The 144,179-nt window shown below is 43.9% G+C and overlaps 1 protein-coding gene and 1 pseudogene across 1 annotated transcript; one reads left to right on the forward strand and one right to left on the reverse strand.

The window, feature by feature from the left end:
- Positions 1 to 41,203: 41,203 nt before the first annotated feature.
- Positions 41,204 to 110,726, reverse strand: LOC143975924 (vomeronasal type-2 receptor 26-like). The gene is made up of 6 exons (XM_077478457.1): positions 110,644 to 110,726; positions 91,656 to 91,947; positions 85,064 to 85,442; positions 84,636 to 84,853; positions 58,979 to 59,102; positions 41,204 to 42,108 (listed from the first exon to the last, which is right to left on the reverse strand). The coding sequence occupies exons 1-6, from the start codon at positions 110,724 to 110,726 to the stop codon at positions 41,204 to 41,206; spliced, it is 2,001 nt and encodes a 666-aa protein (XP_077334583.1).
- On the forward strand, positions 62,865 to 63,044 carry LOC143979958 (U2 spliceosomal RNA; annotated as a pseudogene).
- Positions 110,727 to 144,179: the final 33,453 nt, after the last annotated feature.

Consider the following 144,179-nt stretch of genomic DNA (forward strand, 5'->3'; position numbering starts at 1 on the left):
AACCCTATGTACTGTAGTACCCTAGACATTACCAGTCCTTATAAGGACATTTGTGGAACTAGTAGGTTGTGAATGATTAGCAGACTGTACCTCAGTCCCTATACTCATAAAGGACTGCTGCAGTATAGGGCAGCAGTCAGCAGTAGTGCACCTCAACCCTATATATTGTGGACCTATACCAGTCCTTAAGGAATAACAGACTGTACCTCACTCAACCCTATGTACTGTAGTACCCTAGACCTTACCAGTCCTTATAAGGACCTTTGTGGAACTAGTAGGTTGTGAATGATTAGCAGACTGTACCTCAGTCCCTATACTCATAGAGGACTACTGCAGCAGAATGGCAGCAGTCAAGTATAATATTCTTTCTATATTTGGAAAAAAGAATATTATACGTGTACAAGCCTATTACCATACCAGTCCTGAAAAGAACCTTTGTGGACCTAATAGTAACAGCTACTGATTAAACTGACTGTCCCTGCTTTACACAGCGTCCTGTCCCTTTCTCTACACTGACAAAAGACACTCAGGCTGCTGCAACAATCACTAGCACAGCAGTGCCTCAAACCTATATCCTGAACTACACCTAACACCTATACCATGATACCAGTCCTTAAAAGAACTTTTGTGGACCTAATAGCTAGCGATTTGGGTCACTGAAGTCTCTCCCTGCTCCAAACAGCAACCTCTCCTTATAGTGACATACGAAAGAATGTAAAATGGCCGCCGGATCGGGTCTATTTATAAGGTAGGGGGAATGTCCAAGTGTCCATGTGCTGTAATGTCTCAATTGGCTGTCCTGTACCCCATGATGGATGTGTCATCACAGGTCAAAGTTCTTTTACACAGTAAACACAGAAGTCCGCCGGGTGAACGGCGGCAATAGTCCGCCGATCGGGCGGACGGCGAACAGCCGAAATTTGCAGCGAAACGACCGCCGGGCGAATCGTTCGGCCATCCCTAATCACAAACTAGGGATTAGCTTCAAGGTTGCTAAATGGGCTATGTAAATCGGCTTGTTCACCTGCACTGATCCTCTGGCTGTTACTGTAGCTGGAAGATATTAATTTAGATTCACAACCACCACTATAGGAATCACTTTCCCAATTAGATTTTAGAACCTCTGTCTTGTTTTTTACAGTTATCCAGGTTCCAGTTAAAGAGATTTGTGAGCACATTATTAAAAGCTTTACATTTAAAAGGTCCCTGTTCTCTACTACAGAACAAGGACCATTTCAGTGCGTTACTGTATGTTTACCGCAGTATATTGCAGTGTGTTAGTGCACATTTAAAGCAGTATATTTCAGTGCATTAAAGCGTGTTTACCACAGGATATTCCAGTGCGTTAGTGCACATTTAACACAGTATATTTCAGTGCAGTATATTGCAGTGCGTCAGTGCAGTTTTACTGCAGTATATTGTAGCATGTCAGTGGAGTGTGTGAATGAATGAATGAATGAATGAATGAATGAATGAATGAATAATTTGTATAGCACACAACGCAAACTGAATTGCCTCAAGGCCCTGTGATGAGCTTTGTTGTCCAGCTTCTAGAAGAGGAAGGTCTTGAGTTTTTTCCTGAAGACCTGGTGGTTTTCTTCTAAGTGGATGTTGGTTGGTAGAGCGTTCCATAATCGTGGTCCTTGGACAGCAAATCTCCATTCCCCCTTTGATTTGTACCGAGATTTGGGAACGAAGAGGAGGTTTTGGTTAGATGATCGAAGATTGCGGTTGGGTGTGTAGTGTTTTATTTTCTCGAGTAGGTATTGAGGAGCATCTCCATGCATGCATTTGTGGGTGAGGCAGAGAGTCTTGAATGTGGTCCGATTCTTTACGGTTAGCCAGTGTAGGCTCCTCAGGGAAGGGGAGATTGATTCCCTGTTTTTTTTCCTGTTATCAGCCTTGCCGCCGTGTTTTAGATAAGTTGTAAGCGCGCAAGTTGATATTGGGGTAATCCTATGTAAAGGGAGTTTGCGTAGTCAAGTTGTGAATTAATGACTGTTCCAACTACCACTGCTTTGTCCTTCTTTGGGATGAACGGGATGAGTCTGCGTAGCAGGTGGAGCAGATGATGAGAACCACTGACTACTGCTCCTATTTGAGCATCCATTGACATTTGCGAGTCAAAAGTGACCCAGAGACTCTTGGCCTTGGTCTTTGGGGAGATGGTCTGTCCAAAGATGGTGTCCAGGGGATCTTGGTTCGGGAATTATGGTTTGCGTGTAGGATAAGAAGCTCTGTTTTTGATTTGTTGAGTTTGAGGGAGTTAGTGGTCATCCAGTCTTCTATCAAAGTGAGGCAATTTTCTAGTTGCTGATGATGGTCTTTTTGTCCGGTTATACGAAAGTAAAGTTGCATGTCGTCAGCGTACGAGTGGAAGCAGAGGTCAGATAATCTGATGATTTTGAGGAGTGGGCGGATGTACAGTATATGTTGAAGAGCACTGGCGAAAGGGGCGATCCTTGAGGGACTCCGCAGGAGACTGCCTGGATTTCCTAGGAAGGATGCGAACCATTGAAGATCTGAGGTCCAACAGTACCAGGAGACATGATTCTCCATCCTCTGCTGCTTCGAGGGCGTCGTCCCATATCTTGAGTAGTGCTGTTCCTGTTCCATGGCCCGGGCAGAAGCCTGATTGCAGCGGGTCCAGGAGTTTGTGTGTAACCATGTGGTGTTGTATCTGTTAAACTACTGCTTTCTCCATGATCTTGGAGATGGTGTTGAGGCTTGTTATCGGCCTGCGGTTGTTTGAGTCCTGAGGGTCGAGGTTAGGTTTCTTTAGCAGGGGTTTGATGATGTCTTGTTTGAGGGCTCCCGGAACAATCCCTTCTTTAAACAACTGATTTATGAGGTGCATTATAGTGGGAGCCACAATGTCGGAACATTCTTTGAGGAGTTTTGTGAGGATGATGTCTATTGGTGATGTACTGTCTCGAATGTTTTTGATGATGTTTTTAGTGGTGTCCACTGTAATTGGGGTCAGAGAAAACTTTGGCGGTTGTGGAATGTTGGTGTAGATATCTTCTTTTTGTTTTTGTTGACTGAGGTTGGTAGTTTTTTTCTGATGAATTGTTTTCCTGATGGTTTTGATTTTGTCGATGAAAAAATCTGATAATTCATTGCAGAAATCTTGGGTTTCGTTTTCTGGGGGTTCTAAGCATACCGGGTTCATCGATTGAGCAACTATTCTAAAAAGTTCCCGAAGGTGGTTTAAGGCCATTGAGATCGCATTTGAGAAATTATCTTTTTTAGCTTTGAAGATTACTTTGTGATAATTCTCCGTGAGTCCTTTGTAGTTTGTGTGGTTTTCCTTGGTAGGATTTCTTCTCCATGTTCTTTCAGCTCTTCTGCGTTCTTGCTTTAGTAGAGAGAGGGAGCCATTAAACCATGCCGAGTTTTTTCTCCTGATGCGTGTCCTGCATTTTGGAGCTACTGAGTCTGCTGATTGTAGTAATACCTTGTTAAGGGAGCTGAGTGTTTGCTACGATGAATGGCTTAAATTCAGCGTTGCTATTTTGTTGGATAACATGGTATTGAAGGTTTCGGAGTGTAGTTTCTTCTGCAATCTGGTCCAATGTGTTGTTGTTGCAGGTTTCTGTTTTTGGTGGGCGGTATTGTGGAGATTTAGAATTTGATGGCGTGGTGGTCTGTCCATGGTAGTGTTAAGTTGTCAAGTATGTCAATGTCCATATTTTGTTTGAAGATGAGGTCCAGGGTGTGTCCTGACCCATGTGTGGGAGTCTTTATCAGTTGCTGGAGACCCAGTTCTTCCAGTTGGTTAATGCAGGCGGTCGAGATAGGATCTTGGGAATCGTTTGCCCAAAGATTAAAATCCCAGAGTGCCAGGACGTTTTTGGATTTCAGGGTGTGTATTGCAATGAATTCCGTGAGGGGTGTCAGAAGATTAGTCTTTGGTCCAGGAATTTTTTTAGCATAGTAGAATGTGAGTGGTGTCATGGGGTGTTGATTGAAGATGTAGCATCAGTGTCTCCATAAAAGGCACTGGGTTCTGTACCATTGGTTTGGTGAGCATCAGGTGAGATTTAAAGATCACTGCTAGGCCTCCTCCTTTTTTTTTTTCCAATGCTCAGTTAGGATCCTGTAGTTCTTTTGCACCAATTCGGTAAGGATGGTGTTACAGTCGGGAGTAAGCCAGTTTCAGTGATGAAGAGGCAATCTTTGTTGTTTTTGGTGATGAAGTTGTGTACTTCCAGTCTGTGTTTGACTGCAGACCTGGTGTTAATCAAGGTGCATGTTAATTGTTGTGGTTGAGTAGATATCTTCCTGTGTTTGATGGTTGATTGTAGGCCGGTTTTTAGTAGTTGTTCTTTTTGTAGGATTTTTTGTATGGAAGGTGGCAATGTTGAGGTGGTATTCCTTAGTCTGTGGAGAACTTCTGCTGAGTATTTAAAGTGGCACATGGCGCGAAGATGAAATTGATGGTACTGGGAGGACTAAGATGATGATCCTGACCGGGGTTTTATCCTGTTGTCAGTCTAGTTATCAGCCTTGCCGCCGTGTTAAGGCTATTTGTAAGAGCGCAAGTTGATCTTAGGGTCACCTATGCGGACAGAGTTTTTATATTAGGGTTGTGAATTGCTGGCTGTTCCAGCTACCTCTGCTTGTCCTGTCTGCTTGTCTTGCAGTGCTGTTGTGGTGGTCCTGGTGTGCTGTGTCACCTGGTGCCTCTGCGGAGCGGTCCGGTTGTTACAGGCAACAGTGTTCTGAGTCGGGAAGGCCCACCGACCTGCTGAGAGGAGGGAGGTAGGGTAATCTGGGAGGTGGGTTCACGTGGTAAGCTGGGTGTTGGGCTCACATGGGCTTGGGCTCAGCCGCAGCCACGGTCTTCCTTGTCTAGCTAGCTAGAGCATTGGAGGCGACCAATGGTGGCTGTGGCTGTCCCCCACCCTGATGGCTGATAGGAATGGGACCAGGTCCCATTAGAACCTGCTGAGGGGGGGTTCAGGGGCTGATAGTGTGTCCGTGTATTGAGTAATCAAGTTAAAATGCACCAAACACCACTTTTAATTGATTAAAGTACATCCACGTACACTTAACCCCATCTTTATTGCAGTTTTTTAATAAGCCCCCCTCATCTTGTCTGGGAGGCCAACAGGGAGAGGCTAATGTTCTCATTGTCACACAGTGAGGGGGCCAGCAGCGTCTGTGTCCACAGGAAAAGGTGGGCGTGGTCTGTCCTCAGGCAGGGCATAATTTCCTCTGTTTAGTAATGTTGCCTGTGCTATCCAGCCACAGCATGCAGATGAGGTGGTGGACTGGCTTACTAAACTGTCCTCATCCTCCTCATGCTATGAGATGTCAGTCTCTCCTTGGGATTGCTGATGGATTGGGTTCTGTTCTTATACAAGATAATGTCAGCAACATGGAGAAAGCAATTGCAGAGAGTTGCAGCAAGCAGAGAGAGACACTGGGCGCCGGGAATGCCGTATATGTTAGATAGAGCTGCATCACTTTATTACATCTAAGGAGAGGAGAGAGTGCAAGGAGAGGAGAAAGGGCAGAGAGAGTGCGGGAAAAAGAGAGAATGCAATAAAAGGAGAGTGCAGGAGGTGGAGACAGAGGATGGAGAGGAGGGTGGAGGATGGAGAGGAGTGTGGAGATAAGTAGGACAGCAGTAAGAGGAAGATGCAGTCTGTTTGTCTGTATTAGTGATTGTTCCAGTCAGCTTTTTATTTTTTTATTTTTTTTTTACTTCAAATAATTTTTATTGGAATTTATAGAAAAATATATAGGTTACAGTCAGTACAAGCTTTGACATATTGTTACACATGAAGATACATATTTATAACCATCAAATATCGATTCATTATCAAAATAGCGTCATCTCCCGTGTACCAAACAAATACACGTAGAGAGCTTGGATGATAGGGAGGGCCTACCCCCCGGCGGACTAAAGCGACCCCCTTAGGAGGACGCATCCCCCGAGTGAGTACTCCCCCACTTTGATTCATTCTGCTAGGTGAAAAGTGAAACAAAAGGGTTTATTTTAGCAAAGTGTACTTTGGAAAATGCTGATACCTTATTATCCGACTGTTGTTTATCATTAACCAATTTGACTGTATAATAAAATAACAAATTCAATAACAACTCAAAACTTGAAACTTAAAAGTCAGTCGTGGCACAAGTAAGCGTTACATATTCCCTCTCTCCCTTCCAGTTAAGGCGGGCTGTCCCCTATTGCTGTAGATCGAGTACCACTGGTACCATGGAGCCCATAACTCGTTTGTTTCCTCATACTTCCCCTGTATTGAAGAGTGTAGAACTTCGTACTTGCTATGTGTGTGGACAGTAGTCATTACTTCTAAGAAAGATGGGGCCTCGGTATCTCGCCATTGTCTAAGAGTTATTAGTCTGGTAGCCAACAGCACGTGTGAGACTACTGTTCTATGCGTAGTGGGAAATTTTTCTAGGTGTAGCGAAAGTCTCTGGATCCAATGTCCCATGCAATCCTGTAATGTTGTAGATAGCTCGCTCTACTTGTTTCCAAAGTGGGCCGATTTTAGGGCAGTTCCAGAGGACATGGCTCAAAGATCCATATCCCCCGCAACGCCTCCAGCACTCAGACGACGTTGTGTGATATATTTTCGAGAGACGGCTCGGGGTTAAGTACCATCTAAGGATAATTTTCTGCTGCATTTCTCGCAGATTTGTGCTTTTACTCTCACTGATATCGGTATTTGAAGATACTTTAAGTTACGTTTATTTTTTCCTTCTAATAAACAACTCACTTTGGACCTTATTCCAAGCACTTATATTGTGTATATCGTAAATTACATGAGTAGTTTTTTTTTTCTTTTTTTCCATTACTGTTTTCTATTATCTCTCTTTTAATTTCTTTTAATTTTTTTTTTTTTTTTTTTATTCTGCTTCCTCTTAATTTGCTTGTTCAATGTCACTAACTACATGTACTCATGTTATCGACTATATATTGAACTTTACTTATTGTAAAACTGTTCTTTTCAATAAAAAACTATTGAAACAAAAAAAAAAAAAAGATTTGTGCTTTTAGTGGACATGTGTGTCATTTTAAAAGTCCTCTCCCATTGCTCTATCAGGAAAACCTTTCCCAATTCATTTTCCCATGCCACCATATTTAGCGATTTCTCGCACAGGTTTTTCCCCTGAAGTCCCATGTATATTATTCAGATCCCCTTTGAATTACTCTGCTTATCTGTATAAAAGCGGTGTAACTTAGAGGGAAGTGAGTTCCAGTCAGCTTTTATTGATGAGAAACTTTTTTCCCACCATAAATGAGTCCTAATAATGAGTCGGATCCTTATCTTCATCATAGTAAGTATTGATAATATTGGAAAGTGCGGAATCCTACAGAGGGGAGAAGAGGGAATTCACAATGGGAGGTGACCATTATATACATGAAGAGTAGAAGACTTTCTTTTAGAGGGTTGCAGAGAAATCTGAGGAGTCGGTGAGTACATCCTCTATACATGGAAGAGCTCCAGCAATCCCAGCACTGGGACACAATCACCAGGCAAATCTCTGGCCATCTACAAGAGATAATTGTACATTTACACCAAGATATTACATTGTATATATTCCATGAAATGTTTCATCAATACATATAGATGTGAATGTGATGTGTATATCATTCCATTTTACACAGGGAGACAGTGTTATTTCCATCCAAACTCTGCCAAAGAGACACCAGAATTTATCCAAAAAATCTCTAATCTTGTTCCCAGTGCACTACATTGTGGCCTCATTATACAGACTGCCCCCCCCAAGCCATTATTTATAAAATAAAATAAAGCTTGCAGGAAAGAACTATTTACACGTCATTTTCTTTCTTTATAAATGTCAGTTTTGCTGCAGCAGGTTCTATACATGCAAAAATCTATAAAAAGGTAAGGTGGAAAAGGGGTAAGCAAAGGGGGAATGGGACTATATGAAGCACAAGATTGCAAAAAGATAATAGGTGAACCTAAGGGATTTTATTGGATACACAACAGATACACAAATATAGTGGCAATATCAAGAGTACATGATAGCATACATATAATACATGATAATACAGTATAAACATACAAGTAATACTGGTAGTAATCGTAATTTGATAAACATGATAGAAACAAATAGCATAGCAATGTCATGATGTGATATGACCACAATACAGTAAGTTTCCTGGTTCACCACTAAAGAGATTTGTATAAAAACATAATGTGAATTAATATCTGCGGGTCCTATGGCCTTAATGGCCTGGAAGGGTAGGTATCCCATAAACTTGAAAAAGGTGTAGGTAAAATGAGTAACAATATGACGTCCAGTAGCTCTACGTGTTTCGTGGCTATAATGCCACTCATCAGGAGAAAATGGTATCTGGAATGAAACTAATATAAGTAACAATGTAGAATATATAAGAGATGCTGGTTGGAGGTGGGGTACATAATAGTAACCCCCAGAGCCAGTAATTACTTACTGAGGTTGTGCATGTTGATGGCGTGGAGGCAGGGCCCCATAAGGTATCCGAGAGTATCCCCAACTGGGAGCAGTGGTGGGCCATCCCACGTGGATGGGCAATCACGTGGGCGGACACGGCGACATGAGGCAATGCTGTGAAAGAGTGAACATGGTTAACCAAAGGAGTGATAGCAGGTGGGTGTGGGGAAGATGAGGAGGGAGGGGACAGAACCAGAATATTGAAGGGAGGTTTAGAAAAAAATATGGTTAAATTCATATGAGTAAATAACAATGAGTAAAAAAATGTATATAAAAATATATAGTTAAAAAAATGAAAATGATGTATACAGGTAGTCAATATAAAAATGGTTTAAAAATTTCTTAAAAAACAATTAAGGTCAAATTCCACATTGAGTCCATTGGAAAGGGGTGGTGTATGTTATACAATGTAGTCAAAAGGAATCCAGATGGATACATTCTTTACATACTTTAGTGGCAGATGGACTCAATGTGGAATTTGACCTTAATTGTTTTTTAAAGCAATTTTTTAACGATTTTTATATTTACTACCTCTATACATCATTTTAGTTTTTTTTAACTATATATTTTTTATATACATTTTTTATTTATTATTATCTACTCATATGAATTTAAACAACATTTAGGATTGTTATATATGCACATATATCTATTTTTATTCTGGGAATAAGGTATTTTTATTAGATCCCATGCATATATCTTTTTAATTCTATTTTTATCTTCAGCTGTATCACTAAAACATCGATATGCCCTATCTGATTTGTTTACCCACCAACAATATGGCTGCAGATACTAACACCATATAATATCATTTCTGTTTTTTCACCAACCAAAAATGTCTGCTTCCATGTGGGAGACAGATTTCCAACAAAATGGTTGACAGAGCACTTCCTGTTTTGTCATATAAAGTGACTGTGTTGTAGACCAATCCGGATCCCCTGATGAAGTCACGTGATGTGACGTAATGCATTAGGGATGTGACTGGACTACGAGAAAACCGGAAGTGACGTAAAGGGGCTCCTGTAATGCCGTGTAAATGACAGATCTGCTGTTTTTAACTCTTATTGTTGTAAGTACCCATTTGGTTGTTTAATAAACGAATGAGTTTTTATATACTACACTATGGGGGATTCCTTTTTATCCCCTGTTTATACTCGCTGTGAATGAACGGCCATATGGACCGATTGGAAGCTATCAATTGTAATACACCATTTTGAGAGATATCATCCTTTGTTGCTGGATCCAGGGGAGGCCCCAAACAACAGTGATCTCTGTGGCATTTTTTACCCATATTGAGGTAAGAATATAGAGAGCGCTAAGTGGAGCACAGGAAGATCTCACATCGGAAACCACCTATTGAAGACTTTATTTTGATATTTTATATTTTCATAAGCACTTTTTGCACTTTTGCACCTTTATCATTATTTTTCAGAGCTAATGGACTATCGCTATTATCATCTGAATATATGGAATTGATTTTTTCATTACTCATCTATTGAGAATAGCCCATCATTTACCTTTAATATATATATATATATATATATATATATATATATATATATATATATATATATATATATATATTATTTATTATTATATTATTATACAGGTTTTCTATAGCGCCATCAGTTTGCTCAGCGCTTTACAACATGAGGGCAGACATTACAGTTACATTACAATTTGGTACAAGAGGAATCAGAGGGCCCTGCTCGTTAGAGCTTACAATCTAAAAAGGAAGGGGCAATTGATACAAAAGGTAATAGATTTGGGGGGATGAGCTGATGGAGGAAGTAAAACAGTGTTAGTTAGAAGCAGGATAGGCTTCTTTGAAGAGAAGGGTTTTCAGGGATCGTCTAAAGCTGGAAAGATTAGGGGACAGTCGGACAGATTGGGGTAGGGATTTCCAAAGGATGGGAGAAGCTTTGGAGAAATCCTGGAGGAGAGCATGGGAGGAGGTGACAAGGGAGCTAGAGAGCAGGAGGTCTTAGGATGACCGAAGAGAGCGGCTTGGTTGGTATTTTGGGACTAGGTTAGTGATGTAACTAGGGGCAGATTTATGGATAGCTTTGTAAATTATTGTTAGTACTTTGAATTATTTTTTTTTTTTTCAATTTAAAATAGTTTATTGAGTCAAGAAGCAGAGACAATCACAAACAAAGATTACATCATCTCGCCATGTACAGTTATATATCAACAGATAAACAGTGAATCTGAACATATCCTCCAGAGAAAAGAAAATGTGAACTTGCACCAGGATAACATCTTCGGAGGGAAACAATTGCAATGCATAGTTTATACATAAGCAGGTTGAGAACATGTCTATTAATCAAACTTATGCTTAGAGATCAGTAACCGGGTATCTGAGGTCTTGACCATAAAATACAAAGAAGGGAGTAGAAAAGGAGAGAAGAAGGGAACGATAAGAAAAAGAAAAAGGAGAAAAAAGGAGAGAGTGCAGGTGTGAGCCATGTTAGAGAAAAGTGAGAGAGGGCCAAGCGGCCCCGGGGAGCAGCCCCCCTGGCCACAGAGGGTATCTGTCAGCGCCACCCCTCCGAGCCCGGAGGGGGGGGGGTGAGAACCGGAGAACCACAATCCGTCCAGTGAAAAAGTATCACAATCAGCCCCCAGTGGATCTAGAAAAGGCGTCCGAATACTTAAAAAGTACCCATGGGGCCCATGTGGTGTGAAATCTGTCAGCTGTTTCATCTGCAATAGCAAGCGTCTCCTCCATCGAGTAAATAAAATTAACCGCGCTCAACCATTCTTTCACCGACGGTGTCAGTTGAGATTTCCAGTATTTGGGGATCAACGATTTCGCTGCCATCAAAAGGTGTTTGGTTAGGGATCTCTTATATCTCCCCAGCGGGAAGTCAGAAATGTGAAGTAGGCAACAGGCTGGTGAGAGAGTCATCTTAGTGTCTGTAATCTTCCTAATCAGTCCCAGAACTTGGTCCCAGAAGCTACCTATCTTGGTGCAATCCCACCATATATGTAGCATATCGCCCTTAGCCTCGCCACATCTCCAACACAGGTCTGAGGACAGCGGGTACCATCTCTTCACTTTGTCCGGAGTGGCATACCAATGTGAGAGGAGTTTATATGAATTCTCCTGCAATCTAGAGCTAATGGAGCACTTATGTGCTAGTGTACAAGCATTCTGCCATTGCATGTCCGTAAACCTGGTTTGGAGGGCCGATTCCCACTGAGCCCTAAATTTGGGTGTGTCCTGATCCCCGAGACTGTGTAAGAATGCGTACAAAACGGACGTGGTTTTCGCCACTGGTTCGCTCTTATGACATAGGGATTCGAAGGTGGTGAAATCTCTCATCACAGCATTTTTTCGCGTAGGTGTCAGTATGTAGTGGCAAGCTTGTCTATAGCTCCAAAAGGGTAGCGCTCGCAGGGAGACATCGTTTTGTAAATCATTGTACATACGCGTCCGACCCGCCGAAACAAGATGGGAGATGAGAATAGGAGAGGAATCTGCGCATAAAAAGGACCCTGGCCCCAAGCCAGGTGGGAAGTCTGGGTTCTGTGTCAAGGGGGACATAGGCCCTGGAACTGACGCTATCTGGTGTGCTGCCACGAGTTTATGAAAATTTTTTGGTTTTAATTAAAGGGTGTTGTGTCAAGCCCGCTGGGCATTTGTTCCAAGGGATCCAGGGCGAAAATTTAAGAGGCGTTCGTGAGAAACTTTCTTCCAGGGGGACCCAGTCCTTACCGTTGGCGTGACAGTGCCAGTCGATAATACGTGCGAGATGTGTCGCCTGGTAGTAACGTTTAAAGTCGGGGAACCCTAAGCCTCCTTCTGTTTTAGGACGTGTCAGGGTGCGCAAACAAATGCGGGGTTTTTTGTCCGCCCAAAGAAATTTCCGCAGAATAGAGTGTAAACGCTTAAAAAAACTCGCTGGAAGCTCTACAGGCAGAGTGTGGAGTAAATACAAGACCCTGGGCAACGTCACCATTTTAATGACGGCTGCCCTGCCGAACCAGGAAAAATGTTTAAGTGACCATTTAGACAAGTCTATTTCCAGTCGTCGTAGCAAAGGTACAAAATTTTTGGTGTAAATGGTTGGGAGCTGTGGTGTGAGCTGAATCCCTAAGTAAGTCAACGAATCCGCAACCCACCTGAAGGAGCTGTTCTGCTGAGCTAAACTGAGCGAGGCCGGGGGCAGTGAAATATTCATCGCCTCCGATTTAGTGTAATTGATTTTGAGGTTAGACATAAAACCAAAGTCAGAAAAAGCCTTAAGCAGATTGGGGATTGAGGAATGGGGATTAACCAGGAAAAACAATAAATCATCTGCATACGCAGCTACCTTGTAGGTCTTCGGGCCAACCCGGAAGCCTTCAATGGCAGGGGAGTTATTAATGGTACGAATAAATGGCTCCAAGGATAGGATAAATAATAGGGGGGATAAAGGACAGCCTTGTCTCGTACCATTGTGAATAGATACCCGTTCTGACAAGGTGCCATTGATTTTGAGTTGGGCGGTAGGGTTCTGGTAGAGGGAGGAGATCCATGAGAACATATGGGGTCGTAGGCCAATGTGGCCGCAGGTTAGGAACAGGTAGTCCCACGCGACCCTGTCGAAGGCCTTCTCCGCGTCCGTAGACAGGAGAAGGCCCTCGACGTTTGTGGTGCGACACAGGTGTATTAAATTCAGAGCCTTAGTCACATTGTCCCTGGACTCCCTCCCCGGCATGAACCCCACTTGCTCAGCGCCTATCAAATGAGGCAAAAAAGACTGCAAGCGATTCGCCACTATTTTCGCCAAGATTTTTAGGTCTAAATTTAAGAGGGAGATCGGGCGATAATTAGAGCAGACCGAGGGATCCTTCCCTGGTTTAGGCAGTAATGTTATATGCGCGCCCAGAAAAGTTTCAGATAGATTGCGTGGTTCGTTGAGCGAATTAAAGACCTTCAGAAGAGGGTTCTCAAGAAGATTGAAAAAGACCTTGTAATAGTGGGCCGTGAACCCATCCGGGCCCGGGCTTTTGCCCGCTTTCAGGTTCTTAACCGCTGTCGAAAGCTCCTCGGACGAGATGGGGAGTTCCAACGATTCAGCAGCTTCTGGGGAAAGAGTCGGCATACCGCTCTGAACTAAATAGTCTTTTATAATATGGTTCCTATCTCCTAGCTGTCCCCCCGGATTATGCTGGGGAGGGACACTATAGAGACGGGAGTAAAACTTTTGGAAGCTTTCCGCAATTTTGTCGGTCCTATTTGTCAGAGTGCCGTCGTTTGTTCTAATGGCTAAGATATTATTGGCTAGGGAAGCGTTCTTCAATGCCCTTGCCAGCATCTTCCCCCCCTTATCCCCCTTCTCATAGTAGATTCTTTTTTTCAAGAAAAGGGTGCGTCTGCTCCTGGTTTCTAACAGATCCCTAAGTGCCTGGCGGGTTTGTAACAGTTCCTGAGCCTGTAGGGAATCTAAGGTTGCTTTATGTCGAAGTTCCAAACGAGCTATTTTATCAGTTAGCGTGCGGAGCTGTTGGGCGGCTACCCGTTTACGAGAAGCCCCTGCGCGGATGAGCTCCCCCCGCATGACGCACTTGTGAGCTTCCCAGATAGTCAAGGGGGAGAGCTCTTCGGAAGCGTTATCAAGGAAGTAATGTCTGAGAGCGTCAGTCAGTTTGGGGAGTAGTTCTGGATCCGTTAGTAAGGCCGGGTTCAACCTCCACATACACGTCTTAGGCCTGTCTCCAAGGTGGTCAAGGGAAAGGGTCTGAGAGGGACTGTATGCCTATCCGAGCATCTCTTAAATTCTGTAGGTCTCTTTGAGTCACAAAAACATAATCAATGCGAGAGTCTTTATCATGGGGCGTTGAATAACAGGTGAAGTCTCTGCCACTGGGATTCAACGTGCGCCATGCATCAATTAAGGTTAAAGAATGCAAAAGGTTTTTAATGTATTTCAGAGTGCAATAAGGAATGCTTGATCTGCCAGAGGAAGTGTCCTGGGATGGGTCGAGGGGGAGATTGAAATCACCTCCCAAGAGAATACAGCCTGTGGCAAAACCCTTCAGTTCCTCTATCAGATGTCTGCAAAAGGATTTGTGCGCACTGTTGGGGAAATATACATTGGCCAGAGTCAGCGGAACGTTGCCCCATGTCCCCTTAACAAATATGTACCTGCCGTCAGGGTCAGCTAATATTTGTGTGACCGTGAACCCCGCTGCTCTATGGATTAAGATGGCAACTCCTTTAGTCTTAGCTTGAGAATTCGAAGCATAGAACACCTGAGGGTAGTTCTTGTGCCAAAGTTTAGGGTGTGAGTGACGGACAAAATGTGTCTCCTGTAAGTAGACAAAGAGAGGGCCAACCTTGCCCAGCTCCCTGAGGACTAAAGTGCGTTTCTCCGGTATGTTAAGGCCGCGGACGTTGTGGGAGACCAATGTCGGTCTAGTTCCCAACTCCGCGTAGGCCATGGGTTCTCGTGCGTTTGCTCCCCGGAATCACCCGGCCCGCAGAAAGGGAAGAGAAACAGAGGTGAGAAGAGGATAGACCCTCAGGGGGAAATAGAGAAAGAGGAAAGTCAGAAGCAGGAAAGAGGAGGGAACAGGTTGTCCCCCGAAGGGGAAATATCACAAAAAGGCAAGATACGGCCTGCGCTCACTGCGGCTGCAGGCATAAACAATGTGCGGGCAAACCACAAGGCAACACCCAGGTGCCCTGTGGGCCGCTTGTGGGGTACGTGGGAGGAACTCCACACGAGGAATGTAAACTACAGCTTAAACAGAGCAAATAGATCACTGATGTGAACCAAAATTTAAAGAACTACAATAACAGGTAAGTAAGCATCCAATACGGAGACCCAGCGCCCTAAGTAGCGTCAACCAAACGTGCGAAATAACCTTCGGGAAGGGAAGAAAAAAAAAAGGGGGGGGAGGGGGGGGAAGCATCTATGTGCCCACCAGGAGGGGGAGGAGTGGGTAAGAGAGAAGAGCTGGTAGGATCCAAGTAACAAGTGCACAGCAAATATTCACCCCTCAGGGCAAAGAACCCGCTTCAAGCCTGTGATGGAAGTGGCGTCTGAGGGAAAGGGGGGGGAAGGGGTGCAGGCCAAGAAGCAACCTTCGTCCAAGTAAGCCCCCCCAAAACCATGCAACAACGTGCAAAGTGCAAACTGTCAAAAACAAAAAGAAATGAAGAGGGGAACAGAGGTAAAAATCATCCATTATCCAGTCAGCCTCTCTTCAAGTGCGATCTCGATTTCTGGACTGCCTGGAGGGTTGGAGTGCGCGGGATCCTTCCCTGGAGGAACGTTGCCCGACTTTGCTCCTCTTCTGCAGAGGTTTAGCTGGTGAGGACAAAGGGGTATTAAGAGGGCTGAGCTCAGGTTGGGGGAGTTTAAACTCAGCATACCATTCTGGTAAGTCAGCACAAGGGATATGTAGGCCAGCACAAAAATCTGGAAGATCTTCTGGCATCCGAAGCAAAAACTGCCTCCCTTCCAATGTAGCTTGCAAGGCGAAGGGAAAGCGCCATTTATAAACGATGCCTCTCTCACGAAGGGTTTCTAGTAACGGTCGTAACGCCCGTCTGTTTTGCAGGGTTATAGGCGACAAGTCCTGAAACAACGAAATCTCCGCTTCATTGAATACAATCCGGTCGTTTTTTCTGGCTTGGCTTAAAATTTCCTCCTTCAGCGGAAAACTCTGGAGGCAGCAGATAACGTCTCGGGGAGGGGCTGAATCCAGGGGCCTAGCTCTCAAGGCCCTATGCGCTCGTACAAAGTCAATGGGGGAATCAATAGGGTTTTCCAGCAGGTTATTAAACACTGACCTCAGAGCCGAAGTAATCTGATCAGGGCCTACAGTTTCTGGGATCCCCCTCACCTGGATATTACACCTCCTCCCCCTATTATCGAGGTCCTCCAGGTGTCTATTAATGTTAATTAAATGGACCGCATGTGAGGCTGCTGTAGCCTCCAGTCTGCGTACAGTCCTGTCCCTCTTGCTCTCAGCTTTCTCCAGTGTAGACATCTTCTCTGTGAGAGACAGCAAGTCAGCTTTAAGATCGGTAATTGCGGAGAAAAGCGTATTCTTGATATCAGACGCAATTGAGGTCATGTCTCCCAGCGTGAGAGGGTGGTTGGGGTTCCCCAGCCCGCTTACCGGGTCCTCGGCTGTGGACAAGGAGCCATCGCTGAGGTCGTCCTCCTCGCCTCGTGGCAGCGCCATCTTAGAAGGTGTGCTGCCGCCTGCTCGGGCCTGTGAGGTGAAAATATCCTGGATACTCCGAGTATGGGGGGTCCCGGATTGACGGCGAGCTCCCGTTCCCGTCCCGGTGTGGTGGCGAGCCGATTTCAGCATGATGCGGTTTGAAATAGACCGAAGGGAGAGCTTACGGGCTGTGGGTCTCCTGGAGCTCTTGTCTCAAGCGGCCATTCCCGATGCGCGCCAAGCCACGCCCCAGTACTTTGAATTTTATTCGTTGGGTGAGTGGAAGCCAGTGCAGGGATTGGCAGAGAGGGGTGGAGGACAGTGAATGGCTCGTAAGGTGGATGAGTCTGGCAGCGGCATTCATTATGGACTGAAGGGGGGATAGTCTATGTAAAGGTAATCCAATGAGGAGGGAGTTGCAGTAGTCGAGGCGAGAGATGACCAGGGAGTGAATTAGAAGCTTGGTTGTGTCATTAGTTAAAAAGGGGCATATTCTGGAAATGTTGTGGAGGCTAAGGCGGCATGATTTGGACAGGGCTTGTATGTGGGCCTGAAAGGACAGTTGGGAGTCTAAGGTTACCCCTAGCACCCTGGCATGTGGGGATGGACTGATAGATGTGCCATTGATCTTGACAGAGAAGTCAGGCGAAGGGGCACGTGGGGGAGGAAATATTAAGAGCTCGGTTTTAGATAGATTAAGTTTGAGGAACTGGTGTGACATACAGGCTGATATGTCTGTTAGTAGATCAGTGATGCGTGAGGAGATTGATGGGGTGAGCTGAGGGGCAGAGAGATAGATTTGGGTGTCATCAGCATATAAATGGTAGTGAAAGCCATGGGAGGCTATCAGCTGACCCAGGGAGGACATGTAGATCGAGAATAGTAGAGGTCCAAGGACAGAGCCTTGGAGGACCCCAACGGAAAGGGGAGTTGGAGAAGAGGAAGTGGAGTTGTAAGTGACACTGAAGGTGCGATGAGATAGGTAAGATTCAAACCAAGGGAGAGTGCAGCCATGGAGACCAAGCAAATTGAGTTTTTTGAGGAGGAGGGGGTGGTCAACTGTATCAAAGGCAGCAGAAAGGTCCAAGACCTTTCCATATATATATATGATTTGTTATTGCACTGTATTTACAACAGGTACTGTTGTATATTGTACTGTATTACATTGCACCACAGCTGTGTCAAGGGGACTGAGTCAAGTCAGTGAGGTTCCTAGGTAGAGTGCAGGCCCAATCAACACCAGCAGCTCCTTTGGGGGTTAGTTCTACATGTGGGGGCTCATCTGGGATTACTGTCACTCTACTAGCAAGTTATTTCCATCCAAACTCTGCCAAAGAGACACCAGAATTTATCCAAAAAATCTCTAATCTTGTTCCCAGTGCACTACATTGTGGCCTCATTATACAGACTGGCCCCCCCAAGCCATTATTTATAAAATAAAATAGAGCTTGCAGGAAAGAACTATTTACATGTCATTTTCTTTCTTTATAAATGTCAGTTTTGCTGCAGCAGGTTCTATACATGCAAAAATCTATAAAAAGGTAAGGTGGAAAAGGGGTAAGCAAAGGGGGAATGGGACTTTATATGAAGCACAAGATTGCAAAAAGATAATAGGTGAACCTAAGGGATTTTATTGGATACACAACAGATACACAAATATAGTGGCAATATCAAGAGTACATGATAGCATACATATAATACATGATAATACAGTATAAACATACAAGTAATACTGGTAGTAATCGTAATTTGATAAACATGATAGAAACAAATAGCATAGCAATGTCATGATGTGATATGACCACAATACAGTAAGTTTCCTGGTTCACCACTAAAGAGATTTGTATAAAAACATAATGTGAATTAATATCTGCGGGTCCTATGGCCTTAATGGCCTGGAAGGGTAGGTATTCCATAAACTTGAAAAAGGTGTAGGTAAAATGAGTAACAATATGATGTCCAGTAGCTCTACGTGTTTCGTGGCTATAATGCCACTCATCAGGAGAAAATGGTATCTGGAATGAAACTAATATAAGTAACAATGTAGAATATATAAGAGATGCTGGTTGGAGGTGGGGTACATAATAGTAGCCCCCAGAGCCAGTAATTACTTACTGAGGTTGTGCATGTTGATGGCGTGGAGGCAGGGCCCCATAAGGTATCTGAGAGTATCCCCAACTGGGAGCAGTGGTGGGCCATCCCACGTGGATGGGCAATCACGTGGGCGGACACGGCGACATGAGGCAATGCTGTGAAAGAGTGAACATGGTTAACCAAAGGAGTGATAGCAGGTGGGTGTGGGGAAGATGAGGAGGGAGGGGACAGAACCAGAATATTGAAGGGAGGTTTAGAAAAAAATATGGTTAAATTCATATGAGTAAATAACAATGAGTAAAAAAATGTATATAAAAATATATAGTTAAAAAAACGAAAATGATGTATACAGGTAGTCAATATAAAAATGGTTTAAAAATTTCTTAAAAAACAATTAAGGTCAAATTCCACATTGAGTCCATTGGAAAGGGGTGGTGTATGTTATACAATGTAGTCAAAAGGAATCCAGATGGATACATTCTTTACATACTTTAGTGGCAGATGGAGTCAATGTGGAATTTGACCTTAATTGTTTTTTAAAGCAATTTTTTAACGATTTTTATATTTACTACCTCTATACATCATTTTAGTTTTTTTTAACTATATATTTTTTATATACATTTTTTATTTATTATTATCTACTCATATGAATTTAAACAACATTTAGGATTGTTATATATGTACATATATCTATTTTTATTCTGGGAATAAGGTATTTTTATTAGATCCCATGCATATATCTTTTTAATTCTATTTTTATCTTCAGCTGTATCACTAAAACATCGATATGCCCTATCTGATTTGTTTACCCACCAACAATATGGCTGCAGATTCTAACACCATATAATATCATTTCTGTTTTTTCACCAACCAAAAATGTCTGCTTCCATGTGGGAGACAGATTTCCAAACAAAATGGTTGACGGAGCACTTCCTGTTTTGTCATATAAAGTGACTGTGTTGTAGACCAATCCGGATCCCCTGATGAAGTCACGTGATGTGACGTAATGCATTAGGGATGTGACTGGACTACGAGAAAACCGGAAGTGACGTAAAGGGGCTCCTGTAATGCCGTGTAAATGACAGATCTGCTGTTTTTAACTCTTATTGTTGTAAGTACCCATTTGGTTGTTTAATAAACGAATGAGTTTTTATATACTACACTATGGGGGATTCCTTTTTATCCCCTGTTTATACTCGCTGTGAATGAACGGCCATATGGACCGATTGGAAGCTATCAATTGTAATACACCATTTTGAGAGATATCATCCTTTGTTGCTGGATCACGGGGAGGCCCCAAACAACAGTGATCTCTGTGGCATTTTTTACCCATATTGAGGTAAGAATATAGAGAGCGCTAAGTGGAGCACAGGAAGATCTCACATCGGAAACCACCTATTGAAGACTTTATTTTGATATTTTATATTTTCATAAGCACTTTTTGCACTTTTGCACCTTTATCATTATTTTTCAGAGCTAATGGACTATCGCTATTATCATCTGATTATATGGAATTGATTTTTTCATTACTCATCTATTGAGAATAGCCCATCATTTACCTTTAATATATATATATATATATATATATATATATATATATATATATATATATATATATATATATATATATATATATATATATATTATTATATTATTATACAGGTTTTCTATAGCGCCAACAGTTTGCTCAGCGCTTTACTACATGAGGGCAGACATTACAGTTACATTACAATTTGGTACAAGAGGAATCAGAAGGCCCTGCTCGTTAGAGCTTACAATCTAAAAAGGAAAGGGCAATTGATACAAAAGGTAATAGATGTGGGGGGATGAGCTGATGGAGGAAGTAAAACAATGTTAGTTAGAAGCAGGATAGGCTTCTTTGAAGAGAAGGGTTTTCAGGGATCGTCTAAAGATGGAAAGATTAGGGGACAGTCGGACAGATTGGGGTAGGGATTTCCAAAGGATGGGAGAAGCTTTGGAGAAATCCTGGAGGCGAGCATGGGAGGAGGAGACAAGAAAACTAGAGAGCAGGAGGTCTTAGGATGACCGAAGAGAGCGGCTTGGTTGGTATTTTGGGACTAGGTTAGTGATGTAACTAGGGGCAGATTTATGGATAGCTTTGTAAATTATTGTTAGTACTTTGAATTTTATTCGTTGGGTGAGTGGAAGCCAGTGCAGGGATTGGCAGAGAGGGGTGGAGGACAGTGAATGGCTGGTAAGGTGGATGAGTCTGGCAGCGGCATTCATTATGGACTGAAGGGGGGATAGTCTATGTAAAGGTAATCCAATGAGGAGGGAGTTGCAGTAGTCGAGGCGAGAGATGACCAGGGAGTGAATTAGAAGCTTGGTTGTGTCATTAGTTAAAAATGGGCATATTCTGGAAATGTTGTGGAGGCTAAGGCGGCATGATTTGGACAGGGCTTGTATGTGGGCCTGAAAGGACAGTTGGGAGTCTAAGGTTACCCCTAGCACCCTGGCATGTGGGGATGGACTGATAGATGTGCCATTGATCTTGACAGAGAAGTCAGGCGAAGGGGCACGTGGGGGAGGAAATATTAAGAGCTCGGTTTTAGATAGATTAAGTTTGAGGAACTGGTGTGCGTACAGGCTGATATGTCTGTTAGTAGATCAGTGATGCGTGAGGAGATTGATGGGGTGAGCTGAGGGGCAGAGAGATAGATTTGGGTGTCATCAGCATATAAATGGTAGTGAAAGCCATGGGAGGCTATCAGCTGACCCAGGGAGGACATGTAGATCGAGAATAGTAGAGGTCCAAGGACAGAGCCTTGGAGGACCCCAACGGAAAGGGGAGTTGGAGAAGAGGAAGTGGAGTTGTAAGTGACACTGAAGGTGCGATGAGATAGGTAAGATTCAAACCAAGGGAGAGTGCAGCCATGGAGACCAAGCAAATTGAGTTTTTTGAGGAGGAGGGGGTGGTCAACTGTATCAAAGGCAGCAGAAAGGTCCAAGACCTTTCCATATATATATATATATGATTTGTTATTGCACTGTGTTTACAACAGGTACTGTTGTATATTGTACTGTATTACATTGCACCACAGCTGTGTCAAGGGGACTGAGTCAAGTCAGTGAGGTTTCCAGGTAGAGTGCAGGCCCAATCAACACCAGCAGCTCCTTTGGGGTTTAGTTCTACATGTGGGGGCTCATCTGGGATTACTGTCACTCTACTAGCAAGCCTGCCTCCTTGGTATCACCATGGATACAGTCAAAGTGATCCAATGGTGCGAAGCAGAAGGGATATGCTCAGAAGCGAGCGTGGCCATCGAACTTCAAGGAAGCAACTGGGGTAAGAAACAAGTCAAAGAGGTGGTCTAAGCCTTGTCCCCAAACAGGAAGGGGCATGTAGTCGCAGTGAAGACAGACCACAGCACCGGTTGCACTTCCATGGTGCTAGTATAAAGTTGTCTGAAAGAACAGAACTCCAACTGAACCCAATCCAATAAGTTGGGGTTTCTGGGAAATCACAGGCAGAGTAACAGTTGGCCAACCTGAAGAGACAGTATTGTGAAATACAAGAGAAGTTTCAGGAGACCTCCAGATTAATGGCTGAGCACATCAGTGAAGTACATGCCTCTCTGGAAGATCAGATGGATGAACAAGTCACACTTAACCCTGTGAAGGCGCAGAAAAAACTCAACTGAGGCCACTTGCAGGAAGTAACCATCCGGAAAGACTTCCTCATTGATGGTCAGATAGGAGAAAAGGGACAGAAGGACAAGCTGTCCTACACTAGTCTTCTACACCAGGTAGAGTTATGCCATGTACACATGACCGGACTTTTCAACAGCAAAGGTCAGATGGAACGAATCCGGCGGACAATTCGATCGTGTGTGGGCTCCATCGGACCTTTGCTGTCCAAAAATCTGACGGACTTTAGAAATAGAACATGTTTCAAATTTTTTCGCCAGAACTCCACCGGACCCAGTTCCTATTGAGAAATCCACTCGTGTGTATGCTAGTCCGAGAGACAAAAAAACAACGCTAGGGCAGCTATTGGCTACTGGCTATGAACTTCCTTATTTTAGTCCGGCCGTACATCATCGCATTCAAATCCGTTGGACTTTGGTGTGATTCTGTGTGGCCAAGTCCGTTCATTCGGAAAGTCTGTTGGAACTCGGCCAAAAGTCAGTCGGAAAGACCGTCGGACCTAGTCTGTCGAAAAAGTCCACTCGTGTGTACGCGGTATTAGGGTTACAGAAAGGATACTTGGAATCCGAAATCAGAGAGGCTGTAATCCATGCCATCAGCCCAGGCTCAAGTGTCAGAGACATGTTGGAGAGGAAGACTGGAATGACCTTGAATCAGTTGATGAGAATACTGAAGAGCTATTATGAGGAGGAAGACACCGCTGAACTGTATCACAGATTGATGAACATAACTCAGGTTATCAAAGAGACTCCTCAGAACTTCCTGTTCTGGGCTATTGAGCTTAAGGACCACCTGCTGTCTGTAGGTCAGGAAGAGGGAGTGGGGGAACACTTTGGAGCAGAGTTAATCCAGAAGAAATTCCTGAGATCTGTGACTACAGGGTTGAGGAGTGATAATATCAAGATGGCTCTGAAACAGTATTCTGAAGATCTCTCCACTCCAGATGAAGTACTTATCGATAAGATGAATGAGGCAGATGAGATGGAGAGGGACCAAAAACAGAGGAAACTCCAGTCCCCCAATGCTCCCAGTGTCAAAGTGCAGCAGGTAGATGTCCCCTTGGGTACCTGGGAACTCAGTGTACTGGCAGCGGGCACTGAACAAGGGTCATGGCTGTTGCCCACTCAACACATCTCTGCAAGTTAGACTGGACTGGAAAAGTTGCTCCAGACCAGAAGGAGATACAGGAGATGATGGCAACGCTGATGACTCGTCTGGCAAACACCCAGACAGAAGAGGCCTCCCCACAAAAGGCTCGGGAAACACCCAGCTGCCCCACAAAACCAGTACAGAAGATCTGTTTCAAATATGGAGGAGTAGGACATTTCAGAAGAGTGTGCCCAAGCCCAGTAGCTGAGGCCCAGTTCAAGCAGCCGGCAGAAAACTTCAGAGGGCCCCAGTGAAGGAGTCGACTGGGCGCCCGGTTGCTGTAATTGAATCCACACTGACTCCCACACCAAACATCTTAGGAGGTATGGAGAAACAATGGTGGAAGAGAAAGAGGCCCCCAAAACCTAGGGTGAAAGTAGAGGCCATTCAAGTGGAGGGGATTTATGCAAAGGCATGCTGGATACTGGAGCCCAAGTGACCCTCTTGTACAAGGACTTCTACGACCGACATCTCAAGCACCTGCCATTACAGAAACTGGAAGAGCTGGAAATATGGGGTTTAGGCACTCAGAACTTCCCATACGATGGTTATCTGTCGGTCAGACTCACATTTGACCCAAATACAGCAGGAGAGGCTGAGACATTCGACACACTGGTCGTAGTGTGCCCTTGCCCCCCCGGGGGCCAACAAAAGTTCCCTTATTATTGGGACGAATACTGACTTGGTAAGAAGGCTTCTTGCACCCCTGGTGCTCCAGAAGGGACCCCCCCCACCCACTAAAATACATCCGATGCTGGCACAGACATACCGAGACCTAAAGCAGGAAGAGGAGGCTCCTGAAGGGGGAGTGGGAAAAATCTGGCTCTTGGATAGGGGAAGGAAATGGGTCCAGCCCGGTGAAGTTGTCTGCTTGAGGGCTTTTGTCAAGTTGAGTTGGAAGAAGCCAGGTCCTTTCATTGTCCTTGAATATACAAGAGAGGGAGACAAGAAGGGGCTAGAACTCATTCCAGAAGTGTTACCCATCAGGGCTTTGAAGAGGACCCATGGCAGGGTTTCCATCACTGTCCGGAATGTAGAAGCTACACCACTGAGGGTGCCATCCAGATTACTGCTGGGGCAGGTTAGTCCAGCCACCCCAGTTTCAGTATGTAGCCTGATGGAAGGATTGGCAACAGAGATCCCTCAAGTTCTGTCTCAAGGACACGCCCCTTACTCCTGCCTGGAAAGAAAGAGCCAAGGCCCAACTCTTAAGATGGAGGGACGCTTTCTCAAAAAGCGATTTCGATGTGGGACTCGCCAAAAGTGCCACCCATCGGATTCGACTGGAGGAGGACAAGCCTTTCAGAGAAAGGGTCTGAAGAAGTGGAGAATTACTGTCATCCCTGCCTCAGGTGCATACCATGGAAGACATTGCCTCAAAGAGCTGCCCCGATGGGCCATCTGGAGAGTCAAGGCCCAATGGACTTAGTTTGCATAGACTTTCTCTGCTTATAATCAGACCTAAGTGGGCAAGGAGACATCTTAGTGGTGACAGATCACTTCACCGTTATGCCCAGGCATTTCCCACTAGGGACCAGCAAGCAACTACAGTGACAAAGAGTCTTGTTGAAAAGTTTTTTCGGCCATTATGGCTTACCTCGAAGGATACATTCGGACCAAGGGAGAGACTTCGAGAGCAGGTTGATTAAAAGACTGCTGGATTTACTAGGCATACAGAAGTCCAGGACTACGCCTTATCACCCACAAGGGGACCCTCAGCCGGAGAGGTTCAACAGGACCCTCCTGAATATGTTGGGAATAGTGATGGACGAACGTTTCGCCCGGCGGTCGTTTCGCGGCGAATTTCCGACTTTCGCCGTCCGCGGGTTCGAACGCCTTTTTCCGTCGTTCGCCCCGGCGGACTTACGTGTTTAATGTATACAAGAACTTTAACCTTTCGTGACACGTTTATCATGTGTTACAGGACAACCAATTGAGACATGACAGCTCATGGACACTTGGACATTCCCCCTAACCTATAAATACACCCGATCCGGTGGCCATTTTACATTCTTTCTTCTGTCACTGTAGGGAAAGGATCCTGTGTGGAGTAGGGACAGAGAAAACGCTAGCTATTTGGTACACAAAAGTTCTTTTCAGGACTGGTATAGGTGTTAGGTCAGCAGCCTGAGTTTCTTTTGTCAGTTTAGATAAAGGGACAGAGCGCTGTATGCTGCTATTTTAGGGACAGCTCAGCCAGATTAGTCTTTCTTCATCATCATCATCATCATCATCATTAGCTGTTACTATCAGGTCCACAAAAGAGCTATTCCAGCTAATCGTTCCAGCCTACTCTTTTTTGCCAATTTGTATAGGGACAGGCAGGAAGCAGTGTGTCAGGCAGTGAGGATAATTTTAAAGACTTGCTGTTACTATTAGTTCCACAAAGGTTCTTTTCAGGACTGGTATCAGTGGTACGGTAATAGGCTTGTACACGTATAATATTCTTTCTTCCAAATATAGAAAGAATATTATACTTGACTGCTGCCCTTCTGCTGCAGTCTGCTAATCATTCACAACTCACTTGTTCCACAAAGCTCTTTATCAGGACTGGTAACTTGGTCTGTCTAGGGTGCTACGGTACATAGGCTTGGGTGCGGTACAGTCTGCTGTTCTGTAAGGACCGCTATCGGTCCACAATACATAGGGTTGCCGTGCACTACTGCTGACCGCTGCCCTATACTGCAGCAGTCCTTCAGCGGTATAGGGACTGACGCACAGTCTGCTAAACACTAATACACAACCTGCTTGGTCCACAAAAGTTCTTATAAGGACTGGTAACTTGGTATAGGGTGCTACGGTACATAGGCCTGAGTGCGTTACAGTCTGCTGTTCTGTAAGGACCGCTATCGGTCCACAATACATAGGGTTGACGTGCACTACTGCTGACCGCTGCCCTATACTGCAGCAGTCCTTCAGCGGTATAGGGACTGACGCACAGTCTGCTAAACACTAACACACAACCTGCTTGGTCCACAAAAGTTTTTATAAGGACTGGTAACTTGGTATAGGGTGCTACGGTACATAGGCCTGAGTGCAGTACAGTCTGCTGTTCTGTAAGGACTGCTATCGGTCCACAATACATAGGGTTGCCGTGCACTACTGCTGACCGCTGCCCTATACTGCAGCAGTCCTTCAGCGGTATAGGGACTGACGCACAGTCTGCTAAACACTAATACACAACCTGCTTGGTCCACAAAAGTTCTTATAAGGACTGGTAACTTGGTATAGGGTGCTACGGTACATAGGCCTGAGTGCAGTACAGTCTGCTGTTCTGTAAGGACCGCTATCGGTCCACAATACATAGGGTTGCCGTGCACTACTGCTGACCGCTGCCCTATACTGCAGCAGTCCTTCATTGGTATAGGGACTGACGTACAGTCTGCTAATCACTAACACACAACCTGCTTGGTCCACAAAAGTTCTTATAAGGACTGGTAACTTGGTATAGGGTGCTACGGTACATAGGCCTGAGTGCGTTACAGTCTGCTGTTCTGTAAGGACCGCTATCGGTCCACAATACATAGGGTTGCCGTGCACTACTGCTGACCGCTGCCCTATACTGCAGCAGTCCTTCAGCGGTATAGGGACTGACGCACAGTCTGCTAAACACTAACACACAACCTGCTTGGTCCACAAAAGTTTTTATAAGGACTGGTAACTTGGTATAGGGTGCTACGGTACATAGGCCTGAGTGCAGTACAGTCTGCTGTTCTGTAAGGACCGCTATCGGTCCACAATACATAGGGTTGCCGTGCACTACTGCTGACCGCTGCCCTATACTGCAGCAGTCCTTCAGCGGTATAGGGACTAAGAGTTTTGTCACAGGGTGATTTAAAAAATGACAGGCAGAGGAAGAGGCAGGCCCTTCCGCAGGGGTGGTAGGGGTAGGGCAGGAGCAACAGCCTTGAGCCAAAGTGGGAAGTTGCAGAAGGTGCGTTCAATTACTTTAAAGGACGCACCAGACTTGGTTGAGTGGCTCACTCAGCCTTATTCTTCTGCACCCTCCTCATCCTCTCGATCTGCACCCTCTTCTTCACTCTCTGCTATGTGCACCCCCAAAGACACTACCACCAACAACACCACCACCACCACATACCTTCCGCTTGAGTGCAAATGGGGGCCTTCATGCTCCAGTGTTTTAATAGGGACCCCCGTATAAAAAGCATGAGGGTCAAGGACCAGTACTGGGTGGCAACGTACTTAGATCCCCGGTACAAACACAAAATGGCGGAAATGTTACCGCCGTCGCAGAGGGCTGTCAGAATGCAGCACTTCCAGGCCTTGCTTCGAGAAATGCTGCATTCTGCTTTTGCGTGCGCTGGCAGAGGAGCAATTCCCACTCCCAGAGAAGGATTTGCGGGTACCAATCCAACAGCGCCTGCAAGAAGAGGCCGGTTTGAAGATGTGTTGGTGACTTCGGATATGAGGTCATTCTTTCAGCCGACCCATCGACAGGTGTCATCCGGATCCAGCATCAGGGAACGCCTAGACCGTCAGGTGTCCGACTACATTGGGTTAACGGCCGATGTGGACGCTCTGAGGAGTGATGAACCCCTAGACTACTGGGTGGGCAGGCTTGACCTCTGGCCAGAGCTTGCCCAATTTGCAATCGAACTGTTGGCTTGCCCCTCATCCAGTGTCCTGTCCGAAAGGACGTTCAGCGCAGCAGGGGGGATTGTGACCGATAAGCGTACTCGCCTAGCTCACGACAGTGTTAACTACCTCACATTTCTAAAAATGAATGAGGCATGGATCTCGGAGGAATTCAACACATGTGATCAGTAGACCATGTATATGTCTATAAACAATTTTTGGAATCAAGCACACAGACCTTCTTAATTCATTTGGCTCACTTCCCTGACCCAAAAAAGCACACCGTACTATATGCCCCTACCCTCCTCTTTGAAGAGGTTGAGCGGTGTCATATTTCTACTGGGGCTGCTTATTATGAGGGGTTCCCACCATCCCTGTGCTGTGCTGACTTCCTCCTGGGTGTTCTTATTATGAGGGGCTCCCACCATCCCTGTGCTGTGCTGACTTCCTCCTGGGGGTTCTTATTATGAGGGGATCACACCATCCCTGTGCTGTGCTGACTTCCTCCTGGGGCTGCTTACGGTGCTGCTGTCAGCGCTGTATGTCACGGAGCTGCTGTCAGCGCTGTATGTCACGGAGCTGCTGTCAGCGCTGTATGTCACGGAGCTGCTGTCAGCGCTGTATGTCACGGAGCTGCTGTCAGCGCTGTATGTCACGGAGCTGCTGTCAGCGCTGTATGTCACGGAGCTGCTGTCAGCGCTGTATGTCACGGAGCTGCTGTCAGCGCTGTATGTCACGGTGCTGCTGTCAGCGCTGTATGTCACGGAGCTGCTGTCAGCGCTGTATGTCACGGAGCTGCTGTCAGCGCTGTATGTCACGGAGCTGCTGTCAGCGCTGTATGTCACGGAGCTGCTGTCAGCGCTGTATGTCACGGAGCTGCTGTCAGCGCTGTATGTCACGGAGCTGCTGTCAGCGCTGTATGTCACGGTGCTGCTGTCAGCGCTGTATGTCACGGAGCTGCTGTCAGCGCTGTATGTCACGGAGCTGCTGTCAGCGCTGTATGTCACGGAGCTGCTGTCAGCGCTGTATGTCACGGAGCTGCTGTCAGCGCTGTATGTCACGGAGCTGCTGTCAGCGCTGTATGTCACGGTGCTGCTGTCAGCGCTGTATGTCACGGAGCTGCTGTCAGCGCTGTATGTCACGGTGCTGATGTCAGTGCTCTGTATTACGGTGCTGCTGTCAGTGCTCTGTATCTCCTGCACCCTCTTGTTTGCCTACCCTGGTCCCTGACCTTCCCTCTCCTCCATTGCCTTCATTAGCTCCATAGTCCTGAATTGTCAGAACAATTTCCCAAATAAAAAAAAAATGCTTGTAGTTATCGATCCCAAATTCACCTCATACATGTATTATGCTATTGTCCAGGTGGTGGGACTACGTGCTACCCCCTAATAATTACCCCGTGGCCGCAAATTCGACCTAAAGGTTTGCGAAATTCGCCTCCCATTGAAGTCAATGGAGCCCGCGGCGAACGGTCGTTTTCGCGAACGTTTGTGTCCGTTCGCGTTTCGCGTTCGCGAAACGTCCCGTCGGAAGTTCGTCCATCACTAGTTGGGAACATTAACAGCAGAGCAAAAGCCCCAATGGAGTAGACACATTGCGGCACTGGTTCATGCCTACAACAGCACCAAAAGTAACGCCACTAGACATGTGCAAAAGGAAAAAATTTGTTTAGTTTAGTTTCGTTTTAATTAGTTAATTCATTAATTTCGTTTAGTTATATTCGTTAACTTCCTTAAATTCGTTTTTCGGATTTCTTTTAGTTTTCTACCGAATTCGAAAAATCGGCCACATTCGAAAATATTTCAACGAAATTCGAAAAAATTTCTACCGGATTCGAAATGATTTCAACATGATTCGACATTATTTCAACCACATTCGAAAATATTTTGTGACCCGAATTTAGGGCCATGTATCTCGGGGTCACTTGGTGCTAGAAACTCCAAATTTGGATATGTTGTAGTGCTACTACTATTGTGTTTGCATACCAAATTTGGAGTTTCTAGCTATAAGTGACCCCGAGATATGTGGCCCCAAAATCGGGTCACAAAATGTTATTAGTTAATACAGCAGAGAATGACATTTTGCGACCCGATTTTGGGGCCACATATCTCTGGGTCACTTATAGCTAGAAACCCCAAATTTAGTATGCAAACACAATAATACTAGCAATACAACATATCCAAATTTGAAGTGTCTAGCACCAAGTGACCCCGAGATAAATGGCCCTAAATTCGGGTCACAATATATTTTCGAATGCGGTTGAAATAATGTCGAATCATGTTGAAATCATTTCGAATGCAGTTGAAATAATGTCGAATCATGTTGAAATAATTTCGAATGCGGTTGAAATAATTTTGAATCATGTCGAATTCATTCAAATTCATTCGTTATATTTCTTTCGTATTCGTTGTAATTTGTTATTTTTTTATTCGGACATTCGGATGCATCCGAATGTCCGAAAGATGCAAAATTCGGCCGAATTTCGATTCGTTACGAAACGAATTGCACAAGCCTAAACGCCACTGGGTATTCACCCTATCGACTAATGTTTGGCCATGAAGCCCGATTACCAGTGGATCTGGCTTTTGGGACCTCCCTGGATCACACCTCAGAGACCTCTCATAGAGGATATGTGGATAGGCTGAGGAGGAATTTAAAAATTGCTTATGAGCAGGCCAAAGCCACATCGAACTCCAGGGAGAACCGGAATAAGAGGAACCTTGACCTGAAAGTGAAAGTCCAAGATCTTCAACCAGGTGACCGGGTCCTACCGAAATCTAGGCACCCCAGGCAAACATAAGCTGGCTGATCACTGGAGGTCACAGCCTTATGTTGTGTGCAAAAAACTTCCGGGGCTCCCAGTGTATGAAATAAAGCCAGAGGGAAACACTGGACCAGTGAAGACTTGGCACAGGAATCACCTCTTGCCCCTCACTGAAGCAGATAGGATAAGTACAGAGGAGGAACCCTCGTCCTCATCTATCGATGTGAGTAGGCCAACAACCAGGTCTCGGCTTGTGCCTTCTGCAGAAGAAGAGGAAGAAGTAGAAATGAGTTGATTGTGGCCTACAGAAACTTTAGAAGTGGATGCTGATGTCTCTTCAGAGGTAGAAGAAGAAACTGATGGGATTCTCAGAGCAGAGGCCCCAGAATTTGTACCAACGACTTATCCTACAGAGGAGCTTAGTACTCTAAACGGCTCCCCACCTGCAGACACTGAGGAAGGGGTTGAAGATACTTGCCAGAAGGAAATGGATACCCTGAAAGTGCCAAGAGCAAAGAGAGACATCCGCCTGCCTCGCAGACTGACCTATGATACATTGGCGAATGCGATTAAGCCTCGCAGTTTGTCAGCAAAAGAAACTCTGAACTGCCTGGTCCTTCTACTACTGATTCAGTAGGGGACAGCCCCACCTCACCCCTTGGCACATCTGTACAAGATATGGTAGTATCAGCTGTGAGTGCACAGGATAGCTCCTCACCATATGACAACTGGTGGGAAGCTCCTCTGTCCGTACTGTATGATCATAAAGCTGCTAAGATACAGGGTAGAGCCAGCAATTTGAGCCTCTTTGGGGACCAAAGAGTTAAAGCAGGGGGAGTGTGTAGTGCTGACATCCTTGCTTACTGATATGATTATGCATACTTTAGTATGAGGTATATGGACATTACTGTGGTTTCGTATTAGAGCCATCGTGTCCAAATATGGGTAATGCACCTGTTTATTACACCTCAGAACAACCTAAAGACTGGTACAGGAAGTGACTGTTTATTTGGATTCTGAAGGTTGACCTTGTTACCCAGGAGTCCGTGTGTCACATACCCATGAACACTCTCTTAGGCAGTGCATGCTGGGTAGGGAATAAAAGGGACTGGAGCGGCCATTTTAGGCCTATTGGGACCACGTTACCTGCCTGTGCGGATCTGTGGAGGAGTGTCCCGAGAGGCAGCGGCTAACAGCTATTGTGGAGCGCCAGACTGTTCATGCTTGTGAGGTGACCTGACAAAGCCTGAAAGACGGTAGCCGGATTGTGAAGGTCCGAAGACACTCGGCGGAGAATCGGAGAATCAGATCGATTCGGCAGAGCGGTACAGAGCATCTGGCCCAGCTGATGGGAGGACAATCCATAGTCACCGGACCAAAGTGATCATGCGGAACTCTGATCCAGTTGGTGAGTGGGCTATGGCCCATTGTTTGTTAACTTTTGCACACAGTTTGACTCACTTACAGGCCTCCCTGGAATCTGCAGTTCCACAGAGGCGTAGTAGAGCCACTGACATTGAGCAGGATTGAGGCCTATTTACTCGGCGCATGTAAATATGTTACTGGAATTACATCAGGAGCATTTCAGCTTAATCTTCCACCTTACTTTGGATTACAAATACCAAGGAGTGACTTGAGCTAGCGAAGAAAAGAAAACCCCCGGATTAAAGTACTTTTAAGTGAGGCCTCAGGTATAGCCTTTAAAGCAAGGGGAGCTCCCAGGTTCATATAAATACATTTGTATACATCTGTTGTATACTGTTATATTGAAATATATTGTGCTGTCGTCCTGTTTGGGATGACAGCACAATTACTGTAAACACCTACTGAATTATTTTACAGTAAACAATATTTCTGGTTAAGTATCCAGTTGTGCAGCGTATTGTTTTCCCCACCAGGTGGAGCCAGTGGATCCTGACGGTACAATACAGGTACTTTGCATTGTTGTATTTTGTACTATATTACATTGCACCACAGCTGTGTCAAGGGGACTGAGTCAAGTCAGTGGGGTTTCTAGGTAGAGCGCAGGCCCAATCAACACCAGCAGTTCTTTTGAGGGTTAGTGTTACATATAAAACATTCATAATTACTTAAATGGCATTACAGTATAATATAGAACAGATTAAAGTTACATTCCATGTATTTATTTGATGTCCAACAATGTGTCAAAACCAAGAAAGGAGCAGAGTGACAAATAGATCAATTAAAGCCTGTGGTGCAAGGTTATATTAGTATATTGTTATTTCACCTGAGTAATGTCAAAACTGCAGTTAGTCCAATGGGGATGGAGCCTGATGTGCCCGTGGGGATAACACAACCGGTGAAGCCCACAGGATGAGCGAGATGAAATAGCAGAGTAATGCCCTGTACACATGGTCGGATTTTCCGGTGAAAAATGTGCGATCGGATCACGTTGTCGGAAAATCCGACCGTGTGAGGGCTCCACCGGACTTTTTCTTTGGGATTTTCCGACGCACAAAGTTTGAGAGCAGGATCTAAAATTTTACGACAACAAAATCCAATCGTATTTATCTACATATTTATGGTTTTTGTATCTACGAGTGGAGCGCTTTGAATTAATTCTTGGTTCGTCACTCATGGATATACCCTTTTATTGAATGAAAAGGGTAACCTTACATAATATTACTAAATTTATTACTATATTTTGTGTGCCCCCACAATTTCCCATATAGGCTATATCTTACCGCTTGCCTGTGTGTTGCTCTCTCAGTTTCTTCAGACTTATTTAGTGCAAAACTTTGGAATTTTGTAATTGATAGTTGTTATTCATTTATTGTACTGTGAATGAACTAATATGGTCCTTTTTCTTGTTCTTAAGAAATTGTCATTTGAGCCCCAGAGGAAGCGTTGTTTTTAGTACGCAAAACGTCGGGCACAAATTCAGTATCAGCACTTTACCACCACTGATGTTTTTCCATCTCAGTACCTACAATAAAGCTATGAAAGATATTATTTTGTCTTGGGTTCTTTAATGATTATAGAAATAATGGTAACATCCTGTGCTGATAAAGGTTGGAGTTAAAAATTACTCTTTCTATCCTTGTTCTTTGTTTTTAACCTACATATGTATGTAACTTATGTCTTTTGTAAATAAAATTATATCTTTTTAATCACCTTTAATCGTTTTCTATACCGGTGCCTATAAAGTCCAAAAGTCCCCCCCTCTTTTTCTTTGCATTAACAAAATCCGATCGCATAAATTCTGATTGTGTGTATACAATTCCAACGGACAAAGTGCCATGCATGCTCAGAATAAACTAAGAGACAAAAGCTATTGGTCACTGGCCTGTTTATATTCCTGACATATGTGTTTGACGTCACCTCGTTCAGAACGATCGGATTTTACGACAACTTTGTGTGACCGTGTGTATGCAGCACAAGTTTTAGCCAAAATCCGTCTGAAAAAATCAGACGGATTTTGTGGTCGGAATGTCCGATCGTGTGTACAGGGCATAATACTAATGCTGTGCAAGTATGCTGGGATAAACTGAGTGAACTGTTTACTTTGAACCATATATATGCTGAACCATCGATTTATATATAACTGAGGACTATTAGCTATTTTTTATTTGAATTTGCTTTGTGTTTGGAGGGGTGTGTATATGCCCTTCATATTGGTGATTGAAGACACATAGTATTATTCACTGAAGTCATTCATTGATACATTTATAGCACGTTGCACTTTATTTTCATTATCAGCTCATCACTGTTCATAGGAACCTGTGCACTTTAATAGGAAGTTAATTTATAGTGCACCATTGTTTGCTATACAATTTTACTAGGTGTCAGAACACTGTGGGAAGGGCTGCAGCTTAATTATTTGGTTATTTTCTATTTTTTTTTCATTACCGTATATACTCGAGTATAAGCCGAGATTTTCAGCCTCTTTTTTGAGGCTGAAAGTGCCCCCCTCGGCTTATACTCGAGTCATCGCTGTCTGTCTGCCCGATCAGCGTGTCGAGCAGACAGACAGCGGCCATTCTAGGATTCAAAGGCCGCGCCTCCGTCTCCGCCTTCACCTGTGATAGGCGGAACACTGAATTTCCCAGCAGTCTGTGTTCCGCCTATCACGGACGTCCTCTCATCCTCGTCCGTAGTATGAGGATGAGCGGACGTCCATGATAGGCGGACCACTGACTGCTGGGAAATTGAGTGTTCCGCCTATCACGGACATCCGATAGGCGGAACACTCAATTTCCCAGCAGTCAGTGGGAAATTGAGTGTTCCGCCTATCACCGACGGAGGCGCGGCTTTTGAATCCTAGAATGGCCACCGACGAAGAGCTGCGGGACGGGCCGGGACGCAGGCCGGGACGCAGGCCGGGACGGGACGCAGGCCGGGACGGGACGCAGGCCGGGACGGGACGCAGGCCGGGACGGACGCAGGCCGGGACGGACACAGGCCGGGACGGACACAGGCTGGACGGACACAGGCAGGCTGGACACAGGTAGGCTGCACGGACACACACACACACACACACACACACACACACACACACACACACACACGGATGCATGCACACACAGGGATGGATGGACACACACGGATGCATGGACACACACACACACACACACGGATGCATGCACACACACAGGGATGGATGGACACACACACACACGGATGCATGGACACACACACACACACACGGATGCATGGACACACACACACACACACACGGATGCATGGACACACACACACACGGATGCATGGACACACACAGGGATGGACGACACACAGGGATGGACAGGCATGTCTCACCCTCGGCTTATACACGAGTCAATAATTTTTTCCAGTTTTTTGGGGGTAAATTGGGGACCTCGGCTTATATTCGGGTCGGCCTATACTCGAGTATATACGGTATATTGTAATACTATATTAGCGCTTTGGTACACTTTTTTACTAACAAAAAACAAGTGAAGATAGATTACTAACTTCTAGCCATCTCTAAACTTGAAAATGATCATTTGACACATGGAAAAATAAAAAAAGACTGATCAATTGGCTTGCTTCCATCCTCTTAGTATTTTCATTTACGCCTCAAGCACCTTTCACACAGCAAGGGGATCAGTTCTCTTCCATTAGGTGAATCGGATTGGAGGGTAGTTGGTAGGGATGAGCTCGGTGTGCTTGGCCAATCACAGCGAGGAGAGCCATAATTACATACAAGTACATACCCCACACAATATAAGGCTGCCTGCATGGCGACCTTGTGTAGTGTGTTGCGGCGTTCATAGAGAGACAGATAGGCAGGGACATTGTTTTGATTTCTTGTGAACCTAGTACAATTAGAAGCTACCCCAATTGCTGGTGTTGTTCTGTTCCTATACCACAGGTAGCTGCAGCAGTTACAGTCAGTGTATTGTGCCCCCTGCACAGTATACACCTGAAGCTACACCCAATTGCTGGTGTTGTTCTGGTCCTTTACCACAGGCAGCTGCTGCAGTTACAGTCTGTGTATTGTGCCCCATGCACAGTATACACCTGAAGCTACCCCCAATTGCTTGTGTTGTTCTGATCCTATACCACAGGCAGCTGCAGCAGTTACAGTGTATTGTGCCCCCTGCACAGTGTTTACCTGAAGCTACCCCAATTGCTTGTGTTCTTCAGATCCTATACCACAGGCAGCTGCAGCAGTTACAGTCTGTGTATTGTGTCACCTGCACAGTGTACACCTGAAGTTACACCCAATTGCTTGTGGTGTTCTAGTCCTATACCACAGGCAGCTGCAGCAGTTACAGTCGGTGTATTGTGCCACCTTCACAGTGTACACCTGAAGCTACCCCATTTGCTGGTGTTGTTCTAGTCCTATACCAAAGGCAGCTGCAGCAGTTACAGTTGGTGTATTGTGCCCCCTGCACAGTGTTTACCTGAAGCTACCCCAATTGCTGGTGTTGTTCTGGTCCTATACCACAGGCAGCTGCAGCAGTTACAGTCAGTGTATTGTGCCACCTGCACAGTATACACCTGAAGCTACCCCCAATTGCCAGTGTACTTCAGATCCTATACCACAGGCAGGCAGCTGCAGTAATTACAGTCGCTGTACTGTGTGATCTGCTCAGTGTGCACCTAAATCTACCCTAATTGCTGGTGTTCCCATCTCCCTGCAGGCCATTAGTATGTCTGGAAGGCCAACAAGGAGAGGCAGACAGTCATGAGGCAATAAAAGAGGGCATGCAGGCTCTATGTCTAGAGGCAACAGTGCTAGTCATGGACACTAGGCATCTTCATCAGCACGTGGCCATGGGACACACTTGTCCTTATTTTGGGCAGCTGGATATGTTGAGCCGCAATATGCCGAAGACTTGGTAGAGTGGATGACCAAGCCCTTCTCATCCTTCTCATCCTCTCTCACCCAGGTTCAGGGTACTGGCAAAGCAGCAGAATTGGACAGAATACTCTAGATGTGGCCAAACCAGAGTTTTAGAAAGTGTCAGAATAATCGTTTTATCTCTGGAGTAAATTCTCTCTTTAATGCATGCTCATGTTTTGCTGGCTTTGGTAGCCACAGCTTGACACTGCATTCTATTGCTCGCCTGTCTTCTACTAGGACTCCAAGATCCTTCTCCATCCTGGAAGCCCCTAGGGGTTCTCCCCCTAATGAGTAACTTGCGTTTATATTTTTACCCCCCAAGTGCATTATCTTACATTTTTCAATGTTAAACTTAATTTTCCATGCAGTACTGCACTCTATTAATTTATTCAGTTCCACATGTAAAGTTTCTATATACCACTGTGCTGTTAGGCTTTGTTCACACAGGGGCGACTCAGATCCGACTTCAGGTCGCCCCTAGTCGCCTCAGGTCGGACAACATTTAAAAATCAATGTAAGTGAATGAGAGCCGTCTTAATGCACACTACTGAAGTCGCTTTGACTTCAAAAGAAGTTCCTGTACTACTTCAATCTGACTTGTAGGTGACTTGTACCCATTGATTTCAATGGAGGTCGCCTCCAAGTCGGATCTCTGTCTATACGGAGGCGACTTTGACAGAATTATCAGCTCTGAAGGGTGAACTCCACGCCAAATTTCTGAAAAAAAATTGGCGTGGATTCCCCCTCCGAGAGCATACCAGGCCCTTAGGTCTGGTATGGATTCCAAGGGGAACCCCCTATGCCGAAAAAGTGGCGTGGGGGTCCCCCTAGATCCACACCAGACCCTTGTCCGAGCACACTACCCGGCCGGCCAGGAAAGGGGGTGGGGACGAGCGGGCGCCCCCCCTCCTGAGCCATACCAGGCCGCGTGCCCTCAACATGGGGGGTTGCCTTGGGGAGGGGGGGGGCGTGCGGCCCCCCCACCCTAAAGCACCTTGTCCCCATGTTGATGAGGACAAGGGCCTCTTCCCGACAACCCTGGCCATTGGTTGTCGGGGTCTGCGGGCAGGGGGCTTATCGGAATACGGGAGCCCCCTTTAATAAGGGGGCCCCCGGATACCGGCCCCCCACCCTGTGTGAATGAGTATGGGGTACAATGTACCCCTACCCATTCACCTGTAAAATAAAGTCCAAAAAAAACACAACACACAAGATAAAATAGTTTATTGCACAGCTCCAGGGGTCTTCCGTCTTCGGGGGTCTTCTCGCCGGACTCCTCCGCTATCTTCTTCTAGCTCTTTTGCTAGCGGAGGAGCCCGGCTTTCTTCCTCGCCTCCGCCCTCTTCTTCCGACTTCGAGGGTCTTGTCCCCCTCTTCGGTTCTTCTGCCGGGCCACCGCTCCTTCTTATAGCTCTTTTACAGGCGGTGGCCCAGTCTTCTGTCGCCGTCGCCGCCTTCCATTCTTCTTCTTCTCCTGGAGATGTTGACTCGACGTTCTCTCCGGCCGCAATGCCAGGGACGCTCTGCGCGGCGACTTATATAGGGACAAGGGGCGGGGTCATCGGTTGATGTCACATGGGTTGATGTCACATGGTGACCCCCCGCCCCCTTACGATGTCACAGTCCCGGAGGATGCTGGGACTGTCACCATGTGACATCAACCCATGTGACATCAACCGATGACCCCGCCCCTTGTCCCTATATAAGTCGCTGCGCAGCGCGTCCCTGGCATTGCGGCCGGAGAGAACGTCGAGTCAACATCTCCAGGAGAAGAAGAAGAACGGAAGGCGGCGGTGGCGATGGCGACAGAAGACCGGGCCACCGCCTGTAAAAGAGCTATAAGAAGGCGCGGTGGCCCGGCAGAAGAACCGAAGAGGGGGACAAGACCCCCGAAGTCGGAAGAAGAGGGCGGCAGCGAGGAAGAAAGCCGGGCTCCTCCGCTAGCAAAAGAGCTAGAAGAAGATAGCGGAGGAGTCCGGCGAGAAGACCCCCGAAGACGGAAGACCCCCGGAGCTGTGCAATAAACTATTTTATCTTGTGTGTTGTGTTTTTTTTGGACTTTATTTTACAGGTGAATGGGTAGGGGTACATTGTACCCCATACTCATTCACATAGGGTGGGGGCCGGTATCCGGGGGCCCCCTTATTAAAGGGGGCTCCCGGATTCCGATAAGTCCCCCGCCCGCAGACCCCGACAACCAACGGCCAGGGTTGTTGGGAAGAGGCCCTTGTCCTCATCAACATGGGGACAAGGTGCTTTGGGGTGGGGGGGCCGCACGCGCCCCCTCCCCCAAGGCACCCCCCCATGTTAAGGGCACACGGCCTTGTATGGCTCAGGAGGGGGGGCGCCCGCTCGTCCCCACCCCCTTTCCTGGCCGGCCGGGTAGTGTGCTCGGATAAGGGTCTGGTGTGGATCTGGGGGGACCCCCACGTTGATTTTTCGGCGTAGGGGATTCCCCTTGGAATCCATACCAGATCTAAGGGTATGCTCTCGGAGGAGAACCCACGCCAATTTTTTTTCTGAAATTTGGCGTGGAGTTCCCTCTTCAGAGCTCGTTCTCTGACCTGGGGCGACTTAAAGTTGTGTTGTAAGTCGCCCCAGGTCGTGTCTAAAAGTCGTGTTCAAGTCGTCTCCAAGTTGCCTCACAAAGTCGTCCTGAAGTCGTGTCGCCTCTGTGTGAACCGAGCCTTATTGTCCTACATACTTTTGTGTCAAAACACTGAGATCGATTTATACCATGCTCTATATCATTTATAAATAAATTAAACAGAATTGGTCCCAGGACAGAGTCTTGGGGTACTCCACTAGCCACTCTCGACCATTCTGAGTATACTTTGTTTATCACAACCCTCTGGACATGCCCCCATAGCCAGTTTTATACCCAAGAACAAACCTTATGGTTAACCTTAGTGGTAATAAAGTCTCAATTCAATGTTTTTCTTTAAAAATAACAAACATGTCATACTTGTTCAGAGCAGCCAGATCCTCCTCTTCTTGGGTCCATCTTTGGTACTCCTGGCCCCTCCCTCCTGCTGAGTGCCTCCCACAGCAAGCAGTTTGCTATGGGGGCACTTGAGCTTAGCCGCAGCTCTGTGGGTTAATGGTGCCGCACTGCTGTCTCCAATGAGGAGGGAGAGTCCTGGGCAGCCGAGACTGTCCTGTAACATTGCTGGATTGAGACAGGCTCAGATAAGTATTAGGGGGGCTGCTACAAACAGAAGGTTTTTTTATCTTAATGCATAGAATACATTAAGATAAAAAAACTTCTACTTTACAAACCACTTTACAAACCATTGAATAAGGCAATTATTTAGCATGTATATTGCAACCCCAAGGTTAAGGACCTGTAAGAGGATACAGTAATTTACAGCAATAGTGATATCATTCGAAGCAAGTAAAAAGTGTCTCAGCAAATGGAAGCCATTTTGTAAATATTTAAAAGATGCATAAATTAATCATCCAGAAAAAAGAACCATATTAACTAGATTCAATACAAATTTTCTGCAATTAATATAGAGTTAAGTGAATAAAAAATGATTGTGACACTTTTACAGTTACTACAACACCAAAGTGTAAAAGAACTAGAATCTAGATTTTTTAATAGGAAATTGAAATTATAGTATTAAGACTTGTTCCTTTTTAAATGCATACCTTTTCTTTTCAATAGCTTTTTATATTTTATATATATATATTTGTTTGTTTAATGGAACTTTCAATGTTGTATGTTTCTCTAATATGTGTAAAATAAAGAGAGCAAAGTAACAGTTTAAATAGATGTATTGCACAAACAATAACAATAATAAACCTTTATGACAATTATTTTTTGGAGAACCCTTTCTGCCAAATCAATCGTACAAAAAAATCATATTCTGGGTATAATGGGAATGGTGAAATGGATTTCCATTCAAATTCATTGTATTGATTTATAAACAAACATTCAATAATAAAATGTATTCTCAGGTTTTGGTTTGTTTTACTATTTTACTTTTTGAATTTAAATCTGGTCTCACCAGTATAATGTAACATTTAGGAGTAAATATGCAAACCAAAATGCCTAAGCTAGAAGTTATTATAGCAAATATCTCTACAAGCACAGTGTTCTTCCCTGTAACACTCATATAAGCTGGAATAAAAGCGATCCAGACACTGCAGAACACCAGCATGCTGAAGGTGATGTATTTGGCCTCATTGTAACTGTCTGGTAAATTTCTGGCCAGAAAAGCCACAAAGAAACTCACAGCTGCTAGAAGTCCAATGTAACCCAGGAGTATTGAAAATGCCAAAGTAGATCCTTCATTACACTGAATAATAATTTTATCAGCATATAGGTCAGTGTTAATTTCTGGAAATGGACAGGCAGTCAATAGCCAAATGACACTAATTAAAACCTGGATAAATGAACAAAGAAGAACCAAACAGTTTGATATTTTTACTCCAATATATTTTCTCCAGAAGCTTCTAGGTTTGGTGGCCTTGAAGGCCATGTAGACCATAATAGTTTTGGCTAGAATGGCAGATACAGTCACAGAAAAGATGATTCCAAAGGAGGTCTGACGAAACATGCAGCTGATAGGTCCAGGCCGACCCAAAAACAAAAACACACAGAGGAAGCTCAAGATGATGGAGCCCAGGAGAATGAAGCTCAAGGTTTGGTTATTAGCTCTGACCACTGGAGTCTCTCGAAATACAATAAAAACACAAAAAATAGCGGATGTTTTAACCAACAGTAAAACAGAAATAACTGAAACTGTGACAGGAACTGGGTCATCTCCATAAGACAGAAATTCAACAGATTTTGGAACACACTGATTGTTATCGTTTGGCCACTCCTCTTCTGAACACTTATGACACGAACCTTTATCTAAAAAAATGTCTATAGTGTGAAAAACGCATGCAAGATCTTTATTTCAAACGCTATGTTTACTAACAGTTGGAAGATAAAGAGGCATACAGATTATTGTCAGACACATCCAGTTATGTCAAAAAGACCCTGTCAGGGAAGGTTTCACCTGCTGGTGGAACTGTGGCTCCCAGATCTATGGGCTGCAGTTCCAATGTCCACCAGCAGGGGTCTCTCAGCACTCGGAGGCTGATGGTCAGGAGAGGATTCACCTGCTGGTGGCACTGTGCTCCAAGATCTTTAGTCTGCAGTTCCGGTGTCCACCAGCGGGTGTTTCTCGGCAGTCAGGAGCTGACATAATCCCCTGCAATCAGGCATCACCTGATGCTGATTGCAGGTAGTGTATTTAAACCTGGTGACTGCTATTATATTTTGCCTTGGTATTTTATCCTTGTGCCCCTGATCTGTGTTCCTGTGTGCCTGAAGCCTGCATCCTGTCTCCTGTCTCCCGTCTCCTGTTCCTGGACTCTGACCTTGATCCTGCAGCCTGCTTTCTTCCTACCCACTCAGTCTGTCTCCTGGTTCCCTTTCCCTGTCCTGACTTGTTCCCAGCTCCCCCTGCTTGATCTCCCATGTATGACCCTGGCTCTGGTATGATTACAATATGGTTATCCCATGCTCTGTACATATTGGATTTATACTACCGTTTGTTTTGTGTTCAATAGTTGTCAGTTCACTGGTTGGGTTACACTATTTACTGTATTGGAGGTGTGTTTTCTTTGTTGTTCACTTATCTTTTAATAAATCATATTATTTACACTTTACCTGTGTATGGTACACTCTGTTGCAGTCCACACATTTCTGGTCACACAGGTCCCTGACATAATACCAAGGTCAGTCCTGACCAGAAGTGGCTGCACAGGGAAGCCATTTTGGTTCTGCTATTTGGGGGAAAATGCATCTGGAGCAGGTTATTTATTTGTCTTTGCTGTAGAAAGAGGATAATAAATACTGCCACCAGATATTGAAGGAGTCGACCAGTAACCAACTATTAGAATGTATCCAAATTGCTCATTCCCTAGTTGATCAGGGCAGTATGTTGTTTGGAGATGTCTGCAACCATCCCACAAAGATCCTTCTTAGCAACTGCTCCCTCTTGTTTACTATCCCCCCTGCTCTTCTCTTCCATCAGCTGCACCTCCTGCTTACAGCCATGCAGTCATTTAGAGATCTTCAGTGGCTAAGCCTAAAAAGAAACTGAAGTTTTTCCCAACTGGCACAATCCTGACACTATCCAATCCTGCTTCCACACCAGCCAATCTGCTCCAGTCTGCCTGTACACCAACCAGTCAGCTCCAGTCTGACTCCATGCCAACAGATCTTATCCAGCCTGCCCCCGCGCCAGCCGATCTGCTCCAGGCTGCCTCCGCACCAGCCGAGCTGCTCCAGCCTGCCTCCACGCCAGCCGATCTGCTCCAGCCTGCCTCCACGCCAGCCAATCTGCTCCAGCCTGATGTTCCCGTGCCTGATGTCCAGCCTGATGTTCTGGTGTCTGCTGTCCAGCCTGATGATCAAGTGCCCGCTGTCCAGCCTGATGTTCTGGTGCCCGCTGTCCAACCTGATGTGCCTTGACCCACAGCCCAGCCTGATGTGTCTCGGCTCGCTGCCCAGCCTGATGTGCCTCAGCCCACTGCCCAGCCTGATGTGCCTCAGCCCGATGCCCAACCTGATGTGCCTCTGCCTGCTGCCCAGCCTGATGTGCTTGTGCCCTCTGCCTAGCCTGATGTGCCTCTGCCCACTGGCCAGCCTGATGTGCCTCTGCCCCCTGCCCTAGCCTGATGTGCCTATTGATCCGATGCCTGATTTCCATGATTTCCTGATTTCCCGATTTCCATTCCTCTGATGATCCTTTGACCAAAGATCAGTGTGATGTTATTGACTCTATGCTTACTACCTGGCCGTATTGTCCTGCGGAGGGTAGTATTCCGTTTGCCATGTCTGAGTCTTTGTGTAACTAGTAGGTGTTACTTGTTGTGCCTAAGGTTATTTTTTCAGTTGCCTTGATTGTCCCTCCTACAGTACGTTGCTCTGATGGCATCAAAGCCTGGTGGTCCAGACATTGAGGCAGACTCTTTGGTAAGTTGTGCCATAGATAGCAGTATTATAGACAAAGTTGAAGCCTCCTTTTTGTGTAGGGAGTTACCTACCAAACCACCTACTTCTACTTTACACCTAAGAACCAAAAGAACCAGAAAACTCTGCCTGTACATATTGCAGACAGGGAGGGATGTTATTGACTATATTCTTACTGCCCGGGCCTGATTGTCCTGCGGAGGGTAGGATTCCATCTGCCATTGGGTCTGCCATGTCTGCAATCTAACATAAGGGACATTACCCATTTACCAAAACTGTTACAACCCTACAGATAGGAACCTAATTATTCATGGGTGTCCTTAGACCTCAACTCATTGTACACATACTGTATATTCCCCACCAATTTGGTCTTTCAGCTTTGAATTATTTTTTATCTACGGGCTCTTTCATTAATCAGAGACAGGCCAACTCTTATAAATCTTAGAGGGCAGAGAATTTTGTCTGACACATAATTATTTTAGTTTCAGCAATGGATAAGTTTAAGGGACCGCCATGGGTACTTATTTTGCACCCTCATATGCAAATCTGGCTATGGTATTTTTGGAATCCCAGTACATATGGCACAACTAGGGATGAGCTTCGAGTTCGAGTCGAACTCAAGTTCTACTCGAACATTGCCTGTTCGCCTGTTCAGCGAACAGTGAACAATTTGGGCTGTTCGCAGCAAATTCGAAAAGCCGGAACACCCTATACAAGTCTATGGGAGAAATCGAAAGTGCTAATTTTAAAGGGTAATGTGCAGGTTACTGTCCTAAAAAGTGTTTGTGGACCCGGGTCCTGCCCCAGGGGACATGGATCAATGCAAAAAAAAGTTTTAAAAACTGCCGTTTTTTCAGGAGCAGTGATTTTAATAATGATTAAAGTGAAACAATAAAAGTGTAATATTCCTTTAAATTTCGTAGCTGGGGGGTGTCTATAGTATGCCTGTGAAGGGGCGCATGTTTCTGGTGCTTAGAACTGTCCCTGCACAAAGTGTGATTTGTGCAGGAAAAAAAGTCTTTTAAAATCACTTGCGGCTAAATTGTCGGGTCTCCGTAATACAGAGAACACTCAATGAGTGTTCTCTGTATTAGCCGACAATTCATTCATTCATTGATTAAAAAAAAAAAAAAAAAAAAAAAAGCGTGGGGGTTCCCCTAAATTCAATTACCAGGCCCTTCAGGTCTGACATGGATATTAAGGGGAACCCCGTGTCAAATTAAAAAAAAAATTGACGTGGGGGTCCCCCCAAATATCCATACCAGACCCTTCAGGTCTGATATGGATATTAAGGGGAACCCCGCATCAAATTAAAAAAAAAAATTGACGTGGGGGTCCCCCTAAAAATCCATATCAGACCCTTTATCCGAGCACGCAACCTGGCAGGCCGCAGGAAAAGAGGGGGGGGGCGAGAGAGCGGCCCCCCCTCCCTCCTGAACCGTACCAGGCCACATACCCTCAACATTGGGAGGATGCTTTGGGGGTCTGTGACCCCTCAAAGCACCTTGTCCCCATGTTGATAAGGACAAGGGCCTCATCCTCACAACCCTGGCCGTTGGTTGTGAGGGTCTGCGGGCGGGGGGCTTATCAGAATCTGGAAGCCCCCTTTAACAAGGGGACCCCCAGATCCCGCCCCCCCCCCTGTTTGAAATGGTAAGGGGGTACTTTTTGTACCCCCTTACCATTTCAAACAGGGGGGGCGGGAATACTTTTGTACCCCCTTACCATTTCAAACAGGGGGGGCGGGATCTGGGGGTCCCCTTGTTAAAGGGGGCTTCCAGATTCTGATAAGCCCCCCGCCCGCAGACCCTCACAACCAACGGCCAGGGTTGTGAGGATGAGGCCCTTGTCCTTATCAACATGGGGACAAGGTGCTTTGAGGGGGTCACAGACCCCCAAAGCATCCTCCCAATGTTGAGGGTATGTGGCCTGGTACGGTTCAGGAGGGAGGGGGGGCCGCTCTCCCGTCCCCCCCTCTTTTCCTGCGGCCTGCCAGGTTGCGTGCTCGGATAAAGGGCCTGATATGGATTTTTAGGGGGACCCCACGTCAATTTTTTTTAATTTGATGCGGGGTTCCCCTTAATATCCATATCAGACCTGAAGGGTCTGGTATGGATATTTGGGGGGACCCCCACGTCAATTTTTTTTAAATTTGACACGGGGTTCCCCTTAATATCCATGTCAGACCTGAAGGGCCTGGTAATTGAATTTAGGGGAACCCCCACGCTTTTTTTTTTTTTTTTTAAATCAATGAATTAATGAATTGTCGGCTAATACAGAGAACACTCATTGAGTGTTCTCTGTATTACGGAGACCCGACAATTTAGCCGCAAGTGATTTTAAAAGACTTTTTTTCCTGCACAAATGACACTTTGTGCAGGGACAGTTCTAAGCACCAGAAACATGCGCCCCTTCACAGGCATACTATAGATACCCCCCAGCTACGAAATTTAAAGGAATATTACACTTTTATTGTTTCACTTTAATCATTATTATAATCACTGCTCCTGAAAAAACGGCCGTTTTTAAAACTTTTTTTTGCATTGATCCATGTCCCCTGGGGCAGGACCCGGGTCCCCAAACACTTTTTAGGACAGTAACCTGCATATTACCCTTTAAAATGAGCACTTTAGATTGTGAACGTTCGAGTCCTATAGACTTTAATAGGGTTCTAAAGTTCACACGAAGTTTAGGTCTGTTCGCAGGTTGTGGTGCGAACCGAACAGGGGGGTGTTCGGCTCATCCCTAGGCACAACAATCCCAATACAGAAAACTAGATATTTTTTGAGCGGTACATAGAGGACATTATTTTCATCTGGGACAGTCCTCAAGACCTGGGGGCAGCATTTGTCGAACACTGTAACAATAATCCTTTTGGATTATCTTTTACGTATGTCTTGGATGCAGAAAAACTAACCTTTTTTGGACCTAGAGGTAGGTCATGAAGATAATATTATAATATCATGCCAAAAATGATAGAAAACCGACTGCAGGTTATTCCCTATTGCATTTCAGTATCTGCCATTATCCTAAATGGGCCAGTAACATACCAAAGGGGCAATTCTGTTGGCTTAGACAGAATTGCACTAGAATTAGAGATTATATAGAACAGAGCTCCTTTTCCAAAGAAAAACTACTTGGAAAAGATTACCCTAAATCTCCTATCCAACATGTTTACACCTTTTACCCTAATGGTAAACCTGTATGTAAAAAGAAGGACACTTTCAATCAATCAATTTGATTTATTACTAGATTTCACTATCATTGTAAAAAAATTGAATATATACAGTAATAAACAAACATTGACATATATTAATGGAAAATCCTTTTTTAAAACCTCTCCTTCATAATAGACCTCGAGTGACATACAAAACTGCCCCTAACTTAAAAAATGATATCACCCCGAGTAAACTCAATCCTAACGATGCTGTATCTTCAGATGTATCTTATTACCATACAGGGCATATATTAGTGCAAAAAACATTGTGAAAAAACCTGTCCCTTTATTAAGCATGGAAAAGAGGATTTTACAGCTAAAGGGAAAACATTTAATATAGAGGAATTTTGCAACTGTTGCTCTGATTTCATAATTTATTGCCCTTGCTTGCCCCTGTAGACTTCTCTATATAGGCCAGAACTATTGGCCCACTAAGGAAGCAATTTGGTGAACATCATGATAGTGAAAGAAGGAAAAGACAAAACACAGGGTCCCCCATCACACTGCAGAGTGCCATAAAAAAAATCTAAAAGAGGTTTAGAAGTTTGGGTCATCAAACAGATATCCAGGGTTCTCCCTGAAGCAGAATGGTTTCACAGGCTCTGTGAAAGGGAGACATACTGGATATACTGTACAATGCGACTTTCATCTGGTGGCCTGAATGAGGAACTTGTGGTCTCCAAAATGTTGGTAGTTTTAGTATAGTAGAGATAATTGGCATAATGCTGATAATTAGTGATGGACGAACGTTTCGCCCGGCGGTCGTTTCGCGGCGAATTTCCGACATTCGCGGTCCGCACGTTCGAACGCCTTTTTCCGTCGTTCGCCGCGGCGGACTTACGTGTTTAATGTATACAAGAACTTTAACCTTTGGTGACACGTTTATCATGTGATACAGGACAGCCAATTGAGACATGACAGCACATGGACACTTGGATATTCCCCCTAACCTATAAATACACCCGATCCGGTGGCCATTTTACATTCTTTCTTCTGTTACGATAGGGACAGGTTCCTGTGTGGAGTAGGGAGAGATAAACCACTAGCTATTTGGTACACAAAAGTTCTTTTCAGGACTGGTATAGGTGTTAGGTGTTGATAGGTTTGCTGTGCTGCTGATTCTTGCAGCAGCCTGAGTGTCTTTTGTTAGTTTAGAGAAAGGGAAAGGACGGTGTATGCTACAGGGACAGCCAGATTAGTCTTTCATCATCATCATCATCATCATCATCATTAGCTGTTACTATCAAGGTCCACAAAAGAGCTGTTCCAGTAACCACTAATCGTTCTCTTTTTTTGCCAATTTGTATAGGGACAGGAAGGAAGCAGTGTTGTCAGGCAGTGAGGGTAATTTTAAAGACTTGCTGTTATTATTAGTTCCACAAAGGTTCTTTTCAGGACTGGTATCAGTGGTACAGTAATAGGCTTGTACATGTATAATATTCTTTCTTCCAAATATAGAAAGGATATTATACTTGACTGCTGCCCTTCTGCTGCAGTCTGCTAAACATTCACAACTCACTTGTTCCACAAAAGTTCTTATAAGGACTGGTAACTTGGTATAGGGTGCTACGGTACATAGGCTTGAGTGCGGTACAGTCTGCTGTTCTGTAAGGACCGCTATCGGTCCACAATAGATAGGGTTGACGTGCACCACTGCTGACCGCTGCCCTATACTGCAGCAGTCCTTCAGCGGTATAGGGACTGACGTACAGTCTGCTAATCACTAACACACAACCTGCTTGTTCCACAAAAGTTCTTATAAGGACTGGTAACTTGGTATAGGGTGCTACGGTACATAGGCTTGAGTGCGGTACAGTCTGCTGTTCTGTAAGGACCGCTATCGGTCCACAATAGATAGGGTTGACGTGCACCACTGCTGACCGCTGCCCTATACTGCAGCAGTCCTTCAGCGGTATAGGGACTGACGTACAGTCTGCTAAACACTAATACACAACCTGCTTGGTCCACAAAAGTTCTTATAAGGACTGGTAACTTGGTATAGGGTGCTACGGTACATAGGCTTGAGTGCGGTACAGTCTGCTGTTCTGTAAGGACCGCTATAGGTCCACAATAGATAGGGTTGACGTGCACCACTGCTGACCGCTCACCTATACTGCAGCAGTCCTTCAGCGGTATAGGGACTGACGTACAGTCTGCTAATCACTAACACACAACCTGCTTGTTCCACAAAAGTTCTTATAAGGACTGGTAACTTGGTATAGGGTGCTACGGTACATAGGCTTGAGTGCGGTACAGTCTGCTGTTCTGTAAGGACCGCTATCGGTCCACAATAGATAGGGTTGACGTGCACCACTGCTGACCGCTGCCCTATACTGCAGCAGTCCTTCAGCGGTATAGGGACTGACGTACAGTCTGCTAAACACTAATACACAACCTGCTTGGTCCACAAAAGTTCTTATAAGGACTGGTAACTTGGTATAGGGTGCTACGGTACATAGGCTTGAGTGCGGTACAGTCTGCTGTTCTGTAAGGACCGCTATCGGTCCACAATAGATAGGGTTGACGTGCACCACTGCTGACCGCTCACCTATACTGCAGCAGTCCTTCAGCGGTATAGGGACTGACGTACAGTCTGCTAATCACTAACACACAACCTGCTTGTTCCACAAAAGTTCTTATAAGGACTGGTAACTTGGTATAGGGTGCTACGGTACATAGGCTTGAGTGCGGTACAGTCTGCTGTTCTGTAAGGACCGCTATCGGTCCACAATAGATAGGGTTGACGTGCACCACTGCTGACCGCTGCCCTATACTGCAGCAGTCCTTCAGCGGTATAGGGACTGACGTACAGTCTGCTAATCACTAACACACAACCTGCTTGTTCCACAAAAGTTCTTATAAGGACTGGTAACTTGGTATAGGGTGCTACGGTACATAGGCTTGAGTGCGGTACAGTCTGCTGTTCTGTAAGGACCGCTATCGGTCCACAATAGATAGGGTTGACGTGCACCACTGCTGACCGCTGCCCTATACTGCAGCAGTCCTTCAGCGGTATAGGGACTGACGTACAGTCTGCTAAACACTAATACACAACCTGCTTGGTCCACAAAAGTTCTTATAAGGACTGGTAACTTGGTATAGGGTGCTACGGTACATAGGCTTGAGTGCGGTACAGTCTGCTGTTCTGTAAGGACCGCTATAGGTCCACAATAGATAGGGTTGACGTGCACCACTGCTGACCGCTCACCTATACTGCAGCAGTCCTTCAGCGGTATAGGGACTGACGTACAGTCTGCTAATCACTAACACACAACCTGCTTGTTCCACAAAAGTTCTTATAAGGACTGGTAACTTGGTATAGGGTGCTACGGTACATAGGCTTGAGTGCGGTACAGTCTGCTGTTCTGTAAGGACCGCTATCGGTCCACAATAGATAGGGTTGACGTGCACCACTGCTGACCGCTGCCCTATACTGCAGCAGTCCTTCAGCGGTATAGGGACTGACGTACAGTCTGCTAAACACTAATACACAACCTGCTTGTTCCACAAAAGTTCTTATAAGGACTGGTAACTTGGTATAGGGTGCTACGGTACATAGGCTTGAGTGCGGTACAGTCTGCTGTTCTGTAAGGACCGCTATCGGTCCACAATAGATAGGGTTGACGTGCACCACTGCTGACCGCTGCCCTATACTGCAGCAGTCCTTCAGCGGTATAGGGACTGACGTACAGTCTGCTAAACACTAATACACAACCTGCTTGGTCCACAAAAGTTCTTATAAGGACTGGTAACTTGGTATAGGGTGCTACGGTACATAGGCTTGAGTGCGGTACAGTCTGCTGTTCTGTAAGGACCGCTATCGGTCCACAATAGATAGGGTTGACGTGCACCACTGCTGACCGCTGCCCTATACTGCAGCAGTCCTTCAGCGGTATAGGGACTGACGTACAGTCTGCTAAACACTAATACACAACCTGCTTGGTCCACAAAAGTTCTTATAAGGACTGGTAACTTGGTATAGGGTGCTACGGTACATAGGCTTGAGTGCGGTACAGTCTGCTGTTCTGTAAGGACCGCTATAGGTCCACAATAGATAGGGTTGACGTGCACCACTGCTGACCGCTCACCTATACTGCAGCAGTCCTTCAGCGGTATAGGGACTGACGTACAGTCTGCTAATCACTAACACACAACCTGCTTGTTCCACAAAAGTTCTTATAAGGACTGGTAACTTGGTATAGGGTGCTACGGTACATAGGCTTGAGTGCGGTACAGTCTGCTGTTCTGTAAGGACCGCTATCGGTCCACAATAGATAGGGTTGACGTGCACCACTGCTGACCGCTGCCCTATACTGCAGCAGTCCTTCAGCGGTATAGGGACTGACGTACAGTCTGCTAAACACTAATACACAACCTGCTTGGTCCACAAAAGTTCTTATAAGGACTGGTAACTTGGTATAGGGTGCTACGGTACATAGGCTTGAGTGCGGTACAGTCTGCTGTTCTGTAAGGACCGCTATCGGTCCACAATAGATAGGGTTGACGTGCACCACTGCTGACCGCTGCCCTATACTGCAGCAGTCCTTCAGCGGTATAGGGACTGACGTACAGTCTGCTAAACACTAATACACAACCTGCTTGGTCCACAAAAGTTCTTATAAGGACTGGTAACTTGGTATAGGGTGCTACGGTACATAGGCTTGAGTGCGGTACAGTCTGCTGTTCTGTAAGGACCGCTATCGGTCCACAATAGATAGGGTTGACGTGCACCACTGCTGACCGCTGCCCTATACTGCAGCAGTCCTTCAGCGGTATAGGGACTGACGTACAGTCTGCTAAACACTAATACACAACCTGCTTGGTCCACAAAAGTTCTTATAAGGACTGGTAACTTGGTATAGGGTGCTACGGTACATAGGCTTGATTGCGGTACAGTCTGCTGTTCTGTAAGGACCGCTATAGGTCCACAATAGATAGGGTTGACGTGCACCACTGCTGACCGCTCACCTATACTGCAGCAGTCCTTCAGCGGTATAGGGACTGACGTACAGTCTGCTAATCACTAACACACAACCTGCTTGTTCCACAAAAGTTCTTATAAGGACTGGTAACTTGGTATAGGGTGCTACGGTACATAGGCTTGAGTGCGGTACAGTCTGCTGTTCTGTAAGGACCGCTATCGGTCCACAATAGATAGGGTTGACGTGCACCACTGCTGACCGCTGCCCTATACTGCAGCAGTCCTTCAGCGGTATAGGGACTGACGTACAGTCTGCTAAACACTAATACACAACCTGCTTGGTCCACAAAAGTTCTTATAAGGACTGGTAACTTGGTATAGGGTGCTACGGTACATAGGCTTGAGTGCGGTACAGTCTGCTGTTCTGTAAGGACCGCTATCGGTCCACAATAGATAGGGTTGACGTGCACCACTGCTGACCGCTGCCCTATACTGCAGCAGTCCTTCAGCGGTATAGGGACTGACGTACAGTCTGCTAAACACTAATACACAACCTGCTTGGTCCACAAAAGTTCTTATAAGGACTGGTAACTTGGTATAGGGTGCTACGGTACATAGGCTTGAGTGCGGTACAGTCTGCTGTTCTGTAAGGACCGCTATAGGTCCACAATAGATAGGGTTGACGTGCACCACTGCTGACCGCTCACCTATACTGCAGCAGTCCTTCAGCGGTATAGGGACTGACGTACAGTCTGCTAATCACTAACACACAACCTGCTTGTTCCACAAAAGTTCTTATAAGGACTGGTAACTTGGTATAGGGTGCTACGGTACATAGGCTTGAGTGCGGTACAGTCTGCTGTTCTGTAAGGACCGCTATCGGTCCACAATAGATAGGGTTGACGTGCACCACTGCTGACCGCTGCCCTATACTGCAGCAGTCCTTCAGCGGTATAGGGACTGACGTACAGTCTGCTAAACACTAATACACAACCTGCTTGGTCCACAAAAGTTCTTATAAGGACTGGTAACTTGGTATAGGGTGCTACGGTACATAGGCTTGAGTGCGGTACAGTCTGCTGTTCTGTAAGGACCGCTATCGGTCCACAATAGATAGGGTTGACGTGCACCACTGCTGACCGCTGCCCTATACTGCAGCAGTCCTTCAGCGGTATAGGGACTGACGTACAGTCTGCTAAACACTAATACACAACCTGCTTGGTCCACAAAAGTTCTTATAAGGACTGGTAACTTGGTATAGGGTGCTACGGTACATAGGCTTGAGTGCGGTACAGTCTGCTGTTCTGTAAGGACCGCTATCGGTCCACAATAGATAGGGTTGACGTGCACCACTGCTGACCGCTGCCCTATACTGCAGCAGTCCTTCAGCGGTATAGGGACTAAGAGTTTTGTCACAGGGTCATTTAAAAAATGACAGGCAGAGGAAGAGGCAGGCCCTTCCGCAGGGGTGGTAGGGGTAGGGCAGGAGCAACAGGCTTGAGCCAAAGTGGGAAGTTGCAGAAGGTGCGTTCAATTACTTTAAAGGATGCACCAGACTTGGTTGAGTGGCTCGCTCAGCCTTACTCTTCTGCACCCTCCTCATCCTCTCGATCTGCACCCTCTTCTTCACTCTCTGCTATGTGCACCCCCAAAGACACTACCACCAACAACACGACCACCACCACCACCACCACATACCTTCCGCTTGAGTCACTGGAATTATTTTCCGATCCATATCAAGAGGACATTTCTGATGCGCAGCCACTCTTGGTATTGGATCAGGAAGAGGAGGTAGCAACAAGCGCTACTCAGCAGTCTGACGCCAGTACCCAGATCAGCCCAAGGAGGAGGTTGGTCCCCGGTGTTGCTGCCTACTCCGAGATCTCTACTTATAGCGGTGGGGAAGGTGACGTTGATGATGACGTGTCTAGTGATGTCACGTGGGTGCCCACAAGAGAGGAAGAGGAGGGGAGTTCAGAGGGAGATATGGACCAGCAGATAGGGAGGAGAAGCAGCAATGACTTACATTGCACAGCAGGGACAAAGCAGACTGCAAATGTATCAGGAGCGAGTCATCGACCATGTACGGTCACATCTGGCGCTCCCAGGACACCGGCACATGGCTCCGCAGTGTGGGCTTTTTTTAACGTGTCCGCTGCTGACAATAGCGTTGCCATCTGCAATCTTTGCAGTCAACGCGTTAGTCGCGGTAAGCCCAATACTCACCTAGGGACGACCGCCTTAAGAAGGCACATGAGCAGCCATCACCGAGCCCAGTGGGAGCAACGGAACACACAAAGCCACACTGCAGGCTCTCACCGTCCAGCCTCGTCTTCTACTTCTCCTTCTCCTCTCTCCTCACAATTGTCCTCCACTCCACCTTCCATCACGCCAAGCTCACATTTTTCTGCAAAAAGGCAGGCTTCCGTGGGCCTAATGTTTGAGCGTAAAAAAATGATGATGCCGGATATCCCTCTTGCCCAACGGTTGGCGGCTGGCTTGTCAGAACTCATAGCCCGCCAACTACTGCCATATAAACTGGTGGACTCGGAGGCCTTTCGCAAATTTGTGGCCATTGGAACACCACAATGGAAGGTCCCAGGAAGGAAGTATTTCTCAGAGAAGGGCATCCCAGAGCTATATGGCCATGTTCAGCGGCAAGTGAATGTATCTCTGGCACACAGTGTCGGTGCCAAGATACATCTGACCACAGACACGTGGTCTAGCAAACACGGGCAGGGAAGGTATATCAGTTTTACTGCCCACTGGGTGAACCTTCTGACGGCCGTCAAGCATGTAACCCGTGGCACCCGTGTAGATTTGGTTTTACCGCCACGGATTGCATGCAGGCCTGACTCTTCTTCTCCTCCTCCTACTCCATCCTCCTCCCTCTCCTCCTCAGCTGCCTCCTCCTTTTCCGCTGCTAGCGTCTCTTCCACTGCACCGCCCAAGCTCCCCAGAACCTATTCCACATGCCAGGTGAGACGTTGCCATGCCGTGCTGCGTCTGTTGTGCCTGGAAGCAAAGAGCCACACTGGCCCGGCACTCCTTTCAGCTTTGCGTTCACAGGCAGATGAGTGGCTAACACCGCTCAATTTGACAGTTGGTAAAGTGGTGTGTGACAACGGTGCCAATCTGCTTAGCGCATTGAAACAGGGCAAAATCACGCACGTGCCGTGCATGGCACACGTCTTAAACTTGGTCGTGCAGCGATTCCTTGTCAAATACCCTGGGGTCCAGGACATCTTGCGGCAGGCAAGGAAAATCTCGGCCCATTTCAGAAGATCTTACACGGCCATGGCTCGCCTTGCTGACATTCAGCGGCGACACCATCTGCCGGTCAGACGTCTTATTTGCGATTGCCCGACGCGATGGAACTCAACCTTCTATATGCTTGATAGGCTGCTCCAGCAGAAACGTGCAGTTAACGTCTACCTGTATGAACTCTGCGAAAGAAACGGTTCTGGGGAGCTGGGTTTTTTTTCACCGCGCCAGTGGCTGCTCATGCGCGACACATGCAGACTTCTGCGGCCATTTGAGGAGATCACCAAACTGGTCAGTCGCAGCCATGGCGCCATCAGTGACATGGTACCTTATGCCTTCTTTCTGGAGCGTGCATTGCGTCGTGTCATTGATCAGGCTGTGGAGGAGCAGGAGCGGGAAGATGAGGAAGTCGCAATGCTGGATGAATTCCCAGGGGGGGCTACTCTATCTGAGACAAGTCAACAACAGGAGTCTGATGAGGAGTCAGAGGAGGATGGTGCCGGGGCGGATGAGCAGGAGCAAGAAGAGCATGCTTTAAACCTTTCTGGGATCCCTGTTGTGCGAGGATGGGGAGAGGAGAATGAAGAGGACGACATTATCCTGGATGATGAGCAGGAGCCAGGCCACCACACCGCTTCCACTTTAGTGCAAATGGGGGCCTTCATGCTCCAGTGTTTTAATAGGGACCCCCGTATAAAAAGCATGAGGGTCAAGGACCAGTACTGGGTGGCAACGTACTTAGACCCCCGGTACAAACACAAAATGGCGGAAATGTTACCGCCGTCGCAGAGGGCTGTCAGAATGCAGCACTTCCAGGCCTTGCTTCGAGAAATGCTGCATTCTGCTTTTGCGTGCGCTGGCAGAGGAGCAATTCCCACTCCCAGAGAAGGATTTGCGGGTACCAATCCAACAGCGCCTGCAAGAAGAGGCCGGTTTGAAGATGTGTTGGTGACTTCGGATATGAGGTCATTCTTTCAGCCGACCCATCGACAGGTGTCATCCGGATCCAGCATCAGGGAACGCCTAGACCGTCAGGTGTCCGACTACATTGGGTTAACGGCCGATGTGGACGCTCTGAGGAGTGATGAACCCCTAGACTACTGGGTGGGCAGGCTTGACCTCTGGCCAGAGCTTGCCCAATTTGCAATCGAACTGTTGGCTTGCCCCTCATCCAGTGTCCTGTCCGAAAGGACGTTCAGCGCAGCAGGGGGGATTGTGACCGATAAGCGTACTCGCCTAGCTCACCACAGTGTTAACTACCTCACATTTCTAAAAATGAATGAGGCATGGATCTCGGAGGAATTCAACACATGTGACCAGTAGACCATGTATATGTCTATAAACTATTTTTTTAATCAAGCACACAGACCTTCTTAATTCATTTGGCTCACTTCCTTGACCCAAAAAAGCACACCGTACTATATGCCCCTACCCTCCTCTTTGAAGAGGTTGAGCGGTGTCATATTTCTACTGGGGCTGCTTATGATATCCCTGTGCTGTGCTGACTTCCTCCTGGGGGTTCTTATTATGAAGGGATCACACTATCCCTGTGCTGTGCTGACTTCCTCCTGGGGGTTCTTATTATGAGGGGATCACACCATCCCTGTGCTGTGCTGACTTCCTCCTGGGGCTGCTTACGGTGCTGCTGTCAGTGCTGTATGTCACGGTGCTGCTGTCAGCGCTGTATGTCACGGTGCTGCTGTCAGCGCTGTATGTCACGGTGCTGCTGTCAGCGCTGTATGTCACGGTGCTGCTGTCAGCGCTGTATGTCACGGTGCTGCTGTCAGCGCTGTATGTCACGGTGCTGCTGTCAGCGCTGTATGTCACGGTGCTGCTGTCAGCGCTGTATGTCACGGTGCTGCTGTCAGCGCTGTATGTCACGGTGCTGCTGTCAGCGCTGTATGTCACGGTGCTGCTGTCAGCGCTGTATGTCACGGTGCTGCTGTCAGTGCTCTGTATTACGGTGCTGCTGTCAGATGCCTCTATCACGGTGCATGTGTCATTCCGGTATGTCACGCTGCTGGTGATCATCTCCTGCACCCTCTTCTTTGCCTACCCTGGTCCCTGACCTTCCCTCTCCTCCATTGCCTTCATTAGCTCCATAGTCCTGAATTGTTAGAACAATTTCCCAAATAAAATAAAAATGCTTGTAGTTATCGATCCCAAATTCACCTCATACATGTATTATGTCATTGTCCAGATGGTGGGACTACGTTTTACCCCCTAATAATTACCACGTGGCCGCAAATTCGACATGAAGGTTTGCAAAGTTCGCCTCCCATTGAAGTCAATGGGGCCCGCGGCGAACGTTCGGTTTCGCGAACGTTTGGGTCCGTTCGCATTTCGCTTTCGCGAAACGTCCCGTCGGAAGTTCGTCCATCACTACTGATAATCAGCCTTCTTCCTCCAAGACACCTGCTTCCATGTGACATATAACTCGATTGTCTTGCCAAATAACACAAGTATGTAAAAGAAGGAAGGCAAAATCGAGTGCTCTCCATATAAAATATTTATTCTTATAAAAAAGAGGAGGTAAAAAATAGGTCTCAAGATGGCCGTGGTGTGATGTCAATACACAAGCTCCTCCCCTAGACGCATGTCATCTAGGCATTGACTTGTTCAGTAGGGGACTGAATTATGGCCACTAAATAGCGTGCTATATAATGGCATTTTTAGCCCATTCTGATAGCTTGACAAAGGTAGTGGTACTCACCTGTTTTCAGGATCCTCAGTGCACATGCTCTGAAACACATTGCGATATGTCAGGTGATGTCATCGCTCCATGCTGCACTGCACCCCTCGTTCTGCTTCCCTTCCACGGACTAGTCAGCTTCCTGGACTCTGAGTGACGGTGGCTACACCAACAGCGTAGGCCCTGTTCCCCATCTCACCAGACAAGGACTAACCAGTGCCTGTTTTTATTCTAATGTGAGTGGATATATATAGACCCTGCTTTTATTGACTACATTGTTTATAGTCCGCACTTTACAGGTGCCTCTATAGCTCTCCTTCTTGAATGTATCCTGGAGACCGCTTCTTCTCCTAACAAGAGGCTTGCCCTAACGTGCTGACACCCCCTGTGGCTTTGCGACTCCATCCTCAGATGGACATATATCTATTATTACAAAGACTCTTTTAGTAGCTATTTGTGGACTATACAGTATATACAAATATACTTTGTATATATATATGTATGTGTATATATATATATATATATATATATATATATATATATATATATATAACACATACAAAAAGCTTTATGACACAAAGACAATTGTATTGCACCATGTTCCGTTATTTTGTATCTTTGTAGGTGAACGCTACATAACTATGAAAAATTTCATTTTTTTCACCTGTCTCATTGGATATTTCCCCCTCTGGGCACTGAACACACTCAAAGCAACAACGATGAATCCCCCTCTTCATCACTCTTCTGGAACCCAAAGGACAGTCTTCAGAGCACCTTGACACTGGAACCTAGAAACCAATCATATTAAGAAAAGAAAGAGAAAACATTGTATTACTTTATGTAGGCACATTCATAAAACTTAAAGGAGATATTTATAAAACAGTAAATAGAAACAAGGAAACATAGAGGACTGATGGCAGACCAAGTTCCCCATCAGGTCTATATATATATACACAGTATCTCTCAAAAGTGAGTACACCCCTCACATTTTTTAAAATATTTTGTTATATCTTTTCATGTGACAACACTGAGGAAATTACACTTTGCTACAATGTAAAGTAGTGAGTGTACACAGTTTGTATAACAGTGTAAATGTGCTCTCCCCTCAAAATAACTCAATATACAGCCATTAATATCTAAACCGCTACCAACAAAAGTAAGTGAAAATGTCCAGATTGGGCTATTTTCCCTCCTGGTGTCATGTGACTCATTAGTGTTACAAGGTCTCAGGTGTGACTGGGGAACAGGTGTGTTAAATTTGGTGTTATTGCACTCACTCTCTCATACTGGTCACTGGAAGTTCAACATGGCACCTCATGGCAAAAAACTCTCTGAGGATCTGAAAAAAGAATTGTTGCTCTACATAAAGATGGCTTAGGCTATAAGAAGATTGCCAAGACCCTGAAACTGAGCTGCAGCACAGTGGCCAAGACCATACAGCAGTTTAACAGGACAGGTTCCACTTAGAACAGGCCTTGCCATGGTCCACCAAAGAAGTTGAGTGCACGTGCTCAGCATCATATCCAGAGGTTGTCTTTGGAAAATAGATGTATGAGTGCTCTCAGAATTGCAAACGCTTACCTCTGGCAAACATCAGAACTTTGGACACCTGTGGATCTAGCAGTTGGATGGTCGTGTATGAGAGGCAAGGAGTTTATATCTGATATTAAAGTTAAAGTTACCATGTAACTATGTAACTATGAGTTTATATCTGATATTAAAGTGTTGGTTTATGCTAATGGCAGCATAGAACCTGGTGAATGCTTTATTAGCACTGACCACAGGGGGTGGTGCATTCAGATTCAAAGGTGGAAGATTTTCTTTGGACACTGGAAGACTCTACTTTTTTCTCATTGATATAAACATTTTTCTTATTGGAATACACTTTATTCTGGGATTTTTTTGATTCAATATATTTTCACAGTTAATAGGACTTTATTGTTTTACATATCATTCATATACTGTATATACATTTATATAGAGGCACTTATTGTTTATGTTTCAGTTGGATTTTGTATGTAGACCTATTGCTAGATGGCTTCTCTATTGCTCTAGCCCAGACCTCTTTTTTACTATTTTCAAAGTTCCTAACATGCCTCTGACACTGAGATTGATTTACAGACTGCTCAATAAGTGAATAAGGTAAAGTTGTGTTCATTCTTTCAATCAAGTCTCTGTCAAGGTACGCAATCATTATATGCATTTATCATTTTCATTGTATTCACACAGGTAGCACAGATAACCTAAAGTGTTAGTAAACTCGATACAAAACAAAACAAAATTACAGGAACTCCTCACTTAACGACCGGGTTCCGTTCCAGCGACCAGGTCATTAAACAAATTGGTCATTAAACAAGGAACCACAAGTCATCAATATTTTAAGCGTTCCTAACTACAGTACTGTACTGTATTCTGAAAAAAAAAAAGGTCTAAACACAAAACTCCAATGCAATAATGTTGTTTTATTTTGCAGAAGTACAGAACGCACAAATATAAACAAAAATACTGTACAGGATACAGAGTGTACAGTGCCCAAAAAGTAAATGTATGCTGTACAGAAGACATTTAGAGTAACATTTTAGTCATCAAATCCTTCAAAGGGTGATAGTGCTTCAGGGTCATCAGAGTCATCAATGAAATTGAAATTGAAATTAGCAGCAGGGTCATCAGTATCACCATTAGAGTTACCAGGCCTCCTCATCAGGAGTTGTAGATGAAGGGAAAGATGACAAGGAAATTATAGAACTGGTAGTGGTAGCTTGCAAGAAGAATTCCGTTAAGGTACCCTGCTTTGTAATTTTTCTTTATCGTAAATTTCACCATAACATCGCATAAGTTCCTTCATCTGCCGTTCCATTTTAGAGAACCTTTCAACCTTTGGGTCCATACTCTCTAATTGACTGAACTTCTTTTGTACTTCTTCCATTGTTTCCTCGTTTTCTTCCTCTTCCTGTTCTAAGTGCTGCTGTGCTTCCAACTCTAATAAGAGTTGGAAGCACATATTTAGCTCTCCCTCAACAAATTCCACTAATTATTTAATATCGGTCACTTCAACATCTAATGCCGCGTACACACGAGCGGACTGTATGGCGTACTTACTTTCCGCCAGACTGTCCGTCGGACTTTCCGAACAGGCTACTTGTCCACACACGGCACTTTTTGAGTGGACTAATACGGCGTACTAAGTCCGCCGTACTATCCGCCCTACTTCTGAAATGAACGGACTCACCCACACACGCGGAGGAAAGTCCGCTCATTTCGAGCGCGTCTCCAGGTAGGCGGGGCCCGCGAAGGAGACGTCGCTGGCCCCGCCGCCTGGTATGGACTTAAAGGGGAACCCCAACGCCGAAAAAAATCGGCGTGGGGTTCCCCCCAAGTCCACAGCAGACCCTTGTCCAAGCACGCTACCCGGCTCGCCCCCCTCCTGAGCCGTACCAGGCCGCGTGCCCTCAACATGGGGGGGTGCCGCACGGCCCCCCACCCCAAAGCACCTTGTCCCCATGTTGATGAGGACAAGGGCCTCTTCCCGACAACCCTGGCCGTTGGTTGTCGGGGTCTGCGGGCGGGGGGCTTATCGGAATCCGGGAGCCCCCTTTATCCTTTAGGATTGTTGAAATGGTAGAATGCGCAGTTCCAATTCACTTTCTATTTCTTGCCAGCCTTATAGTCCTTATTGATCTTATTTTTCATATCAAGATCAATAGATTTTCTTTTTTTCTGAGCACTTTCTGCAACTGCAAGCATGCTTTTTCTTTTTGCTGACATGGTGTAGGCAACACCTGTATACAGTACAAGGACACATGATATTACAGTACTGTGTAAATAAGGACATAAAACAGTTCAGTATAAAGAACGCTGGAGGGGGCATTTAGGATGCTCTAATGTTGTGCAAGTAACCTGCACTCATGCTGCCACCCCCTGGCAGATTTAGTGGGGATCGGAGCTGATTTAAAATGTTGTGGACATTCCAATGGTAGCCTCGAACTCCACACGGTTCCCCATGCTGAATAGGATCACCAGGAGCTGATTTCAAATTTTGTGGATGTTTCAATGGTAGCCTCGAACTCCGTGAGGCTCCCCCTGCTGAATAGGATCACCAGGAGCTGATTTCAAATTTTTTGGCCATTCTGATGGTAGCCTCAAACTCCACAAGGCTCCCCATGCTGAATAAGATCACAAGGAACTTGAGACTAAGCCACGAATCAGGGACATTCTGGAGATAGTCTCGCAATAGAGCCAACCTCTTTTGAATCAACTTACCGTGAATAATTCACATTAATTACACTTTGAAGAACTGCTACATTAAAGTCATTGGTTGGATTAACATCATATTGAGGTTGGACTATTAGCTACTTCATGATCTTTGTTATAAGTTGCCCAACACATATCTGCACTATGTACGATTATTTCAGTGGCTTGGGACTTACCATAGGGGGCCCACTATAAGTGGACTTTTCACAACATCAACCTCATTTGACAGCTCAGTAGATCTTGAAAAATAAGCTATAGGAGGTATGTCGTGTGCTAATTTTAGCCATTATCTGGCAAACATCACTTCTCTGCCTTTTGGCTAAGATCAAGTGTAGTATCTGTTCTTATCAGTTGCCAGGAGGTGGTGCTTGCTTCCGTCCCTGCTCTATGGTGAGGTGGATCAGGGGTGTCGGTTGCTATGCAAAACCTGCTGGTGTGAAGGTAACCTGGAGTGGTTTGTAGCCGAAAGGGAAGCCTTCTGATGGGAATGGAGAACCACTGGGTCGGCGCTGAAGGGTTGGGTCCCTGATCTTCTTGCCTGGATTGTGGCATCTCTAGCTCTGGTCAGTTTTTCAGGAGAGAACACTGGCTCCCCTTTCTCCCACCGGGGGGAGTGGCTAGTACTTCCCGAATGTAATTAGGTAAGAGCGATGGGAGTGAGGGTGGAGCCTGATGGCAAAGGGCTCTCACTAAGCTCTCAGAACTTCATGCCTTTCTGCCTAGGGTGGGGGCTGCTGTGGTCTGGGCTGTGGGTCAGTTTTGCAATGAAAAGCCAGTGGTGCATGTGCCCCTGAAGTGGCAGTACAGGGGTGCCGTATATTCACTGTGATTTATCACTTTGAGTTATGGCACCATGGTCACTTCACCACAACACACGTTTTTCACACCTGACAGAGAAAGGGGTCGTCTGGCTTCGGCCAGATGGACCAAGTAAAGTACCTCAGTCCCTGTTTGGAACCTAACTGTCCTAGTGGAGGACAGTGTTATACCCGTTGTACGTTTTGTGTTTCACTCTTTATTTGTATGTAATTTTTTTGGCACCGGGTGGAGCTTTTGGGTGTGTTTCACATGCCACTGACTTTTAAAAAATAAAAATGGAGGACAGTATTATACCCGTTGCACGTTTTGTGTTTCACTCTTTATTTGTATGTACTTTTTTTGGCACCGGGTGGAGCTTTTGGGTGTGTTTCACATGCCACTGACTTTTAAAAAATAAAAATAAAAAATCTGGCAAACGTCACTACAGTATACCTACCCCTGCTCTCCTTCTTGATCCCTTGCATGTATGTCTCGGTTCAATTTTTGAATAGTTGTTGTGATTTATGTCTATATTTGATTAATGTACCAGGTATCACCATTTGGAGGCCCTTGAGCAAATTATATCTGCATGGTGTCTGTATTGTCTACTTATTAGTTGACACCTCAATAAGACACTTTGTGAACCTCTTTCCCTTGATCCTGCCAATGGACTCCTTTTTGTGTCCCAACTGTCATGACACTTGAGGCCATATAAATTGATAAATAGTGTGAATTGCTGTCTTGTGGGTGTGCACACCTGTGGTTATTTTGTGGGCTCTAGCCCAAGATCTTTTGTAGACCTAGCAACACCTTTGCCAATCACTATTTGTTGCCAAGGCAGAAGTTGACTGTCCATCGTGTATTTGGACAATCGACATCTCCCTGGCCACATTGCATGATGTATGGACTAAGGTGTCTTTGCTACCTGTGTGGATATGCAGTAAATGTTGGGGAATTTTTATGAAACTCATTAGAACTGAATAAGTAGCTTGGAGAAGTTACTAAATATCTTCAACATTACAGAACAACATCTAGTTGAATGTGACCAATTACTACTAGCTGTTTAATCACTTGCTGACCCCACTATAGCCAAATGACAGCATGCTTGCCCAGTTCTGGGAGGGCTTCATATGACATCTTACCAGAACCATGCACTGAGGCTTGCATCCATGCGCTCTGTGTTCGTGATAAAGAGCCAATCACGGTGGCTCTTCACCAGCTGTGTATAATCACAGCTGATCACAATGAAAATACACTTGCCAATTATCAGCATTCCTTCCCTTGTGCTATCACAGCATAAGGAGAGGAAAGAGCCGGTAACTGGCTAGTGTGAAAGGTGAAATCTACACTGATAATCAGGACACAGTGCCCGTATGTGCTGTCTATCAGTGCCAATCAGTAGCTATCAGTGCTACAAATCAGTGTCAATCAGTGCCCATTGGTGTTGCCAATCTGTGCCTCATTACCAGTGCTGCCTATCAGTGCTGTCTATCACTGCTCATCAGTTCCACCTATCAGTGCCCTTCAGTGCTGTCTATTAGTGCCAATCAGGCTTTCTATCAGTACCCATCAGTGCCACATATCAGTGCAGGCTCATCAGTGCCTCCTTATCAGTGACCACCAGTGCCGCCTCATCAGTGCCCACCAGTGCAGCCTATCAGTGCTCATCAGTGCCGCCTCATCAGTGCTCATCAGTGCCGCCTCATCAGTGCCCATAAGTTCTGCCGCAACAGTGCCCATCAGTGCAGCCTATCAGTGCCCATAAGTGCAGCCTCATCAGTGCACATCAGTGAAGGAGAAAAATTACCTATTTGCAAAATCTTACAACAGAAATTAAGAAAACTTTTTTTTTTTTTCTATGTTTGGTCTTTTCTCATTTGTTTAGCAAAAAAATACCCAGTGGTGATTAAATACCACCAAAAGAAAGCTCTATTTGTGTGAAAAAAATGATAAAAATGTCATATAAGTACAGTTTTGCATGACCACGTAATTGTCATTTATAGTGTGACAGCGATGAAAGCTGAAAATTAGCCTGGGCAGGAAGGGGGTAAAAGTGCCCAGTAGGCAAATGGTTAATCATGGGCAAGCAGCAATTCTATTTTTCCCCACGTGATTTGGTATTTAACTACCTCCCATTCAGCCAATAGTAAAAGGTGGCCAAGCAGGAGCACTGCTATTCTAAGTAGACATCATATGACATCCTCCCAGTCATGCACTTTGTGTACACCCTGGGGGCCGCGTAGAGACAGGATCTGTAACCTACTGTGACACAACAGATGACAGTGCATTGTACCTGGCTGGCCCTGGTACTGTGGGATTGCTGTGTCCAATCACATTGATGTCAAATGTACACAATGAACAGCTTTTATTCATAATCATTCATTGTATACTATTGTGATCTTTGTGATTGGTCACATTGATCATATGGTGCAGACAGGGCCAAACACATTGCACCTGTGCCATGTAATAGCTGTGGCCAATCACAACTATCACAGTTGTAAACAATGCAACATGAATGAATGCTGATGTAGCCAGGCGCTCTGTAGTCTGTCTGTGTTATCATGGGACATTTGTTAAGTGTTGCCTTGAGCTTGTTTCCCTCTATTGTTCAGCCTGGGAATTGTGTCATTATTTTCTGGAGGCAGAGAGAGAGAAAAAACACGACTGAAAGCAGGGGATCAGAGGACATATAGTTCAGACAGCTGTGATATCGAATCAGTGCTGCTGCACACTACAAATTCCAGCTGGCTGGAGAGAGAAGAATGCTTGGTGAGGACATACATAGCCAGGGAGGAGCTCTTTCTCTTGAAACCATGGCCTTCTGCTGAGAGCAGGAACCCGTCAGTTCTGGGGAATGTGAGCAGGTGCTGCAGCCTGGATGACATTAAGAGTCTTCAGTGAGTTAGACATACACCTGCAAGTGGATCCACCATCGCCTGCTCTCTGTCGGCCAAGTGACTGTTGGGTAGGGATGAGCCGAACACCCCCCGGTTCGGTTCGCACCAGAACTTTCGAACGGGCCCCAAATTCGAACGAACGTTAGAACCCCATTGAAGTCTATGGGACTTGAACGTTCGAAATGAAAAGTGCTAATTTTAACGGCTAATATGCAAGATACTGTCCTAAAAAGGGTTTGGGGACCTAGCTCCTGCCCCAGGGGACATGGGTCAATGCCTAAAATGTTTTTAAAAATGGCCGTTTTGGCGGGAGCACTGATTTTAATGATGATTAAAGTGAAAAAAAAAGTGAAATATTCCTTTAAATATGGTGCCTGGGGGGTGTCTGTAGTATGTCTGTGAAGTGCCATGTCTTTCCCATGTTTAGAACAGTCCCTGCACAAAATGACATTAAACGGAAATAACACCATTTAAAACTGCTTGCGGTTTTAATGTTATATCTGGTTCCTGCAATATGGTTGAAAATCATTGAGAAAAATGGCATGGGTAGCCCTCCCTGCCCATTACCAGCCTATTTGGGTCTTGTACGCATATTAAGGGGAACCCTGTACCCATATTAAAAAAAGGAAATGCGTGTGGCCCCCAGGCCCTATATACTCAGAACAGCAGTATACAGGCGGTGCAAACAAGACAGGGACTGCGTAGGTTTGTTGTGTTAAGTTGAATCTGTTTGTAATTTTCAACTGGTACATTTTTAAAGTGTAGCTCCAGTCAAAAAAACTATTTTTAAGCTTTTTGGAAAACATAGGGAAGGGTTATCACCCCTGTATAATTTGTTTTGTCGTCCATCTTTTTTCATCTCACTTGCTGCTGTCTCCTTCCGTTTGCAAGTAGGAGATGTTTATAAGTTGGATGTTTGAAAGTAGGGGCCTGCCCTATATGCTCTGCAGAAATGGCGGAACAAGGTGTTGGTTTTGCCACAACATTGTAAGCCCTCAAAGTGACTCTTGGTGGGCGCTGGAGCGCCCTGCTGTGAACGATTATATCAAGAATTGTAATTACATGCCATTGTTGAACAGTGGTAGAAAAATTGACCTTTGGTGGTTGTGGTGCTGGTGCCACAACACTATAAGTCCTCACCGTTACTCTGGGTGGGCACAGGAAGGGGCCCTCCTGTGAAATATTATATCAAGAATTGTAATTACATGTCCCTGTTAAACAGGGGCAGAAAAATTTGGCCTTAGGCACTGCTACTGGTGCCACCACACTGCAACCTCTTCCATATACTCTAGTTTTTTTGCTGGAATTAGCCCTGCTGCAAAGCATTGCATCAAAAATTGTACTTAAACGCCCCTGTTAAACAGGGGCAGAAAAATTGGGCCTTAGGCTGAGGTGAATATCGCGGTGTATACTGCGGCCAGGGCACGCAGACAATAACCAGAAAACAGCAGAGATAAAGGGGTATATACAGATGTATACTGTGCTGTGCTGGAGGCACACACAACTTCCAATAACTCCTGCAGATGGCAATTGGGCTCAAATAGAGAACAGCTATGTAGGTGGATTATAGCGGTATGTACTGGGCACAGAGCACGCAAACAGCACGCACTATCTCCTAACACTACTGACTGCAAGCTCTATTATTAAAGATGGATCACTAGCTATATAGGTGAGGTGAATATCACGGTGTATACTGCGGTCAGGGCACGCAGACAATAACCAGAAAACAGCAGAGATAAAGGGGTATATACAGATGTATACTGTGCTGTGCTGGAGGCACACACAACTTCCAATAACTCCTGCAGATGGCAATTGGGCTCAAATAGAGAACAGCTATGTAGGTGGATATAGCGGTATGTACTGGGTACAGAGCACGCAGACAGCACGCATCTCCTAACACTACTGACTGCAAGCTCTATTATTAAAGATAGATCACTAGCTATATAGGTGAGGTGAATATAGTGGTGTATACTGCGGTCAGGGCACAGACAATAACCACTACACAACAGCAAGATAGGAAATCAGCCAAAAACGATCAGTGTGTACTGTGTTGAAGGTACACAGAACACCCACTGCTTCAGATGCCAACACACTACACGAGGCCGCCTCAATGGCGGCCTTATATAGTGTGGGGCGTGCACTACACAGCCTGAGCTATGATTGGCCACAGGCAGGATGCCTGTGGCCAATCATGGCTCTCCTCGCTGCTGGCACTGCGATTGGCCAAGCATGTGGGGTCACAGTGCATGCTTGGCCAATCATGAGCCAGCAATGCACTGCGCCATCGCAGTGCATTGTGGGCCGTGCGCGCCACGCGAATTTTGACGCGAACGGACCAAGTGTTCGGAATTCGCTGAACGGACGAACAGCCAATGTTCGAGTCGAACGTACGTTCGACTCGAACACGAAGCTCACCCCTACTGTTGGGGGTCACTCTCATCATCATGGTTAAAGACACAACTGAATCCCAGTGTCACCAGTAGGGATGAGCCTGATGTTCGCTATGAACGTCAGTTCGACTTGAACATCGGGTGTTCGCCTGTTAGGCAAACAGCAAACTTTATGCGGTTTTCACAGCAAATTCGAAAGCCGCGGAACACCGTTAAAGTCTATGGGACATTAACATGAAAAACCAAAAGTGCTCATTCTAAAGGCTTATATGCAAGTTATTGTCATAAAAAGTGTTTGGGGACCTGGGTCCTGACCCAGGGGACATGTATCAATGCAAAAAAGTTTTAAAAACAGATGTTTTTTCGGGAGCAGTGATTTTAATAATGCTTAAAATAAAACAATAAAAATTAAATATTCCTTTAAATATCGTGCCTGGGGGGTGTCTATTGTATGCCTGTAAATTGGCACAGTTTTCCTGTGTTTAAAACAATAGCACAGCAAAATTACATTTCTAAATCGCGGCTGTAATGAATTGTCAGGTCCCAGCAATATAGATAAAACGCATTGAAAAAAACGCCATGGGTCCCCCCCCCAGTCCATTACCTGGCCCTTTGGGTCTGGTATGAATATTAAGGGGAACCCTGTGCCAAAATGTTTTAAGAAATGGTATGGGGTCCCCCCAGAATCCATACCAGGTCCTTCTGGTCTGGTATGGTTATTAAGGGAAACCCTGCGCCAAATAAAAAAAATGGCGTAAGGACCCCCCTAAAATCCATACCAGACCCTTATCTGAGCATGCAACCTGGCAGGCTGCAGGAAAAGAGGGGGGATGAGAGAGTGCCCCCCTCCTGAACCATACCAGGCCCCATGCCCTCAACATGGGGGGGGATGCTTTGGAGTCACCCCCAAGCACCCTTAACCCATGTTAATGGGGACAAGGGCCTCATCCCCACAACCCTTGCCTGGTGGTTGTGGGGGTCTGCGGGTGGGGGGCTTATCAGAATCTGGAACCCCCCTTTAAAAAAGGGATCCCTAGATCTCGGTCTCCCCCCTATGTAAATTGGTCTCATGCTGCCCAACAAGCCGGAAAAAAAAGCCGCAAGAGCTCCACCTCCATGGGAGGCTCCCGCCGAGTGAAACTTCTTCTCGGTGACAGCTGTTATATAGCTGAGGGCGGGGCCACCCAGTGACGTAAATGACGAGTGGCCCCGTCCTTTTTTCAGCTCGTCAGGCAGCGAGAGATGGATTTACATCATGGGACATTTTTATTTTTTATCTTTTAATAAAGGACTTACCCCAAAGTGTCTCCTGTCTTTTTTACTATTTTTGACACTTTTTTGTGAAATGGTAGGGGTACAATGTACTCGTTACTAATTCACACGGGGGAGGCCAGGATCTGGGGGTCCCCTTGTTAAAGGGGGCTTCCAGATTCCAATAAGCCCCCCCACAACCACCGGGCAAGGGTTGTGGGGATGAGGCTCTTGTCCCCATCAGCATGGGGAAAAGATGTTTTAGGAGGGACCCCAAAACATCCTCCCCATGTTGAGGCCAGGTGGCCTGGTACAGTTTAGGAGGGGGGCTCTCTCATCCCCCCCTCTATTCCTGTGGGGTATGGCATGGATTTTGGGGGGACCCATACGCCATTTTTTTTTATTTGGCGCAGGGTTCCCCTTAATATTTTGGGGGGACCCTCACGCAATTTAAAAAAAATTTTTTTGGGTTCCCCCTACCAGATCCAAAGGGCCTGGTTATGGACTGGGGGAGGTGGGTGCAAAACAGTAAACATTTCAGGATTGGACAGGTACACAGGAAAGCCCTCAACCTTTTCCAGTATTGACTGATCATTGAAGAAAGAATGGTCTCCATCTGATGTCTATGGGTCTTTCCAGAGGGGAACGCCAGAGTCTTCTATCAGCGAATCTTTTCATGTTGCACTTGAAGTCACTTTATTGGATTCCAACATTATATGAGCTTTTGTTATTAACCTCCCTGGCGGTATGATTATTTCTGATTTTAGGTGCTGAAAGCGGTACAATTATTTTGCATGGAAATTTGGCGTTTTATATTGTAGGCCTGCAATTCTTAGGAATAACTCTCTTAAATCTGTTCAAACAAGAATCTAGTGGACATCCCGGGTATGATAAAGTTTATAATATAATACATAACTATAAATAATGTTAACAAATAATAATAAAAAATATTCAATAATGTAATTAAATCCAAAAACACTGAAATTTGCTCACTTGCAGAATTGTCGCTGTCATTAGATTTAGTGTTTGATGACGGATCTCCCCTCAATTGATTCTAATTTATTATCGCTGTTTTCTAGCTGGTCTAAAATAATTTTTTACATAAAGGGACACTTTTTGGTTGCTATGGACAATCTCCAAATTCCAGGCAGAAAAAAACAGTATTTATAATATAAAAGTGCACGCAGGGCACTGGACAGACCATTAGGGACAAAGGGGATGTGTATTTTTTTTTATACAGTACTGTAATCTGTAAGTTTACAGTACTGTATGTGAATTGTGTATTTTTGCTTTTTTGAATTTGGCGCCGATCTCCGGTCCTGTGCGTCGTAGCGTCGCAGGGAACGGAGCTCGGCGGCACTCGGGCACTGTGTGAATCGAGCGGAGGATGGCTCGCACACACAGCGGGGGGACATCACTGGATCCAGGGGACAAGGTAAGTAAGTCTCCCTGTATCCAGCGATGCGATCCCGAGTCTGGCTCGGATTTACCGCTCGTGGTACTGAAATTTTAACACAGATAGGTCATTCTCTTCACTTTTTTATACTTGGGGTCATCGGTTCTCCCAGGGCCTGCTGGTTATTACCGTTTTATTTATTGTGTTCTTTCTTTGCATTGCCTATCTTTTGTATACTTGCAAAGACTAACATTTGAGATTGAAAGATATCTGCATTACCATTCCTTTCTTCTTGTTGACTTAAGAAATCTTAGTAAAATACTCATGTACAGTGGTGTGAAAAAGTGTTTGCCCCCTTCCTCATTTCCTGTTCCTTTGCATGTTTGTCACACTTAAGTGTTTCGGAACATCAAACCAATTTAAACAATAGTCAAGGACAACACAAGTAAACACAAAATGCAATTTGTAAATGAAGGTGTTTATTATTAAAGGTGAAAAAAAATCCAAACCATCATGGCCCTGTGTGAAAAAGTGATTGCCCCCCTTGTTAAAACATACTATAACTGTGGTTGTCCACACCTGAGTTCAATTTCTCTAGCCACACCCAGGCCTGATTATTGCCACACCTGTTCACAATCAAGGCATCACTTAAATAGGAGCTGCTTGACACAGTAAGGTCCACCAGAAGATCCTTAAAAGCTACACATCATGCCGAGACCCAAAGAAATTCAGGAACAATTGAGAAAGAAAGTAATTGAGATCTATCAGTCTGGAAAGGGTTATAAAGCCATTTCCAAAGCTTTGGGAATCCAGCGAACCACAGTGAGAGCCATTATCCACAAATGGCGAAGACATGGAACAGTGGTGAACCTTCCCAGGAGTGGCCGGCCGCCCAAAATTACCCCAAGAGCGCAGCGACGACTCATCCAAGAGGTCACAAAAGACCCCACAACAACGTCCAAGGAACTGCAGGCCTCACTTGCCTCAGTTAAGGTCAGCGTTCATGCCTCCACCATCAGGAAAAGACTGGGCAAAAATGGCCTGCATGGCAGAGTTCCAAGGAGAAAACCACTGCTGAGCAAAAAGAACATCAAAGCTCGTCTCAATTTCTCCACAACACATCTTGATGATCCCCAAGACTTTTGTGACAACATTCTGTGGACCGATGAGACAAAAGTGGAACTCTTTGGAAGGTGTGTGTCCAAGTATATCTGGCGTAGAAGGAACACTGCATTTCATAAAAAGAACATTATACCAACAGTAACATATGGTGGTGGTAGTGTGATGGTCTGGGGCTGTTTTGCTGCTTCAGGACCTGGAAGACTTGCAGTGATAAAAGGAACTATGAATTCTGCTGTCTACCAAGAGATCCTGAAGGAGAATGTCCGACCATCTGTTCGTGTACTCAAGCTGAAACGAACTTGGGTTCTGCAGCAGGACAATGATCCTAAACACACCAGCAAGTCCACCACCGAATGGCTGAAGAAAAACAAAATGAAGACTTTGGAGTGGCCTAGCCAAAGTCCTGACCTGAATCCTATTGAGATGTTGTGGTATGACCTTAAAGAGGCCGTTCATGCTCGAAAACCCTCTAATGTAACTGAATTAGGACAATTCTGCAAAGATGAGTGGGCCAAAATTCCTCCAGGACGCTGTAAAAGCCTCATTGCACGTTATCGCAAACGCTTGGTTGCAGTTGTTGCTGCTAAGGGTGGCCCAACCAGTTATTAGGTTTAGGGGGCAATCACTTTTTTACACAGGGCCATGATGGTTTGGATTTTTTTCACCTTTAATAATAAACACCTTCATTTACAAATTGCATTTTGTGTTTACTTCTGTTGTCCTTGACTATTGTTTAAATTGGTTTGATGTTCCGAAACACTTAAGTGTGACAAACATGCAAAGGAACAGGAAATGAGGAAGGGAGCAAACACTTTTTCACACCACTGTATTTGATACAGTCTGGTGTCTTTGCAATTGCATTCTTTCTTTGAATTATGTCTGAACCCAGAGTGTCAGAGGTGTCAGGAGGCTTGCAAGGTCAGCACAACCTTTAGGGTCAGTAAACCTCCAGCAGCCCATACGAGGGTGGCACTACACTTATAGCAGTGATCATCAGTTTTATAAGTAATCATAGTGTTAAAAAAAATCCTGATCACCTCCTCACTATGGTAACACTGTACTGTTCTGGTCACAGTATACTGTATAAAAAATGTGAAAAAAACAAAAAAAGAAAATGGTAAAAAAAAAATGTTTTATACATACTTTCTCCAGTCGATCAGGCAGTGGCTAAAATAACCATATCTTCACCTTACTTAACTATGCTAAAAAAAAAATGCACTTTGCTAAGTGAATCCTTTTGATGCCATCTCTGCATTTTGATGCATTATGTGGGCTTGTAGAGATGCCTACACATACAGTAGTCATGCAAACTCCAATACTTTCTCAAAGTACTAAAGCTTGTCCATCCCTTCCTACCTCCTGCACATCCCTTCTGCCTAATTATGCAGTCCATCTTGGTGATAGGTCAATAGGAATGTTAGAGAGAATTAGTGGCAAACTCCTTCACTACTTAACCCATCTATGTAGGAATCATTAGTCAAGTGAAAACACAAACCTCACCATGTTTCCATATTGGTGGTAATCCATCAAACACAAATTCTTCTCCATCAGAAGATGCATTGTAACTTCCCATATGTACAAATATAAGTCCAAAACTAGAATTCATTCCAAAACTGTAAATATAATACAACGCGCCCATATCTCCTCTCTCATTAAAATATACTTCTTCTCCAGTGGGATCTTGAAAATGGACTCTTCTTAAAAACTGAAAAAAAGTGAAATTGCACAAGACTATACCAAGTCTTTTCCACCGTTCAATATTTTTAACTTAAATGACATTCATATTTATTATTATTTCCTTCTCCAATGCATGCAACAATCATCCAGATTAGGGGATATTGTGGATACTTCTAGGGTTTAAATTAGCTTGAAAACACAACATGCAAAGCAGTTGAAAAAAAAAGATCACGTGATACTGTACTAAGTAAGGAACCCCTCTCTTCTAGAATATAAAACACATACACAAATGGGGTGCTTTCCATTAGAAGGGGCCTGTGTTTTTTTGTATAGTTAATATTCAATGTTGCTGTACCTGCCCATGAGGATTTAAATAAAGTAAAGTGCTAAGCTAAGCAATTCATTGTGCATCTGAAATATTGGCGGAATGCAGCCCACATTTATCAAGGTACCTTGCTGCACATCCTATTTGAAAACTATGGACATTAACCATTTCATTACTGGACTATAGATATACGACTTCCACAGATGGTAGTGCTTCATATGACGTCCTCGGTTTCTTGCCGCTCCTGTGAGCCCCCATGGGCCCGCAGCATGGCGATCGGGGATGAGATGTGTCCCTTGGACACAGCCCATCCCAGATCCGTATAAAGAGCCAATAAAAAATGTCTCTTTACCACGTGACCGGCTGTGTCCAATCACATGTATTGCCCATGTGCACGGCGCTCGTGCACGCCCCTAGGGCACGCACAGAGCGGCAATCGGGGATGAGGCTTGTCACCCTTACACAGCCCAACCCTGATTGCAGTAAAGAGACAATGAAATTGGCTCTTTACCTCGTGACCGGCTGTGTCCAATCACAGCTGGTCACAGAATGTCAACAAATCGCGGTAACGAGATGTTACCGGGTTCTCCTCCTCACACACTGATCGTGTGTGAGAAGGAGATTGCGGTAACATCTCGTTACCGCTTACAGTACACACCAACCACACTGACCCCCCCTTAATAAAGAGGACCTGTCATCACCCATCAGAGTTCCTGTCACCACCCATCAAAGTACGTGTCACCAGCCATCAGAGTACCTGTCACCACCCATCAGAGTACCTGTCGCAGCCCATCTGAGTACCCGAGTACTTGTCACAGCCCATCTGAGTATACGAGTACCTGTCAAAGCCTACCTGAGTACCCGAGTACCTGTCACAGCCCATCTAAGTACCCAAGTACGTGTCACAGTCCATCTGATTACCTGAGTACCCGGTACCTGTCACAGCCCATCTGAGTACCCGAGTACCTGAGTACCTGTCACAGTATATCTGAGTACCTGAGTACCTGCCACAGCCCATCTGAGTACCCGAGTACCTAAGTACCTGCCACAGCCCATCTGAGTACCTGAGTACCTGTCACAGTATATCTGAGTACCCGAGTACCTGAGTACCTGTCGCAGCCCATCTGAGTACCCGAGTACCTGTCAGAGCTCATCTGAGTACTCGAGTACCTGTCACAGTATATATGAGTGCCTGAGTACTTGTCACAGCCCATCTGAGTACCCAAGTACCTGAGTACCTGTCACAGTATATCTGAGTACCCGAGTACCTGAGTACCTGTCACAGGCCATCTGAGTACCCGAGTACCTGTCACAGTATATCTGAGTATCCGAGTACCTTTCACAGTTCATCGAAGAACCTGAGTACCTGCCACAGCCCATCTGAGTACCCGAGTACCTGTCACAGATCATCTGAGTACCCAAGTACCTGAGTACATGTCACAGTTCATCTGAGCACACAAGTACCTGTCAGAGCTCATCTGAGTACTCGAGTACCTGTCACAGTATATCTGAGTGCCTGAGTACTTGTCACAGCCCATCTGAGTACCCAAGTACCTGAGTACCTGTCACAGTATATCTGAGTACCCGAGTACCTGTCACAGGCCATCTGAGTACCCAAGTACCTGTCACAGTATATCTGAGTATCCGAGTACCTGTCACAGTTCATCTAAGTACCTGAATACCTGGCATAGCCCATCTGAGTACCTGAGTACCTGTCACAGATCATCTGAGCACACGAGTACCTGGATACCTGTCACTGTCCATCTAAATACCTGTCAACACTCATCAGAGTACCCGAGTACCAGTCACCAGCCCATCAGAGTACCCGAGTACCTCTCTGTAGCCCATCAGAGTACCCAAGTATATGTCACCTGGCCATCGGAGTACCCAAGTACCTGTCACCAGGCCATCAGAGTACCCGAGTACCTGTCACCAGGCCATCAGAGTACACAAGTACCTGTCACTAGGCAATCAGAGTACCCAAGTTCCTGTCACCTGCCCATCAGAGTACCCAAGCATCTATCTCCGGCCCATCAGAGTACCTGAGTACCCGTCACCAGCCCATCAGAGTACCCAAGAACCTGTCACCAGCCCATCAGAGTACCTGGGTACCTATCTGCAGCCCACCAGAGTACCCGAGTACCTATATGCAGTCCATGCCTCATAGAATATACGTAGGGGTGTTTTCTTTCCAAAATGGGTTAATTTTGTGGGTAATTCCACTGTCCTGGTACTTAAGAACTTTCAAAAGTGTAATGGGTAGGAATGAAATGAGATGTGTAATTTATGCTCATGGAATGCCTTAAAGTACTACTTCAATGTTGAGCCTCCGTATGGAGCCAAGCTGTGTAAACGTCTCACACATGGGGTATCGCCATACTAGGGAAGAGTAGCAGAATGTATTTTGGGGTGTAATTTTTGCTATATACATGCTATATGTTAGAAAGAAATATTCTAAATAATTTGACAACTTTGTGTAGAAAAAAAAAAGATTTAAATTTTCTTTCCACGCTTTGAACACTTGTGTAAAAAATTAACCATTCAAAAGACTCATTATGCCTCATAGAATATATGTTGGGGTGTTTTTTTTCCAAAAAGGGGTCATTTTGTGGGTAATTCCATTGTCCTGGTGCTCCAGGGCCTTCAAAAGTGTAATAGGTCATTAGGAAATTAGAGGTGTAATTTATGCTCCAAGAATACCTGACGGTGCCCCCTGCATGTTGGGCCTCTGTATGTGGCCAGGCTGTGTAAAAGTCACACACATGTGGTATCGCCGTACTCGGGGGGAGTAGCAGAATGTGTTTTGGGGTGTCATTGGAAGTATGCATATGCTATGTGTGAGAAATAACTTGTTATTATGACAATTTTGTGGGAAAAAAAATCTTAATTTTCCCAAGAATTGTGGGAGAAAAATACTACTTCAAAAAACTCACCATGCCTCATACTAAATACCTTTGACTGCCTACTTTTCAAAAAGTTTTGGGGAGTATTTGTACTTTTTTGACATTTCAGGGCCTTGAGAAATGAGTCAGTACATCAGGTGTAATACATTTTCAAAGATTTTCACCATAACTGGTAGACTCTATAACTTTCACAGAGACCAAATAATATCCATTAATTTGGGTTATTTTCTTATCAAAGAGATGTAGCAGTATAAATTTTGGCCCAAATTTATGAACAAAATGACTTATTTGCAAAATTCTATCATAGAAACTAAAAAAAGGTGTTTTTTGTTTCAACCTTTTCGCTCTTTTTTCACTTATGTTGCAAAAAATAAAAAATCCAGTGGTGATTAAATACCACCAAAAGAAAGCTCTATTTTCTAAATTTTGTTTGGGTACAGTGTTGCATGCCTGAGTATTTGGCATTCAAAGTATGAGAGCATTGAAAGCTAAAAATTGGTCTGGGAGGGAAGGGTGTATAAATGTCCCATTTTGAAGTGGTTAATATAGAATTCCCTACCCTTTTCAACAATGACAGGCTCCTATCATTTCAGGAAGCTTTACCTAAAATTTTGGAAAGTGTCTGTGGGATTTTCTACCGATCCATCCAAAAGAGTACATGTGAACTCAGGTACAGATGTTACAGGTGGCGTTGGACTTCTCCTCTCCCCACAATGCACCTTTCAGGTACTTCCCACACCTCCCTCTCTTTCCCCCTGCTCTTTCGAAATGCAATGCATTCGTCTTTTCTCTCCAATTTGTCTGAGGGTCGCTGTTATTTATCGACCTCCTGGACCAGTGTAACACTATTTGGATGACTTCTCTGCATGGCTACCCTATTTTCTCTCATCTGAAGTACCTGCTATCATCCTAGGTGATTTTAACATTCCAATCAATGTTAATACGGCTACCACTTCTAAACTACTCAACCTAACCTCCTCTTTTAACCTAACACAATGGACACAAACCACCACTCACTCCAACGGTAACACTCTTGACCTCGTATTCTCCCATCGCTGTACTCCCTGCAGTTTCTCTAACACACCCTTTCCTCTCTCTGATCCCAACCTTATCCTTTTCACTCTCTCCTTGTCTCCTACATCCCATGCTGCCAACCTACAAACCACTACCCGCAGAAACCTTCGCAACCTCAACCCTTCCCTTTTTCATTATGCTACTGATGGTCTTTATGACAAAATCGCATCCCTGTCCTGCCCAGACCTAATCACATCCATCTACAACAACACGCTGTCATCCTCCCTAGACATACTTGCTCCTCTTTCTACACGCAGAACAAGGCCCTGTCTGCCACAACCCTGGCAAACAGATGACACCAGAAGTCTTAAGAGACACAGCCATGCTCTTGAGCGAGCGTGGCGTAAATCTGAGTCCCTGCAAGACTTTACCCTCTACAAATCTGCCCTCCTCAAATACAACTCCTGCCTCCACACTGCTAAACAAACCTATTACAACACTCTCATCAAAACCCTCTCATCCAAACCACGTCAACTCTTTTCTACCCTTAATTCCTTACTTCACCCCCCACTGCCCCCACCCACCAACTTGCTTACCGCTAAACAGATTGCCAACCATTTCAATACCAAAATTGACACAATTCGCAAGGAGATATCCAGCATTCATTATAACCTAAAAAAAAGGTGGGCCGTGGAGAGGAGTTTATTAACCACTTCAATACCGGGCACTTAAACACCTTCCTGCCCAGACCAATTTTGAGCTTTCAGCGCTGTCGCACTTTGAATGACAATTGCGCGGTCATGCTACACTGTACCCAAATGAAATTTTTATCATTTTTTTCCCACAAATAGAGCTTTCTTTTGGTGGTATTTGATCACCTCTGCGGTTTTTATTTTTTGCTAAACAAATAAAAAAATACCGAAAATTTTGAAAAAAAAAAAAGTTTTTTTTTGTTTCAGTTTCAAAACTTTGCAAATAAGTAAGTTTTCTCCTTCACTAATGGGCACTGATGGGGTTACACTGATGGGCAATGATAAGGCGGCACTGATGGGCACCGATGAGGTGGCACCAATGAAGTGGCACTGATGAGGCGGCATTGATGGACACCGATATGTGGCACTGATACGCGGCACTGATGGGTGGCACTGATGGGCGACACGGATGGGCACTGATAGGTGGCACAAATTGGCACGGATTGGCATGGATGGGCATGGATAGGTGGCACAGGTGGGCATGGGTTAGGCGGCACAGGTGGGCATGGGTAGGCGGCACAGGTGGGCATGGGTAGGCGGCACAGGTGGGCATGGGTAGGCACTGATAGGCGGCACAGGTGGGAACTGTTAGGCGGCATTGTATTATAATATATTGTACTAATGGATGCCAATCAGTGCCAATCAATAATGCATGCCAATCAGTGATACCCATTGTGGGCACTGATTGGCATCCATTATGGGCACTGATTGGCATCCATTGTGGCACTGATTGGAATCCCTGGTGGTCTAGGGTGGCATACCTTGTCCTTGGCATCCCTGGTGGTCTGGTGGCGTCCCTGGTGGTCCAGTGTTGGCATCCTCGGGGGGGCTGTGCTGATAATCGATCAGCACAGACCCCCCCTGTCAGAGGAGCAGCAGATCGGCTCTCCTCTACTCGCGTCTGACAGACGCGAGTGAGGAAAAGCCGATCACCGGCTTTTCCTATTTACACTGTGATCAGCCGTGATTGGACACGGCTGATCACGTGGTAAAGAGTCTCCGTCGGAGACTCTTTACCGAGATCGTAGTTGCCGGGTGTCAGACTGACACCCCGCAACAACGATCGCCGCGCCCCCGGGTGCGCGCAGCGGCTCATAATCCTGATCACGTCATATGACGTCCGGTCAGGATTATGAAACCACTTTGCCGCCGTCTATTTACTATAGGGCGGGCGGCAAGTGGTTAACTTCATCTGTGGTAACTGGGCAAAAAGAGGAGAGTATTGAGCGTGGTGTTGGACCTGTTGTGTTGGGTAGGGGAGGAACTTCCAAAAGGTGCTTATGTGCAAAAATATATAGAAATATGTGATATGGTGCTCACATACAGTCCATATCACATATTTCTATATATAAATATAATTTTATATATTTTTGCACATAAGCACCTTTTGGAAGCTGACGTCTAGGTCCTTCTGATACAAGTGTATATTATTTCCGGACCAGGCCACATCCAAGATTATCTATGTGATTTTATTGTTAAAGTCGCATAGGGGTTCACATTGGTTAAATCACATAGAGCTTTTGGCGCCCAGCAGTCTTTGGGATTATTGAACCTTGTCCCTGATAGAGGCTAATATTCCCATTAGTGTGGGAATAGGATATCTGATATAGAGCGCATTTTATGAGATTGCTGGTATTTTTAGGGACTATAAAAATACTCACTTTGTATCTCTAATCTATACTTTATCTAATTTTTACTTAATCATAGGTATCGCCAGATACCCCGGTTTTTAGGTTATAATATTGTGAAAACCCTGTTTGGGGGTTTTCTTTGGTGGGGGGGCTGCAACCTGTCTAGTCCTTACTGTAAGGACATTTTCTATCCGTAAAAAAAAAAAACATTTTCCACCCATTTTCCCCTCTACCTGTGAATAAGTAGCACGGTTTCTCTCAGAATTTATAATATCCAGCATTCAACTTCCTCCCCTACCCAACACAACAGGTCCAACACCACGCTCAATACTCTCCTCTTTTTTCCCAGTTACCACAGATGAAGTTAATAAACTCCTCTCCACGGCCCACCTCACTACCTGCTCCCTGGACCCTGTCCCCTCACAATTACTGCTTCCACCTTCCCACTCTATCCTTAACTCCCTAACCCACATCTTCAACCTCTCCCTCTCCTCCGGCACCTTTCCTTCCCTGCTCAAACATGCACTGGTTACCCCCATACTCAAAAAACCCTCACTAGACCCCACCTGTTTGAACAACTTAAGATCCATCTCCCTGCTCCCGTTTGCCTCCAAACTCATCGAACGCCTTGTCCATGACCAAATGAGTCGCTACCTCATGGACAACAACCTTCTTGACCCCTTACAGTCTGGCTTCCGCCCACAACATTCTACTGAAACTGCCCTACTAAAACTCACCAATGACCTACTAACTGCTAAAACCAATGGCCACTTCTCCATACTCATACTTTTAGACCTCTCTGCTGCCTTTGACACAGTTGACCACCTGCTCCTCCTCAGCAAATTACGCTCCCTTGGCCTCTGCGATTCTGCCTTATCCTGGTTTTCCTCCTACCTATCTCAGAGCACTTTCAGTGTCGCTTACAACTCTATCTCCTCTGCTCCCCTTCCTCTTTCTGTTGGGGTACCCTAAGGTTCTGTCCTTGGGCCCCTCCTATTCTCACTCTATACCTCTTCCCTGGGCCAGTTGATAAGATCCCATAGTTTCCAATACCACCTCTATGCTGACGACACCCAGATCTATCTCTCCACTCCTCAACTCACCCCCTCAATCTCCTCACAGATCTCCAACTTACTTATAATGACATATCAGTATGGATGTCACACCACTTCCTTAAACTCAATCTTTCTAAAACTGAGCTTGTTATATTTCCTCCTTCACGATCCCCCCCTGTGACTTCACCATTAATATCAACAACACAACCATTGGTGCCTCCACTCATGCCAGAGTCCTGGGTGTAATCCTTGACTCTGACCTCTCCTTCAGCCCCCATATCCAATCACTGGCTAAATCCTGCCACCTTCACCTCCGCAACATCTCCAGAATTCGATCCTTCCTGACTAATTACACCACAAAGCAACTCGTTCACTTGATTATTTCCCGCCTTGACTACTGCAACTCTCTCCTTAATGGCCTACCCTTAAGCAGGCTATCCCCCCTTCAGTCTATTATGAATGCTGCTGCTAGACTAATACACCTCACTAATCGTTCCGTGACTGCTGCCCCTCTCTGCCAACCCCTTCACTGACTTCCCCTACCCCACCGTGTAAAATTCAAAATGCTAACCATAACATACAAAACAATCCACAACCTCGCCCCCATCTACATCACCAACCTCATCTGCAGATATCACCCAAATCGTCCCCTCTGCTCCTCCGACGACCTCCTGCTTTCTAGCTCCCTTGTTACCTCCTCTCATGCTCGCCTTCAAGACTTCTCCAGAGCCTCTCCCATCCTCTGGAACTCCCTGCCCCAGTCTGTCCACTCAGCCCTACCCTGTCCACCTTTAAGAGTTCCCTGAAAACTAATTTATTCAGGGAAGCCTATCCCACACCCACTTAACTGTCCCCGAGCCACCCCCATCAAATCATTCTCTGCAGCTATTACCTTTTGTACCAACACCCCCTCCCTTTAGAATGTAAGCTCTATGAGCAGGGCCCTCCTGTACCTTTTGTATTGTACTGTAATTGTGTTGTCTCCCCTATACATTGTAAAGTGCTGCGTAAACTGTTGGCGCTATATAAATCGATAATAATAATAAAGATGTTAAATTAAAAGATCTGGTTCACAATCAGTGCCTTTATTTAAAGGTGTTCACTAGAACTGAGTTCATGGCCTTTTATGGATCCAGATTTGGCACAATTAAGCTGAAACAAAATAAAGGCCTTCCCCAAATGTTTTCCATAAGGTTGGAAGTGTACATGAACAATTGTCTAAAATGTCTTTGGATGGTAATGTTTTTCAATGTTTATTGCATTGCTATGTGCCTGTTTTTATGGCCATTATTTTGGAATCAGATGTCCAACAGGTTTATATAAATGTGATGGTTTGATGTCCATAAACGTTTGCCCAAATATATATTAGTGGTGGAATGGAGTCGGTGAACATCAGAGCTAAGAAAAAAATGTATTATTATTGTTTGGGTTGAACTACTTTTTCTGCAGCCAGGAAATATAAGGAAAAGTAACCTGCAATATATATTATAGGATTATATATTACTGTATATTGTTTAGGGGTTTTTTTTGTTTTGGATTTAGATATCATTTAAGTAAATTAAAGTGGAGTTCCACCCCCCCCCCCCAGCAAAAAAAACACAAAAAACATATACACTGTACCTGCTGACTTTTAGTATTAGAACACTTACCTGTCCTGGAATCCAGCGGTGTCAGTACCCCAGCCGATGTTTCCATCGGCTCTCTGGTGCTGCCGCCACCATTGCCTTTGTAACCCAAAAAAATACAGCGCTATTCTTCAATGAGATATTGATAAAATAAAATTGTGTAAAAAAAAAATTTTTTACCGTGAGTGCAGCAGCAACTTATTAAGTGAGATACCCACAAACCAAATCCTAGTTAATTTTCAAAAAGCTGCGCTAAAAATGATCCAAAAATTATTTGTGAAAAATAAAGTAAAGAGAAACAGTATCAAACGATATTATACCAAACTCTAATTAAAAGAATGTGTATATTCAAAAAAATAATCAAAAAATAGTCCATATCACCATCTACACACAAAAAAATTCATTTCATATAGAAAAAATAGATTCTTTTTGATTGTAGTTTCCACCGTGAAACACACCACACCGGTAAAGGAAAAAGGTGTCCTCAAAGATGCAGAAAACAGAATTCCACCACCAATATTACTGCCGCTTACCAGCTAGACTGGTCCCATCACAGAGACCAGATATGGCCACAATAAGAAAGCACTCCTTCTGCGCATGGACCACCAGGAGGATAAAGCTCTGTTCAGACGTTTGGACAGGTCCTACGGCCACACCACTCATTGCCCGGCACATACAGAAACAAGAAGGGTCGCCATAGTGTAGTAAATTCTTACGTTGATCGAAAAGGTTGCACTTACATCCAACTGAGAAAACAGTTCGCTGTGTTACAAACAACAAAATTGCCGGCCGGCTTCGTAAACGCTGCCCGTTGCTTCCGGGTTCAACGTGGAACGCGGTGACGTCAATACGCCACTCCTCCCTACGCCGTTTCGTCACAACTGACGTCTTCCAGGGGCAATTTACATTGACCTGGCAGTGAACACTTGCAGCTTCACAGCCAGTTCCCTACTGCACATGTGCAAAGCGTGCTCCTTTTTCTGAATGGCCCTGCAGTGGGGGAAGGAGGGGGGCCGAACCTCTGAGTGATCTTGCCACAGAGAGATCTCTCAGAAGTGAGGATGTCAAAAATAGGTACCCAAATGTGGCACTGGAGGGAGGAGGAGGCAGATAAGTGGTGATTCCACTTTTCGGTAGAACTCTGCTCAAACCAAATTTTGTGGTAAAAAATAAGATGTAAAAAAAAAAATACATAACAGTAGTTATGTGTACAAGACAGTAATAAACACATTACCTCTTGCATGAGCTTCTGATTTTTCAGGAAGGTACTTTTGGCATTTCTGGACAAATAGGTTTCCATATTGTGCAAAGAATGTGCCAAGGCATAGACAGCTTTATACACATGATATGTGGTTCCAAAATGTTTAATGTTTTTCCATATGTCAGGAATAGTGTTACATTTATGAAGTTTAACTTTGAATTTATCTTCATATATCCTATTGAAATATGAATCTGATGTTAAACAATAACAGCAAGATGCTAAAATATGTTCTAGTAAAAAGTCATCAGTACAATTGGCAGAGGTAACATTTTGAAAAAATTCCTTTAAACGTGGTATAGTTTTTTTAGGCGGTGTAAATAGTACGCTTCCATGGTATGGTATTTTATGTGGTTGAAAAAACCTCTCAACAGTCCATGTTACTGGCATAATAAATGTCTTACTCTGAACTTCGCATTCCACTTCTAGAAAGTACTTCACCGAATATGAAGATTTCCCACAAAGTACAACAACTTTAGAGGTTGAATTGTTTAGAATCTCTGCTTTCTCATAAAATACATTTCTGATTTGATCTTGATCATTTGGAATTTTAATAATAAACTCAATGCAGATATCATGGCTGGCAGCGCTCAATATCAACTCCTGAGTCTGACTATCTCCATAATCATCATCAAACACAATGACACCAATCCATGTCCAGCCAAAGTGTTTGAGTAGCTTAACAACTGCCAGAAATTGAATGTGATCACTGGGCAGGGTATGGAAGAAGGATGGATAGAGTCGTCTGTTGGCCAGTGCAGCATATGGTGCTCCATAGCTGATCTAAATAAATAATAGGAGAATCTTGTGATATTAACATCCCAGTATTAACTATACAGGACATTTTATAAAAGAAAAAAAAAAGTAGAAGCTCTCCTTGACCCAACTGTTCTAAATTGGCAAAGCTTTGGCACTACCTAGCAGTGAAGTAGCTTTCCCTGCCCCATCCCAACTCCTACACTCCTACCAAATGAGGCAACCTATAACAATGATCAACCAATAGGGATGCGTGGGTGCAGAAAAGAGTGGGAAAGCTCTGACATTAAACAGAAGTGTTGGCCAGGGATGGGATTTGAGGGCATCACTACAATGTGATCATAAGGGTTTGAGAGTCAAATTTCTCGGGAATTTTTTAGAAGATTCAACTAGGAGATTTTTTTTTTTTAGCAGAGTTCCACCCATTTAAATGTCAGCAGCTACAAAAAGTGTAGCTACTGACTTTTAATAATAGGACATTCACCTGTCCCACGGTCCAGCGATGAGGGCACTCTTCTGTGACGTGTCCCAGAAGATTGCAGGGGGAGAGAAGTGAACTTTCTTCCAGCGCCGCAGAGCCCCAGGAGGAAGTGGGAGATGGATGCCTCTAAAAAGAGGGTATGTCAGGGGGTCACCATCACTAAAGTGGAAGTTCCATTTTTGGGTGGAACTCGCCTTTAAATCCATAATGCACTGCATGGCTTTGAATTCTTCTTAGAATATGTGCAACCCCTTCCCCCCTTTCTTTCATTAACCATTCAGTTTCTTTTACTCCTTCTTGTCATTTGTAGGGACCACCTGATTTAAAACATTTATTTTTCATAGCTGCTTGGTATTTTTGTTTTATGTGTCTTTGAGGGGACACATATCACTTGCAGCTTATTGTAGAGTCCCAAATGTGACACTGTACTGCTTGTTTCAGATTAACTGCACTGTTATTCAATACAGTCTACCCCACTGGAATCCATCTTTAGAGTGGAATTTAACCCCCAGGACCGTGGTGCATTTTCAGTTGTCATGGGCATTATCTCTTGGTCTTCCTTCTGGATATGGACCCTTTGGCCACTTGATTGGCAGCTCCACAATGGCATCAATCCCATGCATGCACATGAACATGTACAGAGCAGTGGCATAAATGTACTCTGAGACTGTGAATGAATAGTCAGTATAAATTAACCACTTCCTGCCAGGAGGGAGTACATGGACGTCCTCCCGTTTCAGTGGTTATACCGGGCTGATGCCTGTAACCTACAGGCATCAACCCAGTATCGTTATTTTCAGCCAGCGATTCCCTGCACCATAAGAACAATCATAGCAGCAGTTCAGCTGCTTGTTTGTTCTTACAGACAGCAGGATTGGATGCCCCCTACCTCCCATAGCCCTCCAGTGCTTCTAGAAACACACCTGTGTGATCCGCGAGCTGGAGAAGGTATCCACCCATGGTGGAAGTTGACCATAGAAATGTACAGGGAACAGATGGTCCCCAGTCATCTCTATGACCCTCAGAGGACTGGACGTGACGTTAGGACATCACACCCGGCCTGTAAATACTGCCATATACTCAACTGGAAAGCCAAGATCATACTGTTATTTTGTTTTTTTTATCTCAGGCTTTCCAGCCTGGAAGAGAGATGTGGGGTCTTATTGACCCCACATCTCAACATAAAGAGGACCTGTCATGCACTATTCCTATTACAAGGGATGTTGACATTCCTTGTAATAGGAATAAAAGTGATCAGAAAAAAATTAAGGGAAAGTGTAAAAATCAAAAAATGGAAATAAAATAAACAATAACAAGGGATGTTGACATTCCTTGTAATAGGAATAAAAGTGATCAAAAAAAATTTAAGGGAAAGTTTAAAAATCAAGAAATGAAAATAAAATAAATAATATATATTTTTTTAAAAAGCACCCGCGTCCCCGTGAGCTCGCACGCAGAAGCAAATGCATACGTATGTCGTGTCCACATATGTAAACGGCATTCAAACCACACCTGTGAGGTATCACCCTGAATGTTAGAGCAAGAGTAATAATTCTATAGCAAGATCTCCTCTGTAACTCTAAACAGGTAACCTGGAAAAAAAATAGAAATTGTTGCCTATGGAGATTTTTGAGTACCAAAGTTTGTTCCAAGAACGTGCGCAATTTTCAAGCGTAACATGTTATGTATATATTTACTTGGCGTAACATCATCTTTCACATTATACAAAAATATTGGACTAACTTTAGTGTTTTGTTTTTTTAATTCATTATTATCATATTTAACCACTTCAATACCAGGCACTTAAACACCTTCCTGCCCAGACCAATTTTGAGCTTTCAGCGCTGTCGCACTTTGAATGACAATTGCGCAATCATGCTACACTGTACCCAAATGAAATTTTTATCATTTTTTTCCCACAAATAGAGCTTTCTTTTGGTGGTATTTGATCACCTATATGGTTTTTATTTTTTGCTAAACAAATAAAAAAATACCAAAAATATTGAAAAAAAATATGTTTTTTTTTGTTTAAGTTTCACAACTTTGTAAATAAGTACGTTTTCTCCTTCACTGATGGGCACTGATGGGTGGCACAAATTGGCACTGATAGCTGGCACGGATTGGCATGGATGGGCGGCACAGATGGGCATGGATAGGCAGCGCAGATGGGCATGGATGGGCACTGATAGGTGGCACGGATGGGCACTGATAGGCGGCACAGGTGGGCACTGATAGGTGGCATTGTATTATGTTATACTGTACTAATGGATGCCAATCAGTGCCAAACAATAATGCATGCCAATCAGTGATGCCCATTGTGGGCACTGATTGGCATCCATTATGGGCACTGATTGGCATCCACTGTGGACACTGACTGGCATCCCTGGTGGTCTAGGGAGGATTACCTTGTGCTGGGCATCCCTGGTGGTCTGGTGGCGTCCCTGGTGGTCCAGTGTGGGCATCCTCGGGGGGGGGGGGGCTGCGCTGATAATCGATCAGCACAGACCCCCCTGTCAGAGGAGCAGCCGATCGGCTCTCCTCTACTCAAGTCTAACAGATGCGAGTGAGGAAAAGCCGATCACCGGCTTTTCCTATTTACACTGTGATCAGCCGTGATTGGACACGGCTGATCACATGGTAAAGAGTCTCCGTCGGAGACTCTTTACCGAGATAGTAGTTGCAGGGTGTCAGACTAACACCCTGCAACAACGATCGCTGCGATGCGCGCCCCCGGGGGCATGCAGCGGCTCAAAATCCTGATCACGTCATATGACATCCGGTCAGGATTTTGAAACCACTTTGCAGCCGTCATTTGCCTATAGGACGGGCGGCAAGTGGTTAATTCTGCTAAAAAAAAATATATAATTAGGGTTGCACCGATACCACTTTTTTAAGACCGAGTACAAGTACCAATACTTTTTTTTTAAGTACTCATCGCTACCGATTACCCATACATTTTTTAATGTCAAGTGACAGTTTTCAAAGCACAATACAGACTAATGATATCTTCTTTATTATTATGAAGAACTGTAACTAACTGGCACTGATGAGGAGGCCCTAATATGTAGCAGCGCTGATGAGCACTGATAGGTGGCACTGACTGATTGGCACTGATATGCGGCACTGATGGCTAGCACTAAATGGGTGGCACTGGTATATGGCACTGATAGGTGGCACTTGTATGTGGCACTGACTGATGGGCAACGATATGGGTGGCACTTATGGGCACTGATATGTGGCACTGACTGATGGGTACTGATAGGTGGCACTTATGGGCACTAATAGGTCGCACTTATGGGTGACAATGGTAGGCAGTGGCACTTAAAATAATGCAGCACTAAAATAGAATCAAAGATTGAGCTGTACACTGCAACGCCCATCTTGATACACCCTACACTTGGCCTCAGTAAGCCTAGTCAGAATGCAGCAGCGGACATCTTGTTACCCCCAGTCCATATGCTATATGGGCTGGGTGTAGCAAGATGTCCTCTGCTGCCTTGTGACTGCAGGCTACTGAGGCTGAATGCAGGGTGTACCAAGATGAAGCATCGGGAGCATTTGCCTGAGTACAAGTACTCAGGCAAATACTCAGTATTGGCGCAGATACCGATATTAGTATCGATATCGGTGCAACCCTATATATAATGTTTGGGGGTTCTGAGTAATTTTCTATCAAAACAATTATGATTTTTAGCTGTAGGAGCGAAGTGCCAGAATTGGCCCGGATAGGAAGTGGTTAACTCTGACAAGCAGGGAGAAGCAGTTTAGGCAGAAGAGACCAATAGAGTATTGTCTGTCATAAAAATCCTTTAAATACATCAAGGGGGTGAATAAGATATAGAAGGGCAGTATTTTCAATATGTAACCATAACCTCCAACTAACTGGAGGAAAGTTTAAGACTAATCCTAGAAAGTATTATTTTACTGAAAGGGTAGTTAATGCTTGGAATAAACTTCCAGCAAAGGCAGTGAGACAGCCCACAGTAAATGGCTTTAAAAAAATATAAATCTTGTATATAAAAATAAATAAATAAATGTGCAGGCTCGATGGACCACTCAGTCTTTTTTCTGTCGTCACTTTTCTATGTTTCTATTTTAGATGGGAATGGATCCCCTTCCCTTTGTTTTTGCCGGATCAGATCAGAGGCAACTTGGTGTAAACAGACACAAGCCCCCATAGAGGAGAATGGAAGATCTGATTAGGTCTGCCTGAAAAACAGACAGGCGGACCTGATCAGACGGCTCGTGTGAAGGGGCCCTATGGCATCAATTACACCTTCTTTGTGTTCTGAAGAGCATTTGATAGGCAGTGATGAGGCATTATATCACCCCTCAATGCCTGTTTTAACCCCTTAAAGGGGTGTTCCGGCCACAATGTGTTTTTTTTTTAAAGTCAGCAGCTACAAGAATATTATATATAATAATATAAGAATATTTTTTGCCATTTTTATTTTTAGGGTGGCCGTCCGCTTTAAATTCATATGCTGTGTGTGGTTGTAGGACAGTTGCAGTGCAATCCCATTCACTTGACAGAGTGACAAGGTGTACAACTCTTGCCACAGCCACAAGGCTTGCGGCCATGGTAATGTGTACATCCCACATCATTACCTTTCCAGCTAAAGGGGGAGCTGTTAAGGGGTGGTAAAAAATGTGGCTCTACCGCATGGTTTTGCAGCCCCCAACCACTAGTGAAAACAAGACCCTAAATTTGCATCTCCGATATTTATTCCTTGCTAACACTTGAACTATTCTTGAATTCATCTTAAAACCAATACAATTTTAATAAACTAAAAAAATAAAGTTCTCCTGCTGTCCAGTATCGCTCTATGGTGTCGTCTGTGGTCTTTTACCTCCTGTAGTAAAGCACCTTCCTGTGCTGTTTGGGGTTAACCTATTAAGGGAAATAGACTATTCACTTTGCAAAGTAAGTTGCATATTGCAAGAGAATTTTCCCTAGAACATGGTGAATGTGATGAGATTTTACTTTTCTAAGAATACTTAATCACATGCAAGGAAAATAAAATGTTATGTGTGTTGCCCTTCCATGTGCATCTTACTGCAAAGGCTAGTTATAGGTTGGTTTTTTGACACATTTTGTTACAGTTGGTTGAATTGGATGCAGGGACTCACTAGATGACTTCAGCTGCCATTGTGCTCTTGATTGGCTTCCTGTGCGTCCCGTTCATCCCTGTGCCTTAAAGGAGGGGTTGGCTCCCTCCAGGCAAGCCTGCCATCATCTATTCACTGCTATATATGTTCCAACTCAGAGACTCTGAAAATGATAGAGTTAGGACCATAGTATACAGTGGAGCATTGACGCAGGCACTTCGACTTACACATATGATTACAAATGTGTGCAAACAAAACCCCAAAAAGCAATAAACAAAAAAGTCTATTTTGCATTGTCTAGATAAGTGAACGTGACACTCAACTGTCTACTGGTAAGCACCATAATCAAGATACCTCCCTGGCAGGTTTACATTAAAATCACCACCTTCACAACATCCTGAAAAGCAATTACATACAAGACAAATTAAGGAGACATCTTCAACTAAAATATTGTTTTTTAATAGAAAATAAATAAATAATAATAATAATAATAATTTACATCTGTTAATGGAGATAATCATCATATGGCAACACCTGATCCCTTCTAGTGAGCTGGACCCAATCCAAAAAAGTGCCCTTTGCCTTTTTATTTCCATTCTTTTATCCATGTTAAATATATTGACTAATTTGTGGCAATGTTTTATTCTCACCTGTGAGATTCCATATAGATTTAGCACTTGTGCTATGTGCATAGATATTTCTGAAGTCCAATCTCCAATAACACCAGCCAGTTTATATTGATCCATACAGGAGTAGTTTGGAATTGAGGCCTTGGCACCAGACAGGATGTTCAAGACACTCTCTATGGCCCTATTCACATCACTACAGGAATCATATATGTGATATCCCAGAGTCACATTGGGCAAAATATTGGGGTTCTTGTTTATCTCATCTATGGCAAATATAAAAGCAATTATATATATGTAGTATTGAAAGGAAGGTCTGTGAAAGAGATGAAAAAATAAATAAAATAATGATGAAGTAGTACAAACAAATGCACTTGTGATAGAAGAAATATAGTGCCTTGCAAAAGTATTCACCCCCCTGGCTTTTTACCTATTATCTTACATTACAGCCTTTAGTTTAATGTTCTTTTAACCTGAAGTATATGTGATGGATCAGAACACAAACTAAGTTGGTGAAGTCAAATTAAAAAAATAAAATAAAATACAATTTAATTAAATTAAAGAAATAAATACAAAACTATTTTTTAGAAATAAAAAACTGATAATTGGCATGTGCGTATGTATTCACCCCCTTATGAAGCCCATAAAAAGCTCTGGTGCAACCAATTACCTTCAGAAGTCACATAATTAGTGAAATTATGTCCTCCTGTGTGCAATCTAAGTGTCACATGGTCTGTCATTGCATATACACACCTTTTTGAAAGGCCCCAGAGGCTGCAACACCTAAGCAAGAGGCACCATTAACCAAACACTGCCATGAAGACCAAAGAATACTCCAAACAAATAAGGGGCAATGTTGTTTAGAAGTACAAGTCAGGGTTAGGTTATAAAACAATCCAAATCTTTGATGATCCCTAGGAGCACCATCAAATCTATCATAACCAAATGGAAATGACACAACAGCAATTCTGCCAAGAGACGACCGCACACCAAAACTCATGGCCTGGGCAAGGAGGGCCTTAATCAGAGAGGCAGCACAGAGACCTAAGGTAACCCTGGAGGAGCTGCACGGTTCCACAGAAGAGACTGTACATAGAGTATCTGTACATAGGACGACAATAAGCTGTACACTCCATAGAGTTGGGCTTTATGGCAGAGTGGCCAGAAGTAAGCCATTACTTTCAGCACAAAACAAAATGGCACATGTTGAGCTTGCGAAAAGGCATGTGAGAGACTCTCAAAATGTATGGAAGAAGGTGCTCTGGTCTTATGAGATTAAAATTTAACTTTTTGGCCATCAAAGAAAATGCTATGTCTGGCACAAACCCAACACATCCCATCACCCAAAGAACACCATTCCATTCAGCAGTCAGGACAGGGAAACTGGTCAGAGCTGAGGGAAAGATGGATGGTGCTATATACAGGGATATTCTGGAGCAAAACCTATACCACTTTGTGTGTGATTTGAGGCTAGGACGGAAGTTCACCTTCCAGCAGGACAATGACCCCAAAACACTTCTAAAGCAACACTTGAGTGGTTTAAGGGGAAACAGGTAAATGTGTTGGAATGGCCTAGTCAAAGCCCAGACCTCAATCCAATAGAAAATCTGTAGTCAGACTTAAAGGTTGCTGTTCACAGGAGCAAACCATCCAGCTTGAAGGAGCTGGAACCGTTTGGCATGGAGGAATGGGCAAAAATCCCAGTGGTACGATGTGGCTCATAGAGACTTGTCCAAAGTGACTTGGAGCTGTGATAGCCACAAAAGGTGGCTCTACAAAGTATTGACTTTAGGGGGGTAAATAGTTATGCACATTGGCTTTTTCTGTTATTTGTCCTATTTGTTGTTTGCTTCATAATAATTAAATAAATCTTCAAAATTGTGGGCATGTTCTGTAAATTAAATTATGCAAATCCTCAAACAATTCATGTTAATTAAAGGTTATGAGGCAACAAAACATGAAAAATACCAAGGGGGTGAATACTTTTGCAAGGAATTGTATATTGATAATCCAACTATATGGTAATAGCAAGGTAATTTTGACACTCAGAGTGAGAGAGGGTGAGCGGTCTTACAGTTACTGCCCTGCTAACTATATAACCCCCCAAAAAAAGATATTTTTGATGTGTGGTATAACATCACAGAATATATTTATAGATAATAAATTTAGGAGGACTATTCTCATTCTTGGGGACCATATGTAGTGGCAATGAAAAAGATACATCTTTTTCTTACCTTACTTCAGTAATATCAGAATATTACTCATATTTACTCCTTTTCACCCACTCTGGTATCGTTTTAACATGTCAGGGAGGAGAAGCCGAGGAAGCTGCGACCTAGATGGGGTAAGTGCAGACCTGGCAGGGGGCTATGTGTGCCCCCACAAAAAAATGGAGCACCAGCCGCTACTGCTTTGCACATACTGTATGAGATATGTAGGCAGTATAAAGTTAAAGCATATGCAAAGCCAAAACATTTCTTGTTTTGAGTAGAATAAGGAAGGAGGGTTTTGAACCCCTACCGTTTCATCTTTTGCTGTCTAAATACGAATGCGAAGATTTTCCTTCACTTCCTCTCCTTGAAATGCTACAGGAAGTGAAAGGAAGTCTCTGCAAAGTCACAGAACCTTGCTTCTAGGCATTTATCACTTGGCAGGTGCCCCCAATAAAGATTTTACCTTACTTATTCTAGTTAAAAATAAAAATCTTATATTTTCCATTATTTTCTGTCTCAATGACTGTGGTCACCTTGACAAGTTGGGGGTGAATCTTCACATTGGGGGAACAAAAAGCAATACAAAACCTGACAGGAGTTCTAACCCTTCCCCATACTATACAAACCTAAAGAGAAGGGGTGTTCTATATTTCATGGCGAATTTCTCTCTTATAAAGAATGTGGTTTTCCCTTCATAGGGCTGTCTTATGTGCAACATGCTACTGTGGCAATTAAAGTAGTCATTGATGGCTTTGGGTTGTTCATAAAAATATCGGGATGTAAAAAAAAATGCTCAAGTAAGCAAAGGATTTCTTAGCAATGTAAACAACTTTTCTAAAAGCAGAAACAACTAACTTTAATATTTAACAGTGAAACAAGCAGCTCCAAGTTATTAACCCCAAATGCATTGCGCAGGATGAATTTTTGCCATTGTTGCTAACCATATGTGTCCAAGCACTGCAGTATATTTTGTCTCTATTGAGTATAAAACTAAGAAAAAAAATATACTTCAGCAATAAAGGAGAAACGTGCACCTTAAAAAAAAAGCCTTCATCCTGCTTGGAGGCTTACTGAAGAGTTCTTTCATTTGAAAGAATCCAGAATCTATATGTCAAATGTTTTTTTTTTTTTCATGCTCCATTGGACTAAAAACCAACATTTCTCTAAGACCCACCTTGATTATTCCTGTTTCAGTTACTACTGTTGGCAATTAAAATTTTAGTCTGTTGTCATTTGTCTTTTCCACTGATTATGTACCTGATAAAACTTCTGTGGATCATATTATTCAGGATATTGAACAATAAATTCAACCCTATGATCCAATCTCAAGAAAAAAATCTGTTTCCGATTGAGGCATTAGCAGTAAGCCCTTGTACACACGGTCGGACATTCTGACAACCAAATCCGTTGGATTTTGTCCGACGGATTGTGTCCGAAACTATTGCATACACACGGTCGGACAAAGTACATAGCGTGATGGCGTTATTTCATTAGGACGGGACTACGTTCAGGCTAGTAGCCAATAACTTTGGTCTAGGAATTTGATCTGAGCATGCGTGGCACTTTGTCCGTCGGAGTAGGCTACACATGATCGGAGTATGTCCGATCGGAGCATTTTGTCTGAAAATTTTACGGACAAGTTGGAAAACTTGGTCCGTCAGATACTCCGACGGAAACAGTCTGATGGAGACCACACACAGTCGGATTATCCGACAAAATGGTCCGATAGGACACATTCCGTCGGAATCTCCGACTGTGTGTACAAGGGCTCATAATTGACATTATGGTTAAACAAGTGGGGTTCCCTTGTTTACTTGGATTTTATTAAACATAGGCTTATTTTTTTTTTAATTACTATGATAAATGGACTTCCTCTGCCAGAGAATCTGGTGTGTATCCACCCCAGAGTGCACTGTTGGACTGAAGCTTTGACCAACTGTATTAGCTCAGTACAAGCAAGTTTCACACCATTACAACAAAGTATTTGTTTATATCACACACTGCTCTTGTGTCTTGTGGTCATTTTGGTAAGAAAACTTCTGCTAGATGAGCTATTGGAGACAGCATGGGTCCATATACTTAGTTGCTTTTCAGTTGAAGACACATACAGGTAAGAGAAAGGAAAGCCATCTTCATGTTTCTTAAAGGCACTGACCCAGCAGGGCTTTTATAATAAAAATAATTTATTATAATAAAAATAATAAAAAAAAGCATTATTTTGGCATAATAGCACTACACAGTGTATTTCACTGTTCATCTCTCCTAATACAAGGTTATGGGTCAGGTCTGGCCTGATTGAAAGTGTAAACATAGAGAGGCCTTTAACCTGCAAGAGGAGACATTTGAGTCTAAAAACTTGCCATTGGCGTGCATTAAGGTAAAAAAAAACTGCTGTTCCTTCTTCCCCCCATCCCCAAATATTTAGTCCTGTATCGATCCCGTGCTGTGCCCGTCTTCAGCTTTTCTGCCCTCTCTCCCCACTCTCACAAGCTTGGCTGAGAATAGCAGGAGCCATTGGCTCCTGCTACTATCAGTCAATTCCAGTGAAAAGAGAGCAGGGGTGGGGCCAAGCCATGCTGTGTGTGCCCACTGGTGTGACCCCATAGGAAGCAGCTACCAATGGGGGTGCACCAAGAATGGGATGTGCCTAGAACAATGGCAGGGGAAACCCAGATGAGGAGTTTTGGAGCACTCTGTCCAATACCATTGGACAGAGCAGGTAAATAAAACATGTTTGCTTTTTTTTTTTTTTTTTTAATGTAAGCTTTACAACCACTTTAAAAGTTGAACATGCTACAAATTAATATAGGCATGCTGAAGTAACATTCAGCTTTATCAGTTTAGAGCAATAAAATATATAATTTTAAATTGTTTATTTCGGTTTCTGCACTTTTCTTTCCTATTTTCTAAGCATATGCATTTGCCTGCATATACAAATTTTGTACACAGATAGCCTCATCGTAAAATGTACATGAATAAGAAGCACTAGGTCTCCTATTATTAATGTCCAGGGTTTTAAATGACCATCTTATTAATCGAATTGATTCACTTTGGTGAGTCTACTCCCATATATACCCAAGAAAAGATGGGTGTTACAAGAATCCAGAGTGCTTTAATTATTAATTACCAACCAATGCATTTTGGGGGTTCACTCGCTTCCCTTTTCATCATGTTATATAACTTTAGAGACTGTCTGGACTCCAAGAGATTTAAAAATGTTTTAAATACCATTTCAAATGTTGATTCCAGCAAGTAATGCAGTATTACCATTGCTGTGGCACCCTTGCTGCTTTCTATACATTATCATGAAAAGAGTTCAGTACTTACATGGTGCACAATGGCAAGGAAATTGAGTTAAAACGTTTGTTCTGAAGATTAAAAAAATTGCTGACTGAGAATATTCCACCGATAGTAATATTTCCTTCCTGAATATTGTCAGACGCAAATGAAAGCTTTCTTTTTGTAATAAAACATGGAGGACCAAAGCCTACTTCTTGACATTGTGCTAGTAGAATAGAAGTATAATATACAACAAATACAGCTTTACCAAACATTGCAAGCCAATCTGTTGTTTTATTCTCTACTGTTAGTTGTCATATCTATTACAGCCTGCTGCTTGTAAGTGTGCGTTGTTGTTTTATAGCCAGCCTTTATAGTCTTCAATACGTGTGAAGAAATCACTTAATGAGTTAAATTATTTTAGGATTTTACAACACTTAACCATTTTTGGTACACAATATTTTTGGCTCGTTGATAATTATGCTTTATACATACTTTTCCATCTACAAAATTCTGTAATATCTTTATAGAGAATAATATTTTAAAAAGGCCTCAGACTCAACTCATAGTATGCCTGCACATTTATCAAAGTGGTGGAATTTCAGCTTTAGGGTGTACAATATATATGTCATCAAAAGAAAAGGTGAATTATTTTTCAGAGCAGGTAACTCAGCAAATACAAGTTGTAGGATTTACCTAATATGTGCACAAGATTTCCACATGTTTAGATATTGACAAATCATAACTGTATCGGAATTAGCTTCAAGGTTGCCAAATGGGCTAAGTAAATTGGCTTGTTCACCTGCACTGAACCTCAGGCTGTTACTGCAGCTGGAAGATATTCACTTAGTATCACAACCACCACTATAGGAATTACTTCCCCGCTTAGAGGTTAGAACCTCTGTCTTGTTTTTACAGTTATCCAGGTCCGAGTTAAAGAAATTTGTGAGTACATTTTTAAAAGCTTTATATTTAAAAGATTTCTGTTCTCTACTACAGAACAAGGACCATTTCAGTGTGTTACTGCATGTTTACCACAGTATATTGCAGTGCGTTAGTGAATTTTAAATATTTCAGTGCAGTATATTGACGTGCGTCAGTGCAGTTTTACTGCATTATATTGTAGCGTGTCAAGTGGAGTGTGTCTGTGTAATGAGTACTCAAGTTAAAGTGCACCAAACACCACTTTTAATTGATTAAAGTGCATCCACGTACACATATCCCTATGTTTATTACATATTGTTACTAAGCCCCCCCATCAAGTCTGGAAGGCCAAAAAGGACAAGCTTATGTTCTCATTGTGACACAGTGAGGGGGCCAGCACCGTCTGTGTCCATAGGCAAAGGTGGATGTGGTCTATCCTCAGGCAGGGCATAATTTCCTCTGTTTGGTGTTGTTGCCGGTGCTATCCAGCCACAGCATGCGGAGAAAGTGGTGGTGGACTATCTTTTTTATAACAATATATTTTTATTATAAATTTCCACGAGAATTACAGCAGGGATATACACACAAATATGTGAACATACAAAGTATCAAGAGCATACAAAAACAGCAATGAAGTAGTACAAAGAATAAAAAGAAACAAAGTACAAAAGGTTCGGCCATAAAATTATTCCTGGAAAGTGAAGGATCGTTCAAGCGTAGTATTCCTAACAAGAACAAATATAGGTCAAGGCATAAGTTGAATCGTAAGCAAGGTAATACAATCTAGTGGAACCGTTTGAGGACTCAGCTACCAGATAGAAACCTGAAGCAAGCGTACTAAAAAGTATGTGGTAGACTATCTTAATAAACCGTCAAATATATTGAAGATGTTGGAAGGTTTCTAGGGACAGATCAACAATTCACACACCTTTGTGGTGTATAAAAATAAAGGGATATGAGAGAGAAAATCTCTCTCAGAGAATAATGGGATTTTAGTGAAAATGTTTAAACTGTCAAGCTGAGGCAAGCACAATCACAAGAAATAAAAATAAAATATTTTATATAAAGATTTATTACAAAAAAAGTATCATTAAAATAACAATACAATAATCTCATAGGTCATAAATTTGACCAAGGAAGAGACTTAATGCACACAATATGAAAAAGATGCTTTAAATACAGAGAAGTCAACGTGTTTCACAAACTGCTTCTTCAGGGCAACTCACTGTGCATCTAAAACATTATATAAATTGAAAAAAGTACCATTAGTATCCAATACAAAAACAACAGTATAAACAGCATGTAATCATATAATATGATATAGTTCAAAAATGTATATACATGCTTACCAAATTTGTGGCATAAATATAGCTAACTTTAGGCAACTGCAACCACATAGGGTGACAAAGGTGGATAACCCCTATGGTAAATTGACAGTGAAGCCAGATACACCGAAAAGGTCTGTTAGGCCCAGTTCACACTTGTACGATGCAAGAACCCTGCGAATCCACTGCGGGTTCCCGCATCGCACCCGACACGCACAGCAGTTCACACTGCCATATGTGAACTGCTGGGGAGTGTTATTATATGTTAACAACACCCCCATTTCAGCTCACATATCACATTGTGAACTGACAGTTCGGACATGAATCGGATCGCATATATGTGAACACACATGCAATCCGATTCTGGTCCAAACAGAAAAATGGGTCCTGTGCGTGTTTGGACTGAAAGCGTTGCAATATCAGCCATACTATCTGTATGGCTGATATTGCACCGCACAGACATGTACGGTGTGAATGTAATGTGAACAGCAGTGCGCTGCGAATTACATGCAATGTCTGGCATTGCACAAGTGTGAACAGATCCTTAGACATCAGATTGTGTGATTGGAAATAATCGTCAGATCAAAAAAGATCTACAGGGAAGAATATTATGAACTAATTTAGTAAGATGAAGGTGGATAAAACCAAATATATCACTTACATAGTAAAGGTAATATAGAATCCACTGAAAAGCCAGTACTGATATATATAGATCAGTGTTGCTATAGTGTGGGCACTGAAAGAACCAATGGGATGGTCAAATAATGGCTAGAGTTTGAACATGAAAATGAGCACAGCTGCAATCACAATGAAGTCGGCATCAATACCTACACAATGAATGGAGATAAGTATAGATAGGACAAGATTCAATAGATACCGAATCAAAGTATATGGAATATGAAGTACTCTACCTTATAGCATCACAATGTCCAAAAAAGGCCAGTGACCCCACCGAGATTTAGCAGTGTCCTTTATGAGTTAAAAATTTGTTTTATATACAAAAATATTATAAACACATACACAATAGTCAGTATATAAAAGAAACATCACCAGACATCCACATCAATTCTTTCTCAATTGTGTTAACACTTGAATATACTGTAAATATTCTGAGATTTGTGGAATATACCACATGATCATCAAAAGGGACAAGAGTTAAACAATAATCCAAAATTAGTGGGATATCAATGAAGGTTGAGTGGCGATACCATACTTTGTGCTTGACATGTTTCGCGTCTCTCAACACGCTTCTTCTGGAGCGTAATATGGCTGACTAGTGCAATAAAAACATAAAAAATTTAGTGAAAATACAATAAATAATTAATAAAATAAGTACACATGTGCTAGTAGCACATTGAAGAATGAATAGAGGCTGGTAGGCGGCAGGCAAGTGTATAAAAGGACACTAACAGATGGAACACCATGGGGGGGTGTGTAACATGATACAAGAGAGGTATAACCAGAATACAGAAGGGGGGTTTTCTATGACATGTATCCCAAAAAGCTAGCAGGTTATCCAAGAATTACTTACTGAGCAAACAAGGAAACTCTTCAAAAGAATGTTATATGAACAGAACCGGGATATAGCGAATCCAATAATAGACGTATATGCTATATAGGAAACCAAGCTACAATGGAGGATTTTAAGATCATAATATTAGTGGGGGGCTTCAGAGGAAGATTTCTGAAATATACAAAAATGCAATAAAAAAAAAGGGGGGAAGATGAAACTTTAAGTAATCACCAACAAATAATACCCTATTGTTCAATAACAAAAAGAAGCCCGGACAAATATATCATGGATTTAATACCTGATCACAAATGAAGCCAGCACTCAATAAGCCATAGGAGTAGAAAGCCAGACATAGGGTGTACCTAAGCCATATTAGAACCATGGGCAGACCCCTTCTGATAGGAATATAGCAGTGATCAAGCGTCCATGTAAACTATTGAGAGCAGCAGTAGTCTGCAACAAATGGAATATACAATATATAAGAATAACGCCAAGGACTAATACAACATCTCCCTAAGAAGGGATAAAGCCAGGGCAAAATGAAAGAAAACCCCCAGAAAATGCCTCCTTGAAGACCCCAAAGGCTTGATATGTGGGCCGCCAGTATCCAGTAAGAGCGTCCTGCACAAAAAACAACGCCGGTGGGATGTGTCTTGTACACACATCCTGCCCGTAGTCAACCAATTAGCCGTCACACCGATGTGACGTTATCCGGGCCAGCCAAAGTGTGTAAGGCGCATGTGCCCGCCACAAGCACCCATGCCTGCGCAGCATAATAATACTCTGAACAATACGCAGGGAACGAGTGGGGCGAGCACCAACACAGCACACTGGCCAGGCGGAGGCGGAAAATCCCATCTCCCGCTCGGACAGGTACAGCGTCAGGTACAGGTTGGTCTGGGGGTGGAAACGACACATATTTTCCAGTGATGTCTTGTCGATGTATACCAGCCAGGCTTTGTGCTGGCTGCGATACATCAACGACATATTTATTATTTGGTCAAATATGTTGGAAAAGCTGAACTCATTTGTACAGATTTTGAATCAAAATTAATTTAATCTTAATTTTACAATGTCTAGCCATGCATCTCACATTACCTTTTTAGATCTCACGATCTTTAAGGATGAAGCGGGTTGTATAGCCTCTACCCTTTTCTGCAAGGAAACAGCTGGCAATACACTGTTGCATGCAGCTAGTGCACATCCGGAAGGCCTCATACGGAGTATCCTGTATGCACAATATGTAAGGCTACACCGAAATTGTACACATATAGAGGAGTTTAAATTCCAGGCTAACCTTCTTCGGGATTGCCTCAAAGATAGAGGCTACAGTAAATCTATGTTATGTAGAGTTTATAACAAAGCTTTACATCAGTCACGGCATTCCTTATTGTATAAGAAAAAACACCCAAACAGAATCCCATTGTGAGATTCGTAACTAGATTCTCCACACTGGCCTCTCCTCATTGGCCTCTCCTCATTGAGGATCTGATTTTGACCAAATACGTCAATCCTTCTCCTAATATTACGTTTCGCAGATCCATCTCCTTGCGTGATAAATTAACATCTAGCCATTTTTCCGCTACACCTGGGAGCCGCCCTATTAGAGGGATTCATAGATGCGGCAGTTGTGCATTCTGCCCATGGATCCAGACAGGCAAGCATTTCATATTACCAAATGGAGAACAGTTTACCACCAACTTTTATGCTGATTGTGAAACACGGGGGGTCGTCTATCTAAAGCTCTGTAAGTGCCCGGCCTTCTACGTGGGTAAAATCATTACACAATTTTGTGCCTGTATAAAAGACCATGTCTACTATTCCTCAGGGGGAAAAATGATTACTTCAGTCAGTAGACATTTAGATCTGTACCACAAATTCGACACCTTGGTGGTTTCCTTTATTGCCCTTGCAGTAGTCCCCCCAATTCCCGAGGGGGTGACTGGGACAAACAGGTCCTTAGAAGGGAGACTATATGGATTGAGCATCTTAATGCCCTTTTTGCTCCTGGCATTGAGGCCCAATCCTATAGACCTTTTTTATGATTCCTTTAATTAGTAATTAATTCTTCAATGTTGTCCATAATGTTTTTTTTTTTCTTCTTCAGGGATATTTAGGAAAGTTAGTATTGGCATTAGTATTAGTATTACACTGTATGTAACGATTTTTCTTAGTATTTGGATATATGTCTATATTGTATTGGTGGGCGTACTATCACTGGTGGTTTGGACATTAGAGGAACATCATGCGGCCACTCATCGTCACAGGCTCTGTTCAGAGCCTGCTGACGCTGTACCCGTCCGAGCGGGAGAAGGGATTTTCCGCTTCAGCCTGGTCAGTGTACTGTGTTGGTGCTCACCCCACTCGTTCCCTGCGTACTGTTCAGCTTATTATTATGCTGCGCAGGCGCAGGTGCTTGTGGCAGGCACATTCGCCTTACACACTTGGCCCGGCCTGGATAACGTCACATTGGCGTGACGGCCAATTGGTTGACTACGGGGGGGACGTTTGTACAAGACAATTCCCGCCGACGTTGTTTTTTGTGCAGGACGCTCTTACTGGATACTGGCGGCCCACATATCAAGCTTTTGGGGTCTTCAAGGAGGTATTTTCTGAGGGTTTTCTTTAGTTTTGCCCTGGCTTTATCCCTTCTAAGCCCTTGTACACACGGTCAGACATTCTGACAACCAAATCCGTTGGATTTTGTCCAACGAATTTTGTCCGAAACTGTTGCATACACACGGTCGGACAAAGTTGTCAGAAAATCCGATCGTTCAGAACGTGATGACGTTATTTCATTATGACGGGACTATGTTCAGGCTAGTAGCCAAAAGCTTTGGTCTAGGAATTTGATCTGAGCATGCGTGGCACTTTGTCCGATCGGAATTCTCTACACATGATCGGACAAAGTCGATCGGATCATGTTGTCGGAAAATTTTATAGCCCAGCTGGAAAACTTGGTCCGTCGGATACTCTGACGGAAACAGTCCAATGGCCCACACACTGTCGGATTATCCAACAACACGGTCCTATCGGACATTGTCCATCGGAATGTCCGACCGTATGTACAAGGGCTAAGGGAGATGTTGTATTAGCCCTTGGCGTTATTCTTATATATTGTATATTCAATTTTTTGCAGACTACTTCTGCTCTCAATAGTTTACATGGACGCTTGATCACTGCTATATTCCTATCGGAAGGGGTGTGGCCATGGTCCTAATATGGCTTAGGTACACCCTATGTCTGGCTTTTTACTCCTATGGCTTATTGAGTCCTGGCTTCATTTGTGATCAGGTATTGAATCCATGATATATTTGTCCGGGCTTCTTTTTGTTATTGAACAATAGGGTATTATTTGTGATTACTTAAAGTTTCATCTTCCCCCTTTTTTTTTTTATTGCATTTTGGTATATTTGAGAAATCTTCCTCTGGAGCCCCCCAATAATATAATGATGTTAAAATCCTCCATTGTGGCTTGGTTTACTATATAGCATATACGCCTATTATTGGATCCGCTATATTCCAATTCTGTTCATATAACATTCTTTTGAAGAGTTTCCTTGTTTGCTCAGTAAGTAATTCTTGGATTACCTGCTAGCTTTTTGGGATACATCTCATAGATATGTATGTATGTCTTCTGTATTCTGGTTATACCTCTCTTGTTTTATGTTACACACTCCCCCATGGTGTTCCATCTGTTAGTGTCCTTTTATACACCGGTGCTTGCCTGCCGCCTACCACTCTATTCATTCTTCAATGTGCTACTAGCCCACGTGTACTTATTTTATGATTTTTTTTTGTATTTTCACAAAATTGTTTATGTTTTTATTACACTAGTCAGCCATATTAAGCTCCAGAAGAAGCGTGTTGAGAGACGTGAAACATGTCGAGCACAAAGTATGGTATCACCACTCAACCTTCATTGATATCCCACTAATTTTGGAATACTGTTTAACTCTTGTCCCTTTTGATGATCATGTGGTATATTCCACGAATCTCAGAATATTTACAGTATATTCAAGTGGTAACACAATTGAGAAAGAATTGATGTGGATGTCTGATGATGTTTCTTTCATATACTGATTATTGTGTATGCGTTTGTAATATTTTTGTAAATAAAACAAATTTTTAACTCATAATTGTCACAATTCGTGCCTAAAAAGTCCATAGCCCATTTTTGTCCTTTTTCTTCCAAATTGTTATGTAGGACGTGGCACGCTTTGATCTTTTTTTGTATCCACCCTACCACACGGTGTTGTTCATACAAGTTCATTTATTTAATTAACAGTGTCCTTAATCATCGCAGCATACCTGTCGGCTAACAAGCCGACGGTGGCTGGCTTAAATACACGCGGTCACCACCGGAAGTGAATGAGCCGGAAATGTCTCACTGATGACAATTCCGGTGCGGGTGCCCCTCGTAATTGCCCAGGCATGGGCATCCCAGGGCGCGTCATAGCGGTAATGGGATACAAAGCAGAAACGCTGCCTTCCCCAGAGATGAAATATGGGGGAGGGTAGCAAGGAGAAAATAACCTCCTCATCCACCAGGGGCACCCGAATGTCCAAAACAGGTGACCATAACAACAGGGAAATCCAATGCCCCCAGTGGTCACAGAAGCAGTTACCATACAGAGCCAACAAATTTAAAACAGATAACAATTGCATATAAAAATGTACTAAAATACAAAATAGAATAGCATAAAAGGGAATAAAAAAACAAAAAGCAATAAATAAAACACAACAAATGTTAAACAAATATAAAAATAATAATAATAATAATAATAATGAATGATAATGAATAATAAGTGACAATCAATGCAAATACCCATTAATACAATGATATGAAGGAATAAGGTAAAATTATTCCTAGAGATAATGTGGGGGAACCCTACTTATCAGAATCCAAGGCAGCTATAGAAAGGATTTGAAAGAGAGAGCTGTATTCATACCCGGTGGGTATAAGGCTTTTTGATAAAAGATCCACTTGGCCTCCTGTTGGAGGATCTTTTTGTCAAAATCCCCACCTCTCTCTGGTGCAGAAATAACTTCCAGTGCACAGAATGAAATAAAAGATGGATCAAAACTATGGCTAAGTCCTATGTGTTTATAGATTGAAGTATATAGGAGACCAGCATCCAAATAATACAAATGATCCTGTATGCTTCTGGCAAAGGTGTGCTTGGTCTTTCCTATATAAAAAGCGTCACAAGCACAAGTGGCTAGGTATACCACCCCTCTAGTTTGGCAATCAGCATAGGTTTTAGAACTGTGATAGCCTCCTGTGGGTAAAGAGCATCCCGAGTCCGCCTTTATCCATGAAAATTGGGCACATTTACCGCATCAATATGTTCATTGCCTCCCTAATGGAACAAGATCTACGATAAATTATCTCTGGTCTGATAGACACATATTTTGAAATCACCGGATCCTCCACCAAAAAGTGCCAATTCTGGGCAACCAGATTGCGGAAAGAATCCTGATGCGCACTGAAAGTGGTGATTAGTTTAGTGGTAGAATTAGTGTCTGGAGTTCCAGTTTGAAAAATCAGGGATTCACATGAATGGGATTTGGCCCTTTGATATGACTTTTTATGTACGTTCGTATTATAGCGCCTTAGTCTAAACCATCCAAAAAGGGCTTATGCCTGAGAATCAAAATCCTCCTCCCTGGCACAGTTCTGACGTAGCCTGAGATACTGGTTAATTGGGATACTGTGTACCAGGGAGTGAGGATGGGTGCTGGAATAGTGTAGAATAGTATTCCCAGCAGTTGCCTTGCGATAGAGGCTACTATGTATGGAGCCATCAGAATTAAGGAATAATTGTAAGTCCAAAAATGGAATACTATGCATATCCAACTGCATAGTAAATTTAAGATTGAATTAATTAGCCAAAATAAATGTCATAAAAAAAGAAAGCTTGTCCAAAGTACCTGTCCCGAAGTACATCGTCAATATACCTATGCCAAATTATTTTTATGGCGGAGGTATTTCGACACACCCTCATCTGAAAACAGGGTTTTTTCCAACCCCCCAGGTACAGGTTGGCATATGATGGGGCACACAATGTTCCCATCGAAACCATCTGTACCTGGAGGTAGGAAGAACCATTAAAGAGAAAAATGTTAGTGGTCAATATGTGCTCCAAAAGAGTCACAATAAACTTACAAAGTTTCCAGTTGTTTCTATTCTGTTTTCATAGGAAATTTGAGATCACCTAAATGCCTTTTTTATGGGGAATGCTGGAGTAAAGAGCTTCAATATCGATCGCTACCAAAATAGCTCCCAGAGGGACAGTAAGACCCTTGATTACTTTAAGTAATTCCAGGGTATCTTTAAGGTAAGATGGTAAACCCATAACATGGGGTCATAATTGACTATCAACATACTTGCTGGCTCTTTCGGTGTGACATCCAATGCCCAAGACTATGGGGCATCCGGGGGGATCGGCAAGATTCTTGAGGACCTTGTTTAGAGCATAAAAAGTAGGCGTAATTGGCCACTTTACCTCCAAAAAGAGATCCTTGTCAATGAGGGTCTGTTGGAATGCCTGGGTCAAGATATATTGCTAATGAGACCTAAATTCAGTTAACTGGTTCAAAGAAACCTGCAGATATCAATCACTGTAGTTCAAAAATTGTGTCACACATCCGAATATAGTGTTCCTTATCCATCACAACCAAATTTCTGCCCGTATTGGCCGGTTTGACTACAATCTGATAGTTTTGAGTGATCTTGGAAAGCGCTATTCTTTGTGTTTTTGTACGATTATTTGTGATATGACGTGGGAATGAGACATTTTTCAATTTGTTTGAGGGTTTGTTTAAGAAAGGCCCACACAGCTGGGCAGGTCTGAAGAAGGGGGAACTTAGTGGATTTGGCTTTGAATTTCCATGGTATGGGTTCCACTTCTGACTCATAGTCTTCCTCATCTGAAGAAAATGAGTCACACATTCAACTCCATCAGAACTTTAATATAGGAAACAAAAAATTGAGGGAAGGGGGGCCCATACGTGGAACACTCAAACCACGAGCCAGCCAAAACATCCCCCAGTGGAGTAAAGGACTGTCTTGATACCCAGGAAGTATAACAAGTATATTTATATTAAAACAATTTTTATTTAGACAAAGAGAATATATATAAAATTTAAAAGGATTTGTTGACACACAGCATAGTTACATCACACAATCGTGTATTATGAATAGTATCCAGGTTGATCGTTTGTTCAACTAGTTTCGCGACTGCTTGTCGCTTCTTCAGGAAGATCTTGACACTATCTACAATTGAACATATAGCGTCAACATTAATAATGAAAATATGCAAACCCCATTTCAAAATCCATAAGTACAGTGTATTAATTAATCATAAACATTACAGAGCGAGAAGCTCACCGCTGTGGGATACCGTGTTGCGGGCAAATATTGGAGCACGGGTGGTCCCTACCCACTGGGCTTAACCACCCTTGGGGCGGACACGGGAGGTTATTAGATAGAGCCGGCTAGAAAAAAGAGAAAGAAAAAATATAGTAGTAACAACGGTACAACACCGGTACTTTCGGTCTTAGGTATTCCCATATTATTGTGGCACCAAAGACACTATCTACATACCAGTGTGTTTATCAGCAGTTATCATGATATGATCCACATTGACAATGGCTGCAGGAATCGCAGATGATCACAGGTAATCCCTAAAGGTATAGCTAGATATTATGTGTCTGTATCGTACGTCTCCATCAGAACTTTCATTCTCGTCTAACAATTGAATAAGGGTTTTAAGTGTTCTAAAATCTTGAACCTGAAAACCTTATATAGATCCTCATCCCTAGCTCCTATTGATCCCTTGTCTTTGTCAAAAAAATATTTTTGTAAGTCAAATTTCTCACAAATAGGTGTAATTCTTGGTAAGTGTAAATTTATCAATCTTTTGAAGTGGACAAAAACGGAGTCCTCACCCGAGTACTCAATTTCTGTGGGAGATAATGTATGGGAAGAAAGATTAACTATACTTAATCCTAATTCAACTGGGTCTGCTTGACTACAGATGTGTCCATTTTGCCCTACTGTGTATGTGCTATGGGTGTTGCAGGGGTATGGGTTGGACATAAAGGGGCTGAACCTGAGTTGGTAATGGATTTGGTTTGGTTTATTTTAAGGGTAGCCCCTATTTCTCTCTGATAGGTCTGTTGATTAGATTGTCCCTCACCAAACATTAACAGGGGTACTGTACCCATCACCAGTTTACCACGTAAAGCAGTTTGTGAAACGCGTTGGCTTCTCTGCATTTTAAGCATCTTTTTCATATTGTGTGCATTAAGTATCTTCCTTGGTCAAATTTCTATCTGGTCTATGAGATTATTGTATTCTTATTTTAATGATACTTTTTGTAATAAATCTTTATATAAAATAAATTTTTATATTTCTTGTGATTGTGCTTGCCTCAGCCTGACAGTCTAAATATTTTCACTAAAAGCCCATTATTCTCTGACTGAGATTTTCTCTCTCATATCCTTTTTTTTTATCTGAAGATCAAGCTCCTCCCTGGAGCCGAAATTCCTTTTGGGAGAATCTTCCCCTTAATGGAGCTGGAGTTGGGGACTCTAAGGACTTATATTGACGAGAACCTAGAGAAGGGGTTCATCCGGCCTTCCACCTCCCCTGCAGGAGCAGGAATCTTTTTTGTAGAGAAGAAGGACCACTCACTGCGTCCTTGCATGGATTATCGGGAGCTCAACAAAATCACGATCAAGAATCGGTATCCTCTACCCTTGGTACCCAAACTATTCCAAAGACTGGGGACGGCAGCAATATTCACCAAATTGGATCTTCGCGGGGCCTACAACTTAGTCCGCATCCGGAGTGGCGACGACTGGAAGACTGCCTTTCGGACCTGGTTCGGGCATTTTGAGTACCTGGTCATGCCCTTTGGACTGTGTAATGCCCCTACCACGTTAAAGCACTTTATGAATGATATTTTCAGAGACTGCCTTGATCTGTTTGTTATTGTTTACCTAGACGATATTCTGATTTTCTCTCCTTCTCTGCTGAGCACCGTGAACACGCTAAGAAAGTGTTAACAAGACTGCGATGCCATTGCTTATACGCTAAACCCAAAAAATGTGTGTTCGAGCAGCAGAGCATTCAGTTCCTGGGATTAATCATCTCTGTGGAAGGTATCCAGATGGACTCTCAGAAAGTTTCTGTCATTTTGGACTGGCCTGCTCCTACGGATAAGAAGGGCTTCAGCGTTTCGTGGGTTTCGCAAACTTTTACCAGAAGTTTATTAAGGGATTTTCCGCTATCATCTCTCCCATCATGGAACTCACGAAGCAAGGTGGTCATTTCCGTTGGTCATCCGAAGCCCAGAAAGCCTTTGTAACCCTCAAGAACCTGTTTACATCTGCATCAGTCCTCAAGCATCCTGACCTGGCATTACCTTACATTCTAGAGGTAGACGCTTCCGAGATTACAGTAGGGGGCAGTACTTTCTTAGAGACAAGGACCCAAGACTCTTACACCCAGTTGTGTTCTTTTCCCATAAATTATCTGAAGCTGAGAGGAACTACGACGTGGGAGACCGGGAACTATTGACCATCAAGTCTGCATTTGAAGAATGGCGGTACCTTCTGGAGGGAGCAGCACATCCAATCCTTATCTACACTGACCACAAGAATCTCGACTATTTGAAGGTCGCAAAGAGAAACCACGTTAGGCCAGGTGGGCACTCTTCTTTACTCGATTTTCTTTCCACATTACTTACAGACCGGGGACAAAGAACACCATGCCAGATGCCCTCTCAAGAATGTTTAGCGAGTCCAAGGCTTCTTCATCTCCAGACACCATCCTGTCTCCAGGAAACTTTCTTTTGCTTCAGGAGGACTTGTTTGCCCAGATCAAACGAGCTTCTTTTTGTGCCTCTCCTCCATATGATGTCACACTGCAAGCAAGGGATGATCTGTTGTGGCATCAGGATAACATTTTTGTACTCCAGGAGGTGCGAGTTGCTGTTCTCAGTGCCTGCCATGATCACAAGTTAGCTGGCCATTTTGGGGTGCACAAGACATCTGGACTGCTCCAGCGTATGTTTTGGTGGCCACAGTTAGTGAAGGACTGCAGGAATTTACGAGGAGTCTTGCACTGTCTGCACTCAAAATAAGGGCAGCAGATCCAAAGCCTGGGGTGCTGAAGCCTCTGCCCGTTCCTGAAAGACCATTGAGGGTGATCTCCATGGATTTTATCGTCGAGCTGCCTCCTTCTGAAGACCACTCTACCATATTTGTGGTTGTGGACAGACTTTCTAAGATGGCGCATTTTATCCCTATGAATGGTACCCCTTCTGCTGCTGAAACAGCCAAGGTCTTCATCAGGGAGATTGTGAGAATTCATGGGATCCCTACAGACATTGTTTCCGATTGAGGGGTGCAGTTTACCTCAAAATTCTGGAGGGCGTTATGTGGTTCCCTGGAGATTAACCTTTCTTTTTCCTCAGCCTACCATCCGCAGACTAGACATGGGCGCGGTCAATAAATTTGTTTCGCTCTGTTCCATTATGGTTCGTATTAAAATTAATTTGTACTTCGTATTTCGTGTCCGAAATTCCGTTTCAATTCGTATGAAATACGAATTGTCGTTAGGTTCATTAACTTGTACGAATGTTCGTTATGATGAATTTAAAGGCAAAACTATACCTCAATATGACAGTCGATGCTGATGGAAGTTTGGTTTTTATCCAAAATACGAAATTCCGTTGAAGAACAAAAGTTCATGGCAATTCGTATTTTGGATCCTCCCGAATGTACGAATTTCCCTAAATTCGTATGTTCGGGAGGATCCAAAATACGAATTGCCATGCGTCCGAATTTTGTACAAAATACAAACTTTTGTTTACGAATCCCCAGGCGGAAGTTAGCACAGCACAGGGATGGTGAAAATTCGTATTTCGGATAGGAAATTCTTCAACGGAATTTGAGATTCATACGAAACGAATCGCACATGTCTACCGCAGACTAATGGCAAGACAGAGAGGAGGAACCAAACACTGGAACAGTACTTGCAATGTTTTTCTTCTTTCTCTCAGGATGATTGGGTTCCTCTCCTACCTCTCGCTGAGTTTGCATACAATAACTCTGTCCACTCTGCCACCAAGCAAACTCCATTCTTTGCAAACTATGTATTCCATCCCTTGTTCCTGTCAAATAACCTTCCAGAATGCTCAGTACCTGATGCTCAAGAGACTTTAACGTTTTTCAGTGCCAACAATAAGCTTCTCCAGGAAACAATGTCCAGGACCCAGGAATACTATAAAGAAATCTTTGATAAGAAGAGGAGGGGGGAACTTAACTTGGAGCCTGGAGATCAAGTTTGGTTATCTACTCTGAGCCAAATGTTGGCATGTCCTTCTGGGAAGTTGGGTCCTAAGTTCATGGGTCCCTTTCCTGTGAAGAGGAGGATCAACCGTGTGACTTATGAACTGCAGCTGCCAGAGTCATTCCGGATTCACCCAGTTTTCCATGTGGCTCTACTCAAACCCACTGTCCCAGATCCCTTCGTTGGCAGAAACACTGGTCCGCCCGAACCTATTCTGATTGATGGAGAAGTTGAGTTTGAGGTGGAATCAGTTCTGGACTGTAGGAAGAGATGTGGTCAGGTTCAGTACTTGGTGAAGTGGAAAGGGTACGGCCCGGAAGATAATTCATGGGAGCTGGAATCCAACATTCATGCTGAAAGACTGATTCTGGACTTCAAGAGAGCACACCCAACTAAGATGGCTCAATTGGGCATCCGGAGGCTGCCCTTTGGGGGGGGCAATGTCAAGAAGGACGTTCTGATCACCTGGCAGTTCCCAGATATCTTACCTGCAAAATGCCTAGCAGAAGAGCCAACCGACACACATTGGTGCACGTTAACGCAGGTGTTGTTCTGTTTCTGTAACACAGGCAGGCAGCTGCAGTAATTACAGTCAGTGTACTGTGTCATCTGCTCAGTGTGCACCTAAATCTACCCAATTGCTGGTTTTCCCATCTCCCTGCAGGCCATTACTATATCTGGAAGGCCAACAAGGAGAGGCAGACAGTCATGAGCCAATAAAAGAGGGCAAGCAGGCTCTGTGTCTAGAGGCAACAGTGCTGGTTGTGGACACGGTGCATCGTCATCAGCACGTGGCCATGGGACATGCTTGTCCTTATTTTCGGCAGTTGGACATGTTGAGCTGCATCATGCCGAAGACTTGGTAGAGTGGATGACCAAGCCCTCCTCATCCTCTCTCACCCAGGCTCAGGGTACTAGCAAAGCAGCTGCCAACGCTTCCTATTCCCTCATCTCAATGTCATCAGTCACTCCTTCCCTAGACCCACCATGTCCTCCTGAGGAGTCCCCCGAACTGTCTGAGCACAGTGTTGGGTACATGCTCCAGGAGGATGCCCAGCGTTTTGAAGGCTCTGATGATGACACCCAGCTAGAGGAATGTAGTAGCGTGAGTGCAGAGAGAGGGGATGCTCAAAAGGAGAGCAATCTGGCAGTCATGTTCCATCAGCTGCAGCATACTGCCAGGTTTTCTCCAGTGATGAAGAGGGAGGGGATGATGAGGTCACTGACTCCTCATGGGTGCCTGGTAGGAGAGAGGAGGAGGAGGAGGCACAACTACAACGAGGCAGGATGCCCTCTGGGGGCCAGCTTAGGGGCAGCACCCCGACTGAATCACACCGCAGAGCTCCGCCTGTGCAGGGTGCGCGTTATTCCAAAAGTTCTTTGGTGTGGGCTTTTTTGAGACAAGTGCATCAGATCGCACCACTGCTATTTGCAACATATGTCTTAAGCGTATCTTGCATGGCCAAAACATCAACCACTTGGGCACCACATGCTTGACCAGACATATGTTGACCTGCCATGCAGCTCGTTGGCAAGCGTACCTTAAATACCCACACCAAAGAACAAAGTGGACCTCTCCTTGCTCCTCATCAGCTGGGATCTCCAACCCCACTAGACCATCAGTCCTCTCTGAAACCTGCACTGAGAGGAATGAAGGTGTAGAATTAGGTGTATCACAGCCAAGTACTTGCAGGCACTCTGCTAGCAGTACACCGATGTCCGATTGTAGCAGGCAAATTTCCCTTCCCCAGCTGCTGGGCCGTCGAAAGAAGTTCACTCCCAGCCATCCACATGTCCAGCGATTGAATGCTAGCTTGGCTAAATTGCTAGCACTTCAACTGCTGCCTTTTCAGTTGGTAGACTCAGCCCCTTTCCGTGAGTTTGTGCAATGTGCGATTCCTCAGTGGCAGGTTCCCAAACTGCACTTTTTCTCATGGAAGGCGATTCCAGCTCTCAACCGGCATGTGGAAGGCAATGTCTGTGCCTCGCTGGACAGGGTGGTCAGCGGTAAGGTCCATATTACTGCTGACTCATGGTCCAGCAGGCATGGACAGGGACGTTACCTATCTTTCACGGCCGATTGGGCCACTCTTCTGGCAGTTGAGAAGGATGCAGGACAAGGTGCAGTAGTGTTCGAGGTTGTTCCGGCACCAGGCCTCCAAAATGCTACTACTGGTTGTGACACACCTCTCTCCTCCACCCTTCCTCTTCTTCTTCCTCCATGGCCTCTTCCAGTTCTTTGTGCTCGGAACCAGCGGTGCTCTGTAGGCGTTCAAGGGGCTACGCAAGTACGCAGGCAAAAATATGCCATGCCGTGCTTGCGCTGGTTTGTTTGGGGGACAGGAGTCACACTGGGGCAGATATTTTGTCAGCTCTGCAGGGGCAGGCTGAAAGGTGGTTGACACCATGCCAGGTTAAGCCAGGAATGGTGGTTTGCGACAATGGCACCAACCTCCTCTCCGCCCTCCAACAGGGACAATTGACTCATGTGCCCTGTGTGGCTCACCTCCTTAACCTGGTGGTGCAGCGGCTCTTGGGCAGGTACCCGGGCTTACAGGATGTCCTGAGGCAGGCCAAGAAAGCCTGTGCACATTTCCACCGATCATATAATGCCAGTGCTCAGCTTGCTGAGCTCCAAAAGGAGTTGCACCTGCCCAAGAACCGTCTTATATGTGACATGCCCACCAGGTGGAACTCAACGTCGGCCACGCTGCAGCAGCTGCACACACAGCAGAGGACCATCAATGAGTACCTGGGTGACTACGGCACCAGGACAGGGTCAGGAGAGTTCGTTTTTTTTCACCACGCTAGTGGGGCATGATCAGGGATACATGCACTGTCCTGTCACCATTTGAGGAGGCCACGAGGATGGTGAGCAGTGATAGTGCATGCATCAGTGGCACTTTACCTCTTGTCCACCTGTTGGAGCATACGCTGCATGGAATAATGGACAGGGCACTTGAGGCAGAACAGAGGCAGGAAGAGGAAGACTTCCTTGCCTCTCAAGGCCCCCTTTATTCAGACAGTGTTCCTGCTGTCCCACCCATCACACAGGAAGAGGGCAAGGAGGAGGAGTATTGTGTCAGCATGGAGGTGGAGCTTGGCACTCAGCATCAGCAGCAGCAGTCTTGTAGGGATGATTTACAGTCCCAAGAAACCGTGGACTTCTACGTGGCTGGGAGGAGGTGGCTGCAGATCAGGTTGTCCTTAGTGACCCAGAGGACTCCGGACCGAATGCCTCAGCTAACCTACGCTGCATGGCCTCCCTGATCCTGCAAAGCCTGCAGAAGGATCCTCGTATTCTTTGGATCAAGGAGAGGGACCATTACTGGCAGCAACCATCGCCAGCGTCTGATTTACATGGTGCAGGAATATCTAGGGGCAAGGTCAGTCTTGGAGACCTTTCCCACTGAAAATCCTCTTGCTTACTGGGTCTTGAGGATGGATCACTGACCAGTAGACATGTGCATTCGTTTTCGTCCGAATGCATTTTCGTCCGAATTTCAGCTATTTTCGTTTTCGTTTTGACAAACGATAACGAAAGCACAAAATCCGAAAAACGAAAGATCCGACATAAATAAATGCTTTATTTTCGTTTTCATTGTTACAACAGTTCGATATAGAATAGGAGATTCGACATGACTCTGACAACAATCTGTGTCTATAGAACCTGTGGTCGAATGTGCTTAACCTTACCTCTATTAGTCCAAGATTATATAGAGAAAATATTCGACAGAGAAAAAAGATTTGACAGAGAGAAAAGATTCTGCAAGTTACTGTCCTAAAAAGTGTTTGGGGACCCGGGTCCTGCCCCAGGGGACATGGATCAATGCAAAAAAAAGTTTTAAAACGGCCGTTTTTTCGGGAGCAGTGATTTTAATAATGATTAAAGTGAAACAATAAAAGTGTAATATTCCTTTAAATTTCGTAGGGGGGGGGGTTGTCTATAGTATGCCTGTGAAGGGGCGCATGTTTCCCGTGCTTAGAATTGTTCCTGCACAAAGTGTCATTTATGCAGGAAAAAAAGTCCTTTAAAATCACTCGCAGCTATTATGAATTGTCGGCTCCGTAATACAGAGAACACTCATTGAAAGTCATTGATTAAAAAAAATAAATAAAAAAATAAAAGGGCATGTGGCATGTGGCCTGGTACGGTTCAGGAGGGAGGGGGGCCGCTCTCTCGTCCCCCCCTCTTTTCCTGCGGCCTGCCAGGTTGCGTGCTCGGATAAAGGGTCTGGTATGGATTTTTAGGGGGAACCCCACGTCAATTTTTTTTTAAATTTGACGCGGGGTTCCCCTTAATATCCATACCAGACCTGAAGGGTCTGGTTATGGATATTTAGGGGGAACCCCACGTCAAATTTTTTCTTAAATTTGAGGCAGGGTTCCCCTTAATATCCATACCAGACCTGAAGGGCCTGGTAATTGAATTTGGGGGACCCCCACGCTTTTTTTTTATTTATTTTTTTATTTTTTTATCAATGACTTTCAATGAGTGTTCTCTGTATTACGGAGCCGACAATTCATAATAGCTGCGAGTGATTTTAAAGGACTTTTTTTCCTGCATAAATGACACTTTGTGCAGGGACAATTCTAAGCACGGGAAACATGCGCCCCTTCACAGGCATACTATAGACAACCCCCCCCCCCCTACGAAATTTAAAGGAATATTACACTTTTATTGTTTCACTTTAATCATTATTAAAATCACTGCTCCCGAAAAAACGGCCGTTTTTAAAACTTTTTTTTGCATTGATACATGTCCCCTGGGGCAGGACCCGGGTCCCCAAACACTTTTTAGGACAGTAACTTGCAAATTAGCCTTTAATATTAGCACTTTAGATTTTGAACGTTGGAGTCCCATAGACTTTAATAGGGTTCTAAAGTATGCTATATAGTTAGCTCCGTCGAATCTTCTTTATACATTCGACAGACACCATAAGCCTTCTGTAAGGTGTTCGTCTTCTAGATTCCCCTGGATAGCCTAGGCTGGAGTGGCTTAATGGAGGTCCCAAACGCCGGCGGATAACCAAATACACATACTCGCTCGTGGGTACGTGGTAACTGATTACAGAGTTTAATGGAAAGTGGACCGTCTTTTATGTGGTAATTTACAAAGCCCTGCCCTGTGAGGGGCCAATAGGGTGAGTTTCACATACATCAACAATTTAACTCATGACATTAGTTCTTTCCTGAAATGTAAGTTAAAGGTTATCTCCTGACAGTTATTTTCAACATCTACTGACTGACCATATTCTTGCGTAACCAGTCCTTATCTTAGCTTTGTGCCTCTCACCACAGACAGATGTTTCCTGATGTGTCAATATCTTGCATAGACCCTTCTGGAGAGACATGCAGATATCTATCATCTAGTCACGTAGGCCAGTATTCTGGTGTCTCAATTCTGAAGCTATTGAGAAATGCAAACCCAAGAATATTGGTACTAGATTTTTGACTTAATATATCTTATGTAATTTTAAAAGGTATTCCCTTATAATCCTCCCTTTGATCATTCTGTGATTTACATAATGATCATTCCTTTTCTAATTTAATAGCACAGGCTTCATACTCCGAACCCTTGTGCTCTTGGTTTTTATACCATACCGTTGGATCCTTAACAATGGAAGTGAGTTTCAGATCCTTCGGAGCGGCCGTGTTTCACTTTTTACATAAACATTTGATTATCTTATAACAGGCATATAAAAATAGAATGAAGAGAATCACAGTGACAATTGTCATGGCAGCATTTCGGAGCCAAGATATTAATCCCCCAAAACTAAAACTGCTCGAGAAGGGATCCCAGTTTTTTCCTATGTTCCTTGCCTCTTTCTGTAGTTTATTTACCTCTTCCCTGTGTTGGGCAATAACGTCATAGTAGTCTGGGACTTCAATGCTGGTATTATGAATCCAGGTACAGCACTCATAATCCTCAGTAGTCTCACAGAGGCCAGTAAGGGCTGCACTCATACTTTCTATAGCCAACTCATGTAGTTCTAGTTGCTTCCTAATTGCCCTAGTTTCTAGATTTAGTTTGGTTATGTCATCAGAATTTCCCTCCAGAATCTCATCAATTATGCCAGTGTAATTATTTAATCTTTTCATTAGGTCAATTCCCCACCCTGTCCAGGAAGGGAACCATGCCCAGGCCATATCTTTTTCTAAAAACAATTCTCGTTTATTACGGTGTCTAAGGGGATATCTAGGATGCATGCTAGCTTCAAGGAGGTGACTTCCCTTGTTATCCCCTAATACCCCCATGATAGGAACCAGGGCTGCAAGGTAACACCACCCCTGGGGTTTGGTTGGGATCCAGGGGTGACAGAGTTTGCCGCAGCATATATATGTGGTATTTCCTAGAGCTAGGGGCCGTTTATGGAACACGTTCCTAAGAGTATCAGAAAGGCCAGAGAGCACCAGAATTGACATTAATTGGTGTATTGTAGTCTTGGTACTGGAGCTAAGGAAGTCTAAAAAGGTGGCATTTAGGGTGGGATCTGAAGTATGGAAGAAAGAAGGACTGTTAAGCGATGTCATTGAAATGTTAAGTTTTGTTTGTTTGCAAACCTCGGCTCCATTTGTGGTGTTTCCCAGTCGGAAACACCAGTCTGGGAAGTGGCTTCTACCTATAATTTGGAAAGTGAGGGTTTTATTTGGAAGGGTCCTAGTAACATTCGTTAGGACGTAGGGGGTGTTCCATTAAGGAGGGGGGTAAAATTCAAGGGGACTGCCATGAGAGGGATTCTAGCTGTACTGGGATGTAGCTTGCTGCAAATCCAGCATTTCTCAAAACCGGATTTTTGAGCATAGCTATATTTGAATTTTAGTAGTAACATCTTGTCAGTCAGTCCCTTAGGTGACTTATTAACGGGTACAATACTTCTACTATGTCTTTGGCCGGGGGTATTATTCATCTTAGGTGGTCCACATATCCCTTTTAATAGACCTAAGTCTTCTGGATGATATATACAGTTGGCTATAAACCATGTGGGCAGGAATACAAGTAGTACCAGACTACCCCAGAGGCATACAGCCTTCCCTGACATTGAAGGTAAAAACATTTCTACAAGTTCTTATGCTTGTCCTTCTTCTTCGCTATCATGTAGGGTTTCAAGGGTTAATTGTCCAATGCCTTCCTGAATCTCTTGCAGTTCTGGTAGCTGTTCGGGTGGGTCGGGTTCTTCTTCAATAGGTGGGGGGTCGGGGGTTGTGGGAAGCGGTGGGCACTTTTTCAGCCTGCTGGCGTGGATCCAGGGGTTTCCTTGGTCAGTCAGGACCGCAGTTCTGGACACCTTTTCAACCTTCCAAGGTCCAGAGTAGATTGGTCCGATCCTCTTTTTGTGGGCCAGTTGCTTGACTAGCACTTGATCTCCTGGGATGAAGGGGTGTGTTGGCTCTGTGGAGAGAGGAGAGAAGGTGACAGAAACTTGTTCATTCGTTTCATGAAGCATACTTACCAGGTTTTTCACGTACATTTCCTGTTGGGAATAAATGTCAATATCAGTGTCTTGGTCTAATGGGGGTAATTCTATGTTTGCGGGGACTCCCATCAAAATTTCAAAAGGTGAAAGTTTCGTTCTGGCGTGGGGTGCCGTCCTAATCTGGAATAGCACAGAAGGGAGGTGATCAAGCCATCCCTTCATTGTGCCCCCTGTGGCCTTTTTCAATTTATCCTTTATATTTCTATTCATTCTTTCCACTACCCTTGCGCTTTGAGGGTGATAGGGGATGTGTAGTTTCCATTGCAGCCCTAACAATTTAGCCACAGCCTGGGTAACGGAGGAGCTGAATGCAGGTCCCCTATCTGACCAAATAGATGTTGGTATGCCAAACCTACAAATCCAGTTATTCAGCAAACATTTTGCTGCTATATTGGCTGTCTCACCTGCACAGGGAGTGGCTTCAACCCAGCCTGAAAATTTATCTACGACAACGCACAGGAATTTTAGGTTCCCCTTTTGTTTTGGCATGTGTGTGAAGTCTACTTGTAAATCTGTAAGGGGACCTATTGGTGGGGGTAGATGACCATGTAGGCCATGCCGTTTGCCCTGCACATTGTTTTGAGCACAGGTAAGGCAACTTGTGGTCAGGAGTTTGACTTGTTTGTTCAAGGCGTTTGTGCAGAAAGATTTGGTGTACATAGTGGCTAAAGGGACGGCACCTATGTGTCCTGGACCATGAAGGTAGGAGAGAATTAGAATACTGCTTGCCTCAGGTATTCCCAATATCTTCCCCTCTTTTGACCACAGACCCTCTGGGTCTTTGGTCAAGCCAGCCTTCACCCAATACAAGACATCTTCCTCAGTGGCTAATGATTGCATTTGTGCCACTACAGATTTAAAGTTAGGACAGGTGAAATGATCCTTAAAGTACATGGACGTGGGGGTGGGCTCCTGGGTGGAGGACTGGGCTGCCTTTTTCGCTTCTCGGTCAGCTAAGGCATTTCCCTTGGAAAGTCTGCTATTATCTGAAGAATGTGCTTTTACTTTAATTATTGCCACCTCTTTTGGGAGCAAAATAGCCCGAAGAAGTGCCTGAATCTGGGTAGCATTGGAAATAGGTTTATTATCTGCTGTTTTAAAACCTCTTTTAGCCCATATTACTCCGAAGTCATGCACCACCCCAAATGCATATCTACTGTCTGTGTAAATGTTCACCTTCTTATCTGTAAATAAAATGCAGGCCCTGGTGAGGGCTTCTAGTTCAGCCACCTGAGCCGAAGAGGGGGGCAGTGGTTTGGCTTCTAATACCTTGTTTGGCAACTGGACTATTGCATATCCTGTTTGGAAGGTGGAATCAGAGGGACGGGAGCAACTACCGTCCACAAAAACATCGTCTGCATTGGTAATCGGTACGTCGGTGAGGTCTGGTCTTGGTGATGTGATAGACTCCACTCGTGTTATACAGTCATGAAACTGGTCTGGGTCTCGTGGTAGGCGTAACATGGAGTGCAAGAGACGGACGGCAGGGTTGTTGGCGGGAACATATTTGAGAGACAGATTGTCTGTGTTCATGAGGGAAATCTCATATCCACTGAGTCTTTGTGAGGTCATGTGTTGGGTGTTCATGTTCTGTATGAGGTGGGTGACAGAATGTGTGGTGTAAAGCGTCATCGGGTGTCCCAACACCATCTTGTTGGCATCTTGTACGGCCATAGCACAGGCGGCTAAATTCTGAAGGCATGATGGCATGCCTTGAACCTGAAGGGGGAGTTTTTTAGATAGGTAGGAGACAGGGCGGTAGCCTGTTCCATGCTGTTGTGTCAAAACCGCGGCAAAAGAGGTCCCCGAGACTACACAGTATAGTTGAAAAGCTTTACCATAGTGTACCAACCCCAGGGCGGGTGCACATGACAAACTGTTCAATAGGGCCTGGAAGGCCTTAAGTCGTTCCTCTGTCCAATCAACCTGCCTAGGTGCTGTTGAGGCGGTGGCCTCTCTTAGTATGCCATCATAATGAGAACAGTCAGGGATCCACTGGCGGCAATATACCACAGCGCCCAAGAATGAGAGCAGGGCTGCCTTGTCTTTTGGGGGGCTCAGAGCTTGTAGGGCTGCGGCGCATTTGGGGGAGACCATCCTTGTTCCCCCTTTCAGTATGCACCCCAAGTATTCCACTTGTGGCATACACCACTGTATCTTCTTTCTGGATGCTAAATGCCCGATGTGGGCTAGATGGTTCAACAGAGATGTGGAATCGACCGCACAATCTTCAGCAGTGCGACTGCACAAGAGCAAGTCGTCCACATACTGTATTAGCACCGACCCTCGCTCAGGCGTCCAAGATTTGACAGTCTCATTGAGTACCATAGAGAAGGCAGCAGGACTATCAACATACCCCTGAGGCAGGCGTGTCCAGGTTAACTGACCTGTCAACTGGCCCTCCGTCCAGGAGAAGGCAAACATAGGCTGGGCCTCTTCCGCAATGGGAATGCTAAAGAAGGCATTTGCTAAATCAATCACTGTGTAGCATAGAGAATGTGCCGGTATACATGAGAAGATAAAAGTGATGTCTGAGACTAGGGGTGGAAGTGGAATCACTTGTTTGTTAACTGCCCTTAGGTCTTGTTCAAGTCTCCACTCCCCACTGGCCTTTTTTACGGGGTAAATGGGCGTGTTCCAGGGACTGATGATTGGTTTCAGGATACCTTTTGATATGTAATCATTAATTTGAGGGGAGATGCCTTTGACTTTCTCTGGGGGTAGGGGATACTGTTTTTGATATTGTATCCCCGCATCTGATCGCATTTGGGGTGCATATGGTGTGCAATTAATAAAGCCCACACTACCTTTGTTTTCTGCCCAAATTGTGTGATGGTCAAGGGAGGAAGGTATCATTAGAAAGAAACTCCTGTGTGCATGTCTTTTTGGGCTGTGTAAGTCACAAAGAGGGGAACTCGCAGTGAGGGAGCCGTCTTTGTCAAACTTAATGGTAATGTTCAACTGGGATAGTAAATCTCTGCCCATTAGGGACACTGGACAGGAAGTCAGGACAGCGAAACTCTGCATACATAGCTCTAGTCCATCCGGGGTAGAGACTGGTAAAGGCGGGGTGACAGAATGAGTAACCGATGTCCCATTTATTCCAATAGAGTGTCCCTCAGTACACAGTGGTGTGTCATACCTCTCATCATTTAATGAGCTAAAAGTGGCACCTGAATCAAGCAGGAAACACACTATGTGGTTGTCTACGCGTAATACAACTTGTGGTAGACTCTTCCATGATAGGTTGTGGCACACCAGACTGAGGGAAGGGACATACTCTAGGCATCCCTATTGGGGGTGTGTTTGTCGGGTAGATGGCCACTGCATGGGGATTCGAGGGGGAGGTCTGTTAGAGGTTGGGGTGTAGGGTGGCTGTGCAAGCGCATGGTTTTGAGATGGTGTTTGGGGAGGTGGCGGGTATTGGGGGTACCTTGTAATGTGAGGGGGGGGCGATTAGCAGCGTTGTACCCCCTTCCCCTGCCCCTTGGATAGCTCACCCTCTGTCTATATGGGCACTGTGATTTCCAATGTCCCTGTTCCCCACAATTGAAACATCCTTGGTCAGGTGGGTAGGGCTGCATGGTCATGAGGTGCGGTGGTGAGGATGAGGTTTCAGGTGTGACTAGGGTTTGTGTTTGTGTCAAGGAGGGGAAAATTCCCCCTTTTTGTTCAAAGACCCCTGAAGTCTCTCTTGACCTGGCGTCCTTCATAAATTCATCTGGTGCTTGCTCCGCCCATTTGGGGTTTGTGAATTTGAGCAATTGCGTCACTTTGGGATCGCCTCCCGACATGATGGTAGTGGTAAATAATTGTGGTGTGGCCCCATCTACAGCTTTCCATAGGGAGTATACTCTGGTACAGTAATCATAGAATTTCTCTTTAGGTCCCTGCTTGGCTAGGATCAGTTCTTGGAGTGCAGATGGTCCTTTGTATAATTTGGACCAATGACCTCCCATGCCTTTCCAAAAGGATATCCAATCCTTATCGGTCTGGATATGGGTTGTCCATAGGTTGTCTACAGGGGCTTCTTCTGGGCTGTCTGGGTCTACAATGCTAAGAATACTTTTTATGTCATCTTTGTCAAGCCCTGTGCCTGCACTATATTTTGCCAGAAAGGTACCTGCATCTCTTGGATACTTCTTGGGATTGGGACATAGTTCTTTTATTTTGGAGAGTGTACCCAAAGGTAATGGTATATGCACCTCGGTGTTCCCCATGGTCATCAAAGGTGCTTTGAATGAAGCCCCTACTACTTCTTCCTCAGTTTCCTCTTCTATGGATGATGTCCCTTTTTTACTAATTGGACCTGACTCCTCAGTTTTGGGAATAGGTGTCTCTTTTGTATGGCTTCTTGTAGTGGTGGGGGGCAGCGCTATAATCCTATCCTGCGCTTCTTTTAACATTTCCTCCTTCTTCCCTAATTGCCTTCTTAACTTTTCTAGTTCCTTTTGTAAGTCCTCCATCCCATGTTCCTCTCTCTCTTTTCCCTCCTGGAATTCCTTCTCCCTTTCTTCCAAGTCTTTTTGATATATTTCTAACATTGTTTTCCTATCCACTTGTACCTTTTCTGCCTCATTGAGGGCTATTTCTTTTTGTTTTAGGTCTTCCATAAGTGTTTCTAACTCAGTTCTCCTTTTCCCTATTCTCTCTTCTTCCTCCTTTTTCCTCTCTTCAAACTCTTTTATCTTTGCCTCTAATTCCTGCTTTTCGGGACTACCCACCTCTTCTTGTCCTGTAACTTCTTCCTGTCTCCCCTCTTCCTCTCTGCCCCTACTTACTTGTTCCCATTGGGCCACTTGTTGTGGTGTTGCTGTGGTGTGTGCTATGGCGGCTAGGACTACAGGATCCAGTGAAGGATATAGTTGAAGGTATGGACCTGGCGTCCCATCCTCTTTTTTACCATAACATAAGGTGGGGGTGGACATTGAGGCGGGGGAGGGGGAGGTGAAGGGGGTGCAGGGGCTTCAGCCATAGCACTGGGTCCTATATTTGGAGTAAGCTTTGTAGTTTTATTAATATGCTTCTTTTTATATTTGTGTAGACATTTATCCCATGCATGGTAACAATCTTTTATATATTGAATATTTTCCCACTTCCCTGGAGGGTACGAATTTTTGTGGATTTGGCATATTTTACTTACTTCCTGCCAGTCTTCCTCAGTACAAGGACCATATGGCCCTGGGTCATGTATCCCCAATTGCTGACACCTTTCTCGGACTTGTGTCCAAAATGGTTCTACCTGGGGGCCAGGGATCATATTACTGACAAATTCATAGGGTGATGGGGTGGCCATGGCTTGGGTTGCTGCAGAATTCCCCATCTAGTAGTCTGGGCAGTGTGTGTCTAGTGGTAGGACACAGGTGATAACACCCGGTTTGTCCAACAATCCGGTCTCTGGTCTGGGAGTAGGATCCCTGATCTTTTGGGGCAGATGGACTTATATAAAACTATGAAGATTTACCCTTAATATACGATGAAGGGTAAATCTTTCCTGGTGGCGGGATATACCCCTCTTATACCAAGTCTGCAAGAGAAGCCTGTAGGTCTAGTGGTCAAAAGAATCTACCTTTCATAAATGCTAAGAAAAAAATAAACCTAGCGTGCAGTGTGAACAGGCGGGTGCTACCTTACTACAATCTGGTTCTTAATACTCTGTATTCATTTAACAACATTTGGGTTTATTCAAACAGATATCCACTCTATATAATTATATCTTATACAACGTTAATACTCTATATACTTACGCTTGCACCTAAAGAGAAACAGACATATTGTTATGGTTTAAGATTTCAGCTTTAAAACTTTACATGTACATTTATCAAGTAATCACATCATGATGCATTTCATTATTTATAGTGCACTTTTAAAAGTTCTCAAGTGGGCGTCCATTTAGCCAATCCTTATGTCACGGGCGTATATGATACCTCCCGTGTTAGAATATAATCATGAATCTCTCTTAGTTTATAGTCGGACCAACCTAGTCAGACTCCTCAATACCTGCGAACCCTTTTCACCCCCCAAGGGACCAGCCTAGTCCGTTGCGAAGGCACAGTTTATATATATATATATATATATACACAATTAAATTTCTTATAATGGTTGTTTGGACAGGTCAAGCATAAACGCCAATTACCATAAAAAGAGGTAAAAGGTGTAAATATGACTTACCTGTGCAAACCCCACTTCCTGGTACCAAAACTGTAAGGTGTTTGTCTTCTAGATTCCCCTGGATAGCCTAGGCTGGAGTGGCTTAATGGAGGTCCCAAACGCCGGCGGATAACCAAATACACATACTCGCTCGTGGGTACGTGGTAACTGATTACAGAGTTTAATGGAAAGTGGACCGTCTTTTATGTGGTAATTTACAAAGCCCTGCCCTGTGAGGGGCCAATAGGGTGAGTTTCACATACATCAACAATTTAACTCATGACATTAGTTCTTTCCTGAAATGTAAGTTAAAGGTTATCTCCTGACAGTTATTTTCAACATCTACTGACTGACCATATTCTTGCGTAACCAGTCCTTATCTTAGCTTTGTGCCTCTCACCACAGACAGATGTTTCCTGATGTGTCAATATCTTGCATAGACCCTTCTGGAGAGACATGCAGATATCTATCATCTAGTCACGTAGGCCAGTATGCTGGTGTCTCAATTCTGAAGCTATTGAGAAATGCAAACCCAAGAATATTGGTACTAGATTTTTGACTTAATATATCTTTGGTAATTTTAAAAGGTATTCCCTTATACCTTCCAAGACAGATTCGACCGTAATTCATGTGGATTTTCGGACGAATGCAATTTTTGAACGAAAAACGAAATAAATAAAAACGAATTTCGGGAGTAACTAAATAAATAAAGTTTTCGGACGAAAACGAAATTCCAAAACGAAATATTTTACTCTGCACATGTCTACTGACCAGAGCTTGCACAGTATGCAATTGAGCTACTGGCCTGTCCTGCATCCAGCGTTCTTTTGGAACGCACCTTCAGTGCTGCTGGAGGCTTTGTTACCGATCACAGGGTGCACCTGTCCACCGACTCGGTTGATCGACTGACCTTCATAAAGATGAATTAGTCTAGGATCACCACCAGCTACCAAGCACCTGAAGCTGATGTAACCAAATAATTTTTTTTGAAATGTCACATCCCTTCAAGATTGCCTATGCTGATGCTGAGTGACTGTCCTGTTATGTTGAATGATCCTCTTCCTCCTCAATGATTCTGCTGATAGCTTGGAAAAACATTTTTGGTTCTGGGTGACAACACCAGTGGCTAAGGCCCAATTTTTCAGCCCGTTTAACAGGGGTATGTAATTACAATTTTTGATGCAATGCTTTGCAGCAACGCTCATTCCTGCACTCCAACTAGAGTATCTGGGAGAGGTTGCAATGTTGTAGCACCAGCACCAGTGCCTAAGGCCCCATTTTTCATCCCCCGAGCATGTAATTACAATTTTTGATGCAATGCTTTGCAGCAGGGCTCATTTCTGCACTCCAACTAGAGTATCTGGGAGAGGTTGCAGTGTGGTGGCACCAGCACCAGTGCCTAAGGCCCAATTTTTCAGCCCCTGTTTAACAGGGGCATGTAATTACAATTCTTGATATAATATTTCACAGCAGGGCTTGTTCCTGCGCCCACCGAAAGTAACTGTGAGGACTTATGCCGCGTACACACGATCAAACAATCCGGTGGAAAAGTCCGGCAAACTCAAGTCCACCAAACAATCCCCCCGTGTGTAGCCTCCGGCATACTTTTTTGACCCGACAGTACGGCGGACTTAGAATTTCGGTTTGCACAACAATCTGCCCGCCGTACTCGCATTTCGGCCGTGTATTTGCCAGTCCACCATACTTTTGAAATGAGCGGACTTTTCCCGCCCGGAGAAAAAAACCGCTCATTTCGAGCGGGTCTCCAGGTAGGCGGGGCCCGCGAAGGAGACATCGCTGGCCCCGCCGCCTGGTATGGACTTAAAGGGGAACCCCAACGCCGAAAAAAATCGGCGTGGGGGTCCCCCCCAAGTCCACCACAGACCCTTGTCCGAGCACGCTACCCGGCCGGCCAGGAAAGGGGGGCGAGCGAGCGCCCCCCTCCTTAGCCATACCAGGCCGCGTGCCCTCAACATGGGGGGTGCCTTGGGGAAGGGGGGTACCCCTACCCATTCACCTGTAAAATAAAAGTACAAAAAAAACCACAACACACGAGATAAAATACTTTATTGCACAACTCCAGGGGTCTTCCATCTTCGGTTCTTCTGCCGGGCCACCGCGCCTGCTTATAGCTCTTTTACAGGCGGTGGCCCGGTCTTCTGTCGCCGCCGCCGCCTTCCGTTCTTCTTCTTCTTCTTATCCTGGAGATGTTGACTCGACGCTCTCTCCGGCCACAATGCCAGGGACGCGCTGCGCGGCCACTTATATAGGGACAAGGGGCGGTGTCACATGGCTTTATGTCACATGGGTTGGTGTCACATGGTGACCCCACCCCCTTAAGATGTCACAGTCCCCATGTGACATCAACCCATGTGACCAACCCATGTGACATAAAGCCATGTGACACCGCCCCTTGTCCCTATATAAGTGGCCGCGCAGCGCGTCCCTGGCATTTTGGCCGGAGAGAGGGTCGAGTCAACATCTCCAGGAGAAGAAGGAGAAGGAGAAGAAGAAGAAGAAGAAGAACGGAAGGCGGCAGCGGTGACAGAAGACCGGGCCACCGCCTGTAAAAGAACTATAAGAAGGCGTGGTGGCCCGGCAGAAGAACCGAAGAGGGGGACAAGACCCCCGAAGTCGAGAGAAGAGGCCGGTGGCGAGGAAGAAAGCCGGACTCCTCCGCTAGCAAAAGAGCTACAAGAAGATAGCGGAGGAGTCTGGCGAGAAGACCCCTGAAGACGGAAGACCCCCAGAGCTGTGCAATAAAGTATTTTATCTCGTGTGTTGTGTTTTTTTTGTACTTTTTTTTTTTACAGGTGAATGGGTAGGGGTACATTGTACCCCATACTCATTCACATAGGGTGGGGGGCCGGTATCCGGGGGCCCCCTTATTAAAGGGGGCTCCCAGATTCTGATAAGCCCCCTGCCCGCAGACCCCGACAACCAACGGCCAGGGTTGTCGGGAAGAGGCCCTTGTCCTCATCAACATGGGGACAAGGTGCTTTGGGGTGGCGGGGCCGCGCGGCCCCCCTTCCCCAAGGCACCCCCCATGTTGAGGGCACGCGGCCTGGTATGGCTAAGGGGGGGGGGGGGCGCTCGCTCGCCCCCCTTTCCTGGCCGGCCGGGTAGCGTGCTCGGACAAGGGTCTGTTGTGGACTTGGGGGGGACCCCCACGCCGATTTTTTTCGGCGTTGGGGTTCCCCTTTAAGTCCATACCAGGCGGCGGGGCCAGCGACGTCTCCTTCGCGGGCCCCGCCTACCTGGAGACCCGCTCAAAATGAGCGGACTTTCCTCCGCGTGTGTGGACGAGTCCGTTCATTTCGAAAGTACGGAGGACTTAGTACGGCGGACTTAGTACGCCGTATTAGTCCGCTGAAAAAGTGCCGTGTGTGGGCAAGTAGCCCGTTCGAAAATTCCGACGGACAGTTTGGCGGACGTCCGCCAGACTAAGTACGTCGGACAGACGGCTACGTGTGTACGCGGCTTTATAGTGTTGTGGCACCAGCACCACCAAAACCAACAAAGGCCCAATTTTTCTACCACTGTTCAACAATGGCATGTAATTACAATTCTTGATATAATTGTTCACAGCAGGGCACCCCAGCGCCCACCAAGAGTCACTTTGAGGGCTTACAGTGTTGTGGCAATTATAAACTTACAAACAAAATTACAAACAGATTCTACTTAACACAACAAACCTACGCAGTCCCTGTCTTGTTTGCACCACCTGTATACTGCTATTCTGAGTATATAGGGCCTGGGAGCCCCACACCTTTACTTTTTTTAATTTGGGTACAGGGTTCCCCTTAATATCCGTACAAGACCCAAAGGGGCTGGTATTGGGCAGGGGGGCTACCCATGCCATTTTTCTCAATGATTTTCATCTGTGTTGCCGGAACCAGACATGACATTAAAACCACAAGCAGTTTTGAATTACTTTTTTTCCGTTAAATGTCATTTTGTGCAGGGACTGTTCTAAACACGGGAAACATGTGCCACTTCACAGGCATACTATAGACACCCCCCAGGCATGATATTTAAATGAATATTTCACTTTTTTTTCACTTTAATTGTCATTAAAATCAGTGCTCCCGAAAAAGCGTCCGTTTAAAAAAAAAAAAAATTGGCATTGATCCATGTCCCCTGGGGCAGGAAACGGGTCCCCAAACCCTTTTTAGGACAATATCTTGCATATTAGCCATTAAAATTAGCACTTTTGATTTTGAACGTTCGAGTTCCATAGACTTTAATAGGGTTCTAAAGTTTGTATGAATTTTCGGTCCGTTTGAAAGTTCTGGTGCGAACCGAACCGGGGGGTGTTCGGCGAGGGCTAGAGACACAATACCATAGTAAAAATGAATAATTAGACCAATTAAATAGCAGGGATTTAGAGACCCGGACTCCTGGCAGGCTTGGGTTTCATCTCACTGGTAATAGGTGGGATGTGTTTAGACAGTGCCAAACAGAACTCCACCTCAGGCTAGAAGGAGCAGTGGGACATGGTGGTTCCCAGAAAGGTGCTCCAGACCAGAGGGTCAGGATTACATCAAAGGAGGGGGAAGGGGAGGGGGCGGGAGTGGGGACAAGGAAGAGGATGGGAGGGGAAAGGGAGGTTTTGGGTGGGTAAAGGGAGGGAGGGAGGGGAGATAAGATCTTTTTGTTTTCATCCACTTGTGAAAGTAAAAATCCTAAAAAAGATCAATACTGACAGACGTTAAGGTTATCACTTATAATGTAAGACATACAGTATCATCGTGAAAGAGCTAGAAAGATATCTGGCAGATATAGTCTTCTTACAAGAGACTCATATAACACACGATTCAAATATAAAACTATTCTCAGGTGTGATTCCAACTAGGTATTATGCAGATTCCCCATATAAAAGTTCAATAAAAGTGTATGGAGAAAAGGGCTCTGGAAATTGAATAAAGATCTTATAGACAACGAGGAAGTAGGAAGAACAATTAGGACCAAGATTGAACAATACTTTAGCATAAATAATACACCCGAAATCTCAAAGTCAACAATATGGGAGGCACACAAGGCCTACATCAGAGGGAAATTGATCTCTATTGGAGCTGGGGAAAAAAAGGAAAAGGGAAATGAAGATGAAAAATATAATAAAAGAATGACATAATTTAGAGCAAAAACATAAAACACAGTTAGATACAAAAATACTTCAGGAGATTATTGTAAAAAGAGGTCAACTAAAAGATATGATGGAACAGGAAACTAGAAAGACGTTTAAAAATGTGGCGAAAGAAAGGTATATGTGGGGGAACAAGCCTGGGAAATATCTAGCAAAACTATCTAAAAAGAAAAAAATATCAAATTATATAGAAAAGGTAAAAAACGAGAAAGGCGAAATGATGTATAAAACAACAGAGATTGCTAATGCTTTTGAATCATACTACAGTGCACTATATGCAATCAGTAATAAAGAGACGCAAGAAGAAGATGCTACTAGAATATTTAAAATACAGAAATATTTAGCAGAAGTTAACTTACCAAAAATAACAGGGGAAAGCGCAGCATTACTTGACGGGCCAATTACCTTTGACGAAATTTGTAATGCTTTAAAGTAAACACCAGGAGGTAAAAGCCCAGGCCCAGATGGGTTCTCAATTAAATATTATAAAAAATGTAAAGAACAATTAGTCCCAGAATGATGTAATTATTTAAATAAAATAGGGGAGAATGAGGAAATAAGAAAAGAATCCCTATTGGCAAATATTACACTTATCCCAAAAGTAGGGAAAGATACCACCAGTTGTTCTAACTACCCCCCATAGCATTATTAAATGCTGATACTAAATTATATGCAAAAATTCTGGCATCACGATTAAAAAAAAATTCTCCCTGACTTGATGAATGTAGATCAAAAGGGGTTCGTCCCAGGAAAGGAAGGCAGAGATAATAGTATTAGAACGTTGCTATTAATGTTTAGAGGGAAGGAAAATGGTCCTTCAACTATCCTAATATTGATCGATGCCGAAAAGGCATTAAATCAGGTTGACTGGGGATTCATGATGGAAACCCTTCGGTGTATAGGAATAGAACCAAGATTCATGAGATGGGTTGGTAACCTCTATTAACACCCTACAGCTAGGGTGATGGTTAATGGGAGTATGTCGTCTGCTTTTGAGATGTATAACGGGACAAGACAAGGATGCCCGCTCTCGCCACTACTGTACATAATGGCATTAGAACCATTATTAGCAAAAATTTGAAATAATATAGACATAGAAGGTGTAAAAATCGGAGAGGAAGAACATAAAGTGGCAGTATATGCAGACGACATACTCCTATATATGACCAAACCAAGGCTGTCCTTACCCAACCTAAGTGCAGCACTTTTGATTTCTTTGGTTTATGGTAGTGATGTCATTGAAGAGAGAGAAGGAGACTAGGAAATATCTGGAAACTTATTGGAAGAATGTAATTGATTCTGAGGGGTTAAATCAATATCCCAAAGCGCTTACTGACTTTTATTCTTTTAGACGTCACTGGAGCTACGGTGAGTGGGCACTTCTCACTTTGTTAGCTCTACATCCAACTTCAATATAGTTGAAGACTTGAACTTTTAAGCTGTAATAAAACATCTCTACATAGCTAGAGATCACTCAAAAAATAAGGATGAGAGATGAAAATTATTATTATTATTTTATTTAGAATTACATCAATTGACACATGCCAGGTCACCTTTTTCAAGGGATGTGAAATCTGTTACTTCTGATTGAAAGGTAGTGGCAACAAATCTACATTTTTCCCAAAGAGTGGTTCCAGCTCACACTGCAGCAATTGCTATTGCGGCCATGAGTGTTTCTGCTTTCCCTGTTTACCTATAATTTTACCCTAGAAATACCATCTGTTCCCTCACCTAAAAATTAACTTATCTTCTGTGTTCTGTTTTTTGGGGGGAAAAGGGAAAAGTATTGGTGCTGTAGAAATATTGTTTAGACTTAAAGTTACATAGTTGGTAAGGTTGAATAAAGGCAACAGTTCATCCAGTTCAACCTATGTAGATGTGTGTGTGTGTGTGTGTGTGTGTGTGTGTGTGTGTGTGTGTGTGTGTGTGTAGAAAAACCATTTCCCATATCCCTGTAATTTATTTTCTCTAAGATGCACATCCAAGAGTCTTTTAAAACTATCCATACTTCCTGCTGATACCACAGATTGTTGAAGAGAGTTCCACATCCTCACCACCCTGACAGTGATAAACCCCCTACATAGCTGTAGGTTAAACCGCTTCTCTTCCAGTCTCATCGTATAGCCCCGTGCCCTCATACACTCCCTGGGAACAAAAAGTTTCATACTTACGCTGGGATCACCGTTATATTTGAATATCGCTATCATATCTCCTCTCAAGCATCTTTTCTCCAAGAAGAATAAACTTAGCACTTGCAGTCGTTTCATAGAATTGAGGACCCCATATTAATTTAGTTGCTCTTCTCTGGACTCTCTTCAGCTCCAGCACATCCCTTCTAAGGAATGGCGACCAGAACTGGATGGAATACTCCAGATGTTGGCTGAACCAGAGTTTGATAAAGTGGCAGAGTAATAATTTTATCTCTGGAGTAAATTCCATTTTTAATGCATGCTAATATTCTGCAGGCTTTGGTAGCCGCAGCTTGACACTGCATGCTATTTCTCAGTCTGTCTACTACTAGGACCCCTAGATCCTTTTTCAGTCCTGGAAGCCCTAGGGGTTCTCCGCCTAATGAATAACTTGTGCTTATATTTTTACCCCCTGAATGTATTACCTTACATTTTTCAATATTAAATTTAATTTGCCATGGTGTAGCCCACACCATTAATTTATTCAGGTCTTCCTGTAAAGTTTCTATATCCTGCTGTGTTGTTATTGTCCTACATATTTTTGTGTCACCAGCAAACACTGAGATCAAGCTATTTATTTTTATTTAGACCATTCTGAGTATAATTTATCACAACCGTTTTGACATGCCCCATAGACAGTTTTCTATCCAAGAACAAACCTTATGGTCAATTTTAATGATAATAAAGTGATTTTTTTCTTTAAAAATAATAAACATGTCATACTTGCAATGGTACCACGCTGCTATCTCAGCCAATGAGAAGGGGGAGTCTGTCCTGTAACATTGCTGGATTGAGATAACCTCAGAGAAGTATTAGGGGGGCTGCTGTAAAAAGAAGGTTTTTTTATCTTAATACATAGAATGCATTAAGATAAAAAAAACTTCTACTTTACAACCACTTTACAACCAACAATGAAGGGATTACATTTTCTACTGATTAAGGCAATTATTTAGCATATCTATAGCAACCACAAGATTAAAGGCCTGTAAGAAGATACAGTAATTTACAGCACTAGTGAGATATTTTGAGGCAAGTAAAAAGTGTCTCAAAAAATTGCATTTTGTAAATATTTAAAAGATGCATAAAGTAATCATCCAGAAAAAAGGAACCATATTAACTATATTCAATAATCATTTTCTACAATTAACATAGAGTTAAGTGAATAAAACATGATTTTGACACTTTTCCAGTTACTACAATACCAAAGTGTAAAAGAACTAGAAGCTAGATTTTAATAGGAAACTGGTAGTATTAAAGCATACTTCTTTATAAATATATGTCTTTTCTTTTGAATTGATTTTATATTTTATTTGTTTAATGGAACTTTTAATGTTGCATGTTTTTATAATATCTGTGACATAAAGAGAGCAAATTAACAATTTAAACAATTGTATTGCATAAAAAAATAATAATAATAAACCTTTGTGACAATCATTTTTTGGAGAACCGTTTCTGCCCAATCAATCCTACAGAAAAATCATATTCGATGTTTAAGTGGAATGATGACGTTGATCTCCATTCAAATTCAATGTAATCATTTATAAACAAAACTTGAATAAGTAAATTTATTGTAGGGTTTTGGTTTGTTTTACTATTTTACTTTTTGAGTTTAAATCTGGTCTCACCAGGATAATGTAACATTTAGGAGTAAATATGCAAACCAAAATTCCTAAGTTAGAAGCTATTATAGCAAATATCTCTACAAGCACAGTGTTCTTCCCTGAAACACTCATATAAGCTGGGATAAAAACAATCCAGACACTGCAGAACACCAGCATGCTGAAGGTGATGTATTTGGCCTCATTGTAACTGTCTGGTAAATTTCTGGCCAAGAAAGCCACAAAGAAACTCACAGATGCTAGAAGTCCCATGTAACCCAGGAGTATGGAGAATGCCAGCATAGATCCTTCATTACACTGAATAAGAATTTTATCAGCATATAGGTCAGTGTTAATTTCTGGAAATGGACAAGCAGTCAATAGCCAAATTATGCTAATGAAAACCTGGATAAATGAACCAAGAAGAACCAAACTGTTTGATATTTTTACTCCAATATATTTTCTCCAGAAATTGCCAGGTTTGGTGGCCTTGAAGGCCATGTAGACCATAATGGTTTTGGCTAGAATGGCAGATACAGCCACAGAAAACATGATTCCAAAGCAGGTCTGACGAAACATGCAGCTGATAGGTCCAGGTCTACCCAAAAACAAAAACACACAGAGGAAGCTCAAGAAAATGGAGACCAAGAGAATGAAGCTCAAGTTTTGGTTATTAGCTTTGACCACTGGAGTCTCTCGAAATACAATAAAAACACAAAAAATAGCAGATGTTTTAACCAACAGTAAAACAGAAATAACTGAGACTGTGAGAGAAACCGGGTCATTTCCATAAGACAGAAATTCAATGGGTTTTGGCACACACTGATTGTGATCATTTGGCCACTCCTCTTCTGAACACTTATGACACGAACCTTTATCTAAAAAAAAAAAGTGTACGCGTGAAAAACGAAAGCAAGAATTTTTACTAAAAGTTAGAAGATAAAGCCTACCTTCCACTCCAAAATGGTTTCCACCATCTCCAGATTGTCAGGTGCTAGATGGAAAAAGAGTCATCCTTACTTCTAATAGACCAAATAGAAATAATACACAGTCATTACATCATGAGTATTCACCCATCTAAGGACTTCCCTTAGATGGGTGTAGTAGAATGACAATAAAGCTTGACTTGACTTGACTTCCTGCTGATGAATTTCACCAAGACGGACTTAAATGTAACCATGTATTATTAGTCTGGGACTGTCAGTTTGGTTTTATGAAATAACATAGTGAATGCTACAACATGTTTTTACCTAAAGAATAGTTTTTCACTAAGGCAATAATTCTAACAAGACCTGAGGTTTATCTAGTCATATGCATTAAAAAAAAAAAAAACTAATTATAGATGCACACTATATTTAGATAAGTTCATATGCTTTTTCTGGGAATCATTTCAAATAATATCTAACAGCAAAAAAAATAAAAAATCAGCAGAAATGTTTTTATGTTATTACGGGTAATAGAATAGGGAATTTTAGAACCTCTGTTGGTGACAATTGCTATCTGAATTTTTTGACAAGATCTTCCCATTTTTCCTTTTCCCCTTTATCATTGACTCTTGGGCAGGAAGCTGAAGAAATCTCCTCAGCAGGGGCAATGCAATAAAAACTTGAATCAGTCCTACATTTTGCCAACAGAAATTATTTTAGCATTTTGTTTTCTGACTTGGAGACATCGCTCCTGAATCCCTAATATTTGCTTGTAGATCAGAGGGTAAGAGAAAATACTTACAGACAGAAATAGCACCCACTCTTTTCTTAGCAACAAGAGACAGCAGAGTGGTATAAATACCGCTAGAAAAACCTAGATTTAGATCAAATCTGTTGACTCATCCCTGGCTCTGACATAAGGGAGCAAAAGCCCTGGTTTTACCAAGATAGCTGCAGACACAGTAATACATTGTGGGGCTTATTTATGAAAGGCAAATAGGTTGTTTACATTGCAAGTGTCAGCTGCTCAGTTGGGAGCTGACTAATCTGTGAAAGGGAACCAGAACGAAGGCTGGAGCGCTAGGTTAACAATCTTCCATCAATGACGCAATGGTCTTTCTGTATAGGTCCATTTATGTCAACTATATCGTCCTGACACCTTTTACTGTCTCTATTCTTTTACAACACAGTGGTAAAGACTTTTTTTTAGAGATAGACCCCGCTCCAGCCAGTTCCCCCCCAAAAAAAAACACATAAGAGAGGCTATATAGAATTACAAGGAACAAATAGGAAGCAACAAAACAAAATGTTGCAGACTGTAAAAATATGTCAGAAGTCAAAAAATGACTACTGGGGGTGTGGCTAGCTGGCGAAGGAGGAGAGCACAGAGCTTGCAGCATGTCAGGCAAACCTGTATTACAATCTTCACAGCCTTCAGACCGTTCCCACCGTCATCTGGGGAAGAACACCAGTACCCCTCCGCCATCAGAGATAACTAGCCCAGCGAAGAGCAAAGCCAGGCTGGACAGTGCTGACAGGGAAGATGCTGAGGTAAGCCTAGACTCCTCGCTGGAGGATAACAGAGAATTACAAGATTCACTGTCAGAGTTCCCCACTGCTAATGCTCCTATTATGGACACAACATTAAAAGACATGTTGGTATCACTGAGGTCCACAATACATGCTGATATTCAAGCCCTCACTAAACATTTTAAGTCAGAAATATCCACAGTAAGCAATAGAGTGGCCCACGTGGAAACCAAAATGGGGGAGTTTGCAGCAACTTTTAATGACTTAGTGGACGCTCATAATGACAGAGAAGAAGAAATGCTGCAGATTAAGCTTAAGCTGGCAAATTTGGAGGATAGGTCTAGGAGGAACAATGTTAAAATCAGTCAGTCAAACCTCCGGACCTAAACCTCCGGACCTCAAGTTTGAGTCAGTCAAACCTCCGGACCTAAAGCAACATTTTCTGCAGATTATTAAAGCAGTCCTCCCGGATGCACCACTGGAAGATCTTATCGTGGACCGTATCCACAGGCTCCCCAAACCCAAGCACGTCGCAGCTCATCTTCCTAGGGACACCATTGTCCGAATCCACTTTTACCACAACAAGGATCAATTTATGGCCGCAACCAAATGCAGAGACTCATTACCTGAGGATCTACAGGATTTGTCATTCTTCGCAGACTTATCAGCCTTTACGATGCAGCAACACAGGCAACTGTCCACCATTACGAAGCTGTTAAACAATCATCGAATAACATACTGGTGGGTATACCCGCCACGTCTGCAGATCATCAGAGAGGACGCTACCCATCTAATCTCTACCCTGAAGGAAGGCTTGCGACTTCTGCAGGACTGGCAAATTCTTAACCCAGAGCAAGTGCGCATTTTAACGCATTCAAGCCGTGAACACGAGCAAGTTTATCACTAGGGTTTTAACCCTACCCTCCCCCTAACATCCCAGACGTTATGTAACCGTTTACATCACATTAATAATTTTACAGTTTATTGTTGATGACTTAACACCCCCATAAGTAGAGCAGTAATTTTTTATCTCGCTGGTCCTAAAGCAATTCGCTTAAGTGAGTAGCGAGTTGTCTCTACTGGCCGATTTGGTTCTGATACAGTTCCTTTTTTTGTGTTTACTTTTTTTTTTTCTTTTTTTTGTTGTTGTTGCTGTTTATCTTCTGCCTAGGGTATTCTGTGCTAGTCTTACTCTACTGGTCTAATGAACCTCTCAGGCGTGTACACGAATGATACTATAGTACTGCTCTCTCAGTGCATTAAACAATCAGAGGACATTTATTAAGGCCTTCTGCGCCTATACGTAAACAATCGATCTGCCTTGACTAGTTTAGTGAGACCAGGAGCAGGTTGCCTTAGCTGCAGTGAATATGCGGTTTTGCATAACATCCTTCAACGTGAAAGGTCTTAACAGCCCTTACAAAAGGCAATTAGCCTGGAAAGAAGCCAAGCAACTTCATAGCGATGTAATATGCTTCCAAGAAACCCACTTTGCTTCTCATAAAGCACCCAAATTTCAAAATCGTCTATTCCCTCATGTATATTTGGCCTGTTATTCATCAAAAAAAAGTGGCTATTGCCATTAGGAATACGGTACAATTTAAATGCATAGAAATGCATCTGGATGATCTTGGTCGCTATATTGTGTTGGTATGTGAAATTAACAGTATAAAAATTACTTTGGTTAATGTATATGCCCCTAACACCAAGCAATTATCCTTTCTGAACAAAGTGTGGAAAAAAGTATCTAAGGTGAAACAAGGACGGGTCGTGGGGTGTGGGGATTTTAATGCGATTGCAGGGGAGGAGATGGATCTTTCCGGGCAAAGCAGACATCAATCTAGAAGGGTGACTCTGGAATGTTTCATCTCCTTATCAAACATGTCCGATGCGTGGCGATGCCAACACACATCGGAAAGGGATTTTACCTTTTATTCAAGTGTCTACCACAGTTATTCTCGCATAGACATGTTCTTGGTTGACGAATTTACCTTGCAGTAGATCTCCAGGTCGGAGATCCACTGCATCACATGGTCGGACCATGCTCCGATTTCGATTGATGTGGGGGATCACCACTTGGAGACAAGGGCTAACAGGTGGAGAAATGATATCTATACATTATCGCAACCCTGTCATAAAAAGTTTATTGAAGAAGCACTTACTGAATTTTTTGCCATTAATTCACCTTCAGTGACCAACCCCTTTACTTTATGGAATTCCCATAAAGCCTTTACTAGAGGTTTGCTTATACAGTTGAGCAGTAAAATTAGGAAACAAAGGTCAGAGAAATTGGATGGTTTATTAAATAAAATACACAAATTGGAGACTGAAAATAAGCACCAGTCTACTCATTCTCTTAGAGAAACCCTTTTTGTAGCCAGGCAGGAATTGAGGACTTTGTTAATTGCACAGCATGATAATCAATATAAATCTCTGAAAGCTCAGGTGTACAGATATGGTAAAAAAAGCAAGTAAGCTATTGGCTAATCAAATTAAGGAAAAAATCATCAGGCAGAAATTGCCATTCCTCATAGACCCTAGAACTAACAAGAAATGTACTAACCCAAAGGACATCGCTGACATTTTCAGCAACTACTATGAGTCACTGTACAATTTACAGGCTGATGTAGAAACATAGATAGAAAGAGCTGCGCCAATTAGTACTAAATAGATGATTATAAAAACATATGACATAAATATCTATTACAAAAAATGATAAATGACCATACATATAGTGTTCACAGAAAGATACAAGTATTACCAATCTATGAAAGATAGGGACCATATATCAGATAAAGTAAACATAAATCTGAAAATTTATATAAATAAAAGTCCATTAAGATGATCCGATAATCCAAGCGATCAGTATATCACCACCGTGATCACACACACTTCTCAGAAAATCCTGTGCCCGTCACCAGATAAGTGATGTGCTTACCAGATAAATGGACAATTACAGCCTTAATGGTATTTAAATCGAAGCAGAAAGACTGGAGCTTCAATCAAGCCTCCTGAATCCAGATGCCCCCAATGTGGATGAATAGCCAAATCCTAATCTCTGGAGCTCCAATGGATACATCATCAGCAACACCGTTTTAGAGAAAAAAGAAATGCCTCCATAGTGTAAAATCGTCAAACAGTTTATTTAAAATAAGAGAATCGCACTTACAAATAGTAGCTTTCTGTCAAGCGTTGGAACAGAACAAAAACACGCCGGCCGGCATACAAACAAACAAACGTCCCGTCCCCCCCACGTAGAGCGAGGTGGCGTCACTGCGTACCTTCCAAGACGCGTTTCGTCATAGATAACGTCATCTATGACGAAACGCGTCTGGGAGGGTACGCAGTGACGCCACCACACTCTACGAGGGGAGGACGGGACGCTTGTTTGTTTGTATGCCGGCCGGCGTGTTTTTGTTCTGTTCCAACGCTTGACAGAAAGCTACTATTTGTAAGTGCGATTCTCTTATTTTAAATAAACAGTTTGACGATTTTACGCTATGGAGGCATTTCTTTTTTCTCTAAAACGGTGTTGCTGATGATGTATCCATTGGAGCTCCAGAGATTAGGATTTGGCTATTCATCCACATTGGGGGCATCTGGATTCAGGAGGCTTGATTGAAGCTCCAGTCTTTCTTCTTCGATTTAAATACCATTAAGGCTGTAATTGTCCATTTATCTGGTAAGCGCATCACTTATCTGGTGACGGGCACAGGATTTTCTGAGAAGTGTGTGTGATCACGGTGGTGATATACTGATCGCTTGGATTATCGGATCATCTTAATGGACTTTTATTTATATTAATTTTCAGATTTATGTTTACTTTATCTGATATATGGTCCCTATCTTTCATAGATTGGTGATACTTGTATCTTTCTGTGAACACTATATGTATGGTCATTTATCATTTTTTGTAATAGATATTTATGTCATATGTTTTTATAATCATCTATTTAGTACTAATTGGCGCAGCTCTTTCTATCTATATTTGCATTTGTGTGTTTGTATCCCACTTTGAGCTGCTGCCTATTATTTATTTTTAGTATTATTGTCTATTTGAGTCATTTTACATCCAAGCGCAGTTTACACATTTTTCCTGATGTAGAAACATACCAACCTCCTGAATCCTCAATTACTGAATTTTTTGACTCGGTCAACCTGCCCAAAATCTCCAAAGATGACCTCGCACAGTTAAACTTACCTTTTACACTACCAGAAATCGCAAAGGCTATAGCGAATCTCCCTTGCAACAAAGCTCCGGGCCCTGACGGCTACTCATCTGAATATTACCAGCTCTTTAACCCCATTTTAGTCCTGTATTTATCCCAAGTATTTGATGCAGCTACAGCTGCAGCATCATTTCCCCCAGAAATGCTCACGGCAACAATTATCACCCTTCCTAAACCGGGTAAAGAACCTAATGTACCACAAAACTTCCGACCAATCTCTTTCCTAAATGTAGATGTGAAGCTTCACGCCAAATTAGTAGCTAATAGATTAAAAACCATTCTACCCAAACTAATTAATTATGACCAGGTGAGCTTTGTGTCAGGCCATCAGACTACGGATGCCACTAGAAGAATGGTAAACCTCATGCATCTAGTTGAACAAATGAAGGAGCCTTCTCTGCTCCTTTCATTGGACGCAGAGAAGGCCTTCGATAGAATTCACTGGGGTTACCTGCGTAGGGTACTTTCAAAATTTGGTATGGAGGGCTCGATAAGAGACGCTATCCTGGCTCTTTACTCACACCCCTCGGCTCATGTTTATACCGAGGGCTTGTTTTCAAGAGCCTTTGATATAACAAATGGAACCAGGCAGGGGTGCCCCCTTTCCCCAATCATATTCGCCCTTATTATGGAGCCATTGGCAGAAAAGTTAAGAGAAGACCGACTTATTGAAGGTGTCCACACTGGAGAGGGATAGTACAAGGTTTCGTTATTTGCAGATGACGTTTTACTGTCTCTATCTAATCCGATAACTTCCTTGCTGACGGCACATTCGGTACTTAGCAATTTCAGCAAAATATCCTACTATAAAATTAATACATCCAAGTCACTCATTTTGGGAATGAATATTAATACATCGATAGAAATGCACCTTAAAAGAAATGTCCCATACCCGTGGACCAGTACATCGATTAAATACTTAGGCATTAATCTCACATTCCCTACTAATAATTTGTTCCGGGACAATTACGCCCCTCTGATGAACTCCTTTCAACAGGACATAAGTAAACTTCAGAAATGTTATCTTTCATGGTCAGGTAGAGCGGCATACAAAATGTTTGTTCTCCCCACACTAATTTACCACTTTAGAGCCCTACCAATCCCAGTCCCATGCTCCTTTTTGTCTACTTTACAAAAACTACTATTGAATTTCGTGTGGGAGGGTAGGAAATCCAGATGTTCACCTAATATGCAACATAGACATAAAATCAACAGGGGGCATGGGGATCCCAGTGCTGAAAGATTAATTCACTGCAATCATTCTAGACCAGTTGAGGTACTGGTTTACAGTTCCAATTATGAAACCATGGTGTAGGCTAGAAATGGCTTGGCTAAAAAACTCACCCCCTCTGGCACTCCTAATGGCAGCATGTATTGATAAACACAGTGATATCCCTAGACACCCCACTATTCAAGCATCAGTCCAGGCATGGAAGGAAATTGCAATCAAGGGCAATGAATTTTATCCGTCCAAGAATGTACCTATACCTCTTGAGGTCACTAAGTGGACAATACCTAATATTCGATTATCCCAATGGTTAGCCCGCAAAGTGGAGAATTGGACAGACATACTCAAAAAGGATAAACTGATTCCATTTAAAATATTACAGGGAAAATTCCAACTCCCCAGTTCAGAATTCTTGACTTATACGCAACTAGCTTCATACTACCAGACATTTAAATCTGTATGTATACCAGTACTAGAGAAAGTATGGTTTCATCTACATTCTAGTCCTTCTAAACCAAAAGGTATCTCGTGATATACAATTCCTTAAACTCCAAGGATGCCTTTACTAAACCCACACAATTCATCAGTTGGGAAAAGGAAATAGGCAGGGACTTCACAGATCTCCAATGGAAAACGGCCATAAAACAGATTCATATGTACTCTAGATGTTCGAATTATGATGAGCTAATGCAAAAAATTTTACTGAGGTGGTATTACACCCCGTACATTGTAGCCAAATTTCCCAAGGGCACTTCTAACCTATGCTGGAGAGGCTGTGGGTATGTTGGAATGGTTCATATGTTGTGGGCTTGCCCGAACTTACAACCCTTTTGGGCAGAGGTATTTTTCTTAATTTTTAAAATTACGGGCAAAAAGGCATGTCCCAGGAAAGAACAAGCTATTTTGGGCATTAATTTAACTGAACTCCCGGCAAAATTTAGACCAGTGATTATGCATGTACTCCTGGGCAGCAAGATCATTGATAATGGGCAATTGGAAAACACCAGACCCCCCCCGCCATTAGAAAAGTAATATTAAGACTGAATTCCATAATGGAATATGAAAAAATCCTGGCATACAGGGACGGTAATCTACGGAAGTATGAAAGGAACTGGTTACCTCGGAAACGATTTAATGGTTAAACTACTGCAACAACCTGTTATATTTTGTACGTCATCCCATTGATGTCGCATTCGTTATTCTTATTTTTTTTTTGCTTAAGTTTGATTGATTTAATTTTATGATGCTCTCACCATGATTTACTATGCACAACAAAGCATGTGGATCCAAATGTGGTCATCTCCAAACGGTTGATCTACTTATAAAGATTATAAGTAGATATGGATATGGATAACCTGAAAAGTCACATGATATATTTTGTAATACTTACTATTTTTACTATTGTATCAAGATCTACACTAATTTGTATTCCATGTCAATTGAAGAGGGAGGAGA

Source organism: Lithobates pipiens, unplaced genomic scaffold (assembly GCF_037356315.1).
Source record: "Lithobates pipiens isolate NorthernLeopardFrog02 unplaced genomic scaffold, aLitPip1_a1.2 Scaffold_13, whole genome shotgun sequence".
NCBI lineage: Eukaryota > Metazoa > Chordata > Amphibia > Anura > Ranidae > Lithobates > Lithobates pipiens.

What these genes read in the sequence shown, in the direction of transcription:
- LOC143975924 (XM_077478457.1), bottom strand. Translation starts at nt 110,726, where the DNA reads ATGGTGTCTGGAGATGAAGAAGCCTTGGACTCGCTAAACATTCTTGAG. An exon ending in ATCTATATGGAATCTCACAG is followed by an intron (nt 85,443 to 91,655) that starts GTGAGAATAAAA and finishes TTATTTATTTAG; the next exon opens with ATCAGCTATGGAGCACCATA. An exon ending in ATCAGAAGCTCATGCAAGAG is followed by an intron (nt 59,103 to 84,635) that starts GTAATGTGTTTA and finishes ATTGGTTTCTAG; the next exon opens with GTTCCAGTGTCAAGGTGCTC.